This window comes from Oreochromis niloticus, linkage group LG11 (genome assembly GCF_001858045.2).
Source record: "Oreochromis niloticus isolate F11D_XX linkage group LG11, O_niloticus_UMD_NMBU, whole genome shotgun sequence".
Lineage (NCBI taxonomy): Eukaryota > Metazoa > Chordata > Actinopteri > Cichliformes > Cichlidae > Oreochromis > Oreochromis niloticus.
Genome location: NC_031976.2, coordinates 14,177,395 through 14,321,573, shown reverse-complemented (window position 1 = coordinate 14,321,573; position 144,179 = coordinate 14,177,395). Strand labels below are relative to the sequence as shown.

At 41.0% G+C, this 144,179-nt stretch overlaps 5 protein-coding genes across 10 annotated transcripts; 2 read left to right on the top strand and 3 right to left on the bottom strand.

Moving 5' to 3' along the window:
* Window positions 1-33,828: 33,828 nt before the first annotated feature.
* Window positions 33,829-89,118, bottom strand: bckdhb (branched chain keto acid dehydrogenase E1 subunit beta). The gene is made up of 11 exons (XM_003453475.5): window positions 88,890-89,118; window positions 86,993-87,070; window positions 86,733-86,801; window positions 82,281-82,414; window positions 79,817-79,972; window positions 77,724-77,832; window positions 72,763-72,860; window positions 71,361-71,471; window positions 47,976-48,062; window positions 36,335-36,489; window positions 33,829-34,295 (listed from the first exon to the last, which is right to left on the bottom strand). Exons 1-10 carry the CDS (start codon window positions 89,065-89,067, stop codon window positions 36,349-36,351), a joined length of 1,161 nt encoding a protein of 386 aa, XP_003453523.1. The 5' UTR covers window positions 89,068-89,118; the 3' UTR covers window positions 33,829-34,295; window positions 36,335-36,348.
* A 3,578-nt stretch (window positions 89,119-92,696) lies between these two features.
* ttk (ttk protein kinase) lies at window positions 92,697-102,740 on the bottom strand. The gene is made up of 25 exons (XM_003453491.5): window positions 102,594-102,740; window positions 101,931-102,018; window positions 101,626-101,848; window positions 101,438-101,544; window positions 101,203-101,346; window positions 100,938-101,049; window positions 100,774-100,855; window positions 100,555-100,667; window positions 100,282-100,369; window positions 100,038-100,146; window positions 99,709-99,931; window positions 98,025-98,131; window positions 97,360-97,503; window positions 97,097-97,266; window positions 96,740-96,885; window positions 96,396-96,522; window positions 96,009-96,101; window positions 95,738-95,895; window positions 95,448-95,599; window positions 95,200-95,324; window positions 94,184-94,258; window positions 93,912-94,088; window positions 93,647-93,743; window positions 93,477-93,562; window positions 92,697-93,394 (listed from the first exon to the last, which is right to left on the bottom strand). The coding sequence occupies exons 2-25, from the start codon at window positions 102,016-102,018 to the stop codon at window positions 93,326-93,328; spliced, it is 3,015 nt and encodes a 1,004-aa protein (XP_003453539.2). The 5' UTR covers window positions 102,594-102,740; the 3' UTR covers window positions 92,697-93,325.
* Window positions 102,741-103,260: 520 nt separating this feature from the next.
* Window positions 103,261-108,838, top strand: ebag9 (estrogen receptor binding site associated antigen 9). 2 transcript variants are annotated; one of them, XM_005472582.4, is made up of 7 exons: window positions 103,261-103,573; window positions 103,894-103,988; window positions 104,282-104,363; window positions 104,490-104,663; window positions 105,851-105,961; window positions 106,339-106,430; window positions 107,467-108,838. In XM_005472582.4, the coding sequence occupies exons 2-7, from the start codon at window positions 103,906-103,908 to the stop codon at window positions 107,582-107,584; spliced, it is 660 nt and encodes a 219-aa protein (XP_005472639.1). In that variant the 5' UTR covers window positions 103,261-103,573; window positions 103,894-103,905; the 3' UTR covers window positions 107,585-108,838. The 2 variants fall into 2 exon arrangements, with proteins under 2 accessions (XP_005472639.1, XP_003453521.1); XM_003453473.5 differs by having other exon boundaries at window positions 103,262-103,573; window positions 104,508-104,663.
* Window positions 108,839-110,764: 1,926 nt separating this feature from the next.
* On the bottom strand, window positions 110,765-124,367 carry sybu (syntabulin (syntaxin-interacting)). 5 transcript variants are annotated; one of them, XM_005472578.4, is made up of 8 exons: window positions 124,244-124,367; window positions 118,806-118,849; window positions 118,412-118,598; window positions 117,817-118,017; window positions 115,520-115,619; window positions 115,249-115,401; window positions 113,799-113,954; window positions 110,765-112,571 (listed from the first exon to the last, which is right to left on the bottom strand). In XM_005472578.4, the coding sequence occupies exons 2-8, from the start codon at window positions 118,827-118,829 to the stop codon at window positions 111,407-111,409; spliced, it is 1,986 nt and encodes a 661-aa protein (XP_005472635.1). In that variant the 5' UTR covers window positions 118,830-118,849; window positions 124,244-124,367; the 3' UTR covers window positions 110,765-111,406. The 5 variants fall into 5 exon arrangements, with proteins under 5 accessions (XP_005472635.1, XP_005472636.1, XP_005472634.1 ...); XM_005472579.4 differs by lacking the exon at window positions 124,244-124,367 and adding an exon at window positions 123,361-123,537; XM_005472577.4 differs by lacking the exon at window positions 124,244-124,367 and adding an exon at window positions 123,365-123,537.
* Window positions 124,368-124,413: 46 nt separating this feature from the next.
* On the top strand, window positions 124,414-134,593 carry gdf6a (growth differentiation factor 6a). Its single transcript, XM_005472583.4, has 2 exons — window positions 124,414-127,953; window positions 132,018-134,593. The coding sequence occupies exons 1-2, from the start codon at window positions 127,593-127,595 to the stop codon at window positions 132,983-132,985; spliced, it is 1,329 nt and encodes a 442-aa protein (XP_005472640.1). The 5' UTR covers window positions 124,414-127,592; the 3' UTR covers window positions 132,986-134,593.
* The last annotated feature ends 9,586 nt before the right edge of the window (window positions 134,594-144,179 follow it).

The window sequence follows — 144,179 nt, the reverse complement described above, 5'->3', positions numbered from 1 at the left end:
CTAAGGATCCAGCTGCAGAGGGAGCTGCTCAGTCCTAGATCCTGCAGTTTCCTGTCCAGCTTCGAGGGAACGACAAACGACAAACAGCTACATCTACAAACAGCATTTTCACATACGTGTCTCTCTTCTCCAGGTGTGACAGGGCAGTATGTAGTGTCAGGGCTATGGCGTCATCAGTGGACCTGTTGTGGCGGTATGCGAACTGTGATAATGATAATGATAATGATGTCATCCAGTTAATTTAAGTGCGTAAAGCTCAGTCTGACCACACATACTGCTTCTGTTTTCCTCCTGGTGCATCTGTCAGTGCAGTGGGATCACCAATAAATGCACGATTGGGAGTTTAGTTGGCAGCCAAAGATGTCTGAGGCATAACAGAAGCCCCACAGTGTCTTACAGACAACTAGCTTGGGGTCATGATGTGTTCCCATATTTCTCCACATTTCCTCTTTCCATCATTTTGATAGACTGTTTCATCAGTTGATTTGAGTTTGCTCCATAATGCTAATTGTATTGGGTCGAATAGATTCAGACTCTATGCCTAGTTTCCCTATTCATAACAACTGCAGGTTATTTTTATATTTAAACATACATATAACTTGTCAATCTGGGTTCTGGAATTAGGGGTTTGTCCCCTTTAAAAGACAGGTGTCCTCATACTGAGCCATACCTTTTCAGTGTCGGCTAGGCTTCTGTTAGCTAGAGTCACTCAACTGAACCTCTCAACCAAATTTATTATGGTTTTGGTACCGTTTGTGTTTTTAATGGAAATGGAATGCTTTTGTTTTTTGGTGGGTCACATTCTAGAATTTTATTAGTTTGTTACCAGTTAGCTCTAATTACCAGATGTGTGTCCCGCACAATTTAGGAATGTTGCTAGTTAACAATGCTGGCTAGTTTTACTTGGCACTCACCCGTCTCATCTATATACGGCAAATTTTGGTTCCAAAAAAACAAACAAAAAACTTAAAGATAGTAAATGGCCTGTATTTGAATAGCACTTTACTTAGTCCCTATGGACCCCAAAGCGCTTTACACTACATTCAGTCATCCACCCATTCACACACTGGTGATGGCAAGCTACATTGTAGCCACAGCTGCCCTGGGGCGCACTGACAGAGGCGAGGCTGCCGGACACTGGCGCCACCAGGCCCTCTGACCACCACCAGTAGGCAACGGGTGAAGTGTCTTGCCCAAGGACACAACGACCGAGACTGTAGGAGCCGCGGCTCGAACCGGCAACCTTCCGATTACAAGACGAACTGCCAACTCTTGAGCCACGATCGCCCCAAAGATGACCATACTGGGTGAGGTTACTATGGCTCCATTCATCTTTTTTATACAGTCTATGGTGCATTTGCTCTTTGAATGTTCCCAACTGATTTTAGACATTTGACAGCTCGTAACTCTTAATTAACTCTGAGCAATGTATGAATTAATGAGACACACCTGCTATAGAAACATTCAGAAGCCAAGTGTCCAATTTAAAACTCAATATAATGTATCACTATTATTTAAGTCAAGGTAGTAGTGAGTATTTTTTTTTGTCAGACTAAATTTACAAGCACAAAGAAGCAGGAAATGTGCATTAAACAATAAAGGTCTGGAATATATAGTTTAAGTTTAAACACAATCTTAGACAAACAGTTTCATGATGGCACTGCAGTGCTGTGCCTAACGTTGATGGGAAATAGAGGGCGACACTTTTTAGTTATTGATTGAGATGAGTCAGAATTTAATTGCTCATAAAATGCTGTGGAAAATCAACCCCCACTCAAGCTACTGGCATTTGTTTGATGCTCCACTGAACCGTAGCAGTAATCTTTGCAACAGCAGCTACAGTATAGGAGTTGGTTTTGTGTATAATTGGAATATTTTCTTATGTTATCACAGATAGTTGACAGCAGAAAAAGCTTTTTAATAAGGTGGAACAACAGGCCAGTGGCTTCAATAGGACATTTTGACTTGTCATAGTAGCATATACGGGTGTGATTGATAAAATTAATTACGGTCTCATTATGTAACAGGCATGTCAGTGAGTCAGCCTGCACAACACCAGGGCCCATATAAATACGACAGGGCCATAATTAATGTAATCAATTACACCTGTATTACACCTGCAGTGACATCTCTATGGCCACTATGAAACGGGGCTTATGGAGATGCAAACAGAAAACTGAAAAGATACACGTGATTTTCACAGATATGATTTCATATTTTCTCTCTCTCACTCTCTCGCTCTGTCACATGCACACACATCCTAAAAGAAGCTCGCAGATAATAATGGTTTTTAATATATAAGCAACCTTTAGTAGCAACTGGCAAAAAATGTGTTGACTCACAGAAATAGAATAAAAAAATCTAATTACTTGCTAGAGGGTGTATATATTTTAACACTTTTTTTCATCCATATTAAAATTCAAGAGAATGCAAATGCGACATAAGAAAAAGAGCTTTATGTTTGTAATTAGTTTAGGGCACTTATATATGGATAAAACTATCATTGTGTAATACAGTAGCCTTGCAGCAATATATCATTGAAAACCTTTCAGAGGTATCAAATTATCTGTGAGTCAATTTTAGAGGCTATTATCCTCCTGAATTGCATGATACTAAAAATTATTTCCACTAATAAGTTCCACTGAACCTCATTAACAGTTACTGCATGGACAAAATATTGCAAGTACCTGGTCTATCTGGTTATTCTGATTCCTGCTCCTCTCAAATAGCAATGCAAAGACCCTTTTCTAAGCTTCACGGCTCACATTTTGATGTGTGACCAGAGGGAAAGCACAGGAGTCAATGATAAAAGCTGTCATTCATCTGCTGCTTTGGTTTCAGGTTCCTGGTCTTGTGAATGCTGGCTCACTGAGCAGAGCCAAAGAACAGATGGAACAGATAGAACGATGGCTCCACAGAACAGCGCCATCATTAATGTTTATCACTAACACCTGTGCTTATCCTATCCCGAGTCAGAATGGGTGCTGGCCTCAGGAAGTCATCTCAGACAGTCCTAACTGGGTTATGTAAGTAAATATGCTTTGAGGGGGAAAAACACGAGTTCTCAAGTACAGTGATAGTGCAAAAGAATAAAAATTAGACTAATTACTATTTTCTATAGATAGTGTCACTATTTCCATGTACTCTAATAAGCTCCTGATTTGTTAATTTATAGACTTCTTAGAATGATCCTTTCTTCAGTAGGAGGCTTCGTGCCGCTGTCAGAAGTATTAGCTAATGTTTTCTGAAAATGACCAAAGCAGTCAACAAAACTACTTTGAATTATTCCCAAATTGCCCATCAAGAAAGGAAATGAGAGAGTGAAAATGTAAAAGTTTCGTTTTCGCTTGTATCGATATACATGAAAATTATTTTTAGTTGCTTGTCTCAGGTTAAATCTGAACATATTAATAAACATATGAGTGGATATATTGTCATGTGAAAAAGAACACAAGTTCACTCTTACTGGTTCCAGAGGAATAAAGAGACTAAGTAGCAGCACTTGATTGATCAAATGCACTTGAATAAATGATAATCAGTAAGTATGACCACCTCCCAAAAAGTGGACGTTTGGCAGTTTGCTGGTCTGGAACATTCAGGTGTGTGTTAATACAATGCCACATTTCCCTCAGCTCAGAATATAAAAAGAAAAACAACCCAAAAAACAAGAGCTACAGCTCAGACTCTACAGGCCTCACTTTCTATGTAAACTGTGAAGTTCATGACAGTACAGTTTGAAAAAGAAACTAAAAAAAAAACCCAGAATAAATATGGTTTATTTGGAAAGTTTGCCAGGAGGCTCTTAAAAGAACATGGCAGCATGCTTAGGTTAGGAGTCAAATATGAGGACATCTGTCTGCCAGCTAAAGCTTGGCTGAAATTGGGTCATGCAACAGAACAATGATTTCAAGCACAGCAGCAAATCTACAACAGATGAAGTGAGAAAGAATCAAGGTGTTGCAATGGCCTAGTCAAAGTCCAGACCTTGACCTGACTGAAATGCTTTGGTGGCGCATTAAGAAAGCTGTACATCCACAAATGGCCACAATCCCCAATGAACGGTCACAGCGATGTGAGACGCTAATGATATCATACAGCAAGAACTGTAGCAGCAAGTTCTTGCTGCTACAGTTATTGACTCATGCGATGTACTTAGTTTTTCAGAGGACTGTACAGAGTCCTGTAAAACTGTCTTTTTTTTACATTACTGTAGCTTTTGAAGAACTTTAATTTATTAAGGGTGTTTTCCTGGTCTACTTTTATTTGAGGTTAATTGTTCCTTAAACACATGGAGCAGGACATTGCACTTGATGGTTCTCAACTACACTCTACTAAAAAATGATTGCAAAAGACATGCCTAGGGGGATATTTTACACCCTAGATGTCCACAGTTGTCTTCCATATTGTGGCTTGCCATTCAGGAAGCTCTTAAGCATTCAAGATCATTAAAGCAGATTAATTTCTGGAAGATACTTTAACCAAGAGAACAGGAGCCAGCATAGAAGGATATTTATTTGCTCTGGGCCGTTAAAGTATGTATGATTGATATGGCAGTCGATCTGCCAGAACGAAGCCTGTCTCCCCCGCGCTCCCCCTCCCACTTTCCTCCTCTCCCCACAGTGGACTTCAGGTGAAATGACATATAAAAGGTTGTGGCCCGCGCTAACCAAATGTCTGAATGTTTTTTTCGTGGGGCTTGTTGTGCATCCACAGTTCATTAGACCACACTACTAGAAGTACACCACATCGCCTGGAGGGAACATGAGGAGGAGGTGAACAATTTTATTGTCCAATTACTCCACCGGGCAGGCATGCTGAATTCTACTCCCATGGTGATTTTTCTTACAGACAGCCACATCTGCACAACACTGCAGTTAGGCTAAGGATATATTAAAATTGGATAAAGGGGGGTAGGATGTAAGGCTTAAATGACGGACAGAGATCCGGAAGCTATGGCCTTCTGCCCTGTGTTTTGTCCCCTGTGAAACTACTGTGAGGCAATGTCTGAATAGATAAATGGAAAAGCATGAAAAATTCAGACGTTGAATGAGTGTGAAAGTGACATAAGTGCTATAGCACAACTGAGCAAGATGCAACTTGCAATACAAATAATTCAATGATCAAATAATTAAATCAAATTAATTAAATAAGTAATCAATAAATAAAGCAGCTAATGCACTTTTTCAAGTGAGATATCTTGTCTTCTCCTTTCTTTCAGATGAAGCAACATCTGTATGAAGCATACTGGCCACAGACCTGTTCTCAAGCTTTCACATTTTGATGTATCACCACAGGAAACGCACAGAAATCAATGATGAAAACAGTCATTCTTGTGCTGCTTTGGTTTCAGCTACTTCTAAATTCCTTGCAAAGAAGAAGCGAAGCAAAGCAAAACCTTACAAAGAAACTTCTTGTTGGTTTTTCCTCTCACCCATTACTACATTCCAGCCGCCATTTAACCCCATCTTGTCATCTGTTTCGCTGTTGTGTTGTCTTTAGATGATACAATTAAAGACAGTCCTGAACTGGACTCTGCTCAACTGATCTACAACCAACTTATAACAGATGTGCACACAACATGCGCTAAAATGACTACAGGATGATAATAATGTTGATGATATGTGATATAAATTCTTCCACAGCACCTTCATGACTTTTGATCTGACATCAGCCTCTGCCTTTAATGAAATCTTAGGATCATTCAAGTTCAGTCTTGCATTTATATAACAGGATTCAAAGGGTCTTGTTTCCTGACTGTCGAGCGTAACACTCTGGAATCTGGATCTAGTTTAGGACATTATATTTAAAAACATTTAATGCGTAGTATGTGGAAAGACAAAATTATTTTGCATATTTAGGGAAAAAGGCTATATTGTTTTTGGTTTTTGACATGCTCTGTGTCTTGAATCCATTGTCAAAAGGTGCGCTGGTGGTTGGTCGAGAATACAGATAAGCCTCTCGGATCAAAAGAGCATTTGATTGCGGTTTTATGTCTGGAGTCAACCAGTATGTGGTCCATGTGGTGGAAAGTCTGTTCTGCTTTATACTTAAATAGTGCGTGAAACATTCAAAGTGCACACCGAAGCATCTGTCATATCCTCAGGTTGCTGTTACCGATCTGCTGTCACTGACCAGTACCAACATTGGGCTCATTGGGTCAAACGGTTGCTGCTGGCATTCTGCACTGCATCCACACGCTCTACTGTAAACCCTCCAGCTCTTGCTGCACCCCTAAACTTGACTAGAACTTTGGGAGTGATAGACGGGCAGTTTTTTTGTTCTATCGCGAGCGGTGTGAGTGCTGTCAATGGGGGACACACACCGGTCAGCATCTAACCAGAACAAGCTGTTTTCCATCGCCTCTGCCCAGGCCAGCACATCATTATTTTGTTTGGATGCTAGCCCTGTCACATGTGTGTCACACTCTCTGGCTGGATGTCAAATCTCTGCTGTAGCCACTTTTATTTTCCCCTGCAGAAAGAGAGTTTGTTAGTTGTAATGAAGTGCACCCGTTACACAAAGAGGGTTATTAGGTGTATGAATAATAAAATACTACAGTCGCTTTTATGCAGTCACTGCAATCAGTGATTTTTACAGCTACATGCCTGTGAATCAAAGTGTGATATTTAAGTCTTATCTGGAATGTGCTAAACTGATTTGAGAAGTAGTTCTGAGCAAACAGAATTTAATATCTATGCACTGTGGGAGCTTTCTTATTCACTTAACTAATAATAATAAAGCATCAAAGCGCAGACAAGAATAAAAAAAATGGCGTAACCTTGAAGGCATAAGGGCTGCACATTGGTGAAGCATTTTCTGCTGTGAAGCAGGGTGAAGTGGTTACAACAACAGAGGGACGTAAGGATCGCGGGATTGTTTCATTTAGTCTGGAGCATGAGGTCCATGTGGGCAAAACCAAGGCCATGTGAAAGCGGACTGCAGTGGAAATTTTGTGCTAATGTATTTTTCTTTAATGAGAGGATAACCTCAAAATCACACTTTTACATTTAGTGTCTAATAATAAGAGAACTAAAAGGAAAGGCTAAAGATAAGGCCTGACTAACACAGGACCTAAAACTGTTAACAAATAAACAAACAAAGATATTTTTAGGCATAGCTTTAACATCAAAACAATTTAACCTTAATCATTATTTAAGTCATGAATCATCCCTCCTTTTTTGCCTTTAAGCAAAAAGCAGCATCTGAATGCTTGTCACTGCACATCACAAGTGGCTAAATGTCCCCGTGCCTGTGACTCACTGATGACATCAGTCAACACCCGGGCACAGCCGGAGACACAACCTACCGCTTGGGGAGTCAAAGGTCAAGGGACAGGAATTAATTAGCGCAAGCTGGTAGCAGAGACAAACGTAACATGGGTCATCACTATCAGCCAAAGATCTCCACTTATGACGTCTGTTTATGAGCATGAATCATCATGCAGTGGCATATCATGCTCGAAACTGTACCTGCTGAAGACTCTGAGATTCCTCCCTACTTCTGGGAACATTCAGAGAACAGATCAGTCATACCTTGGGCCTGGGAGAGCCAAAGCTTACAGGATTATGAAGCTACAGTGCCAAAAATTTGAAGAGAGTATTTGAGGCAAAAGATATATTAGAGGGTCTAGTTTTGTTCCAGTGTGTTGTAAAGTCTGCCAGTTATTGGGTAATTGGTTAGAATGAAGAAACTAGGATAATCGGGGGAAGAGCAGTGCTGGAGCTGAATCGTCAAAGATGAAGTTCAGCCTCTGAGGCAGTGTAAAGTCAAAAAGACCATTATAGTTTCAATTTTCAATTTATTTACATTTGATTTATGGCATCATATGAAGGAAGAGATAAAGACCATTTTAAAGATAAGATAAGAAACGATAAAAAAAAATTTGCGTGCACTAAAAATACCTAAAACAAACATGTATACGTATCTTTCACTGAATGTGAGTCCCATATCAGCTCTCCTGTTTATCCCCATTTGTCTCTCTGTCTCTCTTTGGCTGCTAAATGCATGACTGTGTTCGCCTGCTTGCATCCTTTGTCATTTGTTGATGGGCATCCAGCATTAAGCAGCTTTATGTTACCCACTCTATTTTAAAAAATAAAAAATAAAAAATAAAAACTTAAGCTGATAAGAGCCAAAAGACATTAAAACCATGTAGATCTGACAGTAATGACAGTCAGCCAATTGTTCCTGGGGGTTTGTCACTATGAGTGACAGCTTTTATCTTTCACATGTTGTAGCTGTTTGATACATAGCATATACTTCTGATAAGTCACGTGTTTCTAAATTATAGAAATACTTAAAGAAATACTTAAACTATGAATATAAGGTGAAGGCTGAGGAAAACAAAATCAAATAAAACGAATGCACCGAGGACACGTGCTAAAAATGAAAAATGAAAATTTAAACCAAACATTTAGGCCATAACACAAATTATAACCAATCATGCACTGCATTTGGGGTGAAAATACCATCAGATAATTAATTTACTTTTATGGTAATGAAAGTGACACAACTTTCCACACGCTGTCCATCCATACAGTCTGAGGGCAGCTTTTTGGTCAGTGTCCATGGAAAAACATCAATTGTAATTAGGGTTTACTTCAGCACAGGGGAGATATTTTTTCCTGCTCACATGGGAGCCCAATTTATGGTCAAATTCTGAGGTTGAAATTACAGAGAAAGTAAGAGAACAGCTGTCAGTCTCGGTTAGTTGGAATGACATGGATAGAGCAAGGAACACACAGGATGGTAACGGCACATGAGGTTTTGCTATAGCGTGATCCCAGAGTGCTGACCAACGCCAAGGGCCAGTTTGAGGTCCACCTTGAACCATGTGTGGAGCTGAAGGCCGTGTTGATGTCAGTTTAGGACAGGTTATTATCTCAAACAAGGGCTTTACACTTTCTGAGTCCTACATATTTCATAGCACAAGCATAATATACAAAGGATGCAGCATGTAGTTGTTACATATAGTAAAATGCAAAACAGGGAAGAAAGCTATATAGGGATTCAAATGATATAATCTTTGGGATCTTTGGAGTGGGGTTAAATGACAGTGTGCACTTTGTTACCGAGTATGCTTCAACCAACTATCTTAAAGCGGTGAGCCAAATGCAACACTTCAGTGTACATCATATTGTCAAAAGTATCCCCATCCAAATTATTGAATACTGGTGTCCCAATCACTTTCATGCTCACATGTGTATATAATCAGCAAGTAAGGGGATGGCCCCTTCCAACATGACTGCTCACCAGTGCACAAAGCAAGGTGCATAAAGACATGGATGAGCGAGTTTGGTGTGGAAGAACTTGACTGGCCTGCACAGAGTCCTGATTTCAACTTGAAGGAACACGTTTGGGATGAATTAGAGTGGAGACTGTGAGCCAGGCCTTCCCATCCAACATCAGAGACTGATCTCACGAATGATCAAAAATTTCCATAAACACTTAAACACACTCCTAAACCTTGTTGAAAGCCTTCCTAGAAGAGTTGAAGCTGTTATTAAATTAATTTTTTTCCCTTAATGCACTTAATATTGTAAGATAAAGACCCTATCATAATATAGAGAATCTCAGAAATCAGACAAAACCCTCTGAGCAAGCACTTTGGTGACAGTGGGAAAGAAAAAAATCAGGAAGGACGAAGAGACAAAGACAAAGTGAGTGAAAAGGGATGAGAGAAGGAGAAACACTCATGGGAAGCCCCCAGCAGTCTAAGTTCATTGCAGCATAACTAAGTGAAGATTTGGGGTCATCTGATCCAGCCCTAACTATATGCTTTATCAAAAAGGAACGTTTTAAGCCTAATCTTAAAAGTAGAGAGGGTGTCTGTCTCCTGAATTCAAGCTGGGAGCTGATTCCACAGAAAGCCGAAGGCTCTCCCTCCCATTCTACTTTTAAATACTGTAGGAACAACAAGTAAGCCAGCAGTCTGAGAGAGAAGTACTCTAATGGGGCGATATGGTACCATGAGGTCTTTAAGATAAGATGGTTCCTGATTATTCAAGACCTTGTATGTGAGGATCAGGATTTTAAATTTGAGTCTAGATTGAACAGGAAGCAGTGAAGAAAAGGAGAAATATGTTCTCTCTTTCTAGCCCCTGTCAGTACACTTGCTGCAGCATTTTGGAACAACTGAAGCTTTTCAGGGAGTTTCAGGGATATTAATGAATTACAGTAGTCCAGCATAGAAGTAATAAATGCATGAACTAGTTTTTCAGTCTCACTCTGAGACAGGGTGTTTCTAATTTTAGAGATACTGCACAACATATTTGTTTAATATGTGCACTGAATATATCCTGGTGAGAAATGACTCTAACATTCCTCACAGTGTTACTAGAAGCCAATGCAATGCCAAAGGCTGGGCTGACATCATATTATCCTTTCGCTATGGATTAAGAATAGGTTGTCACTCAAGTTCATATGTGTGTGAAGACAGATGAGTGAATACTTTTGGCAGTATAGTGTATCTTTGCTCCTCAATGTGGTAAATACAGTACACAAGAGTTTGTGGGTGCAATAGGATGTGTGTGCGTGAGTGTCCGTATCAAGCGACACTGTGATTATGACTGACCTGAGTAAATATTTTATATGGTAAAAATGGGAATTAATAATGAAAGATGTATAATTACACTAGTGCCGTGGTCTGGTAAAGCTGAAGTCATAAAAGAACAGTATGGTGCACAGCTATTGAAAGCTTTCTAACAGAAAAACACAATTTATCAATTGACAGAGCCCACAGGAAAAACAATGGGGCGGTAATGGCTGGTATTCATCTCCCAACATCTGTGAATTAACAACCACGAGCTACAGCGCAGCATTCAGTAAAATCCGAGAAACATAAAATACCGTTTTCATATCTTCCTTCAAATGATCTCGGGGTAAAAAGTAAGCTCCTGTGGGAAAGTAGAAAGTCACAGGCCAACTGGTGAGAAATGGAAGAGCATCAGAATAACCGATGCTGCTGTGTTCACTTCTTTCTATGTTGTGCTAATTCCAAAAAAACAATTGATCGGGGTCATAAAAATGCTTCCGCTTTCATAAAATACTGCAAACCAGAGCAATCAAATACAAGTTGCTGCCAATCTACGAAAGCAGCTTTGATCGTTCGAAAACAAACATGCCAATGAGAGACAATACATAAATCAGCAAATTAGCACCTGCAGTGTAACACTTTCCTTCCCCTTTCATTTACCTCTGTGTGTAATTTACGACTTTGCAGCTCGATCGTCTTGCCAAGATTTTAAGTTGAACTATGCTATAGGTGACGTTTTCTTGAGGCGACATGCTTGGCTGCAGCTCCAGCTGGAAGAATCAGTATCCTGGGCCAAATCTCAGCACCTGCAGTGATGGATTATTTCCTGGCTTCTACCTGTAGTCTTAATCAGGTTGCCTGCAGTTCACTGAATCGTAGCGAGAATCAATTAAGTGAAACTTGGAGAGGTTTCAGCAAAGGAGATACACACACTCATATATATGGGGACTTCAAGTGGGAATAGGCTATAAAACTAAATCATACAGTATCTTAAAACATATTTTCACATTATCCTATCAGTGCAAAAGACATTATGAGTATATATGAGCTTTATTTTCTTTATCTGTGTTAAAGAATAAAGTGTTTTGGGATTTGAGGTCATGCAAAGTGCCTCTAAAGCCTCATATTTGAGTATGAGGTTTCAGAGTGTACAGCACAGTATGTGCAGTATGTCACACACAACAATCGGAAATGAAAATGTTAAAACTTTCCTTTGATCCGATCTCCCTTTGATCATGTCAGTCCTGTAGGATCAAATACACCCTTAGAGGAAGTTTTAAAGTAAGCAAATGAGATCTGATAGGAGAACAGTGTTAAAAATGCAGCTGTATTTAACAAAGTGTCAAACAGGGTGTGTGTAGAGATGAGAAGCAGCCATTGGTGTGAGTAACTCTGATGAGAGGCATGGTAAACACATGAATATGAAGACAAACTTTAAACAGAATAACAGAGGGGAACAGTGAAAGTACTGTGTTTGAAGGGGTGTTAATTACAACGAGTAAACATTACGAAATCACTTCAGAAACTATTAGAAACCATCAAGCAAAGGGGAACTTTATTGACTGACACACAAAGGAAGTGTCTTATCTTGCAAATCCTGTAACTGGAGACTACACTACAAAAGCAACATACCCCACATACTCACTACTACTATGCGAATACTATTAATGTATAAAGTCATTCAGTGATCCAATCTAAATGACAGTATTAGGATTTTTTTGCCTCCTAAACTCTTCTAGGCAAACTGATGTTTTCCATAAAGTGTTTAAGAGGGGCACTGAGTTTCTTTCACCCTGTGCCCTCTACAGATGGTTTGCATTTCCTCTGTAAATTTTGACATACAGGGTTTTGGCATCACTTTAAAATTCAGAAACAATGCTTTTTAAGACCTACAGTAATTAAAAATAAAGATAAAATATTTTCGTTTTGTTTTTCCTTTTTTCTTTGCTTTTTTATTTTATAAAGAAACAATAAATGCAAATAATAATTTAGTATAAAATCGATTTATTTTAGTATAATTATCCCTACAACACAGTATGTGATACTTTTCATTGCCACACATGACAACAAAGCAAACGTCTAGGTTTTGAGCCAGACACAACAAGACATGTCTAAAATGATCTGTCCTTTTAACCATTTAGAGTTTTTAGGATTTCAGCCAGCTGACCCTTCTAGACTAAAATAAACATCAAGCGTAAAACAAACAACTGAAAATAATTGAAAATAATTCAATGTTTAATTAGCTTTTAATTCAATTCTGCTTTATTCATACAACACCAATTCACTGCAATATTGCAGGATAAAAATGCTTGAGTGTGAGAGAGAAAAGACCCCCAGCAGACCCAGGCTCGGGAATGGCAGCCATCTGCCTCAATCAGTTGGGTATGAGGAGAATGGGAAGGGGCAAAAAAGGAAGATTATATTTATTTCTATACTTCGTATATATATTACATATATTACACCTGGGATGTTGATCAAATGATATGGCTGACTTCTGACCAAACAGTGGCATCATGACACAGGTGTGTGTACACATGAGAGAAAGTTTTATGTGGTCCACATCGCTGACCAGTGTCATTCTGCAGTTAGAAATCCTCAGCTGTGATGTTTTCTTTCACATGAAAGACACATGCATGCCTGCTACCTGGTGAAGCGATGGCAGCAGGGTTATTTATGGGAAGAAGACAAGCTGCCTGAGGCAGTATGGGGCTATGGGAAAGATCTTCTGCTGGAAAAGCTTTATGTTATGTTACAGTGACATGTACCACCTATCAAAACATTTTTGCAGATCACCTACATCACTTCATGGCAAAAGTATTCCCCGATTGCAGCAATGCCTTCTGGCAGATTAATGCACCCTGTTGCACTGCAGAAATTATTTGGGAATGATTCGAGGAACATGAAAAAATGTTCAAGATATTTACTTAAGCTTCAAATTCACTCAATCCAAACAAGCATGTCTGGGATCTGCGAGTCCGAGCCACTGCGGCACCACCTTGCAGCTCGGAGGGCTTGGGAGATATGCTGTTTATGTCTTGATGGCTGATACAGGGAACACCTTCAGAGGTATTGCTGAATGTATGCCTTGAAGGCTAAGTGTTGCTTTGGCAGAACAAGAAGGTCATACAAAATATTAAGCAGGTGTTTTTAATGTTGCAGATAGCAGATGTATATCTTCAACTTTCTTTCATGTGGGTTGTTGATGTTTCAGCATCACAGAAGATTAAAGAAAATCAATTTAGCTGTTATTGTTCTCATTTAAAATGTTCTAAATAGCTAAACATCGCCTTTATTTTGTGTGGACCTATCCAGTTTTCATGTGATGTCAGAGCTACGGGGACATGCCCATCTGGTGAGCAAAAGCAGTGCTTTGCCCTCCAGCCATCCTTTGATCATCTATTTAACTCGAATTTAGCCAAAATGCCTGATAGCTGCTGTGCTATCAGATGCATTAATCAGTGTGCTCATTTACAGCTGCCAAAAGAATGGAGAGTACTCATCAGCTTTATTGTTTATTGACAAATTAATACTACCTGAACTTTTCTGGCCATAAATCGTAAAAGTCCAAGTCAACAAAACATAAGATTTACATGTGGTAGTTTGCTTAAGCTAGTAACGTAGCACTAAACTTCACTTTAACGATGAAACATTTCTGGGCACCCAGGTTCGAGTCCGACATGCAGCCCACATCTATCTGTCAGCTTTCCTGTCATTCTTCACTGTATTTATCTAATAATAATTTATCTAATTGCACTGGTAATTTGTTACACTGACAATATTATTTCTACCTCCTTTTTCAAACAGGTATCATAAATGAAAGGCTGAAGGGAAACTGTACATATACTGGAGTGATAAGCATCTGTTTGATAACAGTTCTAAAAAAATACGTGTTTTTAGATTAAATTAAATACATGAATGAAATTGCAATTTAGTTTTCAAAGATGTGAGAATATGCAAATGTAAATGGTTGACAATGAAACACATTTTTTAACATGAGATTCAGAAGAGATACCATGATTGTAGGGATTACTAAAAAGGATTAAAGAAATAAATAAATAAGCGTCTTCTCTTAATACAGTAACTCCCATTTCTGTCCTTTAGTGTGATGTAATCTCTACGGTGTGACATGCATGAAATAACCCAAAAATGTGCTTTAAATGTCAAAACATCTTTTAAAAAACTGTTCACCATAAATGAAACGTTTTTATTACCTATTTTCCAACTACTTCTGTGTATACTGACTTTAACATTTCAGCTGCACATAGATCTTTTGTCAGGATCATTTATCAGGCAACAGAAAAATAATAAATTTTTGTTTGCATAAAAATATGACCCATCACATGTGCGAGGAGTCCAAGACGAACATCCCCCTCGATAGAATTAATGTAATGCAACTCAAATCATCTTATTCCATCCAGCCAATATTTGTCAAAGCTGTCACTGTCCAAATGCAGGAAACCTGAGAACTTCAAATCTGGGCTGTCACTGTCAATAAAAATAACTGCTACATGTTTGAAATTTTATGATTACAAATGTCCATGCCAGATTATTGCTCAATTGATAATCTAATGATGAGGGTTGGCTTTGTTGCTCTGGGGGAACCAGTGCCAGCAGGACTTATAAGGCTTTTTGAGTTACTATAAGCCCATTATAACCACTTTGTTAATGTTATAAATAAATAAATAGGGGCCAGGAAACTTTCAGAGCCCTATCCTGGATTAGGTTCATGAGTTCGCATGAAGAGATTCTCTGCTCCTTCTCTCAATCCTTCAGCAGCTGAGGATTTGAACAGGCAAATTCCAGTTTTTCTGACAGAGCCAATTCTTCATCTTCCAAACAAGTTGTTTTAAGTTCAACTGTATTAATACCAGTCCAGACAGTTGACTGTAGACTTCTATGGCATGCTGGTTATGGGAAAAACCCTGAGGCATATCTGAAATCCATGAATATTTCTCATGGTTAGGAGATGGTCACAGGAAGATGCTTGAATGTGCAGTATGAGTTGCTCTACTTCTGTCCACACTTGGCTAAGTGGTGGGCTAGTATATTTGCTATTCTCAGTCACAGAGAGATGATGCAAAATATTAATAAAAACAAAACCAGAGACCTTTGATGTTGTGGCTCAAATCTGCTCAAGCTAATTTTCCAGTTTTGGGGGTCCAGCTCCTAATGCTTCTATTACCACTAGGACCACTTTGGACTTTACCTCCCACATCTGCTCCAGATGTTTGTTCAGCACCTGGTTCTTCTCCATTTTCTTGAGCTCCTTCTTCCCGATGTTGCTGTCCGCTAGGATTGCCACATCTATCACAACTGCGGTCTTCTGTTCCTTGTCAACAACTACTACATTATGTCTGGTTGGTTGGCCAGCAGCTGTTTGTCTGTCTGGAAGTGGAAGTCCCACAGGACCTAAGTCCTGTTGTTCTCAACCACCTTTTGTGGTTGAGGACTTGGGGACTTCTAGTCCATATGCAGCACAGATGTTCCTGTACACTATCACAGCCACTTGGTTGTGCCTCTAAGTTTATTCTGTCCCAACTTGCTTCCTACATCGTATTACTATATGTTGAATAGTCTCCAGGGCACAGGCTGCAAATTGGGTTGTGCCAGCTGGTGCTTTGGGCTTGTTCTTGAGCTCCCATGATCAGAGCCTCCGTGCAGTCCTTTAAGCCATTCTTTTCCATCCACTGGTAGGATTTCTTGATGTCAGCCACTTCTTCCATCTGTTGATGGTATATCACATGAGGGGCCTGGTTTTCCATCATAGATCTCCATCCTCATCACAGTCTTCAGGTGCCTGCAGCATTCTTGGAGCGACTCATCTTGGGGTGCCATCTTCAGCATTTGAAGATGCTCCATTTCTCATACTGGATTCTGGGGTTCACACTCAGTAATCTTTGCCTCCTCTCTTTCCTTTGTTCATAGAGCCTTAGGGTACTAGACTTCGAGCGAGACATTTTTGTGTCTTAACATTAGTGCCATCTCTTTCCTCCTATGGCCAGCTTATTGCAGCTTATTGTTCCAGCTGGGTATCTGATGGCCAGTAGTGGAGCATGTATTGATGGCTTAGATCTCATCCTACCACTGAGTTGGCTTGTCAGCACCTGTTTTACCTTCTGGCAGTATTTGGCTGTGGCTGACCTTCATGCATCTTCATGATGGCCTGTGGGATACCCAGGTACTTGTAGCTGTCCTGTATATCTGCTATTCTCCCTTCTGGGCGCCTACACCCCTTCAGTCTCTCTTTGCAACCATTTAGTCACACCTACTAAACACACACACACACACACAAACTAAACTGTAGTTATACAGATGTGTGTGTGTGTGTGCCACGTGCATGCCATTTCGCCAAATATTTGCCTTGGGTGTAGGACTGGTCAGTGGCTGGGAGTTGGGAGACCCATGAAGAGAGGGAGGGTGTGCCTCGAGCCAGTCGGGGCCTTTGAAAGGGGATCAGAGCAAGTTTTTGTCTAATTACTAACATTTTTTCACCTAGACATGTAAGCCATGGCAGAATCTGCTGAGTGACTAAAAGAAACTGAGAAAACTAAACAGCTGGGGGGGAAAGTACTGTTATTGAATTTAACAAGAAAATGCCACAGCTTTTGTTATGAAAATATCTTGATTGACCTTAGTCCTTTCCAGATTTAATCTTTTCTTAGCATTGTTGTCCAGAACTCTACAAAAGGCAAACATTATGCCAGCCAAAAGAGTACTAACTAGACAGTCTCTATAGAGAGACTTAATACAGCTTGGCAGTCAAGGCAGAACTTTTATCTTAATACAGTCCGTTTTCATCAAACTCCAGGAGAAAAACTAAAAAGAGCAGTGATATATGGTGAGACGTCTTTTGTATCTAAAGCCAAAGCTGGCAGAAACTCATGGTCTCAATGAAGAATGGTTACGCTACCTACACATTGAACCATTATTTTGACACCCTTCTATTTCACAGTGAAATCTAAGCTCCCTCTGAGGGTATCATTTACTGTGCGGCTGCCTTACAGTTTTCAAGAAAATTAAAATTAATGTGAAATAATTTCCAAAATTATAGCACACTAGAAGAGCAATCCCCAGCTGCTTACTCATTTGTGAACCGCAGACGAGTGAGAGACTCTGATTCGAGTTTCACTTTTAAAAGAGTCTCAGCAGGGGAGCCGAGGGAAATGTCTGCCTGCCTCACCCACACTTCCTGTTCAAAGCCTGCCTCCATAGAGGACAAAAACCCAAAACAGCTATCAGTATTAAGACACAGCTTCCTCTTATCAGCTCTGCCACAGGGAGATTTACACAGTTTGTTTCCAAAATGTCTATTATGTCTTAAATCACCCATGTCACCCATGAATAAGGCGAACAAACACTTGTCTTAATTACAAGCAGCCACAATATCCATCTTTTAAGCTATGATTCATTATTATTCATGAAAAAAACATTTGCAACTAAATCTTTACCAGACATGGTACCGCAGCTATTCACACTGTGTGTAAAAACATGCTATACAACAATCAACTCCATGTCACTGCAGAAAATAAACTAGCTTTCAGCTTCTGCATTGAGTGGGTATGACAGCATTCAAATTTGAGCAGAACCTTCATACTGAAAAGATCTACTCCGAGTCAGTGCTCTGAAGACCTTGCATGCAGCAGGCAGCCATTGTTTCCTCCATTGTTCTCCCTGGCGACTTAAATAAAGAGAGTCTCCAAAGCCACACCACTCTAAATATGTATTTCTGCTGTGCTAATTAGAGACTGTCTGTCAAGCGGGCACTGAGCCCAGGATGAGGGATGGCTAAATATACCAAAACAAAAACAAAGCTTCCAAATGGAAAATTATAAACATTTAGACAGAAAAATCAAGGTCAAAATTGAAAAATATAAGTGGTAAGGTGACTTTATGTGTATTTGCTTAACTGAAGGAGAAGTGCAGCAGCGACAGAAGTCTGTGGTTTGGTCACAAGTTTTGAGACTGTGACTATGAAGCAGGAGCTCTGAGAGATTTTAGAAAGGCAGGAAGGGTCACAGTGTCACTGAGGCAGTTTGCAGAAATTTCAGACAGAAAATGTTCTTCCTTCTATTTTAAAGTGGTTCAATTTAGATGAGCCCCTGCAAAAAGTGTTCTCTGATTCCACTTCAATACTAGTGTAATAAAGTGCGATTTTAGCAGGAAAAAATATCAGATATTATCATATACATAATGGTGATTATTTTTACATTCTTTGGGCAACTTTAAAAACCTTGTAGCCACATTTGCTACAACGAACAAAATAGCAAACAGTTATCTAGTTTTATTTTTATGTAATCTGATGAGTATTCAGTCTTGTGAAAAAGAAAGCTTTTACAGGACTGTGTGAAAAACTAAGTACACTCTTATTGTTTCCATAGTTCAGTTCAATTCAGTAATACAGAGAAAACCCCAACAATCAAACGCACCCCTTCGAGCAAGCACTTGGTGACAGTGGGAATGAAAAACTCTGTTTTAACAGGAAGAAACTGCTTGCAGAACCAGGTGTAGGGAGTGTTGGGCGTTGTTCACATTACGCATAAAAAATAGTGCCAGTTTAAACTATTAGAGATTGTAGTAGGTAAACTTATATATAATTTTCTCACATTTCTGTCACTGTTGTGTTCTCAAAGTGGTTGTTGATCAATGGCCATGAGAATTTGCATAATCATAATGAAGGAACTGACCTCACAGCCCATTGTTCCTTCAGTGGGCTGGTTTCACTCATCATGCAAATGTACTGTTTATAAGATTGGCGAAACCTGCAGTCAGCTGAGACTGAAGAAGTCACTTGGATGAGTGACGAAACGTTTCTCCCACTGAAAACGTTACGTCCAGATGAACAGGATCAACTTTTGGAGGTTCTGTCACTGTTTTTTTTTGTTAAATTCCCTCATATTGGATGTATCCTTGCAAACCAGCTCTAGGTTCAAGTTCATATGACATCCATCTGAGGAAAGTTGGCGCTGCCTGATAAAGACATTCTTAGCAGGAGCATACCAAAGTCTGAGCATATTATGTAGAAACGCAAAGTCCTGGCTGTGCTTCAAACCTCTACAATATCCCTGCAAATATTTGTCTTTTTACCCGAATAGCAATGTGGTGTTTAAAAATATTCATGTACATACACATATGTACATGCATAAATATACAGAAAAGATGTGTGAGGTACACCATTAATTCTTGCAGTCAGTGAAAGTGTGTGAGAGTCCAGATGCTCAGATAGCCTGTAGTGTTTTTCTTCACCAGAATCTTGTTCAGATTACTTTTGCTTTGAGTAATAGCAACGGTAATAACCACATTTATCCCTCCTATCCAGTCTCAGGGGTGTTGCAGGTCAGTCAGTTCTCATCACTTTTCACCATCACTTCACTGTCCCCCCACCCCCACCCCCCCACTCCTGACTCACTCCCAGCTGAGATAGAAGTGCTCTGACTCAGCCTCCAGGAAGGTGAAATGTTTTACTGCTCGCACATTTCCCTTTCGCTGACCTCAAATGACTCCTCTTCTCCCTCCCTGCAAAATAACTGTTCCTTGAGATCCTTCAGCACCGCTGCTCAACGGCACATCTGACACAGCTGGGACCCGAGAGAGGAGCGAAGCACTCTGTTTCTCTGAAAAGTGCGAGTTCCTTAAAGAGTGGAACAATAGAAGTCATGCCACAAGCCCCGACTGGTATGTTCAGTCTGTGAAAACATTACATTTAAAGGCATGATAGTGTATTTACGAGCTCTGCGAGAAGGCTGGCATGTTCAAACTGTGGAAATATGTGTCTAGCAGATGGTCTTGATGCAAAGACCGGCGGAGAGTCGTGCCGATATCATGCTGTGCTAATGGTTTGGTGAAGCTGCAGTTTCTAGCTACTGACTGGCTAATATCATAGCAAACTGTTACTGTAATAAATTCTCTCATAAAAAGTTCTTCAGAGAGTAAAAGCTAAATTTTCAGAGCACTGCTGTCTGAAGCTGCTACAACTGTACACACAATATATATGAGACAGTGTAAGATAACACAAATGGCTTGATGCGAACGTTAACCGGACTTTCCTTTGGTGTCTTTCCCCTTTGTAGATATCGTATGAACTGATTAACTGCATACTTATAAACATCCCAGAGGAAGCTATTTATCTCGTGGAATGCAGGAAGATGCAGCCTTTATACAACTCTTGGACAAGCAGCTGATATCAATAGATCATTTTGTGATAAGCAATACAAGTGGTTTACACTTGTCCTTCTCGATGGGGGCTTCAGTACAGAGGGATTTCAAAGTGTTGGATAGAAATGCAGCATAGTAGACGCTGTTGATGAAGCATGCTCAGACATTTTTACCTATCTTTAACATTCCTGCTGACCAGCTGCTGAGCAGACCCTATCTGACCACACACAGCTGAAAGGATACTGGATGTAAGCATATTCACAGAATGTGAGATAGCATACTTAAAAACAGGCAACATTTACCTCAGATGCCACAAACCCAAAATTTAACAATAATCGGCTTTAATGCGGAGATATCGCTTCTCTAGCAGTTTAGCTCATCAATCACTTAGAACTGAAACGCAATGAACGTCTGCACTTTATAGTCTGGTGCAGTTATGTAGCCATTAAAAACTGAGGATGTCGCCAGCACAATGGAAAAGTAAAAACTCTTGTGACAGTTTCTAGATTTAAAGCCACCATACGGAGAATTTGGAAAGAAATCCAACTCTGGCTGAGTTCAGAGGCAGTATTAAAAAAACAAAACAACTGAGAGGCTGAAATTCATCCATCCATTCTCTTAACCGCTCATCCAACTTAGGGTCAGGGGAGGGGGCTGGATCCTGTCCCAGCTATCATAGGATGAGAGGCGGGGTACACACTCGAGGTCACCAGTCCATCACAGAGCTAAGCGACACAGAGACAACCACATACTCTCACATGCACACCTACTGGATTAATAATCCACAAATAACCTCACAGGAATGTCTTTGGAATTTGGAGGGAAACCAAAGCACCCTGAGAAACCCCACACAGTCACAGGGAGAACACAGATACTCGCAATGACAAGAAGACTGCAAATCCTTTTAATGCATTATCACATCTTTGTGTCAACAGAAAGCAATCAGTATATTCAGATAAAAGCAGAAACCAGAGTTGCTCAGGCAGCATATTAGAAATACTTCCTTAGGGTCACAGGTTGATGGTATTTTTTTCATATCCCAATTTGGTGTGTGCTTATGAGAACACTTACTCACATCTAATCAAATATATTTTTATTTTATTTGCAACATTTGCAAATAAGTGGTGGAAATGCTTTTTAGTGGTAACCAAATGAATTCTTATTCAAATTCAAAGGGGTATGATGGAGTTTTCTAAATTGTGACAAACCAGCTGTTGAACCTGTTAAGTGAAAACCTTTGCCTTTAAATGTTAAGTGAAAACTGTTAGCCACACACACACACACACACACACACACACACACACACGTGGCCAGTTCAGTCGATTTCATGTTACACTCATACTTCCATAGGTGGTAAAAACTATGCCACACAGTTGAAAAAAATGACAGACCATGTCCTGAGTTGAGGTCAGAGTTTGCTAAACACATGTCATCTAAAAGTATGGAGGCAAAGGAGTGTGGTGAAAAAATGGCTCACATGTGTGTTCTTTGCAGACACAAAAAGAAGAACACTATGCCTACAAAAACAAGATGTTTTTCTAGATGTCTGCCTCATCTCTAATCAAACAGATTGTCTACATGTGTCTACTCCATCTGCCTAACATACTGTGTAACGATGATACTTGTATCACTGTTATATGTTAGGCACCTTCAAAATGCAGGTATCACCTACACTCTTACTTTAATGGCTTCTGTGTAACTGCACTGAGAGTCTTCAAGGCTGCTTATAAATATGCTGCTTACACAACATTTTCAGTAAGGATAACAATGCAGAAAGACCATGTGAGAGATGAAATAGTATGTAAGGTTTGGATAGTTTCTCATGTGCGCTCTTTTAATTTTTTCTAAGCACATTAAGTGTAAAAGCTTGTCAAATGGTTAAGCTAAAAAAAAATAATAATGGGAGGTCAGTTTTAAAGAATTTTCTTTAAACTCCAGACCAAGGCTTTATTCATTATTCATCTTCACAATGTGAAGAGTGATAGGCAAGAACAGCCTTCTCGTTGAAGAATTTTTCAACTTTCTTATAATGACTTTTCCTAGAACAAATATTAGACAAGCATTTTCCTTCTCTGTTTCTAATGCACAAACCTCAAAGGCTCCTCTAACAAAATTTCAAGCAAAAGGACTGAAACTCCGTTGAGGTGGAAGCTGACTTAGCCTGAAAGCATAACTTTCGAGAAGGAAGTATGCCAAGGCCCTTGGAGTTTCCATTTGTAGGCACAGTACAAACAGTTTATGCTAATTCACCAATTGGGATTTCAATTTTCTGTCCCAAATAACCCAGTCCAAATAGAGACCTGATCTGTTTCCATTGTGAAGACAACAACAATGACATAATCTCACCAATAATCAGGATGTTACCTTAACCAAAAGCCTTTCGGGTCTGTTAAAATCACCTTCTCTCTTTGCAAACATCATGCTCCCCCACCGGTCAGACTCACGCAGATGGGATGCATTTGTGCGGTATCAGTTTTCAGGCATAATAATGTGTTGTTACTACCAAGGTGAAGTGTAAAAACGCTGCCCTTCTCGAATGGGCAACACATAGAAACAGAACTTTCCACAGAGAGCGTAAGCATGTGAGCCTTACATGCAACACTCCTGCAATTAGGCTGGAAATTATTTCATTGCTATACAAATTAGCGCCCCTTACGTCAGATGAGACTGAACTGCCCTGCGTCTCTAACAGGATGTCACTGGCACATTAAAACACACTGTCAAGCCAACAGCCAGGCAAAATTACATCCATTCAACCAAGAGTGTTTTGTATCCCCCCCACCACTTTCCAATAACTCCATAGCAACCAGCTGTCAGACAAAATGGCCAGAACTTTCGTAACTCTGTGATGATGAAGAAAGACTCATTCATGATATCCAGCAGTTCTGCATGAGAGGGGAAGCTCTGATCGTCAGACAGGCAAATGTGCATGTGTTTTGTGTTTTAGAGCTGTTCAGAGTGCTCTGTTTGGTTTTAAAGAGACATGTGGACAACACTTGAAAACCCAAACGCTGTGCAGTCAATTCTTAGGTCTTATGGCACTAGTGAACTAATGTACAGTGCATGCTTTGTGTTAGTGTCTGTGTGTGTACTTGTGACAGCACACTGCTTGCAGGTCAATGTTTGACTAGGTAATGAAGCTTTGAATAAATGGAACAAAAACAGCTGGTGTTCTCCATCAGTCCCGTGTTATTCTAGGAGGTAAACACTATGGTCTGGGTTTTTACAGGCAAATACACTTATCTTATAAGAACAGTAGTTTATAGGCAGTAATTTTATCCTCTGAGTGATTATCGAACATAATATAATCCACAGAGTTGAGAGAGATTTCAGTTCTGCCTTAAAGGGTAGAATTTCTAACACCTCGTTATTTTCTTTCCTGTCAAACACTATATGAAAGACTGACCTATAAGGAACAGTGTTCACGTGCCTCTCTGTCAAAGTTCAGCAAAGGCTTAGCTTTTTATCTCTCCATTACCAACAGGTAATAAAATGTAGGCTATATCCTGTTCTGCATTAGTGTGCTTTAACTCCACGAACCTCTGAAGTCAGGGATCCTTTTAGATCTAAAGAGCAATTGGAAAGTATCCCGGCAAAGACAGATAACACAGCCCGTTCTATGAATAAAACAGACTATAAAACAAAAACACAATAGCTTACTTTTAGCTTGAGAACAGACAGATGGCATAATTACAGTGACAAAAAGGTTGTGCTGTGTAGTTATTGTACTGTGCAGCTGTTAGTAAACCCATTACTAAGCTTCAATTCAATTTTATTTATATAGTGCCAAATCACAACAAGTTGGTGTTTGTAAGGTAAAGATTACAATAATACAGAGAAAACCTCAAGAAACAGACAACACCCTATGAGCAAGCACTTAGTGACAGTGGGGAAGGAAAGACTCCCTTTTCTGTCATTTTATTGTTTATCTATTACTTAATTACTTTGGTTTAGTATGAATAGCAAAAGCTATCCCTGAAAGCGACATGCTACATGCACTTCGTCACACTTTCCAAAGCTGTCCTGTGGGGTGGATTGGAGTCTTTGCCAGGCCAATTCTGGCCCTTGGGCCTTATGCTTGACACCACCGGTTTCAACTGACAGTCGCCAGTTTAAAAAATAGCCAATTTGCACTTATTTGAATGGTTCTTCCAAAAGTCTCTTCCCAATTAACAGGCGATCTTTGTCTTTGCTCCCCAAGTCCTTTGGTTCTCTCTTTAACATCGTAGGATCTTTATGAAGCGACTTGAGACAGCAGCTGTTGTGGACTGGCTCTGTATAAATTAAACTGAACTGAACTGGTTTGAGTCAGCTGGGCTTGCATATTTTGTGTGAATCTTTTATTCCAATCTATGAACTTTATGTGATGCATAAATCACAGTTTTCCCAACAAGCATATTACAACTAAGCTAAGATTTACTTTTTGCTGACCATAATGTTTTAAAGGACTTTCATGCAAGGGTAACACTTGGAGGCTTTTGATTTGACTGACAGAGGCATTGCCACCACTCATTACTGAAGGCATGTTCAACACAAACTGTTGTGCAGATATGAGCTGTCGTGACATGCTATACTGCTCATTTGCCGTTTTTAATAAAACCAGCAGTGTTTTTCTTATCAGTAAAAATGAACATGCTTCTCAGGAATTAGTTTCTAATTAGATTTATAGAGTTTATGTAGCACTGCAAGAAACAACCCTCAGCAATGCTGAAATGAAGTCATTTGGTACGTTTTTCTGTCCACAACAGATCATTTACTTTACCACTATCTTCTTTTTTTCTGCGTTAACCACAGAAAACTATCCCAGGCTGTTTGTGTTATAATTAAATATCATGTTGAATAAATACAAAGCAATCTCATGAATTTGTACCAATGTTGTAAAACATGCCTCTGCGACCGCTGAAATGTACAAAGGGCCACATTACAGGCTGAGCAGTTCTATAATCTCCACTCATCTGTGGTTGTACGGTTGGACATGCACCGGAGGATCTTCACCCCCCGTGGCTTTGCGTCGTGACCTGCCACCCTGGGTTTTTGAGTTTCATGTAAATTTAGTGTGTAATGACACACTGTCAAGCGCACAGATGCTATTATGGTATCCCTACCAAGCAGAGGTCATCTTTTGCCACCCCGCCCAAAGGAGGGATCGCTGCGCCAACATGGTTAAAGGCCCTGCTTTCACCCAGACCAAAATGACATATGATTTTATCTATATATTGGCAAGAGTTTGTGGTGCAGAGTGCTGAGAATCCTGTCTGAAACTGTACAAGGCAAACAGATACTTGAGTGAAGTTTTCTTTACAGGTTTTTACACGTGTTGAAATTGTGATTTCTTTGTTCTCTTTTGATTAATTTACTTTGGAGTCAAGAGACTTCAAACTGGGGAAACATTATTACAAGTGCCCCCCAAAAAGTTTATTCTGTTCATCTGGATGTATGGGACAATGGGAGAAACGTTTTGTCACTCATTCAAGTGAATTCTTCAGCCTCAGCTAAATCCACTTTTCCCCAACCTTATAAACAGTGCATTTGCATAATGACTGAAACTAGCACCACTGACGAACAACGGCTGTGAGGTCAGTTTCTTGGTTGGTACAGTGGAAAGGTAGGAGGAACTCTAGCCAGGTCTCTAAGACTATGAGAAACGGGGAAGAGAGCATTTGGCATGGAGACAAGTCCATCCATCCATCCATCCATCCATCCATCCATCCATCCATCCATTTTCTTCCGCTTATCCAGGACTGGGTCGCAGGGGCAGCAGCCTAAGCACACCTCTGTGACATGCCCGGAACACCTTTCCCAGGAGGCGCCCAGGAGGCATTCTTGTCAGATGTCCGAACTACCTCCATACTCCACATCGAAAGTGGAGTATGGAGATGTGAAGTGGCTCTACTCTGAGCCCTTCCCGGATGGCTGAACCTTATCTCACCTTATCTCTAAGGACAGGCTAGCCACCCTACGAAGAAAGCTAATTTTTGCCGCTTGTGTCCATGATCTTGTTCTTTTGGTCACTATCCAAAGCTTGTGAACATAGGTGAGGGATGCAGATCGAGTGGTAAATTGAGAGCTCAGCTTTACACTCTCTTCAGCACAATGGACTGGTATAGTGTCTGCATGACTGCAGCCACAGCACCAGTCCATCTGTCAATCTCTTGCTCCCCTCACTTGTGAACAAGACCCCGAGATACTTAAACTCCTCCACTTGGGGCAGTAACTCGTCCCTGACTTGGAGTGGGCACTCCACTCTTTTCCAGCTGAGGACCATGGTCTCAGACTTGGAGGGGCTGATTCTCATTCCCATTGCTTCACACCCAGCTGCGAGCTGCTTTAGTGCAAGCTGGAGGCCACCACCTGATGAAGCCAACAGAACCACAAAAGCATAGACGAGATTCTGAGACTACCCATGTGAAAACCTTCTGCCACTTGACCACGCCTAGAAAGGGCAGCCCTGGTGGAGTCCAACAACCACTCGGAATAAGTCAAACTTATTGCCGGCTATGTGGAACAAGCTCTTGCAACGGTTGTATAAGGATTGAATGGCTTGTAGCATTGGGCACCCCATACTCCCAAAGCACCTCCCATAGAACACTATGAGGGTTTTCCATGGGCTCTCCAAAGTCCTCCAACACCCGAGTTTTTGCTTCAGCCACTCCCCGAGCTGCTTTCTGCTTGGCCTGTCAGTACCTATTGACTAGCCTAGCCAAGCCCAATAGGACTCCTTCTTCAGCCTGATGGTTCCCTTCACCTCTGGTGTTCACCATCTGGTTCAGTGGTTATCAACCACTTTGTGGCTGCAGCTCAGTGCAGCAGCAGCTTCAACAATGGAGGTGCTGAACATGGTCCACTTGGACTCAGTGCCCCCAGTCTCTCTTGGAATGCTGTCAAAGCTCTGCCAGAGGTGAGAGTTGAAGATCTCATGGACAGGGGCCTCTGCCAGGCGTTCTCAGCGCACCCTCACTATTCGTTTAGGCACCCCAGGTCAGTCCAGCATCCTCCCCTGCCACCTGATCCAACTCACCACCAGGTGGTGATCAGTTGACAGCTCAGCACCACTCTTCACCCGGGTGTCCAGAACATATGGACATATAGATCTGATGATACAATCACAAAATCGATCATTGGCCCGTGGCCTGGGGTGTCCTGGTGCCACATGCCCTTATGGACACCCTTATGTTCAAACATGGTGTTTGTTATGGACAAACTGTGGTTTGCACAGAAGTCTAGTAATAGAGCACTGCTCAGGTTCAGATCTGGCAGCCCATTCCACCAAATCATGCCCCTCCAGATCTCTCTGTTGCAGATCTCTCATGAACGTATAAGTCTCCCAGTAAGACGACAGAGAGCACCCTCAAGAAACCCACCAAGGGTCTCCAGGAAGGCTGGTAGCTCTGAACTGTCATGGCGCAGACGACATTCAGGACCCGAAGGCCCAGGGAACAAACCCTCTCATCCACCAGGAAAAACCCAATGTGCAGGCAGCAATTCAAGGGGATACTAAGATACCCACCCCAGCCTGCCACCTTTCACCAAGGGCATCTCTAGATTGAGACAGAGTCCAACCCCTCTCGAGGAGACTGGTTCCAGAAGCAAAAGCTGTGCATTGAGGTGAGCCCAACTATATCTAGCCGGCACCTGTTAACTCAGGCTCCTTCCCCACCAGAGAGGTGATGTTCCAAGTCCCAGTCGGTAGTCTTAGTACCAGGAATAGGTCCGCCAGAGTCTCCGTCCCTGGGCGCCACCCAGCTCACACTGTACACGACCCCTATGGCTCCTCCTGTCATTGGTGGGCTTAAAGGAGGGTTGGCCCATATCCGTTTTTCAGGCTGTTCCTGGCTGGGCCCCATGGACTAAGGCCTGGCCACCAGGCACTCACCCTTGGGCACCTTCTCTGGGCTTGGCTCCAGGGCAGGGCCTCAGTAACCCTATGCCAGGTAGGGTGAACTGTTTCCTAGATCTTCCACTCATAGGGGTTTTTGAATCACTCTTTGTCTGGTCCTTCACCCAAGACACACTTGCTATGGGAGACCCTGCCAGGGGGCAAAAGCCCCCTATAAAAACATAACCCCCGGGTTGTTGATGAGCAAACTTCTCCACCATGATAAGGCGATTCACAAAGGAGTTCCATCTTTGTTTTGAGCCAAAAATCAATTCAAAATGTTTGCCTTTGAAAGTACACATGGTGATAGACTTTGACACTGAAGATTTTGTGCACTGAACATGCACCATTTAAAAAACAAAAAAACAAAAACCTGAACTCTACCAGTACACTTCTAATACAGCTGTCCTAAATTTATGTTTTTTGCAAGCCAGGATCAGAACTTTCAAGTGTTTTTCTTTTTTTTGTTTGCAACAGGGTGGATTTCTTGGAAGCTCAGCAAACATCACTGATGGAGTTTCTTGTACAGTTCACAAGGCTGTTCATGTTACTTTTACAAATTGTTTACAAAGTGACACATTGAGTGCATTTGCTCCCAAAATATTAAAAGAAAATGGGCAAGTGGCGCACACTGTGGCATCTTGATTTCTATGGTCCTAACAAGAAAAAATAAAAATAAAAAAAAACTGAAAGAAATAGCCAAATCTGCAAAGTGAGTAACATTCAAAAGATTTTCCAGACGGCTGTTTTACATTAAAGCGTTGGGACTTTCGCTGGGGTGTAGATTTGAATTTAAGCCATCCTGTCGAGAATTCTGGGCCTTATACCCCTTCCTTTAAAAATCCCAGGCAGGCAGCGCCACAGGGAAAACATCACTCTATTAAGTTATTATTCACACTTTGAAGTCCTTCTCACCTTTCTCCTAAACTCCACTCAGCTCAGCATTTAAGGCACAAATTAAAAGCAAAGGCCTTGAGGCATGGGGCCATCTGGTCCTTCGTATGCCTCGGCTGTACATTTCATTAGCAGGCTGATTTTTCTTTCCCCACAGCATGAGACCTGGTGAAACAGTACATGCTGAGGGCAAGAGGCAGTGAGACATTTTTACATCACTTAGCATGGCTGTTTCTAAATAGTAAACTGAGCATATGGGGAAGAAATTTCCACACTGAGCAAGTACCAAAATAATTAATAAATAAATTAGTTTATAATCTCACTAAATAGCAGTTTTCACATGAAACTGCAAGGAATGAGAAGACAAAAGAATAGTTTGAAGGTCAAAGTGCTATATTTTAACATACTACACAGGGAAATATATATATAGATATATTTATATTAAGTTTGCTTAGGAATAAAGTAAAGTGTGTGTAAGTGCAAAAATTGCTTTCATAGTGTCTTTCACCCGTTCATACAATACCATAAAAAAAATCCATTTGTACATCAACACTATAAATTCCATTTATTGTGTTGATGCATTTCGGACATGCCTCTGCACTGATGATGATCTGTAAACAACGAAAGCACCTGTATTCTTAGAACAAGTGATAGGATGAGAATATAGCAAATTTAGCTTTCATTTGATTCCAATTAAGGTCTGTATAAGCTGCACCCAGTTACATTTTTATAGTGTTATTGCATCAAATGATTCAGTGTAATGTGAATGTGAGTCGCTTGTACTGAAAAGGTCACAGGAAGCCACGCAATCACAGATGCCCTAAGCTCTATGAAGCATTTTAGCAGCTTTTTTTTTCTTGGGTATTTGTAGACTTCATAAGACAAAAATGTAGAGACTCTATCTGCTTACACATTTTTTACAGTTTAGCCAAAAGCTTATTGGGAAGGTTAAAAAGGAGTATTATTATTATTATTATTCATTGTCATGCTTTCTTGAAGATAAAGGGTTTGGTGATAGTCCAGTTTTGTTACATGACCAATACAGAGTATATGCAAACTCTTGAGCTACTCCTCATGTCTTTTTATCTTACTTCCTAGGAGCCAGGCTTTCTTGTAATTGCTTTAAAGTGGTCGGTCTTCAGCAAAAGTCCCCCAGGCTTTTTTTGTTGGACAATGGCTCAATCAATTTTAAATCCAGTTTTTCTACCATGGGTGGAAGGGTGGCTGTCAAGAAGTGGTATTATTTCAAGAATAAGCAAGAGGCAAAGAGACCAGTGCAAGCATTCCACATTTATGTACACAAAGATGCACTCAGGATTCAGGTCAATACTTTCAGGTAAGAATTTTGCTCGAAGGGTCCAAACACTGTTGTGCCAGATGATTCCTAGAGATGAAGAACAGGTTAGAAGTGTTTCCAATGAATCTAAGGAATTAACTGTGAATGGACTTCTAACTTGGGTCTATTTTCTGAGTTGCAGGTGGGGAAGGCAGACGACAGCTCTGGAGGTAAGAAGTGGTAGAGGGTGAGCAAGCAGGTAAATATTCTAGGGTGAGTATTGTTGAGGAATTGGTAGATCTTGGTTTGAAAATTCAACTGGAGGCAAGCGATTCCTTCAGGTTGCAGGGTCCAGCCAAAATACACAGCAGGAGGAATTAGGAACAGAGATAGCATAACAAGGTCAGGAAACTAGGCAAATCACAATGTTTGAAGCAATGATCTGGCCAAGAGTGGAGGTTTCAGCTGGGCATTTGTTCCAGAGGAGTGTTGAGAAAATGGGAAGCAGGTGTGCACTGGACCAGAAAGTAGGGCAGAACAGTGACCCAGGGTACAGCCTACATTCTACCTGAGAACAAGATAGAAACAAATGCTTCTAGGTGGCCTGCTAGCTTGGTCAGGGTTCGTCTTGTAAAGGTCAGAGATCAGAAAGGGAACCAGGATGTGATCCTAATGAACCAAAGACCTCTCCTCAGGATCATAAGCTCTGACCCTGCCAAGGAGGACTGGAAATCCCAAGGTGTATCTGGCATGAAAGTTTTGGTGAATTTTCACAGGTCCTGATACCATCCCAGGTATGTTGGAAGCGTTCGGAGCAGGGGTACGGAAAATGGAAGATGGTGCTGAGCAGATGTGGGAACTACTTTGATGGGTTTGCACTTCTTTCGAGCCAATTGTGGAGTCCTTACAAGAGAGCAGGTCATTTTGTAATAGCTCATGTAAAGAATGTTAGAATAATCCCTTATGAGCTCTATAATTCCAACTGGTTTCAGCAACAAGCATGCAGAATTCAGTAATCTGAAACCTAATTACTCTAGCATATCTAATATGCAGTTTGTAGTGGCTTCTGCTTGCAGTAGATGGTCTAACACTTTCTTAAATTCTGCTCTTGAGTAAACTGAAAATGTAAGAAATCTTAGACTGAAGTAAATTAATAAGGAGTATGACTAAAGGCTAAAGAACACTGGAGAAGAAAGCTTTGACAGAGGTTTGCCTGTCTTCAAAGATGTCAGGAATTGGAAAAACCTGAGTAGGAGGGATTACACTTACTGAAGCCTCTGGCTAGGGAAGAGGAACTGTTTCTGAGGGTGAGGACTGAAGGAGTTTGGCATTTATCTTTTGAATTGCATTACTCAGCTGATCTAAGGATATATTGTTGGCCTGCTGCTTTTTTACTAGGAAGTGCAAGACTTGCTCATGCTTTCCTAACACCTGCTGGCTGGATATCATCATATGAACAGCAGCTGAGTCTGCTGAGCCCACTGAGTGGTCAGATCATTCAGTTATATTTACAAGAATGAACAAACTGGGAAGCAGGATGCAGGCTAGACCCCAGGGCACTGCCCACACTCACCTGAGAGCAAGAGAGCAACTGAAAAGAAGGAAAGCAGGAGACAAAGGGAGTAAGTACTGCCGGAGCCATGCCAAACAGTTGTTTGTAAGGTATGTCAAAATTACATAAGAAATGGACTGGAAATCAATGGTGTTATGGAGCAATAAATTGAAATTTGAGTTGTTTTTTTTTTTTTTTTAACTTCACAAGGAGTTAGTCAGGAGAGCAGTACCACAGGTATCTGTAGACAATGGAGGCTCTGTCACTTCAGACTGTGGCGTTAGAGATCTTGCCAGAATTATTGAAGTCCGATTTGGATCGTCCAGCTTCATTTTTCAGCATGACAACGATCTCAAACACATTGCCGGTGCAATAAAAGGATACCTGGATAGAAAAATACACAATGAAACACGGTCAACACAGTGATGGATTGGCCTTGCCAGAGCCCAGATCCCAACATTATTGAAGCACTGTGGGATCACCCTGACAGAGAACAGAACAAAAGTTGGCCAGCGTTCAAATAAAAGCTTGAAATGCCTTTCAAGAAGCCTGGAGAACTATTCAGGAAGACTACTTAAAGCAAAGCTTACCCAAGACTGTTCACACACTAAATATCGACTTTCATGCTAGTTAGAATTGATTTTACCTTACAGTATATACTGCATTTCCATTTATGTTTGCAAGTTTTAGTAAATCGATGCACTTATTTCCTATTTTCTTAGCAAAATGTCAAGACAGGAGGGGTGCCTTGAGACTTTTGCACAGTACTGAACGATTTACAGTCTACTGTATAATCCTAAAGAGAAACTGCACCCATTTCCACATGTATACAGGGTTTGAAGTGTCTAACAGACATACAAAGATATTTTCTAAGTACTTTTGAATGATTTGTTTTTTTGACCTAATGATTGCCTGACTAAAACTTTACAGGCATACCCAGATACTTAAACGATCAGCACATATATGTGGCGCATTAAGCACTGGTTGAGGGAACAATTGCTTCTTGTCAGTGTTTATTAATGGAATTGAGGGCAGGTTTTCAACTACTGCTTTTATTCTCCATTGAGTTATGGTTTACCATAACTCAAGATTTTCAGAAACATGAAGTAAAAGGGCAAAGGCTCCCAACTGCGGTCATGATTGATTCCATGTTGAAATCTAAAATGGCAAACATGGACAAGAGGTTTAACAAGAAAAACTGATTTCCTTATGGAAGCGCTGATATGATGGAAAAGCCTTAAAACATCCCAGTAATGGCCATGCGATAAAAATTCTACAACTTGTTCCGTTGTTTCACAATTTTACATCTTTAAATCAAAGCTGCGATAACAGAAAACCCATCAGCTCATCTTTAGACTCCTAGCAAGCCGAACAAGATGAGCAGATGGCTGAAAAATCAAAACTGGTGCAATAAATACAACAAAATATATTGAATGAGCTGTAAAATACAGCTGTAAAATATGTTACCAGACCTCTTGAGCAGACTTTTTTCTGTTTCCGACATGACACAGTAAATCTCTACAAATCCAAAACACCAAACCAAATGCTTTCACCAATTCGGCATCTTTTATTTTCCTTAAAATCCACAGATCCACCTTTATTAGTACAACAAGGTTCAGTTCATGTCAAACAAAATGAAGATTAGAGCACAGTTAGACACAGTCAAATCAAAAGTAACACCACAGAGGCAGACAGTCACAAATGAAACCAAATACACTTTTCCCCACAGTATCCAACTTTAATCTAAGAGATAACTAAATCACATGTGCTTTACATGGAGGTTCATCGAGCAAATGAAGTCACTTTTGCCTTGCAGAAGAACAAGGCTCTCTAATTCAGAGCTATGGTAACAGTCTTTTAGCTTGAGGACAGAACAACATGGAACCCATCTGGTTACTGCTTTCTGATTGGATGGTCAACAAAGTGTCTTTTCCTGGCTGCTCTCCACTGTCTGGATGAAAGAAGAGGAAGAGGGAGAGGCGATCAAGTTCAGGGCTACCAGGAGTTGGCTCTGGAAAAGGAGAAAGATTCAATAAGTGAAGAACTTGGCGATGTATGTAGATGGCAGATGAGGAGGAAAACGGATCTGGATGGAGATAGTGAAGAGTGAGGATGAGAGGTGACATGTGTTGGATGCAATTAGAGATGTAATAAATGCCTCCTTCAGACTTACAGGCCAACATTTAAAAGGCTATAACTCAAGGTGACAGTAATAATTAAAAAGGAATTTGCAAAAGAGCTCTCAATACATTATTCAACATTTCTGGAAACAATCAAAGGACCAGAACCCAACTGTTAGTATTAGATTCCCAGGATGAGGTTTCACAAATCCAAGGGCATACCCCTGTCATGTACGTCCTGTTAACACTTGGCATTAAAATAAGCATTGGGTGGTCTGATTACAAGGTGGTAGGTATTAATGCACACAGAATAAATGCTATGGCATGTTCAGAACTCTCCAGCTTCACATGAGGTACACACACTGTATGCAGAGTGAACACATGCACGTCCTCAACTACAATGACAGATCTATGGCAATTTATTTTGATTAATTTACAGTTTGCAGTGTTAGATTAGCAAATCCAGACAGGTGTTACTACAGCATTTACTAAATTATTACTGAGAAATTTGTACATAAACAGTTTTGGTATGTGCTTCCATTTATGGGGGAGCACTGAAAAAGACTACGTGCAAAAAGAACAGTAAATGTTACATTTAGAGATACTGACAATTACATTATTGGTAACAACAAAGATACAGGAAAAATTTCATTTTATTGCTTTTTTGAAAGCAATAAAATGACCATCCATTTTCTTAATTGCTAATTAAATTCAGGGGCGGGTGAGAAAACAGTACCATACCACCCATACTGAATCTTACAAAACCCTCCAAAAAATACAAAGTCACAAGAAAATCAGAGGTATCGTTAAAAAATTATTTATTTTTAAATCAAGTTTTGGCAACTTGTACTTTTTTTTTTTTTTTACTAAAGGATGATTCCTGTTAAGAAATGGTTGAAAAAAGAAAAAGAAACATATTTCTCACAAATTAAGCTATGGAGAATGATCGTCCTTACTGTATGCAGACACATGTGCAATTACCCCCTAACAGCCCGGCATGAGCCAGGAAAAACCCCGTCTTCACTGGAAGTAATAAGATGATTTTGTCATCATCCCAATACCTCACATAAGATGACTTCAAACATCTGTATTCTGTACCATGCAGAACATTTGGAGAACCTGTTAAATGTTACTAGACAATATTAGATGCATAGTAACAAAGTAGGACTTTTACAGATACGATCACACACGCTCAGCTAAGCTCTAAAAACAGATACAACAAATATGGACAATGAACATTCTAGCGCTGCTGAAGCTTACCCACGCAAGAGGTCAAACTTTATTTTTCTCATCTCAACTCCATTAACTTTATGGGCAAACAATATTTAATAGTTGGAGCGCTGTATTACACAGTTACATGAAAACCAGATGCCTTCATTTTTTTTCTTACTTATAAAATACTTAAATTGTTCCCTCTTAAATAAATCCTTTAATTGTTTTGTTTTGTTTTTTGAAGAATTTGGTGTTGGTTTAAAAACAATACTGTAGGTTGTATGACTCCCAGAAACTATGACCGTATTAGTCACTGTTGTTACAACTAGCAACCTGTAATGTTTGTAATTACCAAAATTTGCACATAAACAGTTCAAATGCACAATATATCCAACAGTGGCAACTACCAACAGATAAATAAAATGCAGTTCTGCATGGCAACAACATTTGTATGTCTTGATAAAAATCCTCTACATGTGCAGTGACGGCTTATATGAAACACAATGTGAGTGTTTAAGAGAAGAGGCAATCAGATTTCCTATAATGATGCTTCTTGCTCCTGAAGGCAGGTCGTAGTTAAGTCACCTTTTCATGTTTGCATTACTGATATAAATAATACATATTACAGGGTAGCTGTTGGAAGGCTTTAATATAGAATAAGAGTTAGAAAATTACATCATAAATTTGCTTCAAAAAGAAGCTGTCAGATCTCTCCTACCCGATGGGGGTGGTTCAGTAGTTGATCATCTTCTTAATTGCTTCAAAGCACTTCCACTTGTCTGGGGTGTAGAAGGGCTCAAAGATGTGCGGGAAGGGGGTGTCGTAACCGCAGACCCTGCTGATGGGAGCCTCCAGGTTAAGAAAGCACTCCTCCTGCATGATTAGAACAAATGCCACCATCGTTATTATCATCATCATTATTATTATTGTTATTCTTACTGCAATTCATCATTCATTCAGACAGGAACGCTAACGTGTTCAGACTGCAACAACTATGGAAAACAGTCTTACCCCTGCGTGTCACACATACACGGAGTCAAATTATGGATTGACAAAGGTTAGGCCAGCAGAAACCTTAAAGCCACAATAATCCAGTAGTCTTATAAATGACGTGCAATGTGACCGAGGCCAACCTGTTATTGATTCAAATATAAAGAGATTAAATGGTGTAAATAAAAATGTTCAGTAAGGCAAAGATCCCAGCTTTTCTTAATGAGCTGTGTAAATAAATGACCAAAACATCGACAAATCTTCTTTGCAGACCCCCAGTTTGTTATCAAAGCTAGAGCATGACATGCGCATTTTTAGCTAAGTGTGCAGTAGCGTCAAAACTTTTGCTATGAATTGTGTACTCCTGATCATGTAGTACAGATAAAACAGATGTGGGTAAAATAAAAATGTTTTTATTTGACAGAAACACTATTTCTGAAAGTTTGAAATGGACAGCATGTGCTTGATTTGAAGGGGTTTTTTGACAGTTGAGAGGGCATGGATCTCTTAAACTTCTTCTGGTACTTCCTCAACTCACCATGGCGATTTGTTTTCACCTTAGAATTTATATTCACAGAACTACTGATAGCAGAGAAACAAACTACACGTGGTAATAAAGATAAATTTAGGGCAACAGAAAAATGGTATTTGAGAGTTAAACAAACTTTACTTTCATTAATATGTATAATATGAGCCAACGTGGCTCATTCAGACTGCTCAGAGCAAAGTATTACTGGGGCAATTTGGACCGAGTACAAAACAAGCCATGACTCGTGTCTCCATAGTGGCTTTTGACCTCTTCCTGTGGAGACAAGCAGAATGAAGCTGGCCAAAACACTCTGAATGGGACAAACCCCCTGATGAGTTACACGAACACACTAGGAAGCCTGTGCACAGATTTGCAGAAACAGACCTGAAGTGCACGTTTTCTGATTAACCTTTCAGATTAAACTGAGCTGCGAACAACTCAAAGAAAAAAACCCCAACAACAACAAAACATTATCTGAAGTTAAAGTCTGATACTGAATGAATGCTGTTGTCTTTGATTTTTGTCTTATGTCACCAACAGCATCAGTAACCTAGCCATGCATGTATTTCTGTATTACGAACCCACCAACTGGCTGCCATGGAGCACTCTGACTGTTGAATGTTTCACACTATGTTTTTCATTTCTTATGCAACATCTGGCAGAGTCTAGACCAATGTCAGACTTGATGAGGAGATATTTTATGCTTCAGTGATTTTACAGCCTGTAAAAGTGCAACGCAACAAGAGAAACTAAGACAAAAGAAAGACGACTCCAGCAGCAGAAGATTGCTGCAGTGTGTGGAGCTGATGTGAGTACAGGGGAGGTTTCCAATCCAGGTGTGCAACCAGCAAATAGGACTTTGATACCAGGGGTATCAAAAGTCCCCTTAATGACTAGTATATATTGCCAATTTATTGTCAATGGTATCACTCACCCATTTAAATCAGTGAATTCAGGTGTTCCAATCACTACCGTGGCCACACGTTCATAAAGTTAAGCACCGATCCCGCATCCCAGCTGCATCTACAACCATTTGTGATAAAAATGGGAACTCTCAGGAGCTCAGTGAATTCCAGCGCGGTACCATGATAGGATGCCACCTGTGCCTCACTACTAAATATTAAAGTCAGCTGTTAGTGGTATTATAACAAAGTAGCAGCGATTGGGAAAGACAGCAACTCAGCCACGTAAAATCACAAAGTGAGGTCAGTGGATGCTGAAACATCAATCGCAGAGTCAATCGCTACAGACCTCCAAACCTTCATGTGGTCTGCAGATAAGCCGAAGAACAATGCCTAAAAAGCATCATGGAATGGGTTTTCATGGCTGAGCAGCTGCAGGCCTTACATCACCAAGAGTTGGACGCAGTGGTGTAAAGCACGGCACCACTGAAATCTAGAGCAGTGGACATGTATCAAGCTTCTCCATTAGGCAATCCAATGAACAAGTCTGGACTGGTACTCCTAAACCTTGTGGAAGGCCTTCTTAAAAGAATGTAAGCTATTAAAGCTGCATAGGGTGAGCTGACATCAAAATGGAATGGGATGTCAAGTTCATATCAATGTGAAAGCAGACGAGTGAACCCTTTTGAAAATATAGTGTATTTGTATAAGTTTTTGTGAGTTTAACACTTCCACATTACCATTAAATTGCACAATGCTTTTTTAAGCCATATTTTTTTAAACAGATATGATACAAAGTAAAAGTCATATAGGCAAATTAATATTTAGTAACAAAAGAAATTGTCAAGTTTCAGCAAACTTTAAAGAGTTAAAAAAAAAAAAAGAGGAGTGTACTCTCATCACTTATTAATGAACATACAGAAAAGCAGCGTGACTGTGGTGGTGATGGATGATTGCCGTTTCACATTATTCAAATGGTCTGGATTCACATAAACCATGAAATACTAAGAAATATCCAATCATATGATATTTACACCAACAAACTAATTTTCCCGTCATATTCAACGGCCCTCATTCAAGAGCTTCAAACACTTTTCTGTTTGTTTACATTTCAAAAAGCATGTGGTTGTGTTAGTTTATGTATTTCTCCCTCCTCCCTTTTCCTCCTCCTAATTTGACAAGACAAGAGCTGCACGTGAAGGCTAACTGCTGCTCTGCATTACTGTGCTCTGCAACTTCGCCACACTTTTTAGAAACCTCAAAAAACCACTAAAGCTCTAATGAAGCTTTCTCAAAACTGCTAAAACTATTTCCATTTAGAAAAGCAGTACATCACAACAGAGAAGTCTCATTTAACTGCAGGGTCATGCAGTCCTGGTCTTCGAAAGTGCCAGTATGAGGGCAATGTAAAGAATGGGGAATATCACCTTATTTATTCATCATTTGGAGCTTCAGATTTTAAACCAACAGACTGCAAATGTGGTACTAACTATATATGAGCTTATTTTTTTTGTACTTCAAACAAGTTATGCAACTACTGGAAATGTGTTCTAACATCACTATTTGCATGGAAATAGGTTTAGAAAGGACCATTTATTTTGAGACCTAAAATCAGAAGAAATGATCGGCAAATAAAGACCTGTTTAGTGGTCATTATGGCCTCTCATTTTGGTTCCAGTAAAAATTAAAACCTAAACCCCACAGGGAGCTCCACCTGATTTACCATAAAGTATTATTATTATTTTTTTCTTGCTGCTGGCACCATTATTTGTCCAACATCTGGACACACTGCTCTACAACTGGCAGTCTTCTCCACCCAGCTAATTAACTGTGATTAGCTTTAATGAATGTACACTGAATGGAGACAACTAGTACAACAAACCTTCCTTTCCACTTCACTGTTCTGTTTCCTCCTTTTTTTGTGAACTCCAGAATAACCTGTGACTGATTTGCTCCAACAGGCTGCGGCAGATATTTTTCCATTTCTTTATAAGTTTGCTTGAGCGCGCTACTTTCATGTGCTGACAAATGTCCATGGCCTTAGGGTCTATGAAGGAGATTGAAAAGAGAACGTGAGAAGTAGGAGGGAAAAAAAGAAGAAAAAACACACTTGTTCTGAACCGTCTTGTAAAATCTGAAGCTTTAACTGAACAGTGGCGCTACTGTACAACTGCTGCAGACGGCAGACATGTTTTACGTCTGCTAACACAGAATGTGATGATTTGTAAACCATTTAAAAACTGGATTTTGTTGAATTGACAATTCGCTCCCCCACACATTTTTTCAGACTGCCAGAAATGTATTTACAAAATGCTAAGACGGGGCAATAAAAGTTTGAAATTTCAAGAAAAACAAAACAAAGAAACCCACCTAGTGAAAAATTTCACACGCAATGAAACTTGGCTACTTCTGAACAGAACAGCAGAATTCTCCAGAAGTAAAGCAGCATATATAACCTCATTATAAGGTAATTATAAAAATGGACACAGCTGGAGACACCACCACCCACTAGTCCGTCCCGTCCATTTATCTGCTTGTCTGGCTTATATACAAACAGAAACCCAGCAACCCTGATGATATGGTGTTGCACTGGTGTATATGGATTGGGTAATGTCCGTATCTGTGAAGGCATCACTAATGCTTGAAGACAGACTACAGCTTTTGGAGCAAAATATGCTGTCAAATTGATAATGTTTTATTTAAGCAGGATAGTGCCAATCCACATTCTTTATGCAATCCAAGACCGTCAACGGGCACTGACTTTTCACCAATTTAAAAAATTTGGTTAACAAAGGAGATCCTGAAATACTGAGCAGCTGAAAGTGTATATCAGACAAAAAAGGGCAGAGATTGGCTTTTCAAAGTTCAGCAGCTGGTCTCCTCAGTTCCCAAATGCTTACAAGGTATAAAATTTTGCAAGGATGACATCTAATATGTTCTTTTTGTGCTGCTACTTTTAAATAAATAAATAAATTTAGTGACTCGTTCACTTTTTTGTTCCATTTTTAATCTACATTTTACAAAAGATTCCACATTCTTGGAATCTGGGCTGTTTCTTTGGAGATGCAGATTAATTAAAAGACCAGTTCTTTAGCCTTGCACATAGAATTTTAACACCATTAATGCTTTTATTAGCATGTAACTGTGGCTTTTCTGGGAAAAGTTAGCTCTCATACTCATTTACCTGTAAACTTTGTAATGTCAAATCTCGGCGCTGAACAGGAGTGTGCTTGAATAGACAGCCTGGAGCAAAGCTCTGGCACTCATAATAAGATTGTATCTTGTTGGGTCTGGATCAGTCTTTTTGCTCCTGTGCAGCCTTGACTGAAAAGGCCGGCTTTTTTACAGTATTCATTTGACAGCAGGATATGCAGTGAATGAGCTTTTGTCCAAGGTATTTATGAAATGATGAATTTCTGTTGAGACCGAAGAGGGGAAAAATACCACGCCACATGACGCTTTCTCTTCATCTCAGGGTATTAGTGGAAGTAACAATGTGATAACCCTTGTCCATTGAGATTACAACATTGAGATCTATTCTCTGTCCGACTACAGACAACTAGTCAGACGGTACCAGGGAGTTTGGTCTTTTTGTCTGGATCAGAGCTGTAATCTCCTCTAAATACATCTACTGGAAGTGGGAGAAAAGTACAGCAGTTTGACTGCCTGCCATCCCAGATGGATGGGGGATGGCCATGCATCTCAGATTTCATTTAAATCTGTGTTTATCTTATGAGAGGTGCATCATTATATGTAATATACTTAAATGTCGGAATAAAAATATGTCAACAGGGCAGTCGCAAAAAAGCTCGAGTCCTGCAGTGGTGCAGGATTTAAAAATACTACACAGCGGGGGCTTAGAATCAAAATGATGATATTTAGATTGTCAGAAACACCCGCAGATTGGAGGTTGCAGTCAGACAGGGGTAGAAAAGGGCCAGTATCACATGCTATATCAGTTAAGAAAGGCCCAAGCCAAACCAGCTTGATTTCGGTCAGTGTTAAGTTCGTGACTTCTCAACATGTTTTTAAAGCTCTCCCAATGATAATGAGATTGAAGGACAGATACAGCATGTATGCAACGTCTCTGTTCTGATCTTTACTCACATAGTAATTGTAAGCTGATGCTGTGCAAAGTAAATTTAATGTTTTGAATAAGTTTGCAAAGTAAAGCACAGATAACTCAGCATAACACGATGAACTAAGGATAAGGCAAGTTACCACTTATCGGGTGTGCGGCAAAGAAGAAATGAAATAATACTAAGAAATACAACAGAAAGGCTTGAGTGTCCGAGTTGTGAATGTGACATTGTTTTGTTGTTGTACTGTTGATATTAGATCTGTGGAAGTACTAAATAATACTAAATGGACCATCAATAATGTTTACAGACTGAGAATTTATTGGACATGAACACAAAAAACCCCCAGCACTGAGTTTCTATCATTAACAGAAAAACCCTTGAGCTCAAAAGGATCCACTGTAAAGAAAAAACATGGAGGCCTCTTACTAAAGTTTAGTGGGTGTGAGAACAATATGATGTGTGGGAATTGCACAGTTCTTCTAAGAATAAGAACAACAGTACAGTGAGGCCACTAGAGAAAATAAATAGATTGACAAATGCCAACTATAAATAACATATTTAAAAAAAAAAAAAAAAGATTTCATCAGTCAGCTTTTTTGTTCTGAGAATCCTTGGGGCTGCTATTGCTTTAGACTTCTGGTTTTATTTCATATAGGTAAGCCATTAACTTACATTACTGGCCTGGTGTGGGCTTCATGCTGTTAAGCAAGTGATGATAATGAGCGGAAGGAGACCTCCTTAGCCAGTGCAGTACATGCATCCAATCAAATCTTCTGAAGGAGCTTTCTTGTTTACACATTGAACTTTAAAGGCGGTTTAATGTATCCCCTGATGGAGAAAGACAAGTCGGAGGCGGGGGGCCTACCACTGTGGAGAACAGCGCCCCGGGCCTTGAGCTGCTTCTCATTCAGATGCGCCTGACCGGCAACCAGGAACCTGATTCTGATTTAGAAGGCATTTATGGCAGGAGATGGCAAGGCCTTCATCCTTGGCTAACAACAAGTGGGCCAGAGTGGAGACGCCAGCTTTTGAATTGTATCATAGCAGAGGACCACAGCTCAACAGGACATCCTAAGCTGGATGTTTGATTCTGTTAGGTTTAATTACACAAGAATAATCGAAACCACTACCAGTGGAACAATAAGCAGGGAATCAAAGGGGCCAGTGAATAACTGTTAAACCCCCTCCGTGACAGTGCCACATGATTCAGTGCAATGTCATTTGTGGTTAGAGAGTGAAGCTGAAAAGTTGGAGAACACCAAGCATAAGTTAGAAAACTACCATATTTGATACCCTACATAGGTTATGTTAAGTACACTCCTGTCTAATTGCTTGAAGCTGCCAAGAGCTATTGTCGTCCAGCGTGGTCACAATTATGCAGCATTTTATTATTTCCAAATGATCAGCCAAAGCAAGTACATTTTTGGAACCTGAAGCTACTTTAGTCATGTCTGCAACGCTTTTGTAGGATGATTCACCATTTCTCTCTGTGCATCCCTGAGGTCCACAAAAGCATTGTCCTGAGCCTCATCTTTCTGCCCTACTGCGTCCGATCCAGACATCAGTAAAACACTTAGAAGAGGGCCAAAATGACACATCATTAAATCATGGGGGTGAGATCCAAAGCCTGATAAAGGAAACTTGCCAAGTCCTACCAAACACTCTTCTGTTCATAACACAAAACAGAAGATCGACTCCATCTAAGGATCTTTCTGTAAGAGCCCAAAAGTCTGAAGTAGATAGTAGTTGAATCCACGCTCTCTTCAAAATAACAGACTTTAGTTTAAACAGTGCTCCCAGGCAACTAAGTCCAGACTATACAAGCTTTACTGACAACCAGCTTATCTTTTTCCTCCCTTGATTTCACGGTTCCGAGACCACACAAGTAAACAAAGAAGTGTGGTATATGTTAGGACCTCGATTTTCCACAATACCACTAATCTGTCTCCAATATTCAGAAACTCTCCAGGATGTTATTGTTGTTGACGGGGACCTCTGACTCACAATCTCCTTAAAAGCTGTATTTTTAGAAGCTTTATTTATTATTCTTATTATTATCAAAGCTGAGTGGGACTGCAAAATCACAATTAAAAGGCCATTTTATTTTACAACTCAAAGGGAACACACATGACAGCATTTACCCTGCATTCAAGTGAGCAACAAAAGTTACAACAAACCAAACGCTTTGTGACTTTTCAAGCTGCGTCAAACAAAGACGGATTAACACTGTGTGCGAAGAACAAATATTTCTAATAAAAACACATTAGAACTGAGGAAACCTCAGTGGTGAGCGAGTGGAAGGAAAACAAACTCAATGTTCTGGCAAAAAAAAAGAACCATGCTTAACGTGGCACATCATCCCTATAACTAGTGACTAGTCTGATATAATTGCAGGTTTGTTTCTTCTATCTGACCAAGCTAAATCTGAAAATGTGTCACCTTTTCCTTTACAAATCTGCTGAACACATGAGTTCAGCTCGAATCATGACTCACAGCCCTTTTAGGCAACATACAAACATGTTTTTGGTCAAAACTGTCAAGCAGAGCTGAGAAAGGTACTGTCACGTAGCCAGGCGAGTACATCTGGATCACTCCGGCACAAGGCAAAGTTTGACACGCTGCGCTAGGTAATGCCGATCGTTTATTATGTTGTCACGCCACGGGCTTGTAACTGGCTGCAGTCTTCAAAGTGTCAATGGCGCTGTGCTTATTTATTTTTAAGCAGAATGGCTTGTTGGCGCTAATGGGCTACTGTAAAGCCATCGTACTCTCTTTTTTTTTTAGTGAGACTGCCTTTTAGAAGATCTTCAACGAGCCCATTACTTTCTCTCTGATGAAGGGATATCTTTGATATAATTCATGGTTTTAAGAGTGCAACAGATGCCAGTAGGTTAAGTTGCATCCTGTTGAAGCACAACAATCAGCAACTGTAAAGATTTCTTTTCCGACAAGAGCATCCAAATCTCCCAAGGCCAGGCGAAAACTGCAGATCGATGCAATCAGTGAATACACCAACAGCTTACATCATCTGTACACAATGTGAAAACATGGAAATGAGGTGGATGACTCACTGGCCATTTAAGCCCTAGCAAACAGGGGAGGGGGAGAAGGCAACATCTGATTGACAGTAAATGAGCATGGGATCGATTTTTTCATTTGACAGCTCCAACTCACGAGAATTAACAAGGAAACTGCTCCAGGTAATGCATAGTGTGTCATGCATACAATTAGGCTGATGACTTTTGAGGAGGTGGTCATAAAAGGGGAGATGTGTCATTTGTTAAGACACTAATTGCTCATCTAGATGGGAGTGCTAGTCGCTGCTACAGTGAGCGCCTCAGAGAGAGAAAACACCCCACATACTGAAGATAATTACCCCAGAACACAAGAGTAGATGCAATTAGGATGAAGGGAAGGGGAGGGCTTTTCATTTAGTCATGCATTGTACTTAGCTCAGAATTTGGCATCGACTGTCTCTGGCATGTTGTGGTTACAGTGTGCAGACCTTTTGCATTACCAGCAGCAAGCAATATTTCAGAAATCCAATATGAGCAGACAGCTCAGCTGGATTCACAACCCTTAGATGAGTAGCATCGTATTATCTGTGCAGCTCCTCAGTTTTTTTTTGCTGGGTTTTAGTCTATTTTGTTTACAGTCTTGTGTCAAAATCATTATCACTGTATAGGAGGCGTGATAATGTTCCAGGAAACAGCCCACAAAGGGCACCAGTGCAAGTTGTTAGAACAGCAGCTGTGCTGGAAGCTGTCTGGGCATACCTGAGAACATAATCTGAAATGGGGGATGGGCCAGATTTGATATCAGGTTAAACATGTTGTATATGCTATCATGTCATATCAGTGGTTAATTTATATGTTCAGTGAACAGTGTTTATTCAAATTTGATTGAACAGTTTGATGTCTTGGCCTGTATGCCCACAGGTTCCAAACAAAAAGGGAAATTCCAATATACTTAAGGACAACCAAACAATGTCAAACAAAAAGTTAATATTAATAGATTCTGCCCATCTTACTCCTACTTTTCTACTGCTATCTAAGCTGATAATGCTCCAACTTTGGGAACTGTAGTTGATATAGTACTACAGTGGATGCCAGCAGGAAATATAACCATGCCGCTCAGTCTGCGAGTTAGCTGTGGGCTAGATTTTAAAAGATGCATTAAATGTTACTGAAGCAACTGAATCACTTGTGACAGTGACAGAAGAAAGTTCCAAATGAGCTGACTATATGCCAGAGCTGGAAATTTGCTTTATTATTTTGTGAAATCCCACATTATCAGGAATTTTAAGTAATCAGTTAGCTCTGTTAGCTGGAGGATCCACATGGGATCCCTGTGGATACCTTTAAGGGTCTGGAACTTTTTTGGAGTAGGGGTGGATATATAAATCAAGCTTCACTGGAATCAGTTGAAAGTTATTTATGTAGTACCAAATTACAAGAACAGTAGCTTTCTATTATAAGGTAAAGACCCAACAATACTAGAGAGAAAACCCCAACAATCAAACTACTCCCCTATGAGCAAGCATTTGGTGACAGTGGGAAGGAAAACCTCCCTTTTAACAGGAAGAAACCTCTGACAGAACTAGGCTCAGGGAGGCGGGTAGAAAGAGAGGAAAAACACTAACACTAGTTAGCATTTAAAGTGTTTTATAAGAATTAAAAATGCAAATAGCTGACCAAATTAATTTGACTAAGTGAATATCAGCAAGTGTGACCACCTCTATAAAGTTTTGGTAGTCTGGAACATTCAGGTGTGTTAATACAATGGCACAATCTTGAGGTGAGGGAAGGAAGACAGGACAAAGACACACTGTGGAAGAGTGCCAGAGATTAATAACTAATAACTAAATACAAAGTGATGTATAAACACAGAGTGTGAAAAGAGGTGAGTGATTGATCAGTTTGGAGATTGAGCCAAGACTGTACCTCTGACTACCTTGAGCTGTTCTTGAACAGTTTTGAAACAATGCCTGGGTGTGTAGTTCACAAATCTCTCTTAGCCAGGCTGGTGGAACAATTTTTCTGGTGTACGTTATAGTGGTTTATAAGTTAAAAAAAAAAAAAAAAAAAAAAAATCATACTGCCATTGGCACTATAAATTATAAGATATATTTATGCACATCATCTGACAAAATTGACTTTGAATTCATTCTATCTTTGCTCATTTTTATGGAAACCACATCAACACAACTGCACATTCAACATTCAAGCCAACCATGATTATATTTTACCGCACAATGACTGGCAGCATAGTTCCTCTAGAAATACAGAATCGACTATTAGCAGTCCACATTTATCAGTGAATCTCTTTGATGTAGGAAAATGTCTCTTTATCCATTCTAGGCTATTTTATAGAGATTGACTTTCACTCGGACTAGAGAATATGATTTCCTCATTGTCTGAGTTTCTGTTGACTCATAGAAGGAATATCATTTCTGATGCAAACTGCAGTGGTGAAGCACTAGAGGTTTCTAAAGTGCCTTAATTGATTGCCTGTGTGAGCTGTGTGTCACAGCCACTGCTGCAGCTCCAGCTGCTGAGCATGCTGGTTAGCAGCCAAATCAGCTGGCAAGCACCTCTCCTTTAACCTTACTCATAATCTTTGCTTCATGGAGGAAAGATCGGTGCCTCTTCTCAGCTCTACTGTAAACCCAGCTGGGAGGCAGGCCTCTCAGTTTTCAAAGCCACTGCTCTGGGGGAATCAGTGAGAAGTTTTTAGGAGTTTTATATCTACCCCTGGGAGATAGATTGTCAAATAAAAGTCAAATATAGCATGCTATCAGCATGGACACACAATCGATGAGATGCATGAATGCATACAATCATGCCCTGCACTCACCTGTACTGTAGAGCTGATTTCAGCAGCAAAGCCTCCTGTTACCGGTGCCTCATGACTGATAAGCAAGCGTCCTGTTTTGACCACCGACTGAAAAACAAAAAAACCCAAATAAATCAGTGAGCCATCTCTAAACTTGCACAAGCCTTATAGATGGCAGATAAGTAGGATTATGAATGAGAACACTTCCAAAATCAAAATAAGTTCCATCAAAAATGTGCAAAACTAAATGAAGAGTTAAACTCATTCGGGCAGTGTAATAACTGTGTGAGTTTTGGATGTGTACGACACTGTGTAGAGGTGAAAGCTTAACTACTGGAGGTGCTACTCCTTCAGCTGTATGTGGGCAGGGAGACTGGTGTTACTGAGTCAGAGTGGTTCACATGCGGCCTGCTGTGGTCAGCTATATCTGCTTCCTTCCCTCACAGTGCATGTGTGTGAGTGCATGTATAAAATGGATATGACACAACAGTACGAGCTGGAGGGCTGATTTAGGCTGGTACACAGGGCCAATGGGACAATCATGGACATTAGAGGTCTCAGCCTCCCAGGCATTTGCATTTGGGTTTTCTGAAACCTGACATTACTGCACAAGGATGCCTCTGCTCCACCCGTTATCTACCACAACATAAAACCAGTACTATACTATAATCTTATCCACTTGCCACTTGTCCAGACCAAAGCTATGTCTGTTCTCTGCAACTTCAGCAAGCCTTTTCTTTTACCCTCACCAGTTTGTTTCCATCAATAAAGTTAGGAAAAACACCTCTGATACCAGTGTTGAGCATATTTTTGCCAGCATTGTTTTGAGATGTGCAACTTTAATGGGGTTAAAAGAAGAGGCTAATGTACAGTAATCAAAAAATATTACAACACTTTAATCATAGTATACCATCAAGTCAATTAAACTTGTGGGATATTGATCTGGTCAGTGAAGTAGTAGAGGGGGCTATTATTCAGTTTCAGCTGTTTTGGTGTTATTGGAATTAAGACACACAGTTTCAAGAGCATGGAGGAGATTCCAGGAGACAGGCAGTTACTCTAGGAGAGCTGGACAGGGCTCCCGAGCCCATCAGCAGGACCGGTATCTGCTCCTTTGAGCAAGAAGGGACAGGATGAGCACTGCCAGAAATACAAAATCTATAGCAGAACAGTGGTGTGAATGTTTCTGACCAAACAATCAGTAACAGACTTTATGATGGTGGTCTGATGCCCCAATATCCTCTAGTGGGCCCTGTCCTTACTTTGCAGCTGGATTGGCATTTGCCATAAAATACAAGAACTGACAGCGCCACCACTAGCGCCCCATGCTTTTCACAGATAAGAGCAGGTTCATTCTGAACACATGTGACAGATGTACTGCCTGGAAGACCATTCAGCAAGACTGATTTGGTGCTGGGTCAGTGATGATCTGGGGAGGCATATCCATAGAGGGATGCACAGGAAACTGAACCCTGACTGTCATTAGGTATTGAGATTAAATATTTGAACTTATTGTCACACCCTACTGGTGCACCACAACGCCTGGCCTCATGTGAGGAGTATGCAGGCAGTTCCTGAAGGATGAAGGAATGGATACCATTGACTGGCCCCTGAACTCCACTGAATCAAATCTAACAGCACACCTCTGGAACATTGTGTTTCGCTGCTAGGTTGCACCTACGACATTGTCAGGCATGCATACAAGCATGCGGGGCGCCTTACAAACTTCTGAGTACCATTTGGAGATGCTGCAATTAAATTTCGGTAAAAAAGACTGACCTCCTGTGTCATCTTTTCACTTTGATTTTTGGGGTGTCGTTGAATTAGGTACTGTTGATTGATGGAAATGTAACTGATCAACCAATGTGATGTGGCAAGCTTTCATTCTTAACACATTACCAGTCCATATCAGTATAGATATTCAGCATGATTTTTTGCCCCCAACACTAAGATCTGATGTTTTTTCAAAGTGTTCCTTTAGTGCTTTTGAACAGTGTATATAAGTGGAAACGCTGGTCATGGGCTCCGTGCATGCGTTTTCCACTGAAATAACTGTACCGCACAATACGCTCTTCATTTAGGCACGGCTGGGAGAACATCACATACTTTTCCGTCCTTAAGAACCACAAACCAAACAGCCGTTGTAACCAAATAACCTGCTGAAAATAAGCAACACATGTCCATATGGCACTGTAAGTTAAGCCTGGGACCCACATACGCGCACAGAAGCAATGTTTACATTGCTGAGGTCCGGGGTTTTGGCTGTGAAGGACTAAATAACTGTGGCAAACTTGTGCCACTATCACTCACTTATTGGAGGCTAAATGAGTCAGGGCTGTGTCACTAATGTCAACATGCCACAGGGTACACTGGAAACATTGTGTTGCAAGCTGGGCTTATAGAAGTTAAATTTAACACAGTAGAAAACCTAATTTCAAGTCAATTCACTAAGGCTGAATGCTGTTTTTAGCAATCCATAACCAGCTGAGGTAAATGAGTTCAGTGTGCAAAATTCACTGATGATATGACACTATGCCCAGGAATGTGGAAGTTAATAACAGCACTGGAAGACAATAACAACAGTTGGCGATCTACACTATAAGGAGGAATCAAGCGAGGAGCTGAGAGCTGGGCGATGTCTTGATGTGACATGTTGCTGTCAGCACTGCCTTAGCAAAATGACTCATCCAGGTCGTGTGAATAAACAGAGCCGCTGTCCAATCTTTTTCCCCGCCCTGATGGTGAACCCATTGCTCAGCTTATGCAAACACACACCCACAAAGACAATGCTAACATAAGTTCCAATTTATACTGTGACACCAGCATCGCCCTGATCGATCCCCTCTTGTTGGTCATGTCCCTGGGGGAACACCCCTCATAGTACTCGCTGCAGTGCATTCTTCAGATGCTTATGACACAAAAGGAGCCTGCCACTGTTTATACAATATCGTGGGATAGAATTTCAGACACTGGGGGCTCAGGGAAAAAAAAAAACAAAAAAAAACTTGTGACCTATTTAATAGACTTGTGCAAAACCCATGCAGCTTAAATGCACAGAGACAGTTACTGGCAGTGTGTCAGCTAGCTGGCATAAGCTAAGTTAGTTAGAGCTACTTTAGAAGCTGTGCTGGATGCCAGTGCACAATATGACAATATGTTTGGAAAATGGCAAAATGCAGTAATGTCTGGGGCAGCTAAGTGGCAGCCGGTGTACTGCTACAGTAGTTAATGCAATTTATATGATGGGTTGAAGTTACTGCATTTAAGAGAAACCGTCAAAGCTGCACCGACAGATTAAAACCAAGAAACGTCTTGGTACCCTGTTGCTGACTACATTGCTAAATGAACTTAGGATGTATGAGTTTGAATTCATACATGCCTATACTGGATAGGATCAGGCTATGTCTTGTTTAAAATATAACCTTGCCTTGGGTTAGTTCCTGAATATGAGACTTGGCTTTCCATTTGCTGTATTTAAGCTGTTTCATTTGGTGCAGAGCAAGGGTGGCAGTAAAAGGCTTCCTGTTGTCTTACTCTTGCATTTTACTGTACTGGCAAAAGAAACTAGTAGGAGAAAACACAAGCAGCCCATGCTGGGAATGTCATTAGTTTTACAAGTACTTTGGTAGTAAACCAATTCCAGGTCAAGCAAAATGGATAATTTTGCTACAGAAAAAGAAAGGGAATCACCAAAGTCTTTTAGGAATCACGCCATTTAATAACCGTCTATAGATTTGAATCTAAACCAACTTCACTGTGTCAGTGGAGAAAAAACAGACGATCACATCATCCGTATGAAATTTAACAGTGACCTGCTCCCTTTATGTTTTTTTTCCAGTCTGGACACAGGCATGTCTTTTAGACTGACAACATCCCTTGAGCCACCCTGTTCGTGGCTAAAACATAGTAAAATTCAAACTTAATTTCCAGTCCTCAGGATTTATCCTTGGGGGACCATGGACAACATTTTAAGATAATCCATTATATACATTTCAATCTGGGACAAAGCCCAACCAGTCATCCACAAACTTCTGTTAAAGAAGAAAAAATAAAACACAAGAACCATTTTACTCATGTCTTTAAGGACCTATTATTAACAAATTTTCCCCTCTGTCTTTCAATATACTCTATTCAGCATCCACAGAAGGCCAAATGTAATTGCTTTGGTAGTCTTATTTCAGCCTATCCATGGCTGGATTTACACCTCAGCTGTCAGAGTCATTCAGCTCACCTCACCGCCAGAGGTTCAATTGCATTACAGTTTAAAAAAAAAAAAAAGGGACACACACAAACTTGTTTTGTTTTTTTTTACATCTCTGACAGGAGCCTGTCGCAGCGCACCAACACAGTAATTGTGGCTGTGGCCTTTAACTTGGTTGCTTCCGGTTGCTGGAAGGGCTTTCAGGAGACAGAACCATCCGCTCTCATCATGCGGTTTGACCCTTTTCTCTAAACTCGTCCTGTCCTCTTATTTGCCCATAACAGCCACCTTCCATGTCGGTAAAACTGGGAGCAAAGCTGCTACTTTCAAGACAGCTGTGGAGCCAGAGGAAGTACATCAGACACTGTAAGAAGATGACCAGTTAGATGCGTCCAATGGGAGAAATTATATGTCTTCAGTGTGCAAAGGACTGTTAAAACATGTCATGAATCTTTCAATATAACCTCAGGAAGACATTCTGGCAGGGGGATCCCTTTGTTATGGTTACATCATGGACACGTGCCTGATGAGTTTATTACTCTGCGGCTCGTGTCTACTGAGTCAAAGAGCCTTTACTTACCAAAATAAAAGCCGAAGAACAGAAGACTGGGCAGCAATATTAATTGGGAGGATGAGAGTGGAAGTGAGAAAAGGCAAGCTGAAAACGTGAGTTTGGAATGGAGACTGGAAATGTTCTTAAAGCTGTTGTTTTAAGCACAACAGGAGATCTTGTTCTGGTGAAGAAGAGTGCATTCAAAGCAAAGCTTAATTGTGAAAATCTATTTTAATAGGGTAGTGAATGATGAAAAAACAAAACAAATGGAATACATTCAAATGATTATTTGCAGTTGTTTTAATGTATTAGTCTTTTTAAATATGTTGATCTGCTTCATCTTTAATTTGTTCTATTGCACAACATTCTCGGACTGATTAAACTCTGAATCTGTCCTTAAACAGTCTAGCTTCTGAGAAAAACCAACAAACTTTAAGTTGTGCTATAAATCAGTAAACTTGTCATTTACTATGAGAATTTTCCCAGACAATAATTACACGTCCAAACAAGGATACACACCCAGGGCCATGCTTGATTTAAGTGCCAGCTTGGTCACGGACAAGAGTTTCACTTTAAGGTTTGCTAACTAGGTTAAAGACTCAATTTGGTAAAAAAAAAATACAAAATAAAAAAAATGAATTGCTCAGGTGTCTCTGTCTAGTTAACTGGATGCTTGATGCATTTACCAAGCCAGAGTCAAATCTGTACGAAGCTTGTTTGTTATATCCTGCTCCCTGCCCTGGCCCTGAGTCAAAGTGAAGGCTCCTGGCTCATGGTGGCTGGTGGTAGTTGGGCTGGGCGACAGCTCTGGTGGCTACAGCTTTACTACTCATTGTGCAGCAGGGCTGTTATTTGATGCCGGAGTCGTTCCGCTGGCTGCAGAGGAAATGTCATGTTTGCTGCCATTCCCATACACACCCAAACCTAATGAGCAGCATGGAGCCCATCTTCAGCATTTTCTCCATCCTCGCTACAAGGATTTGCCTTTTCCTCCACCAGGCTCCTTCCTGACTCTTGCTCCTCTGTGCTGCGGTCGGTCTGTCTCATCCTCGTCACCCATCTTTTTTTTTTTCTTCATTCCTCCCACGATCCATCCTTCAAAGCATCTATTTATCCTACTCTGTTTTCATGAAGCCTGTTTTCTCAGTCGCAGCGCTCACCCCAGTATGTGGCCTCACCACTCTGAGGCTGGCGGCCAATGACCTGGCATGGCCTCAGAGGCTAAGGTCAGAACTGTCACTCTCCCATGGCACATAAACTCAAACACACACAGAGACATACATATATACACACACACACACACACACACACACACACACACACACACACACACACACACACACACACACACACACACACACACACACACGGGGGGGCCCCACAAAGACGTGTGAACAAATACACACACATAATTATAAATTGTGTACCACACACACTACTTAATCAGATTTGATTCATTTACATTTACATTAAGCAGAAAGAAGACATCTAAAAAGACAGTAGCATATTTATACAGTATGTAGTTATCACAGAGCAGTAACTCATTCTAAAACGAGTGTTCAGGCAGAAGTGAATAAAAACAGTCCATACTTGGGGCTAAACTGGGATGTGGTTTGACTGGTGCAGAATCACATAATGTGCCTTCAAAGTTCTCAAAACACATGTGAGAATGTTTCCAGAAGTCGTTGCCAACACTTATTTGTTGGATCTTTATTTTTTTTTGCGCCACTAAATTGGTTGAGAATAATTTAAAAAGAGTGGCGATGACAAAAACAAAATGTGCTGTGCTTTCACTGTATGCACGCACACACACACACACACACACACACGAGTATAAGTAACTCCCCGTCTTCCCATATAATGTGCCTCCTCTTTCCTCAGGCCGTCCATCAAAAAGAGACAGGAACAGAAAGTTTAGTTCAGTGCCGCCACCGAGGAGTCGTCCTTGCCACTGGATCCGCTGGCTTTGCTCCCTTCCGCCGACCCTGTAATTGCGCCGCCACCACAGGGTCCTAACTCATGCGCCACCATGTGATCTCTGTGACAAATGGGAGTCGGGACGAGGCTCGACTGCTCGCTGGGGCCTTTAAAGTGGTGCTCAGCGATTAGCGGAGAGGGGTGAGTGCTCGGCGAAAAGGGGGCCCCCGTTAAAAATCGCAACGCTGAGGGGGAGGCAGGGCGGGAGGAAAACACAAACACTCGTTCGCTTTCTGGTGCCGCAAAATCACTCGCTCTCTGTCATGACGGAGAGAGGGAAAGTGAGCACCAGGAGAGAAGAAGAGAGGAGAGAGGGCGAGGGAGCGGAAGAACGAAACAACAGAGGAGAAAGTGTAGAACTGCCTCGACGCTGGGCAGAGGGCCAAGCCATCCTTCAGAGGAGCCAGGACGCCAGAGGAGACCTCAGACAGAAATAACTCCAAACATCCCATAAAGACCCATTAAAACCAATTCAACTCAATTACTCCCTGACGTGCACACACAGACACACATACTCACTCTACCTTTCTGCCCTGTAACCACGCTGTACCGCTGACTGTGTGTCAGTGTGTACACACACACACACACACACACACACACACACACACACACACACACACACACACACACACACACACACACACACACACACACACACACACACACACACGTCCATGACTGCGCACACTTCAACTTGATGACAGCTCTCTGTGAGCATCCCACAGGCTGACGCGTGTATAAGCAGACAGTAAGGTAGTAAAAAGTCAATCAACCATTTTTAAAGGCCCATGTATAACATAACAAAGGGTTGGTTTTCTGTGGATGTAACATCTCAACAACGTCTTGTAAGGAGGGTTCTTTCTCAGCAGGATAACCTGTATAAACTGAAATTATATAGAATTTGAGGCAAACTGGCTGGAATTTTTGACTTGGGGAGGAAAGCACGTTTAATGCAAAGTCAGAGCCAGGACAACGCTGTAGTCTGCAGTGACAACAGTACACAAGGCAGCTTGTTCGGCATTAAGACTACAACAGATACTGCAGGTGGTGGACAGAACAATGGTACCATACAGTGAAGCATAATGTAGCCCCAAAGGATATAAACACTACCAGTTCAAAGCTCACAATGCTTGGGTCTGTCAAGGCTCATACAACAGCTATTTTATTAAAAGTGATTAGTCAAGAATCTTTTGAAAGAAAAGTAACCTGGAAAGGGAACCAATCTGTTTTCAAGCCAAGACCACAAATGCTCTCAGATTCAAGCTTCTCCAACACAAGGATGTAGTACACTTCTCTGTTTTTACATCATTACAAATTGGGATGGAAATGTTGGGACAAAACAAGCACTTTGAAAGACTAACTTTGGGCTCTGTACTTTTTTATGCAAATCTTCTGTGCTGTGTAGTAGACCAGGAGCACTGCTACAGATATCCTTGTCGAGCGGGCAACCCATGTATCAAAGGCCACTGCAGGGACTGCGTTTGAGTTGGCCCTGGATGTGCACGCCACTCTCTTCCTGCTTTCCTGTCTACTTTCTGCACTGCGCTGTCAAATAAAAGCTTAAAAAAGGAAAATAAATCAGTAAAAAAAATTATAAACCAAACAACTGATGTGGTGACACTGAAGACTATTGGATGATTAGTTACAGATTATACCCTGGAGATATATTTTTAGTCATATCTCAGAGGGATTTTTTTCCTTTTTCATTCCAATATTTTTTCTTTGTCAATGAATTTCTTCCAAATGATGTCACATTATTGTTTTCCATTTCTACTCTTAAAAATACAAATGTTTTGGGGTTCCGAGGGGACCCTGGTGAAAAATACCAATTTCCCAATATGCAATTTTACTACTAAATGGAGCAGTTTATCCAGTTAACGTTTGCCATGGGTTCTAAATTAAAATGTCATATCATTCATTTTAAATGAGAACAATTCAATTGCTGCATTCATCTTCTATAAGGGGAGCTTCCCAGAATGAAAGTTATCAGAACTTTGGAATGATGTCACCAGATCTACCAAAGGCAGCTGGGGCATGCTCAGTCATGTCATTCATAAGAAGGAGAACTAATGCTCCTACGCTGCAGGCCCCAAGCCGAGAAGAAAGTAATAATAATTATAATGTGGATTGTACTGTCAATAATAGCTGCAAGCTGTATCAAAGAAAAGTACAGATTTTAAGTTTACAAAACATGCAAATTTTATGATTGCTTCTTTAAGTAAATTATTCTTGATAATCCGTTTATGTTAAATATGTTGGTAGGATGAGGGTTAAATCGGGTGCTGGAGCATATCCAAGCTGATATGCTGGTATACCACCATCATGGTGGTTAACACAAAGACAGAGAACCATTCACACTTACAACCACAGATAGGGTGAATTTAGGATCACTGATGAACCTAATATGCAAGTGTATGGACATAAATGCGCATAAGTCCACACAGAAACATCAAAGCCAACAACAAGGTTCAAACCCACAACCTTCTTGCTGTGAGACATCAGCGCTGCAAAGTTTGCAATGGCAATAGCCAAGAGCTGAGGGAGACTCATTTCAGAGAAATAATGCTAATAAGATGATTAACAGATTGTATTATTTTGATTTCATACCCCAGTTCTGATCAAAGCGTAAAAAAACTGCTAAATCAAAACAGTTTATACCAAAAGTCCAACTAAAAGGCAGACTGTCATGTATCCCATACACTAATGTGCTTTAAGCAGGTTAAAAAGTATCATGGTGTCAATCTTTCTTTTTTCATGGTCGCAGTATAGGATATGCTGTAGTGCAAGTTCGTTAGACTATAGTTTACCAAGGAAACAGCCCAGCAGAGACATTCAACTTTTATTGTGCTCTAAATAAAAACTGCCACTTTTAACCTGTGACTTACTACAACTACTACTGGTACTACTACTAAAACAAAATACCTTCAGGACTAAATGAGAACAATGTTATCAAGAGTCAGACTTTCTTAACAAATAATGTAACCAAAGAAACTTCCAGACACAAGACTGAATAATGGAGGGACAAAAAGTCCTCATTCCATTCTTTCCATAAAATTGAACAGATACATAGACAACAACAATAAGCATTAAAAAAATACTCTGCAAACCTGGCGATGGCAGAAACCTTGAAAGCCGCTACAAGGCAAAAATAAAACAGGATTAATCAACAAAAAGAAGAACTCCTGCTTCAGTGCTTCACACACTTCCACAACAGGATGTTGGCTTAATGTGTCCCAGTGACATTTCTACAGGAGCGCAAGAGCATCACAGTGGCCATGACATCTGGCTCACATCAACACTCTACACACAAAGAAAAAAAATCTGCCCTAAATCTATTCTCTCTTTTTGTTGTGTTGTACACAATGTGAGCCTCATCATCAATTCCTTGAAAGAATTTCTTTTTTGTCAACTGCTACTGGACATAAAAACTGTAGAAATGGTCTGAAGATGTTTTTCAAACGTGCAGCGTTCCTCAAAGATGTGTAGCATTTACATGACAGCAATGGTTTCATCTTTTTTTTTCTTTTTTTTTTACTTTAGCAGCTTTTTCTTTTAAAAATAATCTTGTTATCATATAATAATGCTTCACTACATGCCACAGAACAGGCATGTTCTAATATGTTCTGACATCTTTTATATGAGATACACAATACCACTGAAGAGGCAGCTGATTAGTCTTAAATGTACTCTCTTTGCTTTATAGCCTAACACCAAGTCCAAGCATCCAGCCACAGTCAAAAAGAATTATCTTTAGCAGCAACAACAAGTAGTCAGAGTCTGGGATTATATTAAAACACACAACACAAAGAGACAGGCTAAATCCACCGAGATGAACCGTGGAAATTTACACAAAATGCTTAAAACCACCTACTGGCCAAGAGCCTTGAAAAAAAGTTATACTTAATATAATTTATATACAAAACACTGAGGTTATAGAGCTTCCTTTTCCTATGAGATTCAAAATTTGGGTCATGAGCTGTCAGCATAATGCAAGACAAGCACCACAGTGTCTACAGCCAATAATAGCTCAGCAAAAAGGAACTGTCCTTCTGTCTTTGGATGGCTTAAATTACACTGGTAACAATGCTTAAAAAAGGAGCAAAGACTTGTATATTTTTCATGTCTCAAAAACATGCGTTTCACCCAAACAAATCATCTTTGGAGTTTGCTTCCTTCCACAAAACGTTCATAGAATCCAAGTTGCCGTCCGACTATGAAAAATAAATAAATAAACAATTTTAAAAAATAAAAAAAATTCTAGCTTCAGTATGAAGGAAGAAATAATAATTCTAACTGAACTCCATGACGTGCAGTCAAAAAAAAGTTGCCAAGACTTCTAAAGTTAACAAAGCCAATAAAAGTTCTGAAAAGATAAAAGTAAAAAAGAAAAGAAAAACATGAACATATTTAATAGTTAGAATAGAGCTGATGTGAAAAGCAAAACATAAAAACAGTTAAGATTAATGACAAATTATTATTACTTTTTGGTTTCGGTTTATGTAACTGACTTGATGATTTACAGCTGACTTTTAAAAGGAGCTGGAAAATCCCTCGGCAAAGGACAATCTAGTAGTGTGTGTTGTATCTGAGCAGACCTCTTGGATGTCTTTCTGTCCTTGTGACTTCCGACGTTCTGCGTTTTCCGCTCGGTCTTGTTATCGGCCTGCAGGCTGACCTCGATGATCTCAGTCTGCCCACACCTCAGGCCAAAGCTACTTAACTGAACCGTCCTCTCCAGTGGAAAGCATACAACCTGGCCCAAAGAAGCAACAGGCAGTCCAATTTATAGTGCAGACTGATTTTAGAGGGCTTATTTCTTAATGAAAAGGGCCACTTCATTTATCATTTTCCTTCAGCAGCCGATTCCCATACCCGATTTGGACATTTGCATCTGCCGTCAACACAATAAGGCAATTAACCTGTTACAGTACAATTTGGAGGCGGGTGTGTGGGGTTGAATTGCCGTAATCACTGGCTACAGAACAACTATGTCTAATTTTCAAGGTTTTCAATTTTCAGGACTGTGAGTGTATATGACTTTTCAATGTGCCTTGATGTGCATTTGCCAAATTTAAAGGCCACATTTCTCCAGTGAGTGACACTGGGAAGAATTTGAGAAATCTCCAGTGCCTAGCTGTGGAATGTGAATGCTCGGTACTGCCAGGAGGAAGGCTGGAAAAGTGGTCAGTAGCAGACAGACACAAGTGGGGGGGGGGGGCGTTGGAGGAGACGACCAGGGGAGATTACTATACCTTGAATAGTCTGGTAAACCACAAATGGACTTAATTAATCACAAATTTGGTGATTTACACGTCTAATCCAGATAAAATTATCCAACTGCTATGAAGTTAAGTGCTGGTTTCTTCTGTTCCGCTGCATTACGCAATATTTTGAGCATCAACGTCGGTGGAGAAAGCGAGGAAGGAGCTGGATCCATCACCGAAAAACTAGCATGAGTAATTTTCCACTGATATAACCACCGAAACACTGGTGGAGCAGTCCTGCTTGCTTGGGTCTACAGAGCTCAGTGTTAACATTGTAATTATAGACACAGGCTACAATAATAAGAACGTGGGGCCCAAACCTCTGTCCACTTTCTTCATGCGCCATTTTTCTTCTCGTTTGATTGATTCCAGTGCATGTGTGACAGCGGGCCAAAGACATTAGGGATGCTGTGGTGGGCCAGTAAGCAGATACTGGCAGAGAACCCCTCGCCTGAAAGGGAAACAGAGGCATGAGCCCCGGCTTGTCTGTGAGCTAATCACCAGCAGGCTGCTTGCCCCTTCCCTGGCCCAGCTCCAGACCACAGTCAGATAAAAGCAGGCTCTGCTTGCTCACTGAGATGAGTGCTGAAAGTGGGCACCCAGACACTACAACAGATCCAGACGTGAATACATACATATCTAGATTTGAACTTCTTTAAAGTCAAAATTTATCTTGGATTATACAATAGTGACTGAATACACAGCCAGCTGAAAGGTTTTTCCCTCTGACACAAAATTGGGACTTACAATTGTTTTCAATTTAAAAGTAAAAAAAAAAAAAAAAAAAAAAAAAAAAAAAAGATGGTATATTAAAGGAACCAGATTACATTACATGAGATTCATGTCAGTGTAATATAAGAATGAATTTAATGTATCTGATTAATGACTAAACCAATGGGCCTCTCCATTTACACGCGTTATTAAAAACACATTATTGATATGGTGATTTTACCTCATATATTCAAGATTCAAATTAGCTGGCAGCTATATTTTTCCTGCATATAAAGATTGTTGGTGCACTCAAGACAGATTTTAGCTGCAGCCTAAGGAAAATACGTAGCAAAAAACTACATAGCATCCTCTTAATGAGACTACGGATGGCGTCCTGAGGAATATCCTACCAGATCTGGATTACAGTATCAGTGAGGTCCTGGACAATCTGAGGTGCAACCTAGCAGCATCGAACGGACTGAAACATAATGTCCCAGTGGTGTTCTACTGTATTTAGCAGTCAGGAGAGCATGAAGGCCAGTCATTGGTATCAAGTCCTTCATCCTCCAGGAACTGCATACATCCTCTTGCCAATTGAGGCTGGCCATTGTTGTGCACCAGCATAGGGTCTGACAACGGGTCCAAGGATTCCATCCTGATACCTAATGGTAGTCAAGATAGCCTGTAGAGGTCGAAGTGTGCCTCCATGGATATGCTTCCCCAGGCCATCACTGACCCACCATCAACCCTGTCATGCTGAATGATGTTACAGGCAGCACTGTGTGAAAAGCACAGGCTGCCATTGGTGGATCTGTCAATTCTGGTATTTTATGGCAAATGCCAATCGGGCTGCAGGGTGAGCACAGAGTCCACAAGAGGATGTTGGGGCATCAGGCCACAATGTCCGTTTCTGATTTTCTAGTCAAAAACATTCACACCCGTGTCCTGCTGGAGGTCATTTTGTAGCTCTGGCAATACTCACCCTGTTCCTCCTTGGACAAGGAGCAGATACCAGTCCTGCTGATGGTTTCAGGACCTTCTACGACCCTGTCCAGCTCTCCTATCCATCCATCCATCCTCGTGGGGACTTCCCATTGACATAATGCTTTCCCTAGCTGCTTACCCTAACCATCAAAAATGAATGCCTAACCCTAACCCTAAACCTAACCATAACCCAATTGCAACCCTGATGCCAAAACCACATTTTGAGTGTGATAAATGCCTTCAACCTCGTGGGGACCTGGATTTTGGTCCCCGCGAGGGCTGTTGGTCCCCACCAGTATAGTAAATTTCAGATTTTGGTCCCCACCAAGATAATAAGAACCCGTACACACACACACACACACACACACACACACACACTCATCCTGGCTCTCTATCTCTGTATCTGGAGGCCAACTGTTTCTATCCACGGTTGTCTATTCACATGATTATCATAATGAGTCTTTAGCTAAGTATGATCATATTTTAAAATTAAGCAGAAAGGATGGGTCATTTCTACTGGAAGTTTCATTGAAATTCAAAGCGCGTAGGTGGCAGCGGGCGTGGCTGGAACAAGGCCACGTCAAATTACTTCAAATGAAAAGAGATGTCTCTGGCTTAGATGGGGACTGTCTTCAGTTTGTTAGAAGTGAGCCGTTTCCATATCTACACCAAGAAGAAGAGACTTAGCTGGGAATAACTGGAGAGCCGTGAACATGTTTTAAGGTTGGGTTTCATCTGCATTACTGCAGTGACAACTTAAAATCAAACACATGCAACAGGAAAATTAAAACCAAGTATGAATGCTCTGAATAAGCTTTTGCTGACAGACTTGAGGCCATTCTTTAAACTGACCACCTGACCTCAAATAAATGCTTGGCAATGTGGAATCATTTATAAACTGAAATCATCATCATTTATTTATTTATTTACCTCCGTAACTGAGATCAGGGTGAATGGAGAACAACTCTTGATGTTTGTCATGGAGTTACTAAAAAAAAAGCTGCTGCCAGATGTGGCAGACCAACTGACTCAAACATGGAGAGCCTCAATTTAAAGGTTTTGCTCCATGAGGAAAAATAATCATTCAATCAAAAGCTCACTTAACCACAACAGTTCTAGCACTCATGCATTTCAATCAGGTTTTCCAAAACATGTTCAGAAGAGGTTGAGGAGTATGGCGGGAAAAATCAATGCACTGATATTGACTCTCACCCCCACCCCCCACTGGAAACACACATCACGCTCCTTTATTTACCATAAATGTTCTAAAAGTTTTGGTTTCATGTCCTTAATCGTGTTTTTATTCATTATCAGAAAACTGCTTCCATCTGAGAAAGCCGTGATCATTTTCCACGGCCGGACATTAAAATATTTTTTGAAGCAACATGTCTTTAATGTGTGGTCAAAATTTTTGAATATTTTCCATCGGTCCAATTGTGTTCTGCTTGGCTGAAGGCTGAAGTCGACCTCAAATGACACATTTTCCCCCTTTGTAATTATGGTAGGTAGTATTAAAAACAATAGCAACCACAGCTGCAGAGATGGGGACAACACGCAGAGCTTGGCGGTGGCTTCTATTTGCTTGCATCTCTTTCCACCTGAGTGAATGGCAAACAAACTGATGTCAGCGTACCGGCTGGCTCCCCGGCTGCTTCCACACACACACTGTGTTTACCTGCAGTCTTTGCCTTAGGACGTACATTTACAGCCCGAAGCCATTAAGAGAGAGTGCAAGTTGAGCGTAGATGTGATAAGAAGGTCTTATCTGCTACAGTGAGTCAACAGACTCCAGCGCACTCAGAGCACTCATAACCCGCATCAGTTCCAAGAATCAGAACAGATGCTGATGCACATCGCTCACCAAGTACGGCTCGCTACAAATCTTCCTCCTCTATTAAGCATCCAGTAAGTTCTGCTTTTTGTTTGGGACTCTGACATAATGTTATTTATATTTTTGTAAGACCTGAGATATTGGTGCATTCGTGCACTGTGTATCCCTAAGTGACTCCTCCTGCATGTGTTAGAGAGGGTTTAACAGGTTCAGCCAAACTGGTTGCATCACTACAAGGGTTGAGATCCAGGCAGCGCTACAGTCACAGAGACTTCAACTGGAGAGCAGGCCAAGAGACATCTATTAAGGGAGAAAGCTATGCACATTATAGAGAGGATCGTGAGCTGGAGAAAGCAGTTACCAGGTACGCCAGAGACCTACAAGTTATCTCACGTCCCAAAAGAAAAGCAACACAGGCAGCACGGCTGCCAGACATACATAAACTGCAGTCAGTCCAGCAAATTAGCATGTCTTTTATCAAAGGTTTCATGCCAGGAAATGTGAATTACTTTAAATAACTTGTCTTTTGACATAAAACCTGCTTTGACAAGTCACAGCCGCGACAGGTTTGAGCAATACACGATGCAGAACAGTGCCTGTTAAGTTCTTTAATAGGCTGTGCTAAGCTATTATAATATGCCTCTGTTGTCTGTAGTAGAGGATTCAAATTCTTCACTTAACCTAAGCCTCCCCTTGTGTTTGCAGACCACATGTTTATAGCTGTACTGTGGTGTAGGGACACTCGCTTGAAGTCACGTAGTCCTACAGTTCCTAACATAGAGTCAGGCTGCGCTTTCACCCTGCTCACCGCTTACGACGACTCACTGTTGTCTTTAATGCCATGTCATTGAAAATAGACCCAATTGTAAGACAGTTTTACCACAGCCCATCCAATTCTTCCTCAATGGTCTCTAAATCACAAAACTAAACGCTGACCTCCTTCACCAGCCAGACAGACCCACGCCGCATAAACAAGGCCGCACACAAAGTTGTTTGATATTTTAACCAGCTGTAAAAACCTGTTGCCAATGAAAATCAAACCGTGATCATAAAAAGTTTGGGATTCTCCACATAAAAAAAAAAAAATTTATACCTGATAAATTCTTCCCATATCCCCTTACAGGTCATCTTCTCAGGCACCTCTGAAACGCTACCAGCGTGGTATTTTTCGGAAGTGTCACACAGATCAAGTCTTTGGCTTTGCATGTTTCTTCTGTGTTTATGGTTTTTCATGTAAACAGGGTAGAGAAGACAGTACTGTGTTTCAGCTACAACACTTTGAAGCATATGATGATGAGCACTCTGTGGAAATTACTCAAACTGCAACTGCCAAAATGCAATTGTCTATTGGCACATGGCGAAAAAGACAAAAAAGACAAAAAAAGAACAAAGGGTCAATCTAATAACACTATGACATACAAGAGATAAAGACCGGAAGATGACAGATTGTGTTATGCTCTGCAAGTAACTAAGAGATACCAACACAACACAGGTTATAAAAAACTTTCTTCCCGAGGTGATATTACACAGACAGCTTTTTGGCCCAATATATTTCTGCAGTTTGCCATTTGCAAAATGTTAATTTTGTTAAGAAGTGATGTAAAATTTATGATTGAAGAAATGCAACGAACACTACTTCGACTGTCTGCTGATAGTTTTATGTATGATAATGCACAAGTTTAGCATTTACAGCTTGCTTTCAGCGCTGTTAAACACTGATCGGGAGGAAAGGAAAGAAAGCTCTCTCTTCTCAAGAGCCCATTTAAAGAGAAGAAGCATACTTTCACATGACTTAAGAGTTTTATTGATGACAAGTGTAGAACTCTTCTGTGGGGTTTTCCTATGAAACGAAACTTCATTTTGGCCAAAGCAGCATATTAATATCAGTGGATTTTGTGTTTTTGCTGGTGCTAAATCTAGGGATGTTATACATGCTGCGCCGATAACTACACAACTTTAAAAAAAAAAAAGAAAAATGAATAGCATAGATAATATTGCAAACAACCCAGCACAAATACAATCACAGTTAGAGACCCACTTTGCAGTTCATCATAGCTCGCTTCCATTTTAGTAGTAGACTGTTAATAAGTAACTACTGCACTGCAGCCTCAGTTTGTCTACACATTTTATGGCTGACTGGCTGTTGCTGCAGATACTCCTCTCACAAACCAGGAGAGACTGGGTTCTCACAAGGTAACAGAGTTACTCGGTGTTATCCTCAGGCTATGGTACATGTTGACGGCAGCACTGGAGATGGAGGTGAACTAATAAGGACTGAATTCTTTGTTTAATTACCGTTTCGTTGTCTGCACTTGCCCTCGCTCCTCTCTGCTTTTCCAACTTGAAGCTAAAGCTAGGCGCTCTGTAAAATGCTACTATCCCGAGCATCTTGCCTCACTGATGCATTTGCAGTTTGTGGATATCCTGATAAAGTCTTTGCAGTTTGATGCTCTTAATTAGCTGTGCAAACTAGGTACTGTGCATTTCTATTTTCCTTTTTGCCTCATTGGGGACAATATAGTTGGTACGGTTTTCCTTTTTGTTTTGTTTTTTCCTGACCTAAATTCTTTTTTCACTCTCACCCTGCATCTACCGTGTTCAGATTTGTTCACATCAAAGGTTAACTATGATTTTAACTAAAAGCATTTCCTGAACCTCAATCCATTATTGTTACTCTAAATTCTTTTAGCCATAATCATGTCTTAAAAATCTTATATTCTGACAGTCCTGAAGATTAGGAAGTTAAGGAAGAGCCACTGGAAAACAGAAGAGAGAAAAAATGCCCCTTATGGAGGTCCTTGAGGTATCCTGGGTGTACAGGCTGCTTCCTATAAGGACCTGCTCGTGAACCAAACACTGAATTATAAACTGGCCTCGGTCGGTTCTTCACTGGCCGGATTCGGAGTCTGGAAAACCTGAGAATGAGGCTGAATCACCAACATCGGACGAAAAGAATAATGGGAGTAGCAGAGATATTTTGTAAGCCTCCCGAGTGGCCAAGTCAAACAAATGTAGGCCCGTGTAAGAACAGATGAAAATGTTGGCAAAATGCTCATCAACTCAACAAGAAAAGCTGTTAATCAGTAGGGAGTAAAGCGGTCCACTTAGCAAGGAATCAGAAAGCTCTTATGTAGCATCTTTACACAACTCCCCACGTGCGCTGCCCAAGCACGGCAGGAAGACTTTCCACAGAGTATCATCTGAGCCGTGGGTCTGGCAGACATAAACCAGCCATTTTGTTTATCCCTTAAAGAACGACTATTACATTTACTGGAACGCTTGAGACACTGGGACAAAATTGAATACACTCACTTTTTCTGTATTTTCATAGCAATTTCTACCCATGATTCCTTTTGTCAACAAGAGGCGTGAATATATTTAGATCCGAGTGTAGCTGGTGGCTGCCTCAACAGATCCCTCGGGAAGAAAAAGGCATGCTTCTCTTATAGCACAGCTTTAAAAATTTCTACTTTGGAGACACATCGTGCTTCACTATATACGTGCACACTCAGAAAACGACTCACGGACTATATATAAACCAGCTAACCACAGACTGCACATGCACGCACACAAATCCTCCATTCAAAGGATACAGGGGGGAAATGTGACTCATCGGACATGAGAAATTTTAATTGGCTGCCAACAGCTGGATGTGTGTCTGCAGCCTATCTCACTGCCTGCACACTCGCCGCTTCTCACGTCCAGTTAATAAGCAGCACAAAAGGGCCGGCTTTACGGAGACGCGAGGCTGCCGGAAAAGCTGGACACCAGGTGTACAATCTTTTGAATTAACAATGTCTTGGCTACTTCCTCTCTAAACTGAAGAACACAACTTGTCCTGAAAATCTATTTATCAGAAGAGAACACCCGTTTCAAAAGCCTCCAACGACTCTTAACTGTTTATTTACTGAACTGAAAACGGTTCCATCTCACAGTGCCTCAGTCAATGAAATGATAAAAATATATATTAATACATCCCTTGTGTAGTAGAGTTTATCTTTTAGAGTCATGTTTTGTTAGTGTGGTTTCACCGTGTGGGTTTCTCAAATGTGTTGCTATCTCGTAAGAAATAACAACTAAAAGCCTAGTTGCACATCATATACAGAACACACTGTTCTCCATGCTTTACTATTTAACGTATATCATATATATTACTTTTTCAACTTACAACTCTACCTAATTAGGGAGAGAAACCTCTAATGGGTAGGATATATGACAGCTAATCAGCCCAAATGATCTCCTTTATGGAGTGCAGATTATTGTGGGGGTATCTCTTTTTGTATTACTTTTGTGTAACTCACCTTTTCCAAAAATGCTACGCAGACAATGCAGTTCTTATAGGAGTGCTGTCTGGTGTGTGGCTCAATCAGTTTTTTTTATGCTTTTATGGAGAGGGTGCAGGGGAGGTCAGTCGAAGGCCTCCCACCTGGGTCACTGTTGGCCAGCCAAGCTAAGTCAGGAGAAGACTGTTTCAAGTTTATATCCTCTTACCATCAGTGCTGCTTCTGTCCATTTTAAACTACATATACTGCATGGGCAAAGTTACTGACACCTCTTCATATTTTGATTCAGGTGTTATCAGTTTCATTCACTCACAGATGTATAAAACCAAGCACCTATCCATGGAGTCTGCCTTTATACATACTAATGAAAGAATGGGACATTTTAAAATTGTCATTGAATTTGAGCATAGTGCTGTAACAGCAACAGCATAATGCTGTCAGTTGGTCAAATTTCTTTCCTCCAAGATATTTCACGATTGACTGCAAGTTATATTACTGCAAAGTGGAAGCATTTAGGAACCACAGCAGGGTCGTAGAGTGCACAAATGTCTTCGATGCTCTACCGACTCAATAAATACAGTTTCCAACCTCCTCAGTATTAAGATCAACACAGAACCTGTGCACCAGCAGCTTCATAGGACATGTTTCCATGGCTAAGTAGCTACTGTAGGTGTAATATATAGGCCCACTACTTTTGTCCATAGAGTGCATTTCTGGGATTTAAACTTGCATAGGCAAAACAGGTTTTTAACCAATGTGACTTTCTTAAAAAAAAAAATTGGAGTCAACAACAAATGAACTGATCAAAGATTCAGCATCAAAGAGCCATTTATAGATATTATACTTAAACTAGTTCTGCATGGGTGGGTTGCAGTGTGACGAAACTTAGATGGTTGTGTGGATTGCAGCTCTGCTGATTCTCAGGCATTTAAACTCCTGCCAGCCCAGAGCAGCTGTGCAGCGCCCAGTTTTTAGGGCACCGCTTGTGAGGGGTTACTGAGGACACTCAGGACACTGTACTACTGCCTGCTGTCACTGTCACAAAAATGAAAGCTTTTAACTTTGGGGTGTGTTTCTTTTTGTGCATTTTATAACATAAATAAGCAACAAAGTGTATGAAACTTTGAAGATTTCTATCTAGTGTCACTCAGCTGTGTAGTATTGTCTCAAGACTGCTGAAGTTAGTTGATTTTTCATAAAACATAGTTTTAAGAAAGCCACAGATTTCACTTATTCTGTATATAATGCTAATTATTTTCCACATAAGCTCTTTTACACATTCGCTTGGTGAGTAAAAAAGTCACGGGTTTGCATCCAAATTCCCTCTGAGGTTGGTATCAGGAAGGACATCCAGTGTAAATCTGCCAAATCAAACATGCAGAACTACTAGCTGTGGCGACCCCTTTTGGTAAAGCAGATGCTGAACGTAACTTTAGCTTAATTTTAACGCTAAAGATACTTCGCCTTTAAAAGTTTCTTGAAAGCTAAATGCTTTAAAATAAAGCAAAGTAATCTTTTATAATATCAAAAGATCATTTGTTCCGTCAGCGCACTAATGAGTCGGCTAATTGTTTCAGCTCTAGCCAGTCCAATGAAATGTAACGTATTTTAAATATATGCACAAAAGACAAACACAGCTTTAATTTAAATGCTAAAATCTGTTTACACGTCTCCCATTCCAAACGAAAATAATGGCAGACATGTCTACCTCTGGACAACCAAAGGTCATCTCAGCATTGTGCCTTTGGCTCCTTTTATGCTTGAAATGAACAAGCCGTAGCATTTGGAGGTCTGCGCAGCGTTGCATCCGCCACCTTTTATTTGTGGTGGCAGGTGTTGCGTAAGCTACTTCCATTTGTTTTCGTTGTGAATAATGTACATCTGGATATTTGCTTGCTTGTTTCCGATTAATTAAAAGATAAAATAAAAGCCGTTAATGCGTATTCCTGTGCATTAGTCTGGGTGATAATAATCGTGATTTGCACTGAAATTAATTCTGTGCCTTCACTGAAATTTGATAATAGCCTGATTAAAAGGCTGTTTCACTGCTCATCCAGCAGAAGAGGCTTGAAAAAGAGACTGGTATCCCTAGAGTGATTAGTGTAATGCAACAGTGACTTTACTGCCAAATATGAAAGAAGGAACAGGCCCTCTGTGTGTGTGTGTGTGTGTGTGTATTTGATTGTATGTGAGTGTGTGTTTGGGGAAATTGGTTTATGGGTTTGACAGATGTTTAAGGAATATTGGGTTGGAGGAAATGACAAGCAGAGATGTTGTTGACAAGCTCGAGGTGGCAGGTTTGGCATCAGGCCTGTTAAGCAGCACATAAACACACTATTCAATTTCATGGCAGTTGTTTTAATGGGGCACAAATTACAAAAAAAGGGGAAAAAAAGAAAAATGAAAGAAAGATTGCATGGACTTGAGAAGCTCCCTTGAACAAACTGTAACTGACTGCGGCTCACTCCGAGTATTTCAGTGCCAACACAATGCTGCAGTCTCTGCCATCAGTTCAAATTGACTCCCTATTAAATTACTACCCTCCTACCACAGTTTCTTCCTGCCTTTTAAATGCTGGTTATAAGATATGCTTGGCAGCGGGCGCAACCTGGTGCTCGCTGATGAAGGTGTATCTTTCACCAGAGGAGCATGAAACTTGGATAATAAACATGCGAAATTAAACAGCTGGTGACAAACAAAGATGGTTTGTGATTATTCAAGGACCATTGCAAAAGGCAGCAATCCGAGTGTCAAGAGGATGCATGATTATGAGTCGTGTCTCACTGCAAGGCTCCTTAAGGTTTGACTTGACAGACACACCTTTTTGTCTCTTCATAACATCAGACCCTCTCCAGCTGGTCTCCTGGTGGTTTAGTCTACAGGCGCTTTGCCCTTGGTGAGCAGGAAAGAATCTTTCTAGGCCACAATTCTCCAAACTGTCTTGTGTCATGCTCCTTCCTGTATTTCAAAGTAAATAAGGATGGAATACCCACTGGAAAGAAAGCTCCCTTCTCAAAGCCCTCCCAAATTAAATATTTTATTTTAGCGAGTGCCATAGCCTGTGTAAGGCTGAGGCAACATAAACTAGTAGTCGCGTCTTTCCAGCGGTAGAAGGGATCCTGTTTATCAGGAACCAAAGAGAACCACACTGCCCAGACGAACGTTGCCCAACTTTGTACCACAATAAACAAAGATCCAGTAGGAAGAAGGTTCCACTGACCAGCAGTATTTATGGCAAATGACCATCTAAATGAATAACAAATGTCAAAGTATTCCGTTTGAAACTCAAACGATATGATTCTCCAAATCTGCAGTTTGTTGTGTACCCCAACTTTTGACATGAATGAGAAAACTGGGGGAAAAACATGATTAATTAGTTTTCTGATTATTTCCTGTTATTCAACAACTTTAAACATTACAGCTTTCATTCAACTGGCATCCTTTATGCAGGACTGTGGACTGTGTTTTACATCTATTGCTCCACTATTAAATATTATTTGTGGATTTATTCACTTACTTAAAAAAAGCGGCACCAAAATAAATGTTTGTGGTACTTTTTTACAATTTGCTCTGCTTGTGATGTGTGCATGCATCTCTGTTACCTTGCAAACGGTTTCAATATCCCAGGGTAGGATGGTCTGTAGATCAATGACCTCGCAGGATACTCCCAGTTTTTCTTGAGCCATGGACGCCACCTCCTTCAGCACATGAATCTAAACAGGAAATGAAAAAGACTTTTCAGCCTGCCTTAAATTTCCTAACACTAGGTCTTACACTTAAAATAATGTGACAGTAAAAAGGCATATTTTTATATTATCTCCAGATGCTGAAAACACAAGCTTGTTCTTTTCCCACCACAATACGGAATGTTTAGGATCTTGTTTACCACTATTTTGACCCATCCCAACTAAAAGCCAGCACGTGACTAATAGTTTGTAACTTAACATTCATATTTACATCTTTGTAAGCGCTGGTTTTACAGGTGGTAAAAATGCAAAGGACAATAATTTAAGCACTGCCTTGTATTTTACTTTCAGCTAAACAAATATTGCACCCAATTCAGAACAGACTAACAAAAAGAAAGCTGAATGTGAAAAGTCACAAGAAAAAACAAAACAAAATATGGCGTAGAAATGGTCCTGCCTCATCAATTCATCACTGTAGTGTCCGGGTTCACTGAGTCCGTGTTTACTGGCAGCCATTTTTTTTTTTCGACGCTTCCAAACAAGAATTGCTGTGATAAATCTGAATGATCGCAACTATAATAGTTGTCAGCAGACGTGCCAGTTTGAAAAAATAAAAACAAAAACACAACTTCAAACTTATAAACAAGCATAATACTAAATAATGCAATTCTGAAGAATAAAAAGTTACATTGTTTGTTTATTATCATTTAAATAAGCGAGACAGATGAACATAAAGGATGGCGTTTAGAGAAAGAGAACCGTGTTTTCCTCTACTTTACTAGATCCTCTTTCCTCCCTATCCACCCTTAACCATTAATAGTTAGACAGTTTCCTTCAGCACTATCCGACCCTCCCCCTGCCACGCTTGCAGGTACATCATGCCCTGGATAAGCCTGTTAAAGTGGCTGGGTACAATCGAAGTCAGGGATGACTCCTGGTGAGTTACAGGCATCTTTATATCAAGCTGAGGAACATAAAATCTCACATGTGAAAAGAAAAAGGCCACAATGGAAAGTGTGCAGCAGACATGTAGTGTTAATAGAGAGTCATCAACAGCCTTGATGTCGTGGAGATGTCTGGGCAGATATGGTCTCTCAGGCTGCCTGCTGAGAGACCTTGCTGGGACAGAAGGGGGGCTAGGGAGAGACTTAGAGTTAATCCACCGCTACCCTCCCTGGGTTTAAATGTCATTTAGTGAAAATGAAACTTGGACCCTTTCTTCCTGCGGCCATGGAAAATGAGTCAAAGATAGACTATAACATTGAAACTCCTCGAGTAACCTGCTGAGAGTGTGTCAATGATGAGTGTGATTGCCTACCTGCGTTCCCCAGGAAACCAGAGTGACATCACTTCCTTCCTGTAAGATCTCAGCCTGTGAGAGCGGGATGGTGTAAGGTTCCTCGGGAACCTGCTCCACTGAGAAAAAACAAAAACAAAACATACACATTCAAAACCTTTACATGCAAAATGCAAAAGGGGCAACATAAAAAAAAACATTCATTCATTTCACTATGAAGTCTGGGATTTTTACCTAAAATACTCCGATCTCGAACTAAGCATGCCTCTAAATGACAGACCAGATGACAAACTGATCAAATAACAGACCTTCAAAAACAAAACAAAAAAAGGTCCCTGCTCTAGAACATTTTATCTGGCTCCCTTCAAATGCTTCTTTAGGCTTTTTCCAGAACCTCATCTCTCACCACAGCCAGTGTGCTTTTATCAGCACAATCTAATGCATGATCTAATGAGATCCTCTGCCAGCTATGGGCTTGTAACTCTGATTAATCTTGACAACAACACATTGGGATGGGGTATCAATCAGAAAAGGGGCCACATAAACGGAATATCAGCCCAAAAGGGGGAGCCTCGCAGCCAGGCCCTCTTTGAACTCAAGTCCAAGACAAAGTGCATGTAAGTATATGGTTTGAATAAAAGCTATTAAAGTCTTGGAAAACATTAGCACAGTCATGGAATTTATTATAACGCAAAAACTTATCATAAACTCAAAACTGCCATCACTTTCAAACAAGCGGCTTATTAGCAGTATTTATACTGCACAGATGCAAACATTTAATCTCTAAATGTAGCATTTACTGTCTTTGAATCTCATTCACCATCTTGGTTTTGGCTCCAAAGTTTGCACAGCGTACAGGATCTTAAAGTGTGAGTGGATGTTGGAGAACGTGAACTACTAAAAAGCGTTCCTCAATGGCAACACAAAAAGTTAAAATTGCAATTAGGCGGAGTAATTGGGCTCCAAGGAGATGCTGAGTTTGAGATCTTTCTGGAAACCTTGAACGGCTTCCATGATCCTTTAGAGCCTACGAGAAGCCGTTAAAGGAAAGAAAGGCTGCCCATCCCAACGACTTCGGTGAATCATGTGCAACTCTCCTGTTTAGGCTTCCAGACGAGACAGAAAATTGGCCAATTGAGTGGAAAAATGGCCTTTTTAAGAAAGTTAAACCTGAATTATGAAAACTGGGTTACGGTTTAACAAGTGGAATCTCAGGTCCCTGCAAACCAGTACGACCTCAATGGGGCAAATGAGTGGTTTTAGTCCTCTTGTACGTGAGAAAGGAGAGGCCCCGGCAATCAAAAAACATGACTTCATAATCGAGCAGAGATCATTGGAGGCATATGGCACAAGAAAGTGGTTTGCTCTGCTCCTGTAGGAAATGAAAATAACCCTGCGCACGCTACCGCTAAAGAACCCCTCAGAGTGAAGCAGACAATGGATTTGTCATAATGTAACACGAGGCAATTTGATGTGTCAGTCACAACGGCAACTGTATTAGGTCACTCCTAGTGCAACACCCTAGAGTTTTTCCTGCATGTGTTTAACCCTAACCCCGGGATGCAATAACCAGGCATCTCAATGTGTAAAAGAAGATGATTTGCTATATGTAGCTTGATACACTGTCTACGCTCCTACACAATGAATTCCAAATACCCACATGCACTATGGCTTCATGTGTAATGGCCTTGGCATGTCTGAACAGCTGTAAGTAATATTAAAGTAAAGGCCACCCACATCTGAGTCAAATCACTTTGACAGCAGCAATGTCCTGCATTCAGGACAGAAAAGGGGTAGAAAACTATTAGCTAAAACTATTGTGCGTGCAATGATGGTACAGCTGATTTTTAAGTCCCTCTTCCATGGCCCAAGATTTGTTTTGATTTGACAAGTATCTTGTCAACATATGCAGCATATGTTGCAATATAGCAGCAGGGCTCTCGAGTGCATCATCAAACATGGGCCTTTGCTGTAGTTCCAAAGGCGGCCAACCCGAGGCACAACAACATTTATTTATTGTGTTCTAAGGTTGGGTGATATGTAAAAATTTTCCAACTGACAACTGCCAGTCCAATAACTGACGATAGCCAATATATATTCGCGCAGGCGCAGAATTTTTGATGGGCGGAGCAATGTGATCATGCACAGCCTGATTTGCACTTTTAGAATTTATACATTTTGTTTGGAGGGAATATTTTACCTTCTTTTCTTGTTTGTTTCAGTATCAATATAGCTACTTTTTTGGATTATTCATTTATTTATTTCAGTTGCGCTACATCGGACAAAGACAACTTTACGTCTGAGATTTTGTTTTGTAATGTTTGCTGGAAGAGACATTTGAACATGGTTATAGTGGTCCCTCCCCACCCGTTGTGGGTTCTTTTATTTAAACAAAATGTTTTGTTTTTTTCTGAACATAGGCTACTGCCTTTCTTTCTTTCTGTTATGAGTTTGAGTAAATGAATCACTTCAGTTGGGCGCACTCTGAGGAGGGTGCATTTGATCGCAGTTAGAAGAGGGAGCCATTAAAACAGCGCTATTATTTTTCCGTTGACTGCTTTTCTTACCTTCAGCCAGCATTATTAGCAAACTTACTCATGGGCAAATAAATAAATAAATCGCTCTTGTAAAAATGATTGGCAAAAGGCTCAGCCAGTCGTTGATAGTCGATATAAGAGGGCAATATCTCTCTTTTTCCAAACACTATCTTACCGATCTACTATTTCATCAATCCCACAAAAGGCAGACAGCATCAACAGAGAAATAATGCAAACAAAAACACCTGCCTTCTTCCTGGCTACTGTTATTGATGGTAACTGATTTTATTAACTACATAAATCTGAAACATGACACATGTATTACACTCTTACATCCCTTATCAGTCATTTGTCAGTGAGTAGCTATAGCTGTGAGGTATTAAAGCCATCAATAATGATGAAAGTAAGCTTGAATCTTTTATACATTTTGTTTTGTGCATTTCTTATAAAAGCAAGCATAAACATAAATTAAGAAACAGAGTTTACAAGGACAAAAGACTTCAAGTCCACCTCAATTAGAATTTTGTATATTACTTTAAGGGCATAATCATGTTGTAAGTTCTTATCATTTGTTCTCGTTAGATTAACTGAATATTTTAAATTGTCTGTATGTTTGAATGAGCGTGTTAGTTATTATCTTTCAATCTGTGTTAACTCTGTGATGGACTAGCGACCTGTCCAGGGTGTATCCTGCTTTATTCTCTGTAATAGCTGGGATGAGCTCCAGCTCCCCCCATGACCCTGAACTGGATAAGCAGTTACAAGAAGACAGATTGATAATTTAACTCATGGTCATAATAGAACACTGAATTTGTAATTTTAAAAAAACTGCACTGCTTTACAACCCTAAAGAAAATGTATGTATACTTTTAAACACAACTTAAACTAGTTACAGTAAATCCTAATTTATCAAAATTTGACATTCCACCACTGCTGATGCTCACAGACAACATTCAGCTCTGTCACAAGTGGACAAGGCCAAAAAAACTGCACATACTAGCAGATTGTTGAAATAAGTCACATGTTACTGAAGATCTATTAACTAATTTACCCCTTTTTTTCCTTGAAGAGAAAGAGTGCAGTTTCAACAGTATGTTTCAGTTTTTCCACATTTACTCGGTTTACGCTCATTACAAAGAAACACTGCTGTCGTAACTCAAAGACATGACTCCTTACTTCAGTGTGGTATGGCAGCTGTGGGTGATGTCTTCGTCATTAAGAAGGCTGTGAAACTAACAATAATTCTGGTCTGTACCTCGAATGAAACAAACCCTTTAGACAACCAGTGAGCCATTCAATCTCTCCCACTGTCACACTTAACAAAGCCATCAAGTGGCTCCAACTGGACTCTTCGGCAGGCTGGTTCTGCACTAGTTGGTATCGGTGGTTCTACACCACTCTGCTGAGATGCTTTGTGTACTCTAACAGTGATGTGTGAGCTCAGCAGATCACACTGAAATTTGCAAATTTTATCAGAGGAAACCTTAGAACTGATTGAGTTTATACACGGACAGAGAAATGAAAGAAAAATAAATAATAATGGTTATTGTGTTTGCCTAATGACAAAGTTAAATAAAATGACAGTCCATTAAATATTCCATTTTAAAGTCTTGTAGGAAATCCTTATCCAAATTGTGTATGTGTGATTGCTACAATATGGATCAATCACAACTGTTGCTGTCTCACGGACTTACATTTTTGGAAAAGTACATGTCAGGCTGTGTAAGCAAACATAAATCAAATAGAATGGAAGCTATTAAAACGTGTTATCTGTGCTGCGACAGCCGTTTTTACTAATGTCCTTCGTTACAGTATGAACTACTCAGAAGAAGAAAGGAGCATACTTTTTTATACTGATCTGATTCCCATCAAAGCAGAAAACACTTTAAAAAATTTAAAAGAAATTCTTAAAGTCTGTCGGTACAAGTTAAGTCTTTAAAAATCTTTAAAAATTCATCTGTCTTAATTCTTGGAAATCAAATTACCAACATGTGGCTGAGGCAGTGCTGTTTTACAGCAGCTTTCAACAACTGTTAACAGTTTATTATGGTATTGCTGGTAATGCTGGACACTGTTTACCCCGGCAGTGTTCCCAAGGCCACGCTGGCCTTGGGGCTTTTTCATGCTACCCCTAAACACTGCACTCAAGGAGCGGAGGGGGGAGAGGGTTCAGCTCGCCACTGTCAACACTTCACACACCATTTAGACGCCTGCTTCACGCTTGTGGCCCAGCTGATCTCAGTCACATTGTTTGTAGTCAGGCACATTGTTTGTTTGTTCAGCTTCGCACCTCTAAAGAGGGAGAACATTTGCTTTTCATAAAGAATCCAAGCAGAAAGTTGAGGGGAAAAAAAAAAAGCTGAGGAGAGGACAACTGAACAAACATCAACAAAGCTTCAGTCGTGTGTTGATTTTACAGTAACATTTACACACAAACCAGCTTACCTGCTGCTCTGTACAGAATCTTGGGCTCAAAGAAAATGCATGGGTTCTTGTCAGCAATGCAGGAGAGGAGCAGCCCTTTGGCCTGAATTGGACCACGAGGTATTACAATCTGAGAAACAAACGACATCTGTTAGGCCAAAGAATATAATGAACTGACCTTAATGTTCCCCATTAAACAGAATGGAATATTTAAAGGTTTAAAATGGTTTCACAATTCGACTGCAGAGAACATCATCATACCTAACTATACAAACTTAAACACTTGCAAAAAGTGGCTTCAAATGAACTCCAGTGTTTTACCCAGTCTCTAATTGAGAACTGTAATGGTTCCAGATGTTTTATTAAAAGATCCAACTGTCTTGCTTTCATTTCAGGCAAGCCACTTTGCCACTCACACACTCCTCTTTTTCATGCAGGATCTGATTTAATCAATATCACATCTGCTGATATTGACATCTGCTTTGTTCTGTGCTGGGGTTGGGTCTTGCTGTTCTTGCTGCCTCTGGCTCGCAGGCAAGTATGCTCAACCTACCGTATGCATTCTACATGGGTGCTTGACAGTGTAGTTGCATGGCACAACAGATCCATGCTGCCCAATGCATGCTACTGCACACTACAGTGGTTCTGACTGAAGCTGTACTTTAATCAAAATCCAGGTTTAACTGCAGCACTGTGTATTTACCAGAGCTGAATCATTTCTGTGTATTGAGACCGACCCTCAGGAGGAGGGAACAGGGCTGATAATATGCACAAGGATTTATCAGTTTGTGACCTTTTAGTGAAAGACCTGTTTATTACTCACAGGGGATGAACTGCAGCTGTAAACTTTACAGACCTCAGAGGTATATGAGAAAACTCCCAGATTAAAAGTAGTTGCACTGACAGTATCACAGAACTGATGAATAATTTCATTTCTCAAGCCCTTTTCACACACATACAGACTCCTCGTTGTCTTTCACAAGACTAAAATACACTTTTGCTGCCCAAATTAAGTAGAAAGGCATAATATAAGTACTACTTCATTTATCATTTACCAAAGCCAACAGGTGTGTTTAACGTTGAGGGTGATGTTCATGCTAAATTTGTATGATACACTGACAGTTTTTAAACCTCATATAGACATTTGGACTACCACAGACGGACTCTAATCAAGAAACATCTGACAGATGTTCAGTGGAAACAGGAGCTCAGTTTTAAATGTTATGGCAAAGGCTGTGAACACTGACGTACATGTTATAAATTCTATATACATTTGCAAGAATTTCAACTAAAATTGTTTCCCTTCGTCATTATGGTGTGTTATAAAAAATGAATTTAATCCATTTTGGAATAAGGCTTTAACATGACAAAATATGGAACAAATGAAGCATTGTGAATACTTTCATGATCCACTGTAAGACACCCATTTTGTTCTGCTGCTCCACTAGTGCAGTGATCAGTTTCTGTAGTTTTTGTTTTCTTTAAATGCCTATAGCTGCCAGTCATATGATTCTGAATGGCAGAGATGCCAGCCTCAGTGATGAGCCTTGCCTCTTTTGCTGGATTACTTTAATCTAGCTGACTGAAGAAGAAAGAAACCCAAAAAAATAATGTAAGCAAATGTTTTCGAGTGTAGTTAGGAGGAGGTGGCAGAGCTGAGATGAACTCAAGGTTCTACTGAAAAGTGCGTTACTACCTGCATCAGATACGCCATATTCAAACAGTTCAAAAACGGCAGCAGAAACTTAAAAACACTAGTAGAGAGGGATAAAGAAGCAAAAATGTGGGTGTTCTGTTCTGAGCACCATTTCTTTGGCACACCGTAACTCTTCGACTGCACTCAGCACTTCCAGTGTAAGTAATCTAAACTGGATAGTTTAACTTACACAGTTTTGACTGTTGTGAAATATTTGGAAATAATTTTTTAATTGCATCACCATTGATAATGGTGCAGGAAAAGTTATAAAATAATGAAATAAATAAAAAATACAAAGAGTAAAAAAAGTTTTTTCTTGTAGACTTTCAAATTCTGCTTTCAGGTGAGAGATGAAATTCAGATTAAACACCCACAAATGTCTAAAGGAAATGCATATACAGTGAAGCAGTGGACTGACCTTGAGGCCCGGGCAGTGAGCAAAGAAGGCTTCGGGACTTTGAGAGTGGTAAAGGGCTCCATGGCCGACGCACCCCCACGGAGCCCGAATGGTGAGGTTGCCGCAGTCGAACAAGTTCCCAGAGCGGTAGCGGTACTTGGCTGCTTCATTGACTATCTGGAAAGCGATAATAACTTAGATTAATGCACCTGCAGATTAGTCCAGAACACAGTCATGTAAATATATGGCAAACTACTTTGCAAAAACATCCCAACAAAAACAGAGCACTTTCTTTGGTTTCTGTGAATAAAGACCTGGCTTCATGTGCGGAGGCATTCTCTCTGCTATTCCTCTTAAAGATATTAAAACGCCACTTAATTTTTAACGAGCGCCATCACCTCAAGTGTCTTTGGTTTCTTTTACATCTACAGTTTCAGACACTGGGCTTCCACCAAAGAGGTGTCCCAAATTTTCCCTCCCCGAAGCTCAGGTGGACTGTTAATTCGCCTTTTACGACTCTCTAAGGTCAGTTTGGACTCCATCGTGTTAAGTGAGAGCGCAGAAGGCGAGAGGGATCCCAGTCAAGGCCCGACACCAGATTTAATCTACTGTTTCTCTGCGTCGCAATAGGAGGCTCTTAAAAACTGGCTCCACAATCGCATATTTTGTTTCATGTCGCCTTGACATAGCAGCGAGAGTCGCATTTATCTTGCGGAGGGCAAGAATACACAGGATGACACTGGTGTCAACATGTATGCATGGTTAAACAGCAGCACTGCCCAACGTGCTGCTCAGTGTGTTAACGTCACATTAATCTTCTGTAGCAAAGCTTTGAAGCAGGGGGTTGTGGAGAGGGCTCCTTTTGTTCAGCTGATGTTTCTGTACAAGGCTGCAGAAATGTTAAATAACAGACATTCAAGGTCCGCTGCAAGAAATATGCAGCACAAAGGAGATAGAAGTTAAACATGAAAAGCAAGGAGTAAAAGGTTCATTTTTTTCCCCATTCTGTCTGTCTTTGCTTGAAGCTTCTAAAGATATTGAGTGAGAGACGTAAGCTAGGATGCTGACTGTCAATCACAACAACAGTCACTTCGAGGTGTTTTATATTGTAAAGTGAAGACCTAAAATAATACAGAGAAAGTAAAGTAAGTAATGTGCTTTATTTGGTTTATATGAGTTCTTTGAGATAAGATCAGGCCTCGTTATTCAAGACTTTACATGTGATGACAAGGACTTTAAATTATGTTCTGGATTCAGAGCTAATGAAGGGAAGCTAATGTGGGAGAAATATGCGTACAACTAGGAACACTGAGAGGAATGCAAGCCAACTATTTAACATGATCACATCCAGTACTTTTAGGCATCAATTTGAAGATTCAGCAACACTTTGTTTGTGACAACAGCAGAGCTGAGACCTGCAAAAGGTAAACAGCATGTGCCAGTACCACAAGAATGTATATCAACTGTTTATCTGTAAACAGCCTTTTAATTTCAAATTTTAGCTGCCAAGATACATAAAAATTTGTTGTTTCTGTTACTCTACATCACGGGTGTCAAACATAAGGCACGGGGGCCAGAATCGGTCTGACTCCAATCCGGCCCACTTTCTGATATTGAAGTTTTAGAGCTTTTCCTACAGACAAAGAGCTCCCTGTTGCCATTCATACGACATACTAATTAAGTAATAAATTAACAATTAAGATTAAGATTCTTTATTTGTCCTTGTAGAAAGATTTAATGACATTTGTTTGGTGGAATAGCATAGTTTTTAAATAAATAACAGTAATAACAAAATGAACTACAAAAATGGTCATTAAAAAAACCTATATGCAAACAACAGGAATATATACAAACATTGCCTTGACTGTTATGGCAGCAAGTAAAGTACAGACAACAGTAACTTATTTTGGTTACTTACAGGACTGCAAAGAATCCAATGTTGTACATGGAAATGACAGAATTCTTATTTTCCACCATCCACTCTAAAAAGGTCTTATTTCTATATAATCTATATATTTATTTATTTATTTACAGTGGGTCCATTTTCAATGATTTAGCAAAAACTTTAAATTTAAATTAGCCAATTGGCCAAGTATAGTTAAACTTCTCACATTTCTGCTCAGCATTACAGACAACTTGGGATTTTTCTGTTGGCTGAAACTGTGATAGCTCCCATGAAAGTGACACTTACAGTTGGAAATATATATTTTTTCAAAACTTATGCTAAACCAAAAACAATTCAGGCTTCAGACTGTAAACTTTGGAACGGGTGTAAAATTATTTTGGTAGCAGTTTGAAAATTTCATGTGTTTTTCCCCCAGTATGTACGAAATTATGAAAGCTCAAAAAATACTGAAAAAACCCCCAAACATCTAATTTTGTTAAAAACAGACCCAAATCAGTTTCCTTCATGAACATGTTGATATTTCTGGAGTTGTGCAAATACTCGCATTACTTTGTCACAGAGTGAGGCAGTGCGTCATACCTGGTCAAAAGCAGGAAAGATGTAGTCAGCAAACTGGATCTCAGCGATGGCTGTGGCACCAGCGACAGCTACACCGATGCCAAATCCCACAATCCCCTGCTCACAAAGAGGAGTGTTGAAGACTCGGTCCTTACCTGGTGAGAAGAACAAATTAGAAAGGTAACACACACAGAAAAAATAAGTTCCCACTGAGCTTTTAAGGTTTTAGGCTTCCTGGATAATGCACTGATTGACAGAAATTTCTGAGACTTTTCACACGTGACTGATGAGATCTCAGAGAAACACTTTGTGACAATGCAATGTGGTCCTAAAATAAATGAACTGAGAAGCTGATGACTTCTCCTGAGCTGTAACTAAGCAAACCTGCGACGAACACACAACCCCCATGGAGTAAAAACAGGAAAGAGAGGAAAAAAAAAGAAAAAAATACTATTTTCCATTCTCCACCCTATAATCTTAGAAAGAACCGCAAGAGTGGGGCACTAAATTTGGGCTGAGAATGTTATTTTTTGCTCTCATCTTTGTGTATTTGCCAGTCCAGTCCTTTTTCTGTTTCTCTGGGAAGTGCGCTTCTCAGCAGCGAAACTCTGCCCTTATGTGCCCTCTGGACTCAAAGTTCAATTAGCAACCGCGGCACCACAACCAAACCCCCCATCCCCCCACCCCTCGGAGGAACACACAATTAAGTGATCAAAATTTAGTGCCTCGCTGCTCAGACTGAGGCCGACCTCAAAAAAAAAAAAAAAAAAAAAGCAGCCTCATGTGAAAGTGACAGTAAATAACGTGTGCGAGCTTCTGTGCCATCAAAGCAATCAGTAGTAAGTAAATTAAAACACACACACACACACACACACACACACATCAAGTGATGCCAAAATAACTCTGTTGTGTTGCTGTTTGTGCCTCGTGAGTCTAGAATGCAATTTTAAATAGACGACGTGGAACTTTTATAGTCAGCTGTCTGACACCCACACTGCATTCAGTGCAACGGGCTAAACGGGAGTGAGAGGAGAGCTAGTGCGCCGTAGCTCTCACAGCAATCAAGCACAGGCCAACAGCCAGAGGTGGAAGGACTGATCACCGAGGTGAATGCATCGGTCTCGTAAAAAGCCATTCACACGGAGTCCGCCCTGCATTACCCCTCTGTTGTGTGTAATGGCAGCGGGGCAGAGGTGTGTGCCATCCTTTTCAGTACAGAGAGGAATAAAAACAGCTTTGCTCTCGTCACTGTACACAAGGATAAGATGGAAAATAATGATCCCTTTCCAAAAGGTCAACACTTCTGACGTCAATGAAAACAAAAAGGCAGAGCCCGCTACTGTAGGGTGCGTTCGAGACTTCTCGCCATTTCCAGGCTGCATACAAATATCCACTGAAAATGCAAACAAGAAAGGAAATCTATTGACATCCAATTAGCCAATCAGCCTTGTGAGAAACGAGGAAAACAATTAAATTCTGTCGCTGCACACACACACAGTCTCCACGCTTGTGTTATGGAGTGGCTGAGTTTAACAGAAGACAGTGTGAGTTGCTATTTGGGTGCTGTTGCCATGTCATTAGACATTTGTGTACCCAAACAGATTTACTACTACGGCGGTCAATGATACAACCAAACCAAAGTGGTCATCTTCTTTTAAATATTACGTCCTAACTGAATGACACTGTGGAGACAGAAAAACTCCTTTTTCCCCTTTTTTTAAAATGCCAAAGTACATTTTTCTCCACAGGTTGAAACTGAAAAAAAAACCCTAAACTTTACCATGCAGGACAGCTAAATGCAGGGCATTTTCATCAAGCTGTGTTTTATTAATGTGCCTTTTATTTTAGAACACAAGTAAATAATTTTAATACTTGGCTTTGATGGAAATTCCATCTGTCATCAAAACCAGAAACAAATGCAAACATGCTAAGTCACCAGGCATATGGCCTAACTGTCCACTGAAACGCAAAACATGATGGCAGACCCCCAAAAAAGAAAAGAAAAAAAAGTCGAAGGTGTGTGTGTGGGCCTGTGAAATGATTCCAACCTTCCTCAAATCAGTGCCTTATACAAAACAGAAACGCCACATTTCCCACATTGCTTCAATTTATTTGCTTGAGGTTTGATTGGCACTCTTTTAATTAAGTCATGTCTTGTTCTGCGGTGGCCCACGAACAGCATCTGTGTGGAGAATTAGCTCCACCGACTGTTTCTCTGTGTGGCCAACTCTTAATAGTCATTCAACTCAAATTCAGGGAAGACATATTAATTAGTGTTGGCCTTTGAAGATTTTCTTGATATTTAATTAAAATATGTACTGCTTTTGGTTGGAAACTTGACCACAGCCTGAAAAGCACAAGAATAAATTAAAAAAAAAACAACAAAAAAACAAAAAACAAAAAAACAAGCTCAGCAGCTTCTTCAGTTTAAGGCCAGGCAGACATTGCCTCATTTTAACCACGAATTAGTCACAGAACTTAGACTCTGCAGGCTCGAATTCGATTTGTCATTCAACACAGTGTGCAGGGGGCTCCCTACCTCAGTTTTCCCACAATTCAGCATTAATTAACTCTAATGAGCTGTAATAACATCAATGGGATGCGTCAAGGTTATACTCACCGTCCCTAAGAGTGGTTCCGCCGGAAGTCTCTTCTTTTTCAAGGAAGAGACCTCCGGCAGAACCAGAGGAACCTGATTGTCTCTTAATACAGTATAAAGTGCTTTGAGACAGTTACTGATGTAAATTCTTGTGAATCAGATTGATCTCAATGAACGGACCTGTTCTGACACTCGTTTTAGACAGCAATGTGCCACAAGGCATCTATGAATTGTGGCTACTACAGCGGACTTATTAAGCTATTCCTCATTTTCAGTCACATGCTGTATATTATGTTACAGTGGTGCTCATAAATATGGCCAAAATTTCAAAGAGGTCAGCATCTGTGCAAGTAACCCTCGACTGCTGGAAGCTTAGGCTTAGCGCTGCTTTACATGCTCTATTTCAGTATTTTTGTTTCCTACTCGCGGCTTTTCCTAATACGGTGACCTGATATAAAAGCCACACCTCAGTCTGCTGGAAATCAATATGAAGGTGAGCTGATCCTATTCAAAGTGAGGAGTCAGGTCATGACCGGTCAGCCAAAAGCCCAGTGTGAGTGCACTGTTACCAGAGAAGTTGCAGGATTAAAACTGAATAAAACAACAAGTGTGGAAACAAAAACAAAAAAAGCACAGTCCTCGCATTGCCTGGCAATCTGTCACAGGTCACATGGACACTTGATTAGAAATTATTGGCACCTGTTATTTTCTGACTATGACAAGTTTAAATGTTGACTCCTAAGAGCTGTGGAGCAGCAGCTGCAGTATTACACTCTTTAAGGATCTGGATCTCGACGATCAGGGAAGATTAAAATGAACATTTTTAAAACTTCTTACAGTATACTGTTAATGAATTCAATAGCTGTGATTAAAAATTATTTTTGACTGCTTAAACAAATATAATGGTGGGTGTCACAAAACAGTATGTCTGTGGAGCTCTGCATTTCAGTGCCAAATGTCTCAGTATATCTTGTCCACTGACTGCATTATACATTACACCTGTGCTTCTCCGGCTGTCACTGTGACTGCATACAGGGCAGATCCTCTTCACCAGGATCTGTCTAAACGACCTGTAGGATTCTGAGTGCGCTATTTAAAAATATCAGAAAACTTAAAGAGAAAATAATGAGCCCCAAAAACAAAACTTACAACGGCGAGCTTCATACTATATCAGCTCGTAAGGCTTCCCCTACAACGACTGACACGTGTGCCAGTAGATCATGCTGGTCCTCTGGGTGAACGCTCGGCAGTAACAGGCCCCTCCGAAGAGCAGTGGGTGGTGAGATTCTCAGCAGTGTTTTGCTGCCATCTAGTGGCGAAAATTACACAGACTACAGGTTCCTAACAATTTTTTTTTTCTTCCAACTATTCAGGTGTCACTTTTGAGAGGGATTGTTAATGTCTACCATACAACCCAGTCTTTAGTCACAGAGTGTAAGATTTAGCGGACTTTGCACTATTTCCAAGACTACAACAGGGTTCTTTTTGAGATGATTTTCCATGATGCTCGTGATTGTAATTGTCAAGGTGAAAAACCTTTAAACAATGGAGTAGAAACAGAGAGAAAAAGAACGGTTACTCAATACTTCACAATGCTGACTAAGGGAACAAGGACAGAGCACCCATTGTTCAGCTGCCTGAACTTCACTGGTTTCCTTGCCAAAACAAGCAAACGTCAATGAGGAAAAAGGCTGACTTAAGACAGCTCAAAATTATGTTCCTGGTCACCTTATACCAACCAAGAACAACTTTGAAAAAAGAAAAAAAAAAAATGTTATGATTTTTTTTGATGCCGTGCATTGGTATGCGTCGCTCAAATCAGGTAAATCTCATTTGTTTTAAAGCCAGCGTTAAACTAGAAAGCAGCATCTTACCATATTTGTCCCTCAGCCCCACTGTGCATCGGAACACTCCACCAAAGGCGACATCTTCCCCAAAGATGACTGCAGAGAAACAACAGTCAGCAACATGAGTGCTCAAGTATGCAAGAGTGAAAAATACTGAAAACTCTTTCGATTAAGCCACTTTGAATTTTTTAGATTTCCAATAACTGGTGTCTTGGACAGCTTGATTCATACTTTCATGATTGTTAGGCAGCCTGGAGGTTTACAGAGTGTGTCTGCTTGCTTTTTACCTGCGGTAGGATCGCTGGCCAGAGTGTTGTCCAAGGCACTCGTAATGGACTGGAACAAGTTCATCTTCTGGGTAGGACCTTTAGGTGAACCAATTAAATTAAAAAAATGAAGAACTTCACACATAAAAAATGCAAATATCTTAATGGTTTTTGTGCACTCTGCATTTGGACTGTTGAACACGACTAGGCCTCAACAGAACAGTTGCAGTCTGACTCGAACCAACTGCAATCATTCTCAGAGAGGTTGTCGAAGGTTTGCAAATAAATGCTGTTTAATTTATAAACGCAGACAGACTGCCACCATGTTGCCATCAATCTGAATGAATGTTTATCAATGAGCACAACTCGAAAGGACTCGAGCCAACTGGCTACCAGCTGGTTGTATTTTGGTTGTATTCCTACAGAACAGGAAAGCACAAATGGAGTAGTTAAATTCGACCTTCTGTCTATACAGACAACAACAGATATGTGATTTATAAGGATTTATAGTAGTTAATTGCTGTATTATATTGCTGTATTGCCAGCTTGACCTCATTGAATTGCAAAGTTTAAGAGTTTAACTCTGAGAACATAATTTGCAGTTGAAACAATGTGAAATTGCACTTTATGTTTTGAGCTTATTGCAACATGTTAAAAAAAATTCACATTAACATCAGATTAAAATATTGTGATAATACTGTATTGAGGGGTGTCAGGTGATTCCCACCTATAATTTTTAGTACCGTGTTGTGATTCTGGATCGAGTAAGAGTATATTATAGAATCAGCTTAGAGCCTGGAATTAGATCACACTACAAGGAAAAGATGAATACATTTTTAGCTACTTCCTTATTCACAGCAGGTAGCTTTGAATGTTTCATTTTCTCAGTTTTACACCAGATACCCTTCCTGAGCCAAGAGACAGCGTCTCCTCCCAGAATCAAACCAGGAATCTTTCGCCTGTCCAGCGACAAATAAGTCAAGGGCTGTGTTATGCAATGATGTGTGCTATTGCTTTTTTATTTCAGCATTCATTAACCAGGTAAAAAGACTGGACCTGATTGCAAGAAGTCGTATGGACGCTGTGGCTATGAACCCACAAGATGCAGGAGCTTTTAAGTAAGTGTAAGTGAAACAGAGCATCCTTTGGGGGGCCAAAACAAAGAGACTACATTAAACATAAAATGACCAAATCACCATTTTGGTTTATTCTAAAATAAAATAATGATAATAATAATTAAAAAAAAAAAAAACACCAACAACACACTGGTGAGCCTGGCCGTCCACAGAGGAAATGATAATACAGAAGGATCTTTTCCATGATGAGGACAGCTTCACAACAATGGAAAAGTAAAGATGAAGGTGGTAAGTATACCGTTATCTAAGCCTGTTTTCATGGCTATTTAGTCTTCCTAAGAGCAAATACAGCAGTACAAACCAGTGATCATGCCCATGGACAAAAAGGCCAGATTAGTCTGAAAAGCCAAAGTAGCTCTGGGACAGCAAACAGTGCCATTTACCTTCTGTGGACTCCTAGCAGTGTGCCACACGGATGATCAGCTTCTGTCTCGCATTTTAGTGTTAACCTGGCCAGCCCACTTATGTCATAATAAAAATAAAGTTTATCTGGCTCTGTTACTGAATAACCGAACTATTGTGTGAAAATAAATATTTATTATTCCAAGCACACTTTAATGCAAGCCCGTGCTGATAGTGCGGTGGAAGTACCCGACACTGCTCTGTGCTGACTTAACAAGTAAACAAAAAACCCCACGTGCAGCTGTTTCCTTTAACCATACATTGTGTAATTCACGGTGACAGCTCGTTTCTGTGCTTATTTCTCGGTTGGACTGAGGAACATTCCAGCGGTATCCAACACGACCCGCTCCCCCATGTTAGCCGGTTAGCCAGACACTCACCGTACTGAGACGGGACGGGGTCGGGCTGGAAGGTAAAGTGCGTCGCATGCCTTCGTTGTGTTTTTGTGCGGGAGCTGCAGTTCGGCGACAGTTTTAGCAGCGTGACCCCTAAAGAGCTGGGGGCGATGGAAAGTTTCGAGTTTGCACCTCGAATGAAGAGCCGAGCAGCAGCCGCCATCACTGTTGTTGTGAGTGAACAGGAAGGGCAAGAGGAACCTACGACCAAAGATCGTCTATTAGAGCTAGCTCCCAATCCCAGCGGAGGGAATTGTTTCACTCCCGATCAACTTCGGAGACTTTTCCCAAAGCTTCAATAAACAATGCGGAGAGATTTCATGCCAGCTTATTGAAAAACAAATATTTCTGTGTTAACGTTTTAGAACAGGGGTCTCGAACTCCAGTGCCCGAGGGCCGGTGTCCTGAAACTTTTCCATGTGTCCTTGTTGCAACACACCTGAATGAAATTAGTATAGAACTTAACTGCATGTTGAAGTGGCAACCCCTAACCTTACTCAAGTAAATTTAAGTAAATGTAAGTGTTTGGAAAAATTTACTTTTATTGCACCGTGTTCATTCACTCACGAGCATCTGTAACATGAATCTGGCTGAATTGCCACCTCAGCATGCAGTTATGTTCAATTCAATTCAATTCAATTTTATTTATATAGCGCCAAATCACAACAAAAGTCGCCTCAAGGCGCTTTATATTGTACAGTAGATAGCACAATAATAAATACAGAGAAAAACCCAACAATCATATGACCCCCTATGAGCAAGCACTTTGGCGACAGTGGGAAGGAAAAACTCCCTTTTAACAGGAAGAAACCTCCGGCAGAACCAGGCTCAGGGAGGGGCGGCCATCTGCTGCGACCGGTTGGGGTGAAAGAAGGAAAACAGGATGAAAGACATGCTGTGGAAGAGAGACAGAGATTAATAACAGATATGATTCGATGCAGAGAGGTCTATTAGCACATAGTGAGTGAGAAAGGTGACTGGAAGGGAAAAACTCAATGCATCATGGGAATCCCCGGCAGCCTACGTCTATTGCAGCATAACTAAGGGAGGATTCAGGGTCACCTGGTCCAGCCCTAACTATATGCTTTAGCAAAAAGGAAAGTTTTAAGCCTAATCTTGAAAGTAGAGATAGTGTCTGTCTCCCGAATCCAAACTGGAAGTTGGTTCCACAGAAGAGGGGCCTGAAAACTGAAGGCTCTGCCTCCCATTCTACTTTTAAATACTCTAGGAACAACAAGTAGGCCTGCAGTGCAAGAGCGAAGTGCTCTAATAGGGTGATATGGTACTACAAGGTCATTAAGATAAGATGGGGCCTGATTATTTAAGACCTTGTGTGTGAGGAGCAGGATTTTGAATTCAATTCTGGATTTAACAGGAAGCCAATGAAGGGAAGCCAAAACAGGAGAAATATGCTCTCTCTTTCTAGTCCCTGTCAGGACTCTTGCTGCAGCATTTTGGATTAGCTGAAGGCTTTTCAGCGAGTTTTTAGGACTTCCTGATAATAATGAATTACAGTAGTCCAGCCTGGAAGTAATAAATGCATGAACTAGTTTTTCAGCATCACTCTGAGACAGGATATTTCTAATTTTAGAGATGTTGCGCAAATGGAAGAAAGCAGTCTTACATATTTGTTTAATATGTGCGTTGAAGGACATGTCCTGGTCAAAAATGACTCCAAGGTTTCTGGAGTTCTATGGAGTCTTGCTAATGAACTACTAATTGTAATTAGGTGTGTTGCAACAGGGACACATGGAAAAGTTTCAGGACACCGGCCCTCGAGGACTGGAGTTCAAGACCCCTGTTTTAGAAGCTACTGCTGTAATCATTATAATACGAGTGGGAGAGACCCCGCTCTTTGTGATTTCTGGGAATAGTGACGGAGTGAGAGCTCTTCTTTTCTTCCTGCCTCAGCCTCAGCAAGTGACATAAAGGCCGTGATTGGTCCAAAGGGAGGGCGGCGTGCGCAGTACTTACAGGTGTCTAAATCACGAGTCACGCCGAGACCCAACAGTGGTCAAATTTCTGACCGGACTGGAGAAAACAGACAAGCGGGTTAAGTTGAAAAATAAGAAATCACCAAAGGCCCTAACAGTGTTTGATTTCCCTGTAATGTAATTCATTTTTATTTCGTATTTTATATATTCATATATATTTCATATATTATTATATATTTTTAATCAACAACTCGTGGTATTTTCATGATGACTTTATTTATATTTATTTATGTATGCATTTTACTGTAGACGTGTTCTTCTGTAACTGTTAATGTCATGTTGCTGTCTACCTGTTTCGGTAAAGTGTCCCCCCCCCACACACACACACACACACACACACACAAGTGATCGGTGACGCTGTTGCCTACGGTACGGAGCCACGCAAGAGACATTTTGAAGGGGGGCGTGGTGCACGTACTTTTGCGAGATCCTGAGAAATACTTTTCCCCCCTGCATTTACCGTACGTCGATTGGTACCCGTGAAGCTGTCCAGAGTACTGCAGCTGGTTGTTAATGAATTCAAGTCCACATTTTCAGAGTACGCCTTTTACACCAATGTTTCCCCTTCCACTAAGAAAGTAAAAATCTCAAGATGTCTCTCACAAAATCGTATGTACTCCAAAGGTACAAAATATATGAATCTCTCTCGTGAGTGTGTGACTTCCATCGCTATGGTTGTTTCCCCAAGTCTCAGTCAATAACCACTTACATTATACCTTATTAAGAGGCAAGAAAAATATCATTTCTTAAAATCTTAAAATCCATTCTGATGAATTTATTCATGCTGTCCTGGGTGGGTTTTTGAGCTTGTTGCTCCCATTTCTTTGCAAACATGACAGGAACATTACAACCTTAATTGAAAACAAATATCAATATATAGATGCTGATAAATATGTTTCAAGTAGCTAATTATGTCATTAGTTAGAATGACACAAGAAAAATGAATCTTGGACATTTCTTGTCCTACCAAACACTAAAAACCCCAAGTACATACATGCCAAATACATACACATAAGCTCTGGCAAAAGATACTACAGAGGGCATGACAACCTTGCCAGATGCAAAAGTTTTAAAGTTTTACAGTCCTGCAGCAAACTGGTCTGGATTCACAGCCCACACTGGGTACCCAAAAGGTCTCCCATGATCTTGTGTTTACAGAGGAGGCACAGGCATATAGAAAGGACTTTGCACCTGGGGTTGAGAGTGCAGACTCCCTGTAGCTGAGACCAGAAACTCATTGGGATTTTCCTCATGCCTTCCCCTATACCCGTTTGCACTTAGGAGCTGCAATGTGCCACTGTCTTCCCTCCTCTTTGTGGAGGAGTTGAGGCCTGAGGTTTTTACCTCCCAGTAAAAGCAGACCTTCAGACTCTTGTTACTTGCCTCATGGTGTAGGGTTGATACAGGCAGACTCATCAAGAACAACCATTGTATTTGTTATACAATGGTTGTTCTTTGAAGTATTGACTAGCACATACGGGCCACTTCTGGGACATGTAAGACTGTTACAAAACAGGTAAAAATGTAAAAGTATTTTTTACATATTTGTGTGTAAAGCATTTGTATTACAACTTGACTTTGTTGCTGCTCTCACAGGAAGAAGCTTCTGGCTCCTTCATGTAGCATGTTCTGTGCACGTTAGGTTTAACTGGTAATTGTAAACTGACAAATCATGTGAAAAACTGCTTTGAAAATTTAAAAAAAAAAAGTTCCAGAAAAAACAAACAAAAAAAACATACGCAATATTCAACTTAAAGTTCCTTCATGTTAACTGAAATAAACAAAGCACAGACTCTTATGGTACAATACAGTATGTTTATTGGGTTATACTATACTGCACAAACTGATAAGCCAAAACATTAAAACAAGGATAAGTGAGTAACACTTACAGGTTCTACCATTCGTGTGGATTTCTGAAAGGTACTACCCACATAAATTCTGTTGCAGAGCACAGAAGCAAGCACATCCTGTAATGGCAACAGCACTCCCTGAAACTGCTCAGGAAGGGTTCAAGAACACACATACACAAAGTTTTTTCCTGATCTCTCCAGATCCCAATCTGAAACAGCATTCACAGGATGCACTGGAACAAGCCAGTCAATTTCCATGGGACTGAAAGCCCATACTGTGCTGACAGGATCCAAATGAGCCACTGCCAAATGTCTGGCATCAATGTCACTACAGGTCACAGCTTTTGTTTTTTTGTTTTTTGGTGGTTTAAACCACACAATACTAAACAAGTAGTTTTAATGATGGCTAATTGGCTTGTGCTTTTATTTACTAATATGAGTAAAAATGAAACGATGCGATATTTTGTTTCAAGAAAAACACAGATTGCTTTATCTTACAAAAAAGGAAAACTTTAGTGGTTACGAGCGGTTTAGAAGAACAAAAGTAGAAACAGCCACATCACATATTCCAGGGTAGTTAAGATGATGACTTTGCACACTCTGCAACATCCAGCTTCTTGCCACTGCTGCACATTCTTGCCAAATTCTGTGACGATGAGAGAGCAAAGTTAGTGCTTCAGAAACTTGTTTAAGAAGTCTGAGAAGAAATTTTGGGAGGTTAATCTTACATTAGCAGCTCGGATGATGCTGTTTGGAGACTGGAGGGCTGCGAGGTCTGTCAGGATCTTCTTAAGATCGTTGTTAGAAGGATATTCTGGAACAGAGTACAGGTGAGTTTCTAACGTTAACCTGGCATCTTTTTAGTACACAAACTTGTAACTGATTGATGTGCATGTACCTGGTTCAGGTGATGCTTGTGGTTTGAGCTGCAGGTACGGATGCTCCAGCAGTTCTGCAATGGAAATTCTCTCTCTGGGGTTTCGTACCAAGCATCTCTGGTAAACGGAAACAACAACAAAAAAAACAACCAAAAGCTGAATATTTCTATTTTACGAACTCAGTAACACTTCTAATAAAGACTCATCAACAACTGATTGGACAGATTCGCATTTTAATGTGTGTAAAACTGTAACATAGAAGTCCCATCTATGGCATTGTTTCACCTTCAACACATCGAGCAAATCCTTCTCCGAGATGTCAGGAAACTCTATTTTATGGGAGGGATCGATGATGGCGTGCAGCTTGCTGATCTGGTTGGTGATGCTTTGGAACGGAGTCTTCCCGTAAGTCATACAGTACAGGATGCATCCGAGGGACCACACGTCACCTTTGGGGCTGATCTGTCGAACAAAATTAGCAGAAGATGTCTTACCTGCTGTTGCATTCACAGTTTGGTTAGTGACTCTGTTAAATCAGTAAAAATTAAGGTGACTACCTTTGAGCGTGCTTTTCCTGTCTGGGATGACGTGTCTTTGATGGCTTCAGGGGGCATATAGTTCAAAGTTCCTACCTGTGTTGACAAATGATTACATGTTACACATGTTAAGCCATTTTTCCCAACTGATTGACATCCTTAAGCTGAGCTGCAGCTTCAACATATTTAACAGAACTTAAATTAGAAAACTGGCATTTTCTGTTGTCCCTCACAGTATGCTCATTTAGAGTTGCTTTGCATGGTTCGAAGTTCAAAATCATTCTTCTGTATCTTCTACGGGATCTTGGTGCAATCCCTGATTCCATCGAGTGTCTGCAGAGAGCGTTTTAGCTCCGCTTCCTTCAGCCTTCCTCTGATTGGCATTTTTATCCAGTGAAAAGCCGCTCGCTAGATATTTTCTCTCTCTTTCCTTTAAAGACTATTCTCTGTTTTTTGAACTTTAGCAGGTCGTTTCACAGATGCTACAATATACTTAAGACACCACCCCTGCAGACATTTCGATTTATTAAAGCGAAAGAAGTAAAAAAACAAAAAAAAACCCCTCCAAAAAACCAAAAAACACACAGGTGAAATAAATTTCTTCAACAATGGCTCTGTTGCTTTAACTTTCCCAGTACGCCAGGATCATAAGCCAACAAGCATCTGGGCCGCACCTTAGTGGAATGCACTCATTTATACATCTGTGTTATTAATTCATCTGTGCTTTTTCCTGCTATGTCAAAACATCTGCTGGTCTATTGGAAGAAATGACCGTGGGCCCTCCATCTATCTTATCTGACAGACTCTGGAACAGATACGTTTTGTAGCCTGGGATTGGAAATATGCAGACATTGACCATGCTAACCAGAAAATGTCTGACTATCAGGCCATTCTGGACAGTCTAGCACAGATATCATCACTCCTCTACAATCCACCAGATTGTTTTCCAGCAATTACATTCCTTTGTAGTTTGATTGCTTGAGACCCAAGCTGACATGGCAGACGAGAGGTTCATTGTATTACTTAGTATGACTTACTTGTGAATCCTTCATGATGCTCGTTACATCTGGTTGGATTCTGTTTGCGATGCCAAAGTCGATCAGTTTCAGCGAAGCATTCACTATGACGAAGTTAGCTGGTTTCAAGTCGCTGTGGACAATTCCTATACAGAACACGCACACATGTAGTGGTTAGAAATGACCATGAGTTACTATGACATTTATGACATTCGAACAACACTGAAAGTGGTAGTCAACTGATAGTGAGAGGCACAAGAGAAATGAACCGTGTTTGTGGATGGTGTGGACGGCCTCCAGCATGTTCTTCCAGTAGAACTTCCTCTCTAGAGGGTTCACAGTTTTGCGGTTTCGCAACCAAGTGTTCAGATCCAAGTTTCCACACTCCATCAGCATGTAGATGTAGCTGTTGGTTATTTCACTGAAACAAACAAACAAACAAAACCCACATAAAACAACCATCAGGGCATTTATTGTGGCAGAGATTTATACTGCAGGTAAGCAATAGAAAAAAGGCTGCCTAATGTAAAAATAATTTCTGGATAGGCTGTGCACTCACTAGTCATAGAGCTTTATAATCTGGTCACTGTACTGCTGCAGGTGGTTCAGATGTTCAATTTCATTTTTGTAACTCTCTATTGTCTGGGCATCGGCCTCCTCGAGGTTGACATATTTCACTGCATACAGCTGTTTTTTATGATCGAGCACCTGGTAGACCTGGAGGGGAAAAACAAGCAGTTGTTTAAAATACAAGATTAGGGGCCAACTGGATTGTCAGACTGTGGTGAAATGTTTTTGGCATTATGGGAGCTCCTTAACACTGTTGTTACCTTGCTCGATCCACCACGTCCAATCATCTTTAGTATGAAGAACTGCTTCCCCTTAATGGTAATGGATTCATTGGACAATACACTGAGGGAAGCCTAAAATGAGATCCAAACAAAGATATATTTTGTAATTACAGTTGAGAGTAGTATTTACATTACTGCTGATATTTCCAACTGACTGGCCTCTGTCTACTTGGCATTCAAGTGACTGTTTACTGTTCAGTCAAGCTGGAAAAGAAAATGTTTATAATATCAAGTGCTTTTCCCACACACACACACACACACACACACACACACATCTGAAATCTTTGCAAGAAAATTCCACAGCATGTTTATTTTTTGTTTTTTTAACGTATAAGACAAAACCAAAAGGAGCGCATGAACATATACCTGTGGTGTCTGGGCACACAGTGGTTGATTTAGAGGTGTGCATGGCTGCTGAGCAGGCCCAGCTCTGTGTGCCGCTGCTGCAGAGGAATACACTTCAGGGCCTCTCTTTACAACAGGAGTAATAAAGCTGAGAGGAGACAAATGCAGGCATGCAGAGTGTGACAATTTATTTCAATAGAAATATTCTAGAATACAAATGTATTAGCTTATGTTTGAAGTAGAATTGACTTTTAGCGCAACTTTTTAGAACCCTACAATAAAGCATATATTTAAATACCGTTCCCAATGGAAACTAAAGAGCAGAATTACAGATATGAAAAAACACTTCAGAGTCAGAGTATTACCTGTTAGCAGCTGGATATCTATTGCTGTTAGGTGTTTCGCAGACTGTTTGTGAGTTAACTTTGGATGGAAGTTGGAGGGACGGCGTAAGGAAAGACTCTGCCAAACGAGGAATGGGTCTAGGTTCAGGGGGTGTTGTTTGTTTAACCTTATAAGAGAAAAAAAAAAACGTTTAAGGTTTTGAGACATAACCAAAATAAATGTTTATATATATGTTCTGAGTGAAGATAATAAACGCCCACCAAGTCTGGATAATTCATAGGGAAGACCTAAGCGAACACCAGCTTGCATGCAGAAAAAACAAACTAAAATCTGTGTATCTAAAAATTTAGCAGTAGATTTAAAAAGGGCCATCAGACCTCAGGAGAAACATGCCGGTTGATGGAAGTTGGGATCTTCCACTCCGACAAAGGCTCCCTGCTGGCAGGTTTAGGCTGCTCTACTGAACGTCTGACAGGGACCCGAGCAGGAAGCTGTACTTCCTGGATTCCACCACATGCAGACATTACGGGAGCACTTGCTTGCAAATCTAAAAGAAATTTGGAAAATATATAATGTATTTAAAAAATAACAATGTATTTAAATTTAATTTAAAAGCATGTTCAAGTTTTTAAATCTCTACCTGTGGGAGGTTCCTCCTCACTGTTGGGCAGTAGTCGTTTCTCTCCAGCTTTAAGGTTATGTATGGCTATGTCCAGGAGCTCGGCCGGCTTCGCATTTAAAGTGTGGGCTTTGTGCAGAATTGAAGTTGCTTTGTTGACATTACCTAAAAATAGGACAGTAGGGGCATAAATAAATGGCACTTCAATTATGTTTTAATAAATGAACGATTGATTAGTAGACATTCTTATGGCTAAACAACACAAAATACAGACAAAACTTTTCACTCGCTAGCAAATGTTTGGCATGCATTTTGAATAAACTATGCAGACACAGTGATCCATCGATCAGATCTAGACAAAAATGATGTTCCTTGAGATAGACATTTATTAAAGACTTACTGATTACAAGGCTTTATATTGATCTTTCTGTAACAAGTTACACTACTGCAACTGGCTTGAGTTATGGTTATACCGTTTTTCTAAAGCACCGACTTAATTAGTTGCTTTTACAGCAGTACATTGCCGCTCTGGACTACCTGTTATTTCCCTAAAGCGGTGCCACCTTTAAATTTAAATTCTTCAAGGAGGAGTCCTGAAGTTGTGCAAAACAATGTCCTTATTTGTATGAGTTGCTCCTTATTTTCAGCTTTTTGTTTTGGGAATGTGGCTCCAGAAAATTACATACCTTGAGAGACCTCAAACTGGGCATGTGCTATGTGGACAAAGGCAAAGGCTTTGCAGTTGGATCTTGCAACTATGAAGTGGTCCTGTGCTTCATCTGGATCCTCGATCCTGCAGAAGAAAAAGGAAACGATGATACACTTAAAGAGCATGTGAAAATCCTATTAGTAGCTATCATTTGGTTGTGCCAATGCTTTTTTTGGTGGGACTGAAGGGCTACGTGGACATTTCGCTTTTGTTGGGTTGGCGGTAATTTAACCACATAAATACACATTTTATATTTTTGATTCCTGAAAGTAGCCACCCTTTGCTTTGTTGACAGCACTGCAAAACCTTGGTCTTCTGTAAGTGGGTTTCATGATGTAGTCACCTGAAATGGTTTTCACTTCACAGTTGTGCCTTGTCTGCGTTTAATTGGTGGAATTTCTTGCCCTCTTAATGGGGTTGGGACCATCAGTTGTGCTGTGCAGAAGTCAGGTCGGTACACAGCTGACAGCCCTATTTGACAACTGTTAGAATTCATATTATGGCAAGAACCAATCAGCTAAGTAAAGAGAAATGACTTTAAAAACTGAAGGTCAGTCAGTCCGGAAAATCGCTAGAACAAGCAAAATCTATCAAGCGCAACAACGAAACTGGCTCACATGAAGACCGCCCCAGGAAAGGAAGACCAAGAGTCACCTCTGCTGCTGAGGATAAATTCACCAGCTTCAGAAACCACAAGTTAACAGCACAACAGATTAGAGCAGATAAATGCCACAGAGTTCTAGTAGCAGATACATCTCTACATCAACTGTTCAGACAAGACTGAATCAGGCCTTTAGGGTCAAACAGCTACTAAGAAAAAGCAACAAGCAGAAGAGATTTGTTTGGGCCAAGAAAAGGGAATGGAGATTAGACTAGTGGAAATCTGTGCTTTGTCTGGCGAGTCCAAATTTGAGATCTTTGGTTCAGTCTTTGGGTGACGCAGAAAAGGTGAACAGATCGTCTCTACATGCATGGTTCCCATCATGAAGTACGAAGGAGGTGGTGTGATGGTGTGTGGGTGCTTTGCTGGTGACACTGTTGGGGATTTATTCCAAATTGAAGGCACACTGAACCAACACGGCTACCACAGCATCCTGCAGCGACATTCCATCCCATCTGGTTTACATTTGGTAGGACCAGCATTTATTTTTTTTCCAAGGACAATGACAATGTTTTTCCAGTAACAACCTAATTCAAAGTGTGAATGTATTGCCACAAGGTGCTAGCAGTACCAATGCAACCATAATGACAGCATTTTATCGAGTCATAGAGGATAAGTCAAATGTAAGTGCAAAAGCAGCCCAGGTAGTGTTTTCCTTGTAACTCCAAGAAAAAGTATAACTTAACTCCTTAACACTTTTAATTTAACAAAAAACAAAACAACAACAACAAAAAAAAAACAACTTGCAACTCCTTAGGACCCACATGAGATTCAAATCTAAAAATCTTGTTCCAACCTTTAGCGGAAATTTTGCAGAGTACTGTGCTTTGTTGAAAGCTGCTAAATTAGGAGGCTGACACATGCCTGGCTTTGTCTCATTGTTTTGCTCACTGAGAAATGGCACGCATGGCACCACTAATCATTGATATCATGATTTAACACTTATATCTTATAAAATTTTCTATTGGTATTATTGTGAAGGATATGATGGGGCACTCACCCTTTTAGTTCTGCATATCGGACTAGTATTCTGGCGTAGGTGGCGTTTTTGCTGTATTGTCTGACTGGCAGCTTGAAGAAGACTTTAGAGTAACAGTCCTTGAGCTTATTAAGAAGGTTGATGTCTGTGTGAGGGTTCCCTCTCTTCTCCAGGTTAGTCAGGTATGCCCAACATGACTCAGGAGAGTTGGAATTGACGATCTGATCGAAATTGTAAGTTACATCTGTTAGAAAGGAAAAAAGTAATGAAAACAGAGAAGGAGACACAATGTCTTTCATTCTCACAACTATAGAAAATAAGATTCCACATGGAAATATGTAATGTAGTACCTTCCATTCTTGAGGCGTTCTTTGTGTCACACGTGTGAAGGAGTGTTGTGGTTGAGTCTATGGCTGCCTGGTCCTCCCAGATGGATTTCTCTGGACTAAGAGCTGGTTGCTGAGAACACAAAAAACAAGGATTCAACATTTCTTTCTTTGGCTCAAGCTAAGGTTCTTCACAGAACAGATCATTAGAAATGAAAGCCACCGAGTGTGGAATTTGAGAGTTACAAATACGTTTATTTGTACTCACTTGAACACACACCAAATCCCGATCCACAGCACTGTTCTTTGAGGAGGATAGCCCAAATATTGGGTTCATATTTGAACCAGATGTTTGCCTAAGACACAGTGACACAAATTAAGCATGAACAAAAACTCTGAAATAGATTTCATTGACACTGCAGGACATTACATGCAACATAAACTCACTTATTTACATATATTTTAATTGTATTTCTCAGATCACCCGCCCCCTGCTTACATTCACTATATTTTAAACCAAACTAAATAAACATAAACATACCTGGACAAACTTGTGGGGATTGATGCATCGCTTCCTTTGGAGACCCTGCTATTATTGTAGTCATCATCATCCTTTTCTGGGATAGAGAAAGGTACTATGGGAACTCTTACTGGCTATAAAGCAAAAAGGTAAGAACAGAATTTGGGATCCTCAAAGACTTTTTGGTAATCGGTAACATAGAACAGTTTGAAGTGGAAAAAAAAACAAAACCCCACACACCATTCCAACTGCTCTCTTGCGCTGAGATCCTGTTCTCCAGCCTGGTAGTTGGTCATCTGGTGCTCCACCAAGGGAGTCCCTCCTGAAGGCCAGAGAACAATAAATGTCAGATGTTCGCCCTCAGAAGAAGCCTTCTGGGAAGTTAAGAACCACTTTGTTCTTACCCTGAACTAAAAATACTTGAGAGCTGCAAGTCGCCTGTCCCATCTGACGTTCTGCTTACTTTTTGGAACTCTGAGCCTTTTTTGACACAGTCCTGTGCATTACTGTTTGGTACTGGCAGAAAGAAAACAAAATATTTAGAAGAGAAAAGCATGATTGGGAAAAGGGCATTATTAAATTTGAGCTCTATTGTGACTTTCTGCTGCTGGACAGTCAAGTCAAACAGCAAAATGTATATAATGACGCAAGATAAACATGAATGCTCACCTGGTAAATTTTCCTTATCCTCTGAACTCCGCAGTAGCGCTTTTCCGTTCTGAATGCTTCGCAAAGCAGCCTCCAGCTGTTCTTTTGGTTGGGCACCCACCTGAACAGCATTCTGCAATATGTAGATGCCTCTCTTTGTGTTGCCTGGTAAAGTGTTAGAGATTAAATTAAACATTCTACATAGTATTTCTTGAGAATTGGCACATGTTCTGAAGGACAAACATCACATTTCTACCTTGAGACATCTCAAACTGTGCATGTGCAATGTGGACAAATGCAAAATTCTGGCTGTGGGATCTTGCCACGTTGAAGTTAGCCTCTGCCTCACTGACATCTTGAATTCTAATAGAAAAAAAGAATAAATGACCCATTGAATGCACAGATGAAAATATAATTAAACCAAGAACAGGATTTTCTACTCACGCTTTCAGCTCTGCAAATCTGACCAACATCCTTGCGTAGCTCTCATTGTGACAGTGTTTTCCCAGTGGCATATTGGAGAACACCCTAGTATAAAAGTCAATGAGCCTGGTGAGGTGATTACTATCCAAGTGAGGGTCTCCTTTTTTCTCCAAGTCCATCAAATATGAAAGGCATGATTCGGGTGAGTTTGAGCCAATGACCTGGTTAATATTGTCTGTGTCATCTGTAACAAGCACAAAGTGTCACAGTTATGCACGGTAATGCAGACATCTGGCATACATGACTACTTGTTAATCCTTTGTTACCTTCATTGAGATACTTTTTAATTTTGTTAAGCTTTTGATAAAGCATGGCAAGTTGCTGCTTTCTGTCTGTGTGCTCCTCTTCCTCCATCTGAAATGATGAGTTCAGTCAACACAAATAACAAATGAGCCCAAATGAAGATAAGCATTTCGCCTGAATAACAAGAACACAAAATCCAGCACAGAAAATGCGATTTAATATTAATATGACTCGTTTATTAACGGTTATTAATAATGGGGAGCTAGAACTGCAGACATTTTTTTAAAAATCCAGAGCTCTTGTTAAAGGAGTAACCAACACTGAGACAATTCTCAGTATTTAATTAACATTAAGTTACCAGTTTTGTGTGATTTCTGATTCTGAGGTGAGGAATACCTAGAAGATACCATATACAGACTTGGTGAGCAGCAAGAAATAACCTAGATAACAAGTTGAAACAAGTTACTGAACAAATGCTTTCCTTATAAACGGGGATAGTTTTGTGTTTACAATCGGGGCTAGCTCATTTTCTGGCTAGGTAGCATGTAGCAATTTTGCGAAGGATAACTTGCTCATCAAATCTCCACACTCTGCCGAGGACTCGCGCATTCATGTGAAGTTAAACACGCATTAGAACATTTTTAAAAATATCATATTAAAGTGCAGTAAAGCGAAAGCCATCTCACCGTGTTTAGGCCTGCCACGAAAAAGTCTCTTGCGACGGGATTTACAGCAACAATATACAGGGAAAAAGTCTCGACTTCAACTGCCAGATTTCAAATGTGCCACTTCCGTTGGCGTTGTGTATTGATTGGGTACTTTGTGATGACGTCACGATGCGTTCAGTTTACAAACAAGCAAGACGACAATAATAAAGGATAAATACAGCGAAGAAGCATCTATCGATATAGTATACCAGCGCATTGTAATTTTTATAATTATTTCTAGTTTGTATTTTGAACGTGTAAACATTGAAATATGCATATATTTTTTAAGAAGGGACTCAGAGCCGATCTCTGATGTAATCTCGCTGTCCTCATACTTGTCCTGCATCACCCTCACATACTTGTCTAGCACTTTTGACTTCCTCGTGCAATACTACTGTTCCTCTCTTGGCACCCTATGATATTGTATATGCTTTCTGTAGGTCCACAAAGACACTGAATTTCTTTATATGTGACCATCAAAACTCTCAAAGCCAGCATAACATCTGTAGTGCATGTTCTCACCATAAAGCCATACAGTACATGTCTTCTCCATTCTCTCCTGTATTACATACTCTATATTAAAAACATATTATATTAAATACTCTCCCATTTTTTCCCCAACAGCACTTGAATACAGCACAATCACGCTTCCTGGTTTCTGCTCCTCCCAGTTCAAAGATGGCAGCCATGGGACAGAGACGAGAGACGACACAAATTTAGGACTTTTGTCATGAAACAAAACTGGGTTGCAGAGCTGTTACCTCCATTGTTTTGAGATAACAGTGAATTAAACTGTCACCGCCAATGTGTCGTCTTAGGAATAGTTTAAAAGGGTTCAGAAATATGTTTTCCTGTGGGCTAAGCTAGCAAGCAAAGGTTAGCAAATAAATGAACTTGTCTCTTCTGCCACACAAGAAGGAAGCAGTTGCCTTTCATACGGTCTATTGGCATCTTATAAGGTGAGTTTGTATTTTTTTATGATTGTAGAGACACGTATTTTATTAGTAAGTACACCTCGGTTGTTTTCATGAGTGAAGAACTTGCATTGTTAACGTTAGCCTTAGCTCGGTCTTCTTCTATGGTGAATAAACACGGGTTCGTATTTCAGTGAGGTGCTCGTGGCACGGCTCTCGAGATTAAGCGTTTATAAACGCCTACAGATTTTGTTTTCGCGCAGTCCTGTGTAAATACTCACCTGCTTTGCAGCAAATGGAGCATACAAGTCATGTCCGTACTTGTAAAATCAGATGCTAAAATCTTTCCTTTTCTTTCCCACCAGCTCAGTTTCATCATGGCCATCTCTCAGTTCCGTCTATTTAAGATCTGCACATGCCTAGCCAGCTTTCTTTCTTTCTTTAAAAGGTTAATATGCAGGTAAGCACAAATGTATTGTCCATTACAGAATGTATGAGACTTTTGTGTTTAAACTACTACGAAATTTTTTGAAAATAAAATAGGAGCTATGGATTTAAAAATAACTTTCTAGCTATGAAACTCTGCATGCATCAGCTCCACAACTAGAGATCCTTTTTTGTGCGTGTGCTCGATGCAGTTGTGTAACCAAGGTTGTCACAATGCACAGTAAAGAGATTTGGTTGTGGTGTTTCGTAACATGCAATTTCTGCTTTTTATAATAATGGAGAGTTTAATTTCATTCTGTAACACAGGAGTGGAAGGGGCCGCAAGCTCAGTGGTGATCAAATAACTCTCCCAACAACAGTGGATTTTTCATCATCTGTACCAAAACAGGCAAGTATTGCGGCAGTCAGCAGCAGCTTCTTTGAGAAGAGGGTGGCATACAGTAGACACAATTTTCTTGTTTCAGAAACAAATAATTTTCAGGCACTGTTGTCTTTTTATTTGTTCATTTATTAGTTACTTTTGTCTGCACAGCCAGAGATTGAGGAATGGAGCTCTTGGGATGAAGAGGCTCCTACAAGTATTAAGATTGAAGGTGGCAACGGCAATGTCTCCCCCCCACCCAACGATGTAGATGAAGAGCCAGACTACTTCAAAGACATGGCTCCCACCATCAGGAAAACACAGAAGGTATGTCTGCAACAAGTCAAAGCAGTTGGTGGCATGTCTATTAGAGTGTATAACCTTTTTAAAGTTGTCTTTCTATAACGTAAACTTCACCTCTGAGGCTCCTCCTTATTTGTGGTGAACCTTGACCATGTTTGCTGAGTATACACAATTATACCAGTGTAAATGTGACAGAAAGTAAGGTGAAGCATAATAGGTCCACTCTATCTCATGGAATTTAGAGTGTGTTTATGTGATTGGCTTCTTTTCTGTTTTAACTGATTTCATTACAGTATCAGAGATGAAAAAGCGGTTATTTTTGTAAATGAGGAAAAAGTGTAACAGGGAAAAAAAGCCATGACTATTGTGTTTGAGTTCAGCAAACATGATACAAAATAGAATGAAGATGCGGGAAAAAAAGTTGCCGCTTCAAAGGGAAGGGCTACTATTTTTTTCCCCAACTGTTTTAAATGGATCCATTCCACAGAAAATTCTAAGAATAATATAACTGTAGCTGGTGTCAGGCTACTCACTAGGGGCTGTTAATAAAATGTATATTCCATTAGAAGATTAACAGTAGCATCTAGACGTAATTAGCACAAACAGTGTCGATGTTTGTCTTTGTTTTTTTATTCAATTTAGAAATGTGCAGATGTAAAACAAGAGACGCACAGTGCAGAGTTTCATTTATGTATTCCATTGCAATATTAAAAGTTTATCTTTGAGTTCCTGTAATAACAAGAAATGGCATCTAATATATAACTGTATTTGCTTGTTTTATTTATTTTAGCAAATGCTTAACTGGTGTCTAAACCAAGGAGCATGACATAAATATTCTGTAGGCTTCCAGATACAGTAAAGAGTAAAGGTTTTGCTATTAATGCTTTGAATGCGATTAAATGTTTCTTGTGATCCAAACCCGTGGCTTTTGATTGAAATGTCGTCTTTTGATATATAGCCTGATAATTTCTGCTGCCACTGATTAGAAGTTGTTTGAGTGCAGAAGTAAAGTGCTTTTACTTGTGTTAGGTTAAGGTTTTAAGTGTTAGGTTTGTCATTTCTAGACATAAAATTTTTGTAGTGTAACAGTGTGATTGCTGAAAATCTCCCATTCTCACCTTGTCCTTCCTAATAATTGTTAAGCAGGGATTCAACATTAACCCCTTTTACTTGGACTCTAAGCTCCTTTCTTTCTGGTTTCCACATTGAAGATTGTGTTAAAGAAAAGGGAGCCTTTGAACTACCTGGTGCCTGATGGCTCAGCAGGCTTCTCCAGCAGATTGGCAGCCTCTCAGGATATGATGACTTTCATTCCCCCCTCAGTAAGTTACACTATTGTTGGAAGACTGTTTGTTTTACACTCTGTATGCTAATAAATTTATAATTATGCAGGAGAGTTAGTTGGCCATCAAAGGAAAGCAAAACTTGTTTTATCAGTAAATAGGCTTGTGAAAAAAATTATTAAAGCTGCAGGACTTGAATGTTCGAACACCCAAATGTCAGAATGACTCAGTAAGCGTTCGAAAGAATGGACCAATCCCCTTCTCTCATTCCACCGGTTCAGTAAATTTTGATGCAGTTTGCAACACTCTTGTGTAAACCGAAGTTATTGATTTCTAATACATCAAAAGCTCCTGACTAAAAATGTTATCATAGTGTTACCTCTGTATATAAGACTGCAAACTGTCCATTTCCACAGGCTGAACTGGGCGAAATGGACACCTGGCAGGAGGACACAAATGCCTGGGAGGATGAGTCTGATGCTGCCTGGGAGGCAGAGGAGGTGCTCAGGTAAATGGGTTACAGCAAATACCAGTTTGCCACCTTAACTACCAGTTATGAAAGAACAACAGGAACAAGGAGTGTTTTTATATGTCATTAAACCAGTTGAGATACAATTCCAACACATTTTCATTGAGTTTGACACCCTTGCTCTAATAGATGGTGTTATTTGTTCAGGTTTCTTAAAAAAAAAAAAAAAAAAAAAAACTTAACTTGAATTATTCTATCTGTACAACAATATGGCTCTATAAAAGTATTTTAATTCATATTTTTTTTTTATCTCAAACAAATTATGCCATTATGCTCGCTGTCTCTTGTCCTCGTGAACAGCACTGCACATCAACAGTGGTCTCACATCCGCTGCCAAAAGCTGCACTTTGGCATTTTGGTTGTTTGTGCACCTCACCTCTTTGTAATTAGAACACGAGTGTACAATGTTGGGTTTTTTTGTTTTGTTTGGTTTTTTTTGGGGGGGGGGGGGGGGGTTCGTTATTGTTGTTACCGTAGTTTGTTTTTTGTTTTTGTACTGCTGTTTGATGATCAGTACAGATCAGTTCAGGTATTCACAGATTATACAGATGCAGATGACTTTGTGGGAAACCCCAAACCAAAAAAAAAAAAAAACTACTTTGCTTCTGGTTTTGACTTCTCTTCCTATGCTTGCACTGATGTGGAAGATTTGTGATGACGCCTATCGTTGACTAGAATACGCCAGCGAGTACTCGCACCCTCAGTGCTGGTATAAAATGATACCGAACTGTGGCGACATCACTGTTTGCACACAACATCAGTACAGCGAGCATAATGGGTCCATTTTATTTCTTCTTGCAATCATCACTTTTCTAAATGTGTATGTTCATTTCATGGCCACCAGATGACAGTGTTTGATAATACTTTGTCAACAGTGGCACAAAAAGCAGGGTTTTGTTTTCCCCCATTCTCAGCTGACCTAGCTTTTGGTGACATGCTTTGGTGTGACATCACTTCCTGTCATCTGTCATCTGTTTCTTTTGACTATAATTTTGTGTTTTGTTTTTTTAAACAGACAACAGAAGATGGCTGAGAGAGAGAAGCGCTTCATGGAGCAGCAGAGGAAAAAGATGGAGAAAGAAGCTCAGAGAATGATGAAGAAGGAGCAGAAAATTGCCGTCAAGCTCTCATAACATTTTAAAGAGGCTCACTTTTGAGCAACAGGAATTGGGGGTGGGGGAGGGGCAAAGACACTAGCTCAATCATTACTCTGTCTTTAAAGTCACCAAACCTACCAGGATTCTTACTGTACACTACTCACATGTTAGCAGATTGTCCTCCTCCTTTTTTCCACCAGCGGCGTTTTAGTGTATTTTCCAGCTGCAGTGGCGTAACACATGGCAATGTTGGGGGCAGCAGGTATTCTCACTCTTCATGTGGCAGGGTCATTTTGGTCTTTAAGGGAGATTTAAGGGAGATTGTGTTTATACCATCCAGATCATTTTAGGTTAAAGGTCAGAAGCGGCTTTCTGAGATTCTGATTAAATCTGTAGGAAAATCTTCCATTTTGGATTTTCCAGGAACATTTGTAAATAAACTGGTACCTGTGCTACCTGTTGAAACTGACACAGGTAGTACATTTCCCTTTCTTGATCCTTTTTTTTTTCTTTCTAATTTTTACAACCTCAAAGGGCAAGGACGTCTAATTTATTTTATGCATCACTGAGTAACAGTGACATCCCTTGGTTTGCTTGATTTTATTTTTTTTATATTTATGTCTTTGTCTGACAACTGATCTGTTCATTGTTTTTGTTTTGTTTTTTAATGAATGATGCTTTTATATTTCACATTATCTCCCTGTGCTGTATGGCCCTTATTTCGCTGGAAATCTGCATTAAAATGAAGGCTGGAGATTTTCAAAGTGCGTGTGGATACATGATGGTAGACTAGAACGTAGCCAATGCAGATGTTAGCTGTGGGTTCCTATGGTAATCTCACTGCACCACATCTGCCATTCACTCATCTTTGTCAGCCCTTAATATTGAAGGAGAATTTCCAGTGATTGATGCTTTGTTTTTTTTTGTTTTTTTTCCCCCTTTTATCTTGGGGGAGGAAATCTTGCTCTGCTGTTAAATAGTTGATGAATTGTGTGCAGAGACCCAGTACTTAAAAAACGTGGGTCATCATCACAGTGGACACTCATACAGTAATCTTGGCAAATAATGGGCTGATGGATAAACGTTTCCTAGCACATCATTTTAAGTAAGTGCTTCTGACTGAGTATCTTGTTATGCATCATTGTAATGAAATTCCCAGTCAGTGTTGTCATGGAAACATTGGCAAGTGCAGATACAGCATGTGTTCGTCCATGACTTGTGATAAATGGTGCAAAGCAAGTCAAAGAAGACATATCTGGGTTAATATTATCCAATGATTTACTGACAAAATTTCCATTAAAATTTCAATGATAAAATGAATATGAAAATAATTAGAGCATGACTAGATTCAAGAATGAAATTAAAAGCAGGTGTGGATTTATTTTCTTTGGAAATGCCCTTTCCTCCTCATTTTCACTGAGAAAGGCTGCATGTCATGTTTTTCCTTCTTAAATTTTGCACGTCATGATTTCTTATTTCAGAAATTAATCATTAAAATCCTGTTTTTGCACATGCTTAATGGTAAAAATAGCAGTGGTTGAGCACAACATAGGACTAATATGAAGTAATGAGTCCAGAGTTGACAAATTGTATCCCTGCTGTATTAGACCTACACAGGTTTTTAATAAATTTTGATTCATACCTTCAACTGAAGCCAATCTGGCTACGCCTGATGTGTAAATAGTAAAATAACTCCAGCAACCATTGTGGGAAAGGTAATTATCTTTCATGAATACCGACCTTTAGGTTCAGGCTTTTTCACTGTCTCGGAGTGTTTTTAGGTGTCAGCCACTTGGCAAACAACTTGTTTCTACACTGAAATCTCATAACACTCTTGGAAGGAGCTCTGTAAAATCAGTGATGGTCCCCAGAGGATGAACTTTACCAAGATCTCACTCTGGTTTTTATTGAAATTTGTCAAGATATTGGTGGAATTGCCATTACATTCTCACAAAACAGAAATATGTATAGACTCTTTCCTTGACATCATCATGTTAAAATAAAATTGACCTAGAACTTTCTATTTTTTAATCTCCTACCTGCAAACCAGCCTCATGAAAAATGCTGCAAACCACAGAAGTGTTTAAGGGGAGACAATGTGACAAAACCTTGATGGAGTGACACAAACTTAAAGACTGTGTGAGGGATTGCACTGAGATAAAGAAGTGGAGAATTTATCGTCGTACTTTCTCAAGCCCATAAATGTTAGCAATGTGGCTAATCTAGGATGGTTACCATGTTGTATAGCATTTCTTTTCATGATCAATCATTTAAGCATTAGAGTCAAGCGTCAGCATGCACGAAGATTCCAGTATCAAAACACAGTTTGATGCTAAACTGGCCTGTAGAAGGTACTGACAGACTATTGTCATCACACATCTGACCTCCATCGTAATGATGTCAGTCCCGTCTACCTGGGGACTCTGCTGGCCTGCCTGCCAAACCTCTCAGAGACTGACCCACTTTCAGAAAGGGAAAGTGCACGTCATCAGTCTTCAGAAAGGGGATAAGCTATGTTGGTGGAGTCACATCCAGTGTTCTTTAAAAGACTGGTGTGCGCTCATGCTCAAACCAATGCTTGCCCACTCATTTAATCTAGCATCCTCACACTGATGTGGGGATTACAGCATCTGATGACTCATCAGATGCCTTGTGAACCGAGGAGTTGTGGTTATGCAATGTCAACGTAGCATTTCTCCTTACAGCTGCAGCGGAAATGGACCCATTGTAACAAAGATGCAAGTGTTAGCTCATGTAGATTTAATCAGCTTTTTGCTTTAATTTTCACTGAATGTGATGGGTATTATGCAATCACTAAAAGCTTACGTGGGCAGACTCAAAGCTGCACTGACCCAGTTTTTACTGGTGTAAGGGCAGGTTTAACAGCTTCTGAGAGATCCCATTAAAGTGGATCTAATGCACTCCACCGTCGGAACCACAACCCAGGGGACATCTGTAGACAGGTCGAGAAAGCCTTTATGTAAGATGAGCCATCACGAGCATGTTGCTTGCTGGAACTTGGGTTCTGATGAGATACCCCACCCCCGTTTATTTATTTATGGGGGAAAAAAAAAAAAAAACTCCCATTGTTTGTGCCTCAAACATGCCCCTTATGTGAGTCAAACTTGGAAAAAGACTTCCATGAATTTTGATAAACCCAAAAGCAAATATGTCCAAAATAAATAAATAAATGAAAAAAACCAAAACTACAACATAGCCAGAATTATCATGCTTTAATAATAAAGATGCAAGGACACTGATGTTACTACCAGTATTGCACATTGCTCAGGCACATAACAAGTGTCAGTTGCTTTGAAGCATTAGCTTCTATGAACAATACACAGGCAGTACCAAGTAAAGCTCTACACCCAGAGTCAGGGGAGGAAAAAGGAAAAAAAAAAAAATTAAAAAAAAAAATCCACAAAACGGTGAACTTACGTTAAAGCTTTGGCTGAAGGTTTAAGGTTTCTTTATGAATAAAGGTAACACATTCCAGAACCCACCTCCCATCAAACAGAAAGCAGCAGTCAGTCTTTCACCTCCTGAAAATCTCTTAACACAAAGAACTTTTGCTTTAAACAGCTGGGGACACCACAGGACTATGATAACACACAACCATCTACCCAGATGATCTGCTTATACATGTAAATCATAATACATAAATAAACTTTGTTATAAATAATCCCTTCCATGTCACCTCTTGGTATCTACAGTGCAACAAAAAACAAAAAAACAACAGTGCTCGAACCAAAATGACTGCATTGATATCAAGTGTTCAACGATGTCACAAATACTCTTGGAAAGATGCTTAAGTGCTTTAGTTCAAGGTCAGGGGTTTTGCATGCGGATAGGAAGCCATTACGCATCAGGCCTATAAGTGATGTGACGAAGAGAGTGCAATCCCATGATGCAGCAGCCCCTAATCAGGGCAGCGATGTTGTACACTGGAGTGCTTCCGTCCAAGCCATGTCGTGAGTACAGCCAAGCCACTGTAGGCAATACTGGTGCTGCTACTGCCACCAGATCCACCAGGAAGCTGTTGCTCCAGTAACGCTTGCCAACCACATCCAGTCCTGATGACAGATGAGGCTCCTCCTCGCCGACAGCAAAGTCCAGCTCCTCCATGAATCGTCTGTTCTCGGAAGGCTCTGAGCAACATGTGCCAGAATCGGCGGAGGTGTCGGGGCTCTCTGGAAATGTGCTGGGTTGGGAAGGTGTTGAGTCAGGCTGTTTGGTGGTGGTGCAAATGGAGCCAGGTAGGTTTGGGAACTCTATTAGACTAACTGGGGCTGATAGAGCTGCATCTCCTGCTGCAACCCCATGGAACTTTAGAAGCTGAAAGAGCAGCGCCTGCAGGTCTGGAGGCATGGGCATGATGTCGGCCTGGACTTCTTTGTCCTGATGCGGAAGTGTGCCTGAGATGGCAACCATATCTGGTAGAGTGGGCTGGGTTCCAGTGGATGAATCTGTTAACTGTCTCTCTCCTGACAGCGCAGACACTCCGGGCCCAGACTCTGCACTGGCCCTCAGCTTGCTGCTACAGTCCTGACTGAAATCCATTGCAGTGGACATGAAGACCTTCTCCAAAATGTCCGCTCTGTTCGCCATCTCATCATTTGCCAGCAGCCCGCTGTCTGCCATTGCCTCTGCTCCTTGGTGTCCCACCTCCATCGCACCTTCCTCATCCCCCACCATCTTCTTCCCGCTGCCATCAGAGCTGTCGTACATAAAGTCCAGGGTGTTTTCATCTTGGAGGTTGGCACCACTCTGGGCGAGCTCCATGCTTTGCAGCAGGGACTCCAACTTCCTGTTTTGGATGTTGATGTCAATGAAGTATTTCTGAATTCCTTTATCTTTTTCCATCAGGCTGCTCTTCATGGTTTCCACCACCTGACGCAGCTGCTTGATCTCTTTGCGTGCTTCTTTGAGGGACAGCTGAGCCTCCACCCGGTGGCACTCTTCTTCAATCCAGTCCTCCCTCATTCTGCTAAGCTGGGCTTTAAGCTCCTCAATCTCTGTCTCTCTAATAAAGAGGGAGGAAAACATCCAAAGTAACTTAAAGGAACAGTTTTTGAATACACACTTGTGAACTTTACCATGTAATTTGTAAAGTTTGAAAAAAAAAAAAATGCCACTTTCATGTCTATATGCCAAGTCTGAAGCTATACATAGCTTAGCTAAAGACTGGATGTTCTGGGGGATGGCTGTGACAACCCACTGTATGTGTGGGTTTAGGTGGCTAGACATTTACTGTTAGAACAGGGAAATACACTATATGGACAGAAGTCCTAGGCCACTTACACATGACAGGAGTTTTTTTGTTGTTGTTGTTTTTTTTAAACTCTCCATTTATTGAGTTTGTAACTTCATGTTGTCTGCCACTTTAATACAAATGTCTGTGAAGGCTGATGGCTATGGCTAGGCACTTGATTTTACACACATGTGACTACAAACCAAAAATGCCTGAATTCAAGGGGGGGAATAACTATTCAGTTTGAAATGACAAGTATGTACAGTTACACATTTATGTAAAAAAGATGAATCAAATAGGAGGTCATTAGTGTGTAATATTACTCTGACCTAAATTTACTGCTCGTGTCTTGAAGTTTGTGTCGAAGTGGCAGGTGGGCCACACATGGGCCTTAACACTTGACATATGACTTGGTAGCATTATCAATTTAAAGCCAACAACCTGTGTTGTTTATGGTTTTTGAATAAAATTTAAGAAACTTTTGTCTTGTATTTTGATTAGAGTGAAAATTTGGCTGGTGTAACCTAGCTACCACACTTAACCCATCTAACCACAGCAATGCCATTCCTATTGATTTCTTACTATGCCCCCTTTTTGTATACACATTCAAGCAAACTGTAGTAAAGTAAAATAAATAAATCACTCAAATTTTCACCCAAAATAAAAATGGCACATTTTGTCATTTGTCCAGATCCTCCTGTTTGAGTCTTCATGCTAAACTAATTGACCACAGTCCCATACTTAATGCATGACAAGGACAATATTTAATCCATCACTGTTATAAGCGCAGCATAGGAATAAAGAAACACTCTTTAAAACTATGCTTTGTATGTGCAGTCTAATGCAACACTCCTTTTCCACGGGGTTTTGACTTCACAAGATGTTAGTGAAGAGCAGAACTGCAGCATGCAAGCATTACATCAGCACAGCAGTACATTTTTGCCGTCATCCTGTTCTAAAACTGAACAGCTGGACATGAGGAGCCCCTGTGCTGCCAACCTGTCATGGACTCTGTTCTCAGATTCCAGCAGTTTGGTCTTCAGGTGTCTGATGGCCACTTCCTTCTGCTGCAGAGGGGTGAGGTACTGCTCAGGGTTCGGAGGCCTGATTCCGTGGTTGTCGCCACATGAATGGTAGCGGCCAAGACCTGCCCTCCTGTTGGGCAGACAAAGAGAGGGAGAAAGGGAAATGAGGTTGCCGGTGGATGTTTACACCTCGGGAACTGATTGTCTGTCATTCATCAAGCAGACATTTTTAAACAGCTGCAGAAAACAAACCAATTTAAAACTTCAGCTAAATTTTCCCCACAGAGTGTAATTAGTCGGGTTCGGAGTGCTGTCAGGGCAGATGCTCCCTGAAGCCTGGAATTACTGTCTGACACAGGATTACTGGCATGCAGGCAACAGACTTAAAATCCTAAAATGCTGAATACAAGCAGCGTTAGCTAGCAAAGAAATCACCTTAGTGGAAAAAGCCGTTATCTACAGCAAACTGAATTAGCCGAGGCAAATGTCCCCTACATGTCCTCAAATAGATGTGTCATCATGCTCAGAGAAAACTGATAAAAGGATTCCTGTCACCCTCCAAAAAAGTTAGCGGATTTGGATGATATGCAAAGCAGCATTTAAGCCGCTCTCTTTCACCAGAACGATATCCTAGCAACCTGGGTTACTCTAGGCTTTGATGCAAATATGCTGCATCCCTGCCAGAAATAGACACAGCCCTGGAGAAAGCAGCATGTGAGGGGGAAGCAATGTCACATGACACTTAGCCAGGCAGAGGAATGCTGACAAACGGCACGTCTTGGAGTGACAGGACTGGAGGATTATGATGCACTTATGGAAGCTGTGAGCATGGAAAACAGGGCAGATTCTGTGTCTGCATAGAAACTAAAAAGGGTTGAGTGTCTATCGTTTGGACTGCTCCTGAGAGTGGATTTTTAAAGTAAGGGCTTATGCAGGGCTGAGATGCAAACTAACAGAGCCTTTCAAATAATCTGCTGCCTTAAGCACCATGTTAGAAATTCGGTTTTAGCAAATATTTAAGATTCAGGCAACTGTATTCTGTTGTATGAGAAATTTTATGACCCTCTTCTCTTTGCCAAAGTAAAGTGCTTTCGCTCTAGTTGCAAATGAGACCCAGTCAGAAGGGTCACTGTCTGGGTACCATATTCAGACATTTGCTATATTAAATCCCCATTAATCCCAGCTACAGCCAAATCATGACCAATATAATCCCAGCCAGCTGCAAGAGAGGAAATGATAACTGTCTGAGCCTAAATCCAGCCACCCACTCACTAGTGGTCACTGCACATGGCCCGAGCCACAGCCTAAACCTTTACAGTCTCCAAAATCTACCTGCTTGTCCTACAAAAGAGGTTACACTTCAAATACATTTAACAGGAAATAAAGAGAAAAGGGCAAATAAGCATGAAATCTATATTTATTACCTAGAAGTGGGGCTGGAGGTGCAGCTGCTGCTGTTGGTTGAGGAGGCAGCTCTTGGAGGAGTTCGGTAGGGTGCGTAGAGTTCTGCATCTCTGTTGGCTGCTGGGTTCCCGGCTGGTTTGAACACCGGAAGTGGCCTGATGTGAGTGCTGCGACTTAAAATAAAATTAAAAGTGTGTATATGCACACTGCAGTCTTGCTGGATAACGCATGTCTTGAAAACTTAAGTTCAAATCTGTTAGTGATTTATGATGCACATATTAAACCTCATACCTGCGTGAAAGAGCTTTCTTTCCAACTGAATTGGAAGTGAGACCCTCCCTGGTCTTCAGGCTGCCTGTGCTGCTGGAAGAGCTGAAGTCTGCCTCACTACCTGAAGGAAGGAAAAAAAAGGAAAAAGAGCACAATGTCCCAACAGGATAAAACAAACTGTTTAACAGTTATCTTTAGTGATGCAGAAACACTGATTGATTCCTGTAAGTTAAAAATGTGGGTTCTACATAATTATGTCTCCTTTTTTTGGCTGCTCCCTGTAGAGGTCAGCGCAGCAGATCATCCGCTTCCATCTCAGCTTATCCCTTGCATCTTCCTGTCACACCAACCCTCTCCATGTCCACTCCTGCCGGGCTGCTCCATCTTCAACACCCTTTGTCAAATATATCTACTATCCCCCCCTCTACGCATGTCCAAACTATCTCAGCCTTGTCTCTCTTTCTTTGTCTCCAAACCGCATGACCTAAGCTATCCCTCTGACGTACTCCTTTCTAATCTTCCATTCTGGTCACCCCCACTGAGAAAATCTTAACATGTCCAGCTCTGTCTGCTCTGCAAAACATAATAGTAAGTGTCATTACAATCTGGTAAACCTTCCCTTTCACTGTTGCTGCATGCTCCTGTCACATATTATCCCAAACACTCATCTCCACCCACACTCCTCTTCACCTCTCCTGTGCACTATCTATTGCTTTGGCTTGTTGACCCCAGGTATTTAACTTCATCCACCTTCACTGCCTCTGCTCCTTGCATCTTGGCCGTTTCACCCACCTCCCTCTCATTCACACGCATGTAGTCCGTCTTTCTTCCACTGACTTTCATTCCTTTTTTCTCCAGACTCTCTTCTACCTGCTCCCTACTCTCACTACAGACCACAGTGTTGTCTCCAATCATCATAGTCCACGGAGACTCCTGCCTGACCTCATCTGTCAACCCATCCCTCACCAGAGCAAACAAGAAGGGGCTCAGAGCCAAACCCTGACGCGATCCCATCCCTGCCTTGAACTCCTCTGTCACTCCTACGACACACCTCACCACTGTCTCTCTGTCTTCTTACATATTTTTCTGCCACTTTCTGACTTCCTCATGCAGTCACACAGTTTCTCTCTTGGTACACCATTATATACTTCCTCTGGATCCACAAAGACACAGTACAACTTTTGATCACTGCTATACTTCTCCAGCAACACTCTGGGTTCTACATAATTTAATAAGGGTCAATTTTATAAAAACTAAAAAAGGAATCCTACTTAAATTCCTGCTAAAAGAAGCCAAAAGTTACCAGCTAGTCACATGACTCCTGCCTTTAAACCACAACCAGAGTTAATTTGAGTTTAACGCATTAGAGCAATTAATTTCCCCAAGGTGCCACATTAGAAACTGAAACCGTTTTAGAATTGAGTTTAACTTATTGTTGTGCATTAGAAAACCATTTTCTGTTTTTAAAATCATAAACAATCCCTCATCCAGCAACCACTGCAGGATTATGGTGTTGATATCTCTAAATAGGATTTCCACTGAGATTTATGAGCAATCTATACTAATGCTTAGCCAAAAATGAACCATATCATCAAAAATATCACTGGAACTCCACATTTAGCCAATGCTATCCAGCCTTATGCAATCTCTCTCTGCTGTTGTCCTGTTGCAGCAGGACAAAGGCTTGAGGCCTGGGCACAGTGACGAAGAACATCAGCGAGCTCAGTAATGGAAGCAGAACAAAAGCAGGTCATCATTTTAGAGTTTCAGTGATTCCAAACTGAAATCAGAGTCATACCTGAGTAGTGTCTTTTTCCATTAAACAAAACCATATTTCTGTGTCCAGTGACAACTGTGACAATTAAAACTGCTCAAATCTCAGTGATCCTTCACCACTTTGTGAGTCAACTAAGAGTCTGTGCACCTTCAATCAGTGAGCTGACCTCCTGCTAATCAACCTAATTGGTTAAGCTCCCAAACATTTCTCCCCACCAATCAGTGTCCTTGTTCAGTCTGATTATTAGTCAAGCATTTTTTTCCCTTTTGCCTCAGATTATAAGAGAAAAAATGTTATTATCTGGTTAAAAAAAAATGCACAGATACACAAATGGCTCTTCTCCCATTCACAATTTTCTTTTTAGTAACCAGCTGCATCCCAGAGTGGGAAATTGTTATGTGATAACCATGCTGCACTACAGAAGTCTGTGAGTAGAAAAAAACAAAACTTATGAGTGGTAACAGAATCATTGATTTCTTGACCCGAGTTAGCTTTACCTCGAATTTTGTTTTTGTATTTTTCACAGTACTCTTTTTTGTACCTCTGGCTTTCATGGCCGACCTCAGCTCCCTCTTGTGCCTCGGCGCGCTCCGTGCTTCACCGCTCCACTCGGCCATCACCCTCACCCTCTTCACTTTGGTCTTGCGCTCTGGGAGTATCGGCGATCCGTGGGCACTCTGCTCTGAGCCTGACGGGGTTTTGGAGGGGGACACAGACTGACTAGTGGGGCAGCCGGTGTCATCTATTGTAGACAGGCACACAGACAGTAATAGCCAAGAATGGGCAGCGCAGGGCAGGCAGCGAGCATAAGCAGTCAATCGCAGCTTAAGTTTGCTCTCTGGCAGATAGCACAACAGCTTTTACAATGGCTCATCACCACCAGAAAGAAGCTGTCAAGTAGTTTCTGTGGTCACACACATTCACTCTTTGCATTTTTTGCTCTGTTTCTTAATAGAGGCTAGCTTGAGAGAAAACCAAACAAAGATGCATTTTCTTTTTGAGTGTGCATAACCTTTGCTTAACCTTTGCAAAATGTTTGCATTGTAGTATTGTTATAAAATTTGTCAACTGACCACCAGTCACATTCAGTTTATATTAGGCATGTCCTGCCCTTGCCCTGGAGCTGAGCTTCTTACCAGAACAAAAACTGTTGGTGCTGATGGTCCTCTTGGAGTGCTCAGAGCTGATGTCACACTCCCTGCCCTCCTCCTCTGAGAAAGGGGAATCAGACAGAGGTGATCCCTTGTCTTTCGGTCGGAAAGGATGGAGGACCAGACGTGGGATGCGGCTGCGGGGGCTCCCTTTCTGTGGTGATTTGTTTTCCTGTTTATCAGAGCAGGAGGCACTGATGTAGTGCATGTATGATAACTACGATTTTCTTTTTTTTTCTTTTGAATTACCAAAAGATTTAGTTCAGGTCATATTTATCATTAATTATCTTATGATAATAACTGCAAGGTTGCAGATATTTTTGTTTTATCTTTGTTTTTATGGGTAAAAAAGAGTATTTTGCATTCAGTTAAGACTCACCTCATATTCTTGGAATGGTCCCATTGTGCCTCACGCTTTCTCCTCTGATTAGTGTGAAAGAAGAGAAAAAAAACAGGTAAGTCACATTGCTGTGGACCGTATATAGAAAAGAATTTGGATGTGGAAGTCAGACTCATAATAAACAAAGGCCCTCTATCTGAACCCTGTTACACCATTGAATCGCCCCCCTCCCACACACACACACACACACACACACACACACACACACACACACACACACAAATGCTGCCTGGTACAGATGGCACTAGAAGCCTGAAGGCAAACTTGGCCCAACACAGGAAATAAATAAGAAAATGCTAAAAATAAACAGTCGGCTACCTTTTCTTATCAGGATCAGTCGGCCTTTAAACAGTCAAATGAAGCCAAGGAATTACAAAGAAAATCTAAACGAAAGGAGATTATGTAAAAATAATTATGAGTCTACGTCTATGTAAGAATCTTAATAGTTGCAGAGCTTCAATGTACAAGCATGCTGATGTTAACGTACAGAGGTTTGGCATTTCTGTCTACTGTGTTAGCATGCTGAAGTTTGCCAATGAGCAATAAAGACATGCAGAGCATGGGCTGAAATGTCTTTACCTTTACATAATGATGCTAATCAAAAGTTCAGAAAATCTAAGTTTTAACCCTAACCCTGGACAAAAAAACAAACAAAAAACATATGGCAGAAATGAATTTTAAATCGATTAAAGGAACACTGTATGAGATTTAATGGCATCAGATTGCAAAATGGAACAAAATTAATCCTTTCATTTCCAAGCATGATGGAGAGCTCATAAGGGTGTTGATTCAGTCTAAATGTGAAAAGCCTTTTCTAGAAACTGTATTTGGTTTGCTTGTTCTACTCTGCAGCATGGCAGGATTATTATAAGAAGATGCGCTGCCTATAAAGGGCTCGTTCTAAACTTACTTACATCTGTAGTTGGACATGATAATACCTCTAAATTCTACATACTAGACCTTTAACTCAGTTTGCTTATGGTTTTAGAACAGTTCGGTCTTTGTGCAGATGCAGATATAAAGAGCAATCTCTTCATGTTCGGATTATTCATCAAAGTTATCCCAGATTAAAATGATAGATATAAAGCACAGTAATACAGTAGATGAGGCCATGCTAACTCTGCTTATCAGCTGTCTGTGCAAAAAGTGCAGGGCTGCCTGCCAAATGCCACAAAGTGCTTCAATCAATGAAATCTAATGGATGCTGGAGCGATGCTGTGGCTTCTTTTTCTATAAAAGGGTTTCAAGTAGAAGCCAAAGCAGAGAGAAACTCTGGTCTAACGCTGAACTTTTTTTTTTGTACGTGTACATTTAAACAAGAGAGAATCATTTTTTATTGATGCTCCATAGCTAAATAATGCAGATCTTCTCTCACGCTTGAATAAACTTTATAAAATTACTTTGGTTCCTCTTGCCTGTTGATTGCCTCTCAGCACCCTCGAGTAAGGGGGTCAGTTGCATAAGTACATACAGATTCTTTTTTGGGAGCGGCATTGGGAATTATGTCATTGACCCCAGGGCCTGTGTGCTGCTGTCGCATCCTTTGACTCTGATCTCACCTTCCCCCCTCCTACATTAAAAAGAAAAGTACTTCGATCACCTGCCTTTGCAAAACTAAGGACCTAATACGACCTATTATCCATTAATGAGTAGCCCAGAAGTGTGCAAAATCCTCCTTTCCAACCCACAAAGGACCAAACTGAACTGCAAAATTAGAACACAGAGTCTCAGGACTCAAACTCCACTTCCATCTTCTTCAAAAATAGACTGACGTGTTCTGAATTGTACTGCACCACTTTATCTTACACTTTTATTCTTTTGGTTTTCAGGCATCCACAATTTCATCCTTCGCTGTTGTAGTACACAAAAGCCCGGTGCAATAGCATGGCAGAATCAGATTATAGGCACCAAGCAGGGCCGGGCGACTGCTGCCGTGCCCTAGCAACAGTCATAGCAACTGAAGGGGATAAGCTGTGCGAAAGAATCGAGCTAGAAGGAACCAGTTATGTATGAATGTGCACAGAGTGAAGGCTTCTGCTGCTCATCCTACTCAGCCTTTCGCTGAGGAAATATCTGGAAGTGATGAAGGGGAGGTACCATTCAGCTGCTCGATGCTTTCCTCAGACTGAATGAACATTGTGTACTCTAGCCAGCGTGTTCACGGAGCATCGTGCCACTGATTTGATGAGATCAGTGAATATTTATATTTGCATATTTTTAATGGATTTTCTTTTAAACTGTGGCTCTCATTAATGGGCTTTAAAGGTAAAACAAACAAACATGAGTAAGGCATAGAGGGGTGGTGGATGTGGATAAACTGAAACAAGAGCTGAGCAGAGAAGATGAGATGTGTGATTTTTCAATCAAACAGGGTGTGGTCAAGAGGAAATGTGGATGGTGGTGTCAGCCTGTCTGACAGTTTTGGTGCTGATTGAAATGTGGTGTCTAAACTACTATGAGGCAGATTGTCACGAGAATACCGATGATTGTTTTGCTTTTTAGGAAGCACCGCTACCAGGATGACAAATTTTGGAGGTGATGCCACCGAATGGACTGACGTTATGCAAAGCAAAGGCATCCATGGTTCCCTGAAAATAACTCGGCATGACTTTATTGATCTTTTGACTTCCATTCTAGTATCTCTCAGAGGCTGAGGTTTTCAGTTTTGAATGTAGTGTCTTAATAACAATTGGCTGCAAAAAGAGTGGGCTCAGTGGATTCTGACAGTCTGCTGATGATGCTGGGTGTTTTAGCTTTACTATGGGCTACAAGGACTTTCAGTGTAGATTGATTGTTTAAATATATAGCTCTTAGTCACAGTGTCAAACATCTCAGTTAGAATAAGCCTATGCACTGAAGCCTCCTGATTAAATGAACTAAAGAGATTTGCTGGTTCCTTTCTTCTGCTTAGTTTTGCTTGAGGTTGTTTTTATTTGAACTGTACACACCTTGGTTTTGTAGTATTGTGTTACATTGTGTTGACATTGATTCCTGCCCATCCATTTGTGGTATACCCATATTTGATGATTTGACTGTGGCCAAGACCCATACATTCGATCCTTTACTTGTCTCTAGACAAAGTTGATTGGCTACCTGCTGAGTAAGAGGCTAAGAACTGCCTAAGCTGCAAAGCCTCCCTTTAAGCAACAAACAGCCAAATTGCCTGCACATATGAACCATAATCAATCCAAAAATAAATAAATAATAATTTAAAAAACTGTATTCCAAACAAACTTCATGGGAGGTTGCTGATTTAGTAAGAAGATGAACTGAGAAAGGATGTTTTATAAGAACTGTCAGTGGGATACAAGTAAACAAGTCTTTAAGCCTCCACTGGAGCTACTCCCCTCATCCAGATGGTGTTGTTTTAAAACAGCATGGAGTGGGCGTCAATAATAATTCCCTTAATCCATCCCAGAGTATGTGTTTTTCATAATGGTGATGACACACATGAACTAATGCGAAGCTTCTCATTCCACTTTGACATTAACATCATAATGCAGTCGGTACATTTGCTGTGTTTATTACTGAGGCATTAAATTGCTTGATTTCTGTGAAAACCAGCTGATGTTTGACTCTTGTTCCCCCTCCCTTTGCTGAAAAAAAAGAGGAAAGATTCAATGGAATGATTTCATTCTCTCTGCTGAGTCACATGTCATACCTGCAACTTTTATTTTAAGCCCACCAACCCTTAAACAGACTGCATCATTAATGCATGATGTCAGTGCTTGGAAGTGACTTTCACTTTCAGCATGAAGCATCCTGAAACTAAAAGTGACTTTTGGTAAAATAGCTTCCTGCCAGTACAGAAGATGTGTTTATGCAAAAGAAAACCACAGTCATAAGAATTATTCTCCATATAGTGGCGATCATTTTCGTTTGCATGTCTTTCCAGTGCTGTCAACACACCCAAAATAAAAGAGAATTTGGGCAGCCATTTAAAGCATCATTAATAAACCCTGGGACAGCGCACCATGTGTTTACATGCCTCCCTTTGTTTACCACAGCTCCCTTCAAAATCCATTTTTCCTTTTCTTTTTTTAAACTGAGTATTATAAAGCCTATTTAGATAATATCATACCAACAAATAAAGCGGTTCTTTTCATATAACCATTTAATAGTCGCTCGATTTACATTTTTATCCTATCGCATCCAGCCGTGGGATTTTTGTTTTGTTTCATCTGGCGCCCCCGCAGTTTCTGGGAATGTTTTCCTGAGGCGCTGACATGTCTCCAAAATAACGACGTGCGGAGTCAGCTACAGGACGTCTCTGGCTGTAAACAACTTCAAGCATGGGGTGGACAGATTTCACCCAGAAGCATCCAAAATGTCATATTTATGCGCATAGGCAAAAATATCATGATTGAAAAAAAAAAAATCTAAAGAAGACTCGCTCCTGAACTTGTAAACAGCTCTTCCCTCCACCCCTCCCCACCTGCTGCCATTCCTAAAATAGTTTTAAGGGAAGATTTTTAGAGGCTAACACGCGTTTGATGCGACATCGTTTTCGATGAGAGGATCAAAAACACAACACCTGCCTGGATGGTGGACGGTGACGTTAGACGGTGATGTCTCTCAGAAGGATGCGCGTCAGTTTGGGTGAAGCACAAAGGGTCGTTCCTCTGCTGGTGGTGCCAGCCTGCGCGCTGCTGTGTGGATGTCGGGCGGATGAGAGCTGAGTGCAGACTGACGACGCACGCGATTGGGCAAGAAGTGAGACCACTGACTGTGCGCGCGCAGTAATGTGCCCGCCATCCCAAGTGTGTTACATAACGAGCGGGGCGTTACTTAACGACCGGAGCCCCCCCACCGTGTAGCGATATGGACTTTGTACAGCAGTACACTGCGTGCTGTCCACGTTTCAATTTTACATACACTTAGTCTATACATTATTCTTAGAAATGCACATGATGCAATAGTATCATCAATAGTACCCCCCCCCCTCCGACGCTGCAAAACTAGATTTAACAGGATTTAACATTTATCGAAACCATATCATCTATCAAAGATTTTACATTCCCTTCATGGATTTCCGGTATTCCTTAAAATCATCCCAACGGACACAAGTTAAAACCATTTAAATGCCAGATATAAAAATGTCATCTGCTGTACGCATACAGAAGGCTTTTTTTTGGCTCGAACATGTACACGAGGGTAAACACTGTCTGCTGACTTGCTGTCAGGGACTGTTGGCTCTCCATGGTGCTGAAACTGAGGCTGATTGAAATACGATGCGGGCGCTTTAAATGCCATTCATGCCGTAACGTTTACAGATTCTGCAAACACACACATACATAAAACAGTGTTTTTGTCACGCCGCTGACTGGCAAATGTGCTGAAATCAGAGTGAGATTCACACATAAAAATACAACTTTGAGCGCGCTGAAATAACTCGATTGTTAATGTTTTTGTCTTACCTCATTTATTTGGATTTTCATCAGCTAATTCCAGTCGTTTTAAAGTGGATTCTAAATGGAAACACAGCACAGTGACTAAGATGCCAGCGTGCCACCTCTAAGCATGAGTTTGTCTTGTATCACGGAGGACCTCTGCTGGAACAAGAAGACACTGAAGCTCGGTGGGCAGTGATGCTTTATTTTAAGATGGTAAACAGCACAGCTGACGTATGCGCATTTAAAATCAACTACCATTTTTGCCCTCACAGGCCTACTCCACAAAGAGCAGCTTGGCATGTAACAGGAGGGAAAGTAATGGTAGCACTAGTTAATGTAGCTGTAGCAGTTTCAGTGTCCTAACGTTTTGTTCACGTCCTGCTATAAATGTGATTTAAAATGATTTAAAGGGAGTACAGATCTGGGCAGGTTTTTATTAGGATCTATTTTGAACTGAAGCATATAGGATCCTGCGAACAACACTGTTGTGGCCTTACAGAGACCTGCCATTGCAATAGTTACTATGAATAAATCAATAAATCAACAAGATTAAGGGGCAATATTCAGTATTTTCAGAACAGTAAATACCATTAGCATAGTTTATCAATGTATATGGTAGCCACAGACAACCGAGACTAAACAAACTAAGCACAAAACAAAGAAATTTGTGTTTGGTCAAAAGTGTTCAATAAAGTCGAGGTCAAGACTGCAGCCGGGCCATTCCCTACTCTTTACTCCAAAATTCTGGAGGTAGTCTCTGATAAACCCCAATCTGGGGTTGAGTGTTGTCATCCTGTAGGACAGAGTTTGTTCACAGACTGTGGAGATATGGGACTGACACTGATTGTAGAATCTCATCTCGCTGCATTGAGATCATCTCCAGTGATGATAAGCCTTGTTTTTTTATAGTGAGGGAGATGCTGCTCCACATCATCACACTGCCCCACCAAAAGCTGTTACCCTATCAGTGCAGCAATCAGCGTAGCGTTCTCCACATCTTCTCCACACTACCCGATTATCCAACCGCTGTAAATAGAATTAGGACACATCACTGAACATAACATTCCTCCACAAGCTCATGTTTCACAAGGTCCACCACAAATGGACCTAACAGTGAAGGACAGTCATGGCAGGTCTCGTGGCAGGCCTATGAGCCTGGAGATTGACTGTGTGCAGTCTGTTCCAGATCGTCTGGTCTGTCGGCCATATTGCCATGCAAGCATCCTTGTGGTGTTTTTGCTTGGGACATCCACTTCACAGCCTGTCTCTGACATCCCCTGTTATATGGAACGTGGCCTTCAGTCTCAAGATGGTACCAAGGCTCACTCCAGAAAATGCTGAAACTTGATTTTGTGAAACACTGGCTTGAAGTTGCCCCATGGTGTAGACCATATCAAACATAGTATGCTCAGAACCAACACTTTCCAGAACAAACACCAACTGATTACTGTGGTAGGATCCATACTCATAGGTGTTGCTAATCAGATGCTAATCACCTGATTGTCGTCAACAGCAGAATAAGCTGTTTAGCAATGACAGAGAAGATTTGTCAAGTTTTTAATGGGCACAACCCACAAATGCATTGTACTTACAAATGTGGCACCATTTAAGGAAATCAACAGGTTTTCCAACAGTGTAGGACTGATTGCTAAGAAGCATTGTTACAACAGAGAAATCATTAACCAAACACACATCTCCTTCCTTTGTTGCTAAGTTTATTTGTTCTGATGATCATTAGCTGTCTGATTCTGATGTTTTGGGATAACACATAACAGTCTTTCGCCATTATGATAGTTTTCTTCTGTTTGCTACTAATGCAAGGAGACAGACAAGATAAGGCCTGGGAAACTCAATGCAAAATTTGAATCAAGACTGAGGCTTCTGACCTTATGTGTTGTAAATACATTTACACAAATATCCGGAATGATCTCTTTAAAGGGGGGCAATTGTGCTCATCTCCACTGACATATTTTTATTCCCAGGCTCTACTAGAGTAGCTTTGCATGATTCACAGTTCAAAATAATCCTTGTTTATTTTAACTGGACCATGATGCAGTCTCCTCACTGTCTGCTAAAAGTTCCTTTGAGGACAACTGCTTTCTTCTGATAGTTGCCTCTTGCCAACAAAAATCTTGAAAAGCAGCTGACAATAACAATAAATCATGACAAGAACTGCGCACCTGAGATGACCACGGTAAGGATATCCACTCTTACTGACATCATACAGAGCAAAGAGTAGAAAAAAAAACCCTCAATCACCAAACTCTATCTCACAGTCTGCTCTGCTTTAAAACAAGTGGCTAAGTTTGAGTGAAAGCTGATCACGAATAAAAGTTTCAACACCAATTACATTTTAACCCTTAGCTGCTCCCACGTTGGTCTCTGTTCTGTTCAGGGACGTGGGAAACGTCTCCCCCCCCCTCTTGTAATGTACGCCGGAGGCCATTAGAGGTCAGCAGAGTCTCGACGAAATCATTTGAAGGGCTCTACACCGAGGCTGAGCGTTTTAACTTTACCACTGAGTTACATTTAAACCCAGGTTATTTAATGACATTTCTGCCTCTGAAAACCTAAGCCTACTCTGTGATTAAAGTAAAAACGGAAAAAGAAGGAAATCATCAAATGATATTTATCCTGAAAGTTAGTTTTCCCCACATTTGATATATTTTTGTAAAATATGAATAGTCTTTAAAGATTTCTTTAAAAATGTCGCAACTTTACGATCACTTCGTTTGTGTCTTCAGCGTATCTGCGTTTAAACTCTAATCTAACGTCATCGTCCTTGGAAGCTTTCACGCTGTCAGACTTACCGATAAGGAGGGCTGTTAGTCCCTTCCAGTGTTTCTCAAATTTGACAAGGCCTACACTTAATTTTGCAAACTTGCCAGTGAAAAAAAAGCAACGCTAATAAGAAGAAACAGTGAAATGTCTCATATAATTTCATCCACAAAATTAGATAATCGAGTTTTTGCCATTCACAATAAAAGAAATCAGAGTTCTCACGTGCACGCATTTTACTCACTGCTAAATCAAAAACATTCCAAACTTTCCCACACTGTTATTTCCCCTTTTCACTCTGTCCTCTAGCATGCATGTTTTGTAGTACGTCTGTGACATAAAATTGTTTGGGAAGCCCTGCACTGAGCCACCATGTGGGCGTGTTTCTTTTCGGCCCAACAGTCTCCGCTCTTGTGTGGAGTCCAGAGCGAAAAACGCACTCCTTCTGGTGCGGCCGGAGAGCGCAAAAGTTAGCTGCTCTCAGACCCTGAAGCGCACACCATCTCTGGCTCACGCAGCTCCTCGAATTTAACTTCACTGCGCGAGGGAGGGAAAAAATTGAGTTTATTAACATCTCCCGGTGAATCTTCCAGCCATGGACGCATTTCGAGTCATTACGATATATCTGGGCCTCCTCTTTGTTTTCCTTGGGAATATACCGTGTTTCCAGTCTGCTGCTATCATCTCTCCCTCTGCGCCGAGGAGGAACAGGGGTGCCAGGATCCCTCACCAGGATGGACAGAGCTCTTCCAAATTCCTAAAAGACATCTTCGCGTCCTCTCATCCTGTCGCGGGACACCACAAAGAAGATCTAAAGGACGCTATTGTTCCGCATGAGTACATGCTCTCCATATACAGGACATACTCTGCTGCAGAGAAACTCGGACTAAACGCCAGCTTTTTCCGCTCTTCTAAATCTGCCAACACCATAACAAGTTTTGTGGACAGAGGAACAGGTTGGTTTCTTTCAGCTGCGGTCTCCATCAGCTCTGTCTTGCATAATTTTGTGGCACAGTCCCCCCCACTCCCCCACCCACCTTCAGACGGGTTTAATATTCTCCTTTAGAGGTTGTTAAAATGTTGCTAAGAAATGACAGTAACGCATAACAAGTGAAGAACAAGCTGCTTTTACGCACGCTTTAAAGCACCGTACAGGCGGACTTTTACGCACACAGAATCCAGTGAGATTCTGAAAAATTTGCTGAACAAAAGCAAAGATTTGAAAGCTGCAGGTTTATTTGTTGCTCCTGAACACTGCGCTGATTTTCGTGGTTATTTATTTATTTATTTATTTATTTTTGGATGTGTTTTCCCCATGGTTGACTGAAACATATAACTTTTTTTTCGAGTATTATATTACACTTAAATTAACCTCTGGGCAACACGACAGTAAAACACTAATTGAGGCGCTCTCTAGATGAAAGCTGTAAATCACTGTCAATGCAGGCTGTAGCAAAAGCTATCCCCGCTCCCAACCTCCACGTGAACACAGAGAACTTTTGCCCCCCACCCCCCCAACTTAAAACACTTGCTGTGAGTTTCGTGTTCGGTTCTTTTACCCAAGAATCCTTAAATAATTATCCGAGTTTCAAACGCAAGCACCCCAGTCCCACATATATTAAAGCGTGGAATCTGTTGCCTTCATGGTGCCCAGTTTGACCAACTTGTTCTGACAAAGAGGAGCTGGGAGGGCCGGGGGGAAGAAGCGGGTCGGTGTGAGAAGCAGGTGTTTGGCTCAGTTAACGTGTGTAACCAAGTGATTTGACCGGCCCGCGAGAACAAACACAATCTGATAAACACTAACACATCCAACACACACAAGGGGACATACGCCGAGTTAATCTTTGAGGGAGAAATAAAAGCTATCTTTGTTTGCGTCCCCTCCTGTCTGAAACACTCCGAGCCTCGGCTCCGGGACGCAGACTGCGCGCTGCAAAAAATGTCCATCCTGAGCTGTTCAGTGCAGACCGGTAGAAGCATATCAGCCCCAATGATGCGCAATTGAAATGATTTAACTAATAATCAAATGTTTTTCTTCGCTTGTCAAGAAAGTTGATTTTTAAATAGATTTATTTCAAGTTCAGAGAAAGCAACCAAAAATGCGCAATGAAAATAAAAGCGGTTCTCTCATGCTGGTGTTCTTTTTAAGACTGAAAAAACAGAAAAAAGAGAGACTTTGTTGGGGTGATTATAAATTTAAATTGCTCGTCCGTGCAGCCATTTCTTGCAGTGTGAGCTGGTTTGATAGGAAAAACGCCTCACTCTCTCTTGTGATTTTGATGTGATGTGTCACTGGCTGTGACCCCGAGCTGGACCCTCTGAGAGCTGCTTGGCATCGAACGGCTGACTGGAGTATTTGAACTCGGTGATCTAATTGAGTGTTCATGTCATAACATATCAAACACTGTCTATTCTCCCATAATGACCCAACTCGGCCACAATGGGCACATCACCAAAAAAATGACGAGAGAGGAAAAAATCGAAAGGGAAGTTTCGTCGCTGTGAAGTGGTTTGTATTCTTTTTTGCCACCGCCACTTTAATTACGGAAAATTATTTTTCTTTCCGTTCTTTCAGCTCAAGTACCTTCGGTTACTTCTGGGATTCCTCCCAGCATCCCTAAAGTGTTGCACTGAATTAACCTGCACAATGAACCTCAGCTGGGACGTTTCCCTATTTGAATCGCCTCCATCAGGAAACACGGGGGAAGGCTTTTTGACGCGGAAAGTAGTAACTTTTGCGCATGACTCATGCGTGCAGAGATAGTTTTTTTTTTTTTTTTTTTTTTAAAGACCTGAAGCTTCTTTTGCTTTCACACTTTTTAATTTTTTTTAGGTAGATGAAATTTGCTTATTAACCAGGCGGTGTTTCCTGGAGGTCAGAAAAGGCAAGATCAGAAAAGAATAACCCGAATCTGAAAATTACTTTTGGCACTTGGGGTAACTCATTAAAGCGCAGATGGTGCAGCCTGGCCTCTCTCTCTCTCGCTCTCTTTCTCTATCCCCCCGCTCTATCCCTCTCTCTCTCTAAACAGGCATAGATGACAAAAACATGTTTTGCATTTGCTCAGATACAACCAACAAGGTCACAAAAAAGTGCACAGGATGCAGGCTTTAACCACGCAATAAAATCTACCGCACTCTCCCCCAATTATCCGCCGTCAAGCGTGTTACGCATAATGGAAAAAATTGGCTTTGTGTATAATACTCAAATGAAGAAAAGTTTGTAACTTGTTTTTTAAAAACTGTCAACAAAAATAACAAAATAATTCCTGCAGTCAGTCACTGACAGTCCCCTTTGCGTTTTAAGGGGAATGTTGTCGTTGGCAGGGATGAGATTAAATATAAGAGAGGAAGTGCTTTAATGAGTAATATGGGAATTGAGAACTGTTAATTATTTGGTGAACTTGTATTCGATTTGTTTGAGGTCTTATAAAAAAAAGTAATGCAAACCAGACGTGCAAAGTCACTGAAAGGAGCACAAGGTTTCAATCTGCTTTTACTGTTTGACTCGGCTGAGATCACAGGGGAAACTGACAACCGCATTTAAATATCTCTATGGAGTAACTTTTACAAATCAGATCACGAGGGCTTTTCGATCTAGCCAAGTCACTTTAATAATATAAATGAATAATAATAAAAAGAATCACGATAAAATACTGATTTGACTAAAAAAAGTGCGCAGTAAATCACGGTGCAATGACAAACAGTTGAAAAATGTTGAGATATTTGTATAATAAAACTTTAACATTTCATTTTTTCGTCTTTTTTTAAAATTACATTTTTGTGCTTTACTGAAACTGTTGAAGCTCCTTTGGGGAAAAATTCGAAAACAGTAAAAAGCACCGGGGAGGGCGAAAAAAAATTCGCCATAGATGCAGTTTCCCCCCCTTTCAACACACACACACACACACACACACACACACACACACACACACACACACACACACAGAGACAATTAAATAAATTCAATAAAATGTTTCCATTAAATGAGAAATTGAATACGTGCTAACGCCTTCTTATGCAGCCTGTCTCGGTGTTAAATTCCAGTCTCATTGCTTCGCCTTGATGAAATATTTGTTGACCTCCTGGGTCTCCAGCGGGAATAATGCATTAATTGTGTATTGTTCAGCTGAGTGTACAGTATGTCGCTTGGTCCGTTAGTGTCTGGCAGCACTGAGGACCCTCAGCATCACAAAGCCCCTTGTTTTTTTTTTGTTTTTTTTTACAAACAAGACTCAGCAATAAATCTCTCTCCCCCTCCTCCAAAAAAGAAAAAAGAAAAAAAAGAAGAGAAAACTAAATACATTTTTTTTCTGATGCTCTGGCTGCTTCTCAGACTTTGAGGGAAGGAATAGTTTTAGGCTTCTTCTGCTCAGCCAGAGAAGTGGAAATTAATGATCGGTCTGTCAGCATGTAGAACGAAAGCGTGGGTATTTTCGCGAAAATACACTGGCTTTGATTAAAAGTGGCACGGAATGCAAATATTGGCAGGTTGTTCTGGAGGTTTGTTCGAAAAAAAAATATTTATAAAAAGTGTTCATGTCATTCCCATGATTTTCGGAGAAATGTGATATCAAGTGAAAAAAAAGATATAGTTTATAATTCATTTCAAAGTACGTGCACGTTTTGCAGGAAATGAAATTAAGAAACCGCAAATTTTATAGAGGAAGTTTTAAAATAAACTCTGTGAGCTTAACCTTCATCCCGCCTTTAGCCTTATAAAAGTTTTAAAAAGGCGTCATTTCGAGGAAAACAATAGTTTTAAGTTCCATATAATGGTATGAGTTGTTTTCTTTTTTCAATTCCCCTCCAGACTGGGGACTTGTCAGCTGCAGTTTGTTTCAGTCAGGTCCAGGGTGGACATTTGAACAACAAGAAAGAGAGAGAAGGCCTCTGTGGGAGAATGTGAGCCCCCCAACCCCCGACCCCCTCCTTCCTCTCACCCCTCCCGTGCTCCCTCTGAACACTGTACACCCTAAGTGAATCTGACTGCAATTATTTTCTCCTTTTATCCCCGCAGACGATCTTTTGCACTCTCCTCTGCGAAGACAAAAGTATCTGTTTGATGTCTCAACCCTTTCAGAAAAAGAGGAGCTGGTCGGGGCGGAATTAAGGATATTTAGGAGAGCGCCCGGGGATTTGCAGACTTCCCTGCAGACGACGGGCCTCTACGACATTCAGCTCTACCCCTGCCGCTCAGACAAGCTGCTGGACTCCAGGTCCTTGGACCCGCTGGATTCCACGAAAGCCGGCTGGGAAGTGCTGGACGTGTGGGAAGTGTTTAAAGCGCGCCAGCATCATTATCACCACCCCCATCGCTCTCGTCACTATCAGCAGGAGAACCAGCTCTGCCTCCAGCTAAGGGTCACACTGGGCAAATCGGACACCGAGGTCGACCTGAGGCAGCTGGGGCTGGACAGGAGCGGCCGGTCCCAGCAGGAGAAGGCCATCCTGGTGGCCTACACCCGCTCCAAGAAGAGGGAGAACCTGTTCAACGAGATGAAGGAGCAGATCAAGTCGCGGAGGTCAGTCGGTGAGAAGGAAGTGAAGGTGGAAAGAGCAAAAGAGGAGGGGGTATCTCCGCTGACTGGGGCCAAAGGAGAAGGGCCCAGGCGGCGGAGGAGGACGGCGCTGGGCAACCGGCACGGAAAGCGGCACGGGAAGAAATCCAAATCCAGGTGCAGCAAAAAGGCCCTGCACGTGAATTTCAAAGAGCTGGGCTGGGACGACTGGATCATCGCGCCCCTGGATTACGAGGCATACCACTGCGAGGGGGTGTGCGACTTCCCCCTGAGGTCGCACCTGGAGCCGACCAACCACGCAATCATACAGACGCTCATGAACTCCATGGACCCCAACAGCACCCCGCCCAGCTGCTGCGTGCCCACCAAACTCAGCCCCATCAGCATCCTGTACATAGACTCGGGCAATAACGTGGTGTACAAACAGTACGAGGATATGGTGGTGGAGCAGTGTGGGTGCAGGTAGCGGCCATTTTTGTGAAAAAACAAAACAAACAACAACAACAACAACAGAAGATTGTTAAAGATACTCTCAGTGGGTTCAAGGCTGAAGGTAGAAAGTCCTCATGGGTCTCAAAGCGTTTTGACGCATGATGCGCCTTGTTTTTATTCAAAAGGGATGCGCGCGCGCGCGCACACACACACACACACACACACACACACACACACACACACACACACACACACACACACACGAGGCCATATCTTTATTTATTCAGGCTCAGTCGCATTAAATTCCACTCTCTGCCTTAAAGTGTTAAGCACAATATTTCCCAACCAGGCGGCAAGTTATCATGAAATAGATTTTTTTGTTGTTGTTTCCCAAAAAGTGTGACGTGTCCACATGGCACGAGGAGATGGGCGTTCTGAGTGATATGGAGGGAACTATTAAGTCCGACTGCGCACCTGTGAGTGCCGGGGACAGCGGGCTTTGCCTGTAAGCAGCGCTTTGTTGCAGCGCTGACCTGTGATCCTGGCAGCCTGGCCGGACTCTTTTGGGTATGTGCATCCAGGCCTCAAATGTAACTGTCCAGCTGGAGTCATTACAGGCCCGAGCAAGTGCCCGTTTTCAAAAAAAAAAAAAAAAAAAAAAAAAAAAATGAAGGGGGTTAATGTCTAATCTACCAAACACAAACACAGACTGGTCTGAGGAGAGGTGATAAGACGGTGATCGTGATGGTGGTGGTGGTGGCAATGCCTTCAAAGAGATTTCTTGTTTTTCCTTACTGGAGACCAGCTGAAAGGCGCTGGGAAAGGGCGCATTTACGGACAGAAAGGACACAAAATCAGACTTAATGCGTGAATGAAAGAAAAAAAAAGAAAGAACACATAACTGAGGCGTAATTTCAAGCTCAAAAGTCGGCATCTTTACAAAATGCACTTCCACAACTGACTGCGCCAAGGACATGTGGTCAGCTGAATTCGTCTTCTCTGATGACGAAAAAACAAAAGATTAAAAAAAGACAAGAAAAAGAAAAAGGACTCGCAAACGAGACGTTATTTAAATGCACATTAGCTTTGAATGCACTGCTGTTCGTTTTCTTTTTGTTTGTTTGAGTTGTAAATACTTGTACAGTCCCCCGCCCCAAAAGAACTCTACAAAGTGCAACGAATGAAGAAATGAGAAAACGGCATTTCTTTGTAAATGTACAAAAATGCACTCAAATCGGTATAATTTCTATTCTATAATTATTTTATTATTTGTGATGTACAGAGTTTTCATGATAATCATATATTTCTTACGTGGATAAGAGTAATTTAAGGTGTATTCGATATTTTGCAGAGGGTGGAAAATACCATTATTAATGTCTACCTCATAATTGCATATAGGAGGTGCATTCAGTTAGAGTGTAAAGAGCTTTTACAATGATATATAAGATCATTTATTTACATATATTACTGGCTAATATTCCACACCATTACTGTACAAATAAAATTCAAAAGAAAGCCCACCAGTCTTCTGATGATTGATGCCAACTATTCTTTTAAGAAAAATTCTTTTGCATTAATTTGATGTGTTTTTAAGTCCAGTAAGAACTTTGCAGGGGATTAGTTACTGGGGAAACTACGGGAAGGTAATAAGATGTCTTTTTAATCTGTTGATACACTAAATTGCTGGCATTACTGACTCTTAACCCCTTGCATTTTCCACCTTTCATTTTCATTCATTTTCCCACTCTTGCAATATTCTTTTATCTTAATAAAACCCTTCCTCTCATTACCTGAAGAAAAAAAGAGTCACGTGATACTACTTCATTACAGAGTCTCTCTGAGTAGTTTTACTTTTATTCCCAGAATGAGATGTACAAAGTGCATCTGGTCCACATACACCTTTCCTGGCAGGTCAGATCTGATCTTAGTGAACACGTTCTCATCACAGACCACAAATGTAAGTGTGCACTGACTGGATGTGTCAGGATTGCCCCACATGGTGACCATCCACAGCGAGGGGAATCCACTGACTTGACTGTCACTGATATGACACTGAATGCAGCTATTTCCCAATGAATTAGCCCTGCCTGGGTCAAGTTTACTTAATACTTTAATGTTTCCCAATCTGTGGATGAAAACAGGAAAAAAAAGAAAATAAAAGAAAAAAGGAAAATAAAAAAAGTTTGAAAGAAGGGATTGCTTCCATATAGTGCTATCGACCTTGGCCTGGAAACAATTAGGAAATTGCTTTGAAATGTTATATGTTGTCCAGGCTCTTGTACAGTATCATGTCACTCCCCACATGTTTGCTACACGGAAACAGAGGATGCTAAGTGCACTCTTTAGCGGCCGCTGCAAATGACTGACACAACAAGCATTCCCCTGAGAATAACCAAATGCCCCCCACCCCAAACAGGCCACATGTCTGGAGTACCATCACCGGGGCGCTACTGTGAGAGATACGGTGCGCCACCACGGGACTCTTTTCCGCACCAGAGATGAAGACTTTTGCAGCTGATTCTGGATGAGAGAAACTGTAAAGTTGCTCAATCAAGTTGAAATTTCTAAGCTATTGCGTATTAACTCGTGCAGTAAACCTTTGCTGTTTGATTTATATTTATTTGACAAGTCCCTCGGTCTGGTGGGCACTGGCCTGGAGGTGAGACAGGATTTTAAGGGAACAGTTAAATGGCGATGAAAGGGAAAGGAATGCTTTGTTTACCCCGCTTCAATCCCTCACTCTTAAGTTGAACGTTCCTATAAAGTTCTCCATCACAACTGCCTTATTGTCCCTCCATCCGCACCGAGCACACACAGAGAGAGAGAGCACAAAACCAGAGTTGTGTTTATTTGAAACTCGGTCCTAATACATTAGTCTAAGCAAACCAAAACTGGCAAAGAGAGGGGTCCTTTTCATCAGAAATGTGGAGAATGTATAACACAAATAGTCTTGACACCCCACATCTGTGCGTGGAGGCTCCTCTTGAGAGAACTGTAAGGCTGCACAAGTGAAGATCTACAAGGTGCTGTACTCAGTGAAAGCCCGGGAGCGTCTCCAAGAGTTTAGAAAATGTCTCGGCTCTTCTGGAGACATAAATGCTCCTCATACTTAACGGCTCTCTTATCAGCGATGCCCTCAGCAGCGACAGGAAAGGCATAAATCACACTGATCGTCCAGACAGCAGGGGACCTCTAAGCGAGTACAGAAATGTATTAAACCGGCATTAAGAAGCATTAGAAAATGCTCTGCGAAGGCTTAGTTGCTGTTCTTTGACTTGCTCACTGGATACATGAAAACAGAGATGAGAATGCTTAGATTTGGCCCAGGTCTGACTTTTAAACTGCTACTGATACACTCCAGTAAGAACACAGTCAATTTATTTAACAGTTTTCTTTCCTCACATATCATTTATTTATTTGACCTCCATTTCCAGTTTCCCAGATAGTGTTGTCCCTTCAATAATAAAGCCTGGCATTTCTTTCCAAGGCAGTGCAAAGTGGTGCTTCTCTGGGTTCAAACAGACGCAGAATAAATTGACTCTCACAGACTTACCCCACGTTATTCAGCGAGTGTGAGTCTCTAGACGTATCTGTGAGCGCGTCTGAGTGGACAGAAGGGCAACAGCACACACAGATGGGCAGATGAGTGGTGCAGGAGAGGAGCAGATGCCTGAAGTGACCCCTACTGCTGCCTTTCATTGAACCACTGGCTCAAACACAAAGGCAGAGGCTGGCCCCTAAACATTAAATACACTTGCTTCTGCTTTAATGCCAGAGGTCACTTTTTTTTTGTCTTTGCAGTGAGTCATAAAAAAAAAATAAAAATGTACTTGTAAGGTTTTCTTCTTCTTCTTTCTTTCTTTTTTTTGCAAAAAGAGAACCCAAACTGCTCAGGTTAGCAGACACTGTCTGAGCAGAGAAATTTAATAAAGTCTGGACAAACGCCCCCCAAACCCTAAACAGCTATGATGTAACAAAAGAGACTGGGTTGCTCTCTTCTAACAGGGCATCTGCCTTGTGTTCCTCCAAGGTACAAAAGAAAGCTATCCCTCCCTCCTGCCAGGCCATACGGTAACAGGAAGACAGCAGACACCTCCGCTTCACCACAGATAACCTGCTAATTGCATTAAACACACTCCCAACTGGGCTTTTGAAATGTGAGGATGAAGGAAGTGTATCTTATTGCAGTTGCAGTCGAATGCCACTTAAATGTTTCGAGCGATAGAGCATTGTTTTCCCGAGCGTGAAAGTCTGCTTTGTAGCGTCACATTAAAACACATTTAGAACCTTCAAGAAACAGCAAAAGCTCAGGCTGATGGATCTGCGTGGAATACCTGTCCAGAGAAACCAGTTTGTGTTCTGTTTATTTTCTAAAGGAATGTCTGAGGGTGCCCTTTCACCCCTCCTCATCCATTCACTGCCCCTGGTCTATGTTACAGATGGTGACCCAGGTCCTCGCCATCCTTGATTAACAAGCGCACCTTTTAGGTTCTCCTGCAGATCTCTGCAAAAAGGCAGCTCGTCTTCTTGTGTGCTCAGGGTCCATCTTTTTGTTTTTACGAGAGCGCATGTGTTTGTGCCTGAATGAGCTCAAGTGAAAAGTAAATTTACTCAGTTCGCAGTGACAATGCTTATGTTTGCGAGCACGGTAAGGACGTGACCTCGCTGCCAGTTTACATCCGTGCGGCGGCTCGAGAGCAGAGGGAAGGTCACTGACCAGCGGGCGCCTGACTCATAGCTTTCACTGGCCTGCATGCTTGGGCCACTTGAGTATGTGTTAGGTCTAAAGTTTATGTTTTGTGCTTGCAACCTTTAAGAAAAAAACAAGAACTAATCAGCAAAGTGACCCCAGATTATGCTGGAATAACTATTTTTGGCTTAGAAAAGAATCTGATGTGCCAGCTGTGCCATTCATTCTGTCCTGATTGACACCGACTCAGTGTCTATTAACTTTTTCGCAGCTCTACATAGGACATGCGCTTTAATTTAAAAAGGGGTGGTATCGAAAAGGTGTTGGTTCTGCATTGTAAAACAAGACATGGAGGCAAACAAACATGGGTCAGGGGCAATGAGGCAGCAAGACATGGATCTGACTTTGGAGGGAGGGGGTGCAGCAGGAGGACTTGATGGACAACTCCACAGCTCGGCAGAGGCAGAGCTTTCACTTAAAAATGGTGCCTGGCCTATCTCAAAAGGTCAGAGCCCAGAACGCTAACACACTACATTAATCATGAGAGGCTGCGGCTTACCTGTCTAGCGTTTCAACCGTGTGGTACAGTTAACCTCAATTACGCTTGATTACGAGGTGTGGAAGATGCAAGGCCCGAGCTGGGTCGTGCATAAGATCAGGCATCAATAATGCACTTTTATATTAGCTGTGCCTTCGTATCACTGCGGGGGAATGGACAGTGAGGCTTCGTAGGGGAGAAGCATCCAGGGGTCAGTGAACAGGTTAAAAATGGAAATCTTTCCTTGCAACATGGTTTTCTCTGGGCCTCAAGCTAACATCTACATGCAGAGGCCTCAAGCCAGGATAAAGCATAAGCATATGCAGAGACATATGCATGTGAGACTCAAACACATACACCAAAGCGCTGTGTGGTTTACCAAAGAGAGCTAAGGGCTTCATGCTGTCCCAGCCCCCTTCTTGGTAATTGCCCCATTATGTGTTGGTGGTAGATGGAGCCATTACAGATGTTTTATGACGGGGGCCATTTTCATTTTGTCTTCCCAGTGAGGGACAGATTTATGGTGCAAGACAGTCTTCCATTCAGGGGTAAGAAAAAAAAAAAAACCCCTCACAAGCGCGTTTGTTAATATGCAAACACACACACTGGCTTGAGTTTATATGTGTAAATTTACTGCATTATCTTTATGTTAGCCTAACATGTTCTGCCCCGACCCAGCGCGGTGCAGTGCCCAGGGTCTGTGAATGAAGTTGCTGGCAGGAGCTTAAGAGATGAATAAATGTTTGATGGCCTCGTGGAACAGGGCGCACTTCCAGGCTGGTCGTCAATCTGTTGCTCAAGTTAGAAGAGCGGGAGGGAGGTTTGGTGGGGGAAGACCTCCTCGAAGAGTCCCCGGTCTGTGGGGAAACAACAGGCCTCGAGTAAAACCGACTCTGACACTTTCTCACCAAATGTTATCCTACCAAAAAAGAAACCCTCATAAAGGGCAAAGTAAACAGCAGTTAGCTTTTCAGAATTAATCTCTTTTAGCTTCCAGTGAAGTGTTTGAAGTGCTGAAGACTCTTTGGCTGCGTGGTTTCTTTCCAGAGGCTGTTTTGGTGTGGTTCCCCAGAGTTCCCGTTTGGAAATCAAATCTTTTAGCTCAGTAGCTTTTTAATGCCAAGAAAAATATTGGTCGTAAATTGGTGCCTGAATTGGCAGCCTAATTACAGGGCTGTGGATTGAAAATTTACTCTGCAACTCATGGCTGCAATTATTAAGGTTAACAATAGGGACAGTGGGGTAGAGATTGCATAGCTTCAAAAAAACTCGGCTTATTTTATGACCCGCTTAACCGATGCGGGGATATGTTCTGAAATAGGAGCAGGTCCTGCTCTTTCTTAGAAACGGTCTCCTCTTCGTGCACAAACTGCCGAGAGTTGTCAGGTACAAGTCTTTTAACAAACAAAGTCAGCAGAGGAACATTATTATTAATCATTTACTAGAGTAGCACAAAGAGAGACTGGAGAGACTAGATAGCCCTGAGGACCCAGGGGTTTGTGACTGAAACGCAGCCTCATCGTGTTGCACACACACCGGCCACTGTGACACTTCCGACACCTCGCTCCTATCAGCCCTGCCTGCCCACTGATGATTGATTTTTCTCCCCGCGAGATAGATAGTTAAAAACAAAGCTCTTTGCTGAAAATCGCACCGCCGTGGCCTAAAAAACAGCAAGCTTCCAAAAATGCAGCTGTTTCGACTACATACGGAAATCCCACCTGGCTCGAAAACGTGGGACGTGGACGCGGAGCTGAGTGAATGATGTATGGCCGACCACGTCCGACGCTAGTTTCTGTCAGTTCTCTCAAATACTGCTTTTTATTCACTGCAACATAAATTCTCCTTTTCTGGCATGAGGAATGGAGTGAGGTTTGTTTGACCAGATGTAACTTTATCAGCGACTCTCTCTGTATCTCTCTCTCTTTCCCCCCGCTATTCTTGTGTCTCTCACATCTCTTAGCTCAGGCACAAAAAAAGGGAGCTCTCACACAATATTTCTGTTTGCCGTAGTCTGACCTCTTTGTGAACTGCGGTAAAGTGAAAGGCACTTTCAGCCGGGGGGAATCGGATGGCAGTAACCATATGCCTTTCAACTGATACAAAGGTGGGAAAGGGGGAGGCCAGGGGTGTGTGTGTGTGTGTGTTGGGTGGTGTAGTGGTGGTGGTGGTGGGGGGAGCTGCATGCTAGGGTGAAAAGGAAAGTGCCGTGCTGCATCTTTTTGTGTTGGTAAAGTGGTGGCGGTTTGAGGCTGGGAGGTTTGGGGTGGGGGGTATTGGCTGGGTGTGGCGCTGAACTCGAGGCAGTGTCCGGCTGACTGGCTGCTGGGGGGCCTCTTATGGATGAGTGCAATGGGTAAACAGCATTCCTTTCTCTGTCTGACCCTCTCTGTCCCTATATGTCTGTCCTTCACATAACGCACCCCCCCCCCAGAAAAAGGCTTCCAATACAGAATAGAGCAACTCCTGCTACTTGAGACCTGTTGGAGTTCAGTGCAAGAAGCCTCTCAAAAAGCTCAACAATCGGACGATCTGCAATGATGAAACTCTAGGAGCAGGTGGAAGGAAGTGCACCCTATTAATATTTAGCACTATCAACCTTTAGCTTGTAAGACCATTAAACATGTGATTTAAGAAGTCAATATCTCATGCAAAAAAAATGCTCCATTAAACAATGACTACTTATCGTGATTCGAAAACTGCTGTCTAGTTGGCTACTGTAAATGTTAGCTGCATTTAACTATCTGTCCAATTTCTTTTCTGCCCTCCCTGTACCGCCCAAGTTGTTTCTCAATGTTGGCACACAGAAGTGCAGTTGCTAGTGCTGAAAGTCCCGGGTTTGATTTCACTGGTTTGGGTCTTTCTGTGTGGAATATCCATGTTCTCCCGATGTCTGGATACTCAAGCTCGCTACAGTCCAAAGATTGGCACGTTAGGTTAATTGGAGGTTTTAAATTGGCTTTAGGTATAAATGGTTGTCTGTTTCATTGTGTCATCCCCATGACGGACTGGCGACCTGTCCAGGCTGTCCTGCCTTTTGTCCTATGACAGCTGGGAAAGGCTCCCACAACTGTAAGTAACAGCAGTATCAGATATTATAAAAACGACTCACTTCGAGCTTGTTGCTATGACCTATCATGCTATTCGTATTTATACACCGTATATTGTAGTGCTGTTCTTTTTCACAGTAACTCTTTGTTAAATGCACCATGCTTTTGCCATCGCTGTTATTCTCTCACTATGACGCATGAGTCTAATTGCTCTCTACAGGTCTATCAAGACTGCATCTGTACTTTGGTCTCCTTCACATGAACTCATTCTTTTTTTAAATGTGGTCTAATGTGACTGAAATATAAAGCAGTCATGTTAAGTTGCACCAATACTGTTTAAGAACGCAGATCACCAGCACGATAGAGGAAAAAGTCAAAATAACAGTTACGTTTATTCAGTTTGAACTTCCTCACAGGTCAAAGGTCAGGAACGACTGTGGAATGGCAGTGCTGGAGTTGTTTGGGATTGTTCGTGTATTTATTTATGTGACTCGAGGCTACTAACACAATAACTTGGAGCCCAACCAAAACACACCATAAGAACAGAACAACTTACTCCTTAGTTCAGGACACAAATATTTAATATGGAGGCTTGATTTAAGGTTGAAGATAAATTGGAGTTCGTCGTGAGGCTAAGAAGTTTAGATCAGTGTAAGACACTGTAAGTGATGGGAGCGCAACTGTATTTGTGTGTGTGTGTATGTGCGAGTCCATTTTATGTTTCCCCCTTTGCCCTTTACACTTGATTAGTTAGTTGTTCTAGAATGTGGGGTTTTTTGCGCCGCGCATATTTTCATAGTTTCACGCTCTTTCCGATGAATTTACAACTAATAGATTTGCAGCTATCTGCATCCTCCCTTTGGCTTTGTATCCAGCAACTGCTGAAATCTGTGTGGGTTCAATCTGAACTCACCTTAAAAAAATAAAAAAAAGTGTAGAACTTGAACCACATGCAGTGATGATAAGATGAAAGAAACACTCATTTATATGTATGAGTAAAAGAATGCTGGTGTTCATCTAATGCTGAGTATCCTTATTTTCATACATTCAGTAATTCCTACTAACCTGTACTCATTAAATAACAAAAATAAAAAAATTTGATATAACACATTTGATCTCCATTTGGTTTCATTACATTCAGCTGTACTGGATGTGTCCCCATGCCTTTCCCATTTGGTCAACCTAACTCAAAGGCATAAACCTATTTAAATCTAGATTACATAATGAAATTTCGACGCAAACATTTTGTGATATAAAAAAAAGAAGCCTAAATGCTTTATCGAGTTAAAATCGTGACCAGTACGTTGCCGATATGCATGCACACATCTTAGAATGATTTGTTGTCTTCTTATCGTTCTACAGTCGGTAATCTCTGTTTATGCTTACAGTAGATATGGGGAGCCAGCATGTTTAGTAGGAAAGGCGAAACAGACAGGAAGAAGGTTTGTTACAGAAGCAACATTAATCTATTCCTCTCGGCGCTCTTTGAAGAGCAGCGGCAGCTATGACAGGCTAAACGTTTCCAGAGATGTCACATTTCCACAAAATCTAGAAAGGCTCTTGCGAGCACTCATCCTTTCATGTTTGATTGTGTGTTGGAGATCCTATGATAAACAGACGAGGGTGGTGGTTGGGGGTGGGGGTGCTGGGTGGAGGGAGTTTCGGGAGAGGGGCTGCGGATGGGAACTTGCTCTGCTGCCTGGTCTGCATTGCCACCGGATCCAGATGCTTTTGCAAATTACCTCTTTGTCTACTTCAGAGGGGTTCGAAATGAAAGTCTGAATTAAGATCTGGGGTCTTGCTTCAAACTTCTAGGATTGCAGGGTTATTGCACTGAATCTGATTAATCAGAGGCAAACTGCTCCATCCAAACCTGTCACTTGTGCACTTATTGGCTCAAAAAATGCACATTCACCCTCAGACAGACATAGAACAGATGCTACAGGCATGCAGAGGGGCTCATCACTGTGCGATTGTAGCACAACTGGATAACGCAGGTACATTTAACACCATATGTCCTCTGGAAGCTAAAGACACTTGCTGTGAGCATTGGAAAAAACTTTAAATACCAAAAATAATGCTTAGTCAACACACTGACTTTAACTATCTACACACACACACACACACTCACACATCTCACTTCTCCTCATTCCTGCGAGGCTTTGTGTCCCTGTTTGTCAGTCCCGTCCCGCAGTCTTCTCCAGTGCTGCTGAAGTGTTTTGTGTCTCAACACTCTGTTACACAGTCATAAAATTCTTGTGGAGAAAACAGAGCACTTCCAGCTGAACCCCAGAGAAAGGGCAGTAAAGAGACTAAACTGAGGCAAAGAAGCAAAACGGAAAGGGAGGAACAAAGTTCTCATAAAAATAAAATAATAAAAATACCAGACCAGGAGTGAAACGTCTTTTCATCATTTTCAAAATGAAGTGTCTTAACAACCTTGAGCATTAATGAGTACATTCTCATGATGGAGTGCCATTCATTTGTCTGTGACCCTATTTAAATTGCACCAGTGCTTCCTTACTTAATAATAGAAACATTGTTTTTTTGCAAGTCAAAAAATATCTGTGCTCGCTGAATGACACTTTCACCTCACAGGGACATGAGACTGCCTGTCATTACATATAGCACAAATACCATTGCGGCATGCACAGACAGACAGCGCACAGATGCAAAGCATTTGCGCTCATAATCCTGCACCTCTGGGGAAGTTGGTGGCAGTCTTCTCATGGTCTCTGGATGGTGCGGTCACAGATCTCCTGGTGAGTTTGGTATGAGCTATTAGGAAAGGAAGGAGGAGGAAGAGGAGGAGGTAGTGGCAAAGGATGAGGAGGTGGAGAAAGAGGGCATTCCTGATTTCCAGCCAGGCTGATCGGCAAAAGCCTGCTCCTCATCTGTCCCACAGAGGCAATGCTCTCTGGAGCCTGCAGGGTGTCCTGTGCCTGGCACA

Excerpts from the sequence above, each read along its gene's own strand:
- bckdhb (XM_003453475.5), bottom strand. The coding sequence starts at position 89,067 with ATGGCGGCTGCTGCTCGGCTCTTCATTCGAGGTGCAAACTCGAAACTT. Across the intron at positions 86,802-86,992 it reads GGCCAGCGATCCTACCGCAG|TCATCTTTGGGGAAGATGTC; the intron begins GTAAAAAGCAAG and ends GTTTCTCTGCAG. Across the intron at positions 71,472-72,762 it reads TGGTTTCCTGGGGAACGCAG|ATTCATGTGCTGAAGGAGGT; the intron begins GTAGGCAATCAC and ends TTTCCTGTTTAG.
- ttk (XM_003453491.5), bottom strand. The coding sequence starts at position 102,018 with ATGGAGGAAGAGGAGCACACAGACAGAAAGCAGCAACTTGCCATGCTT. Across the intron at positions 97,267-97,359 it reads TGAGGAGGAACCTCCCACAG|ATTTGCAAGCAAGTGCTCCC; the intron begins GTAGAGATTTAA and ends AATTTCTTTTAG. Across the intron at positions 93,395-93,476 it reads GCATCATCCGAGCTGCTAAT|AATTTGGCAAGAATGTGCAG; the intron begins GTAAGATTAACC and ends TCATCGTCACAG.
- ebag9 (XM_005472582.4), top strand. The coding sequence starts at position 103,906 with ATGGCCATCTCTCAGTTCCGTCTATTTAAGATCTGCACATGCCTAGCC. Across the intron at positions 104,364-104,489 it reads CATCATCTGTACCAAAACAG|TTACTTTTGTCTGCACAGCC; the intron begins GCAAGTATTGCG and ends TTCATTTATTAG. Across the intron at positions 106,431-107,466 it reads GAGGCAGAGGAGGTGCTCAG|ACAACAGAAGATGGCTGAGA; the intron begins GTAAATGGGTTA and ends TTTTTTAAACAG.
- sybu (XM_005472578.4), bottom strand. The coding sequence starts at position 118,829 with ATGGGACCATTCCAAGAATATGAG. Across the intron at positions 118,599-118,805 it reads GACCATTCCAAGAATATGAG|GAAAACAAATCACCACAGAA; the intron begins GTGAGTCTTAAC and ends TCTGATAAACAG. Across the intron at positions 118,018-118,411 it reads CACCAACAGTTTTTGTTCTG|ATGACACCGGCTGCCCCACT; the intron begins GTAAGAAGCTCA and ends TGTCTACAATAG.
- gdf6a (XM_005472583.4), top strand. The coding sequence starts at position 127,593 with ATGGACGCATTTCGAGTCATTACGATATATCTGGGCCTCCTCTTTGTT. Across the intron at positions 127,954-132,017 it reads TTTTGTGGACAGAGGAACAG|ACGATCTTTTGCACTCTCCT; the intron begins GTTGGTTTCTTT and ends TTATCCCCGCAG.